The 101,995-nt window shown below is 38.5% G+C and overlaps 1 protein-coding gene across 3 annotated transcripts; it reads left to right on the forward strand.

The window, feature by feature from the left end:
- Positions 1 to 18,787: 18,787 nt before the first annotated feature.
- Positions 18,788 to 83,632, forward strand: DSE (dermatan sulfate epimerase). Of its 3 annotated transcripts, XM_090280598.1 has the most exons (6): positions 18,788 to 18,992; positions 41,110 to 41,578; positions 70,654 to 70,907; positions 76,829 to 77,068; positions 79,142 to 79,349; positions 81,432 to 83,632. In XM_090280598.1, exons 2-6 carry the CDS (start codon positions 41,163 to 41,165, stop codon positions 83,191 to 83,193), a joined length of 2,880 nt encoding a protein of 959 aa, XP_090136724.1. In that variant the 5' UTR covers positions 18,788 to 18,992; positions 41,110 to 41,162; the 3' UTR covers positions 83,194 to 83,632. The 3 variants fall into 3 exon arrangements, with proteins under 3 accessions (XP_090136724.1, XP_090136725.1, XP_090136726.1); XM_090280599.1 differs by lacking the exons at positions 18,788 to 18,992; positions 41,110 to 41,578 and adding an exon at positions 64,258 to 64,326; XM_090280600.1 differs by lacking the exons at positions 18,788 to 18,992; positions 41,110 to 41,578; positions 76,829 to 77,068; positions 79,142 to 79,349 and having other exon boundaries at positions 70,769 to 70,907.
- Positions 83,633 to 101,995: the final 18,363 nt, after the last annotated feature.

The following is a 101,995-nucleotide window of genomic DNA, read 5'->3' on the forward strand; positions in this document are numbered from 1 at the left end:
ACCCTGGGTAAATCAATCTGAGAATCACATTTAGAGCTTTCACGGTCTTGAACTTCTATTCTGTTTATATTAGGGATTAAATAAGACTGTCATTAGCCCATTATTATATAAAAATCCACTACACAATTAGCTGTTCTTTGAGGGAGCAAAGAACCCAGTCAGACATTGTGTTGTATTCAATTGGTGATTATGATATTTAAGACTGTTCCTTAAACAGCAGTGTACATGGCACTCTAAACATTGGGCATGCCCTCGCTGTTGTGATGGCATTCTCCAAGAGGAGTTGTGTTCCACACATATATTTTCACTAACCATGTAGACTGCTATATAATCTGCCTCCAAGTAAGGGGGAAAAAACTAGGGCAATATTTGGGTGTTTTCCATGACTTTAAACATAATGAAGATAGACTACTTCATTGTATAATACAAAGATTTCCCTGGCATATCTTCCTTTCAGAAAAAATAAGTCCTGAAAGTTTTGTTTCATGAAACACTCCAGTCTCTGTTCTGCATTATATTACTTGACATAGAATTTACAGACCTAGAAAGGAATGTTTGTTCATTTATCAAAAACTACTCTTATTGGCTAATATTATTGATATTAGTTTGTTTTTACATAGTGTTTGGTAGAACATTTGTTGTTATTAAGCACAAATTTGATTCTTTGTCTACCTTTTCTTTTGTTCCAAATAGTGAATACCATTAATAACTATCCTATAGCAGAGATGTGAATGTTTTCCCTTGGTGAATTACCAGTCTCGTGTATCCAGTCTCAGAACCCTTATTTTAACAGAACAGTCATCTGATCTCAGTTTGGCTATCTCATACGCAGATCTCCTGGCAGCAACAGAATAACCCTTGCTGGGCCTATGAGGGAAAACAAAGGTCTGTTTTGAATATGGTAGATGATAAAAAAATAAATCTAATACTTCATTTCACACATTAAAACATTTTACTTTTTATTTTTAAAAAAGTGCTAATAAGTTGGTAACCTATTAACTGTTTGTTTGTTTGTTTTGAGAGAGAGAGAGAAACATCAATTTGTTGTTCCACTTATTTATGCATCCATTTGTTGGTTCTTGTATGTGCCCTGACCAGAGATTGAACCAATGACCTTGGCATATGGGGACAGAACTCTAACAAACTAAGCTACCAGGCCAGGGCAGTAACATTTAAATTCCTAGCAACCATTTTGATAGCTGTTTATAATATTATATTCATATAGACTAAATATTACACAACCACATTCTATTACATTGCTATAGTGGTGTTTATTTATTAACAACTTCATTATTTTTATCTCACCATAAAATAGCTACAGATACACTGAAACTTTTAATAATGTTCCACAGGAAAAAAATAAGAATTATTGACCACTGGGATTATGTTTCATGAATCTAGAGTCCTCAAGTATATAATTTTAGAAACTCAAGTTTATCAATTTAATTCAAATGATTAGTCTCTGTTAATTAGAATAATCTTCTCTGTCATCCAGTGTACTCCGATTTTAATTTCAGGGCATTTAGGAATTTGAGTTTTGTAATCAGAAAGCTCCCTGGTGAGTTATAAATGGAGACAAAAGTCTTAAGCAATGTTCATTCCAAATCTGGTAGAACCTGGACAGTTAGTCAGTTTATTAGACACCTTTCTAGTGACTGCAGTTCTCCTATCCCAGAGTGCTACTCTTTCAGTTTACGAGAACTTTAAGTCTCATCATTAAATCTTTAGTAATTGCGTGTAACCTCTTTGCTTGCACTTAGTTTCCACTGAACTATAACCAAAGCTCATTTCAAGCCCTGCCCATCACCTGGGAAAAGTTAATATAACTATTTCTGCTCTCCATCACAAGGGTTCCCAAGACATTGGGCTGCCTCAAATGATGAAGTACCTGCCTTAGAAAATCTCTCAATATGGTTTTGAATTTACATGAGCCATTAATTCTAAATTTTAGACTCTGCATGGAGGTAGGTTTGCTTGGAATAATGGTTCTGAAAGGCAAAAGGATTTAAAATCCACAGGGTTAGTCCTGGGTGAAGAAGACGTCAGTAGCTCTTGAACTAGGTAGAAGTGAACATCAAGGCAATGAAAAATAAAAAGTAGGAACTTTGGGATTCTTTGAGGAGCACACCTTAAACAACCACCGTCTCAGATGTTTGTGTTAAAGAAATAAGAAGGCCAAGAAGAAAACATTAGTCAGTTCTGAGACTCTACTAATTCCAATAATATGCCTGGCAGAGAAATCACTGCTGGGTTTGCAACATAGCCTTAAGGCAAGTCTGGGCAAGCTCTGGGTGGGCAAAAAATTGGCTTCCCAAAATTGATCTGCTTGCCAACCCAACCTACACACATGCCCTGCACATGGAATCCTTCCTTCTCCCTTCCCTTCCTCTTTCTGTGCCTCTTCCCTTTTTTCTTCCTCCTTCCTCCCTGCTGCTGCTTTCTTTCCTCTCTTTGCCAGAATGATTTGTGGGAATATGGAATGTGTTTGTCAGACATGTCCATCAGGGGGGCGGTTAAGGGTAAGACAGAGGCATGAGTCTTGTGGTCATCATAGGAGCTTGAGTTTCCCTACCAACTCGTTCGTTTATGTTTTAGCTAAGTACCAAAATCAAGGTTTTTACAATTTATACTTCAAATATACATGGGAGTAGGTGTGTTTATGTCTATGTGTGCACATGGAAGTGTATATGTGTGTGGGTCTCTGTGTATAAACACTGATGGATATTTTTCCAAATGAACTGATGATGACCTCTAATTTGTGGTTTAGAGAAGGAACTCTGTGTTCTACTTTTCCTCTGTAGAAATGAAAAGACTACGAAGGGTGGTGGAGAAACAGCATCAGCATGTGTGTGAGTGTGTGTGTTAGGTAATATTGGGTGGAAATTTTAGAAATATTTTCCTTTTTAATATTCCAAATAAATCTCTCATGTTATGGATAGTTATGGGGAATAAACATTTTTCTTTATAAGGGCCTTATTAATTTTCAGAAAAACTTCATAAATGTTTATCAGTAAGGTCTTTTAAAAGACTTGGTTCCGATAATTGTAGTAGCTACCATTGAGCACTTACTCTGCTTGTCATTGTGGCCAACACTTTACATTCTTTATGCTTCATGCTCATAACCTCACAAAGTGGGCATTAACATCCCTGGAAAACTGAGATTTGGAGAGGCTAAGCAGTTTGTCTGAGGTTATGAGACAAATAAATTGTACAGTTGCTATTTAAACATAGGTCTATTTCTAGCCATTGTCCCTGGCTGGTTTGGCTCAGTGGATTGAGCGTCGGCCTGCGAGCTAAGTGTCGCTGGTTCGATCTTCCAGTCAGGGCACATCAGAGAAGGAAACTCTGATTCCAAAAAACCTCCGCTGCCTTGCGGCATACCTCTTCAGGGGAAAGGCTAAGGGAGTAAACCCCGACAGAAAATCCGGAGCCGGAGTCCCTAAGGCGGTTTGACGTGTAGTCAACACCGGCAACTCCTGCGGCGCACCTGAACCCAAGCTGTATTGACTCCGTCTTTCCCTTGGACCCTTCAGCTGCGAAGAGAGGGGGGGTCTGCTGCATGGGCAACAGCAGACCCTCCATATCACCCTGCCCAGGCTCTGTAGCTTCAGCTTCACTGGAGAGGACACTCCAGCGTCATCGCAAGATGTCGATGCAACACGGGAGGAGACAGATACCGTGTCACTCCCGAGTTGGACTGCACAGCCATTCTCGGCGGTGCAGATAGACTCTAAAGAAGCTACACCATCGTCTCTCGAGACGGACGGCTGCCGACGACGACGATTTCTAGCCATTGGACATTTACCATTGTGGCATAAGGAGACTCAGATAGAGGGGCTTATTTTATAATTTTTTAAGTGAGAGCTTGTCTATAATGATGGCTGCTTTTTAATTATTATTTTAAGTTTAATAAAATCTTAGTGTCAATCTAAATGTAATCATATATCATGTACTGAGATTTGTAGAAATATTTTTAGAGTAGATGTAAGCAGACTTCAGACTCTAAATCATAAGGGTTCTCTGCTTTTAGAGTGATGTAGCATCGCTTTCTAGAATTTAGACTTCAGATAGCTTCCAAATATGTACTTAATACACAGCATTATTTAGAAGTATCCTTAAATATAGTTCTTCTTTTAAAGAGAATAAAGATAATATTTACTGCATACTACACAGGAACAGAGAGAATCTCCTTTCTCATATTTATCATTGAGATGTGAGGTAAGGATTCTCCTTTCTCATATTTATCATTGAGATCTGAGGTGAGGATTGGGGATTATTAAGTAAATGTTGACCCAGACTATTTAAATTTAAAGATGAAAATCCTTTAAATTTTTTTAAGGAGGCTGGAAAATGGTAAGTAATACTTGTTGAAAGTCTGTTGTGTGTTGTGTGCTGCTTGGGTCTTAGACAACATAACCTCATGTAGATATTGTGACTGCTCTGGGAATCAGCCATTGTTCTCAAGTAAGGATCTTTTTGTTGCAAGAAACAGAGTTTTCCCCCTAATACTATCTCAGAAGAGCTGGATTATTTTAAGGAAGAGTAGATAGAGGGTTTGTATAATAAAGGAACCGGAAAGCTCAGGGACTAAATGTACAATAAGACCTTACATAACTTCCATTAGAACTCCCTCAGAATGGGAAGAAGCTCAAAAAACTCTTTCCAACTCAGGGAAGGGTAATATTTTTTCTGGTGCATATATATTTATGATTGTTATATTTTCCTGATGAATTGACCCCTTTATCATGATACAATTGCCTTCTTTGTCTCTTGTTACCATTTCTGGCATAAAGCCTGTTTTTTCTGATGTAAGTATAGCTACCATTGCTTTATTGGTTTACAGTGGAATGTATTTTTACATTCCTTAACTTTAAGCCTATGTGTTCTTAAATCTGAAGTGAGTCTCTGTAGACAGCAGATAGTTGTTTGTTTGTTTCTAAATCTATCCAGCATCCGTATATCTTTTTATCGAAGAATTCAATCCATTTACATTTAAAGATTTATTGATAAGTGAAGACTAATTAATACCATCTTATTGTTCTCTGTTTTGTAATTTCTTCCTTTCTTGCTGCCTTCCTTTGTAAATTGATGATTTTCCACATTGATATACTTTGATTCTCTTCTCTTCATTGGTTGTGAATCTACTGTAAGGTTTTGCTTTGTGGTTACCATAAGGCTTACATATAACATCTCATAGATATAAAAATCTACTTTACATTTATAACAAATTAACTTCAATTTGCATATAATAACTCTATTCCCCCTTTCATGTTTTTGATGTTGCATTTTACCTCTTTTTATATTGTATAGCCATTTCTTTTAGCATTTCTTGTAATTGGTGATAAACTTCTTCGGCTTTTTTTTTGTGGTTGTTTTTGTTGTTATTTTTGTTAGGAAAAGTTTTTATCTTGCTTTTTTTTCTGAGAGATAACTTTGCTGGGTAAAATATTCTTGGTTGGCAGTCTCTTTCTTTTAGGACTTTGAATATATTACCTCTTTTTCTCTTGGCCTGAAAGGTCTCTGCTGAGAAATCTGTTGATAGTTTTATAGGGGTTCTTTATGAGAAAAATTATTTTTCTCTTGCCGCTTAAAAAATTTCTCTTTGTCTTTGATTTTAGACAGTTTCATTGTAATGTGTCTTGGAGAAAATCATTTTGGACTAAAATTTTGGGGTGATCTGTTAGCTTCATGAACTTGTGCATCCAAATCTCTACCAGATTTTAAAAATTCTCATCCATTATTTTTTAAAATAAATTTTCTACCCCTTTCTCCCTCTCTTCTTCTCTGGGACTCTAATGATGTGAACATTGTGTTTTGTAATGGTGCCTATAGGCTTTCTTCATTCCTTTTTGTTATATTTTTTCTCCTGGGATTGAATAATTTTGAATGATCTGTCTTCTACATCACTGAATTTCTCTTCTTCTTGGTCAATTGCTGTTGAAGTTCTCTATTCAGTTCTTCAGTTCAGTCATTGTATTCTTCAGCTCCAAAATATGTTTGGTTCTTTTTAATATTTCTCTCTTTTTGTTGAATCTGTCATTTTGTCCTTGCATTGTATTCCTGATCTTGTTAAATTGTTTATCTGTGTTCTCTTATAGCTCTCTGAGCATCTTTATAACCATTATTTTGAATTGTTTGTTAGGCAATACCTTTATCTCCATTTCTTTAGGGCCCAATACTGGAGGCTTACAGTATTCATGCTTCCCTGATTCTTTGTGATCACTGTAGCCTTGTAGAGCTGTCTGTGAGTTTGAAGTAGTAGTCACCTCTTCCAAATTTCATGGACGCATGCTGTGACCCCAGGTCTAGTGGTGTAGGGCACCAAGTGTGAGGGCACATGGCAGCACCAGGTTGTGGGAATCATAGTGTCTCTTTGGCTTAGACTGCTGGGGTCCACGGCATCAGCAACTCTAGTACTTGCTGAGCACTGAAGGGATTACATGGTGGCTGCAAGGGCTGTTGGGGTCCTCAGCAGTGCTTCCAGGTCCAGTGGCTAGAAATCAGGATGGGGAGTGGGGCGCGTGGGAAGGGACTGAGGAGGCTGGCATCAACAAATGAAAATACCTGTGTAGTGAAAGCTAGTGAAATCTGCAGGAGATCAGTAGTAGGTATGTTGGTCATTAGTTTCTTCAGTAGCAAAGACTGCAGATCAGGTCACTGTGAACTACCATTGCTACTATTGCATGGCTTCTATTGGTAGCTTCTGCTTCTTCCCTTTATTCCTAGGTGTTTCTGCATGTCTCAGCTCTACTAGTCTGGGTAGATTGAGACCAAAGCACAACCTTTTGTAGCATCTGAAAAGGCTGAGTAAGCTCTTCCTTTCCAGGGGAAGGGAACTCTTTCTATCTGGGAGGTTCCCTCTTAGCAATGAGCTGAGGGAAGGGATGATGCAGGCAAAATGAAACTGTCTTCATTCTCTTTTTATGTGGTGATTCTCAGGTTTTTGATTCTACTGTTTTGTTAACATTTATTAAGCGGATGCCAGAGCTCTTCCAGGGCTATTTTTATGTGTGTCTAGTTGTCTAATTGTTGATCTTTGTGGGGGTTCTCCTGTGTCACCATATTGGTCTCACCTATTGTTTTTGCCTGATACTTTAAAACCTTTTCTCCAGTCAGGCCACAGATATCCTCATCTCCATTTGATACTCCTTTCCTTTCCCTTTGATGTAACATTGGCTAGGGTTAATTCAACCTAATTTCAACCTACCTGTTTTCTGAACATTCCCTGGTATCCTCCTTTGTCCATGCTTAAGTAATTTTGGAAATCTAAAAGGCAGACTTCTAATACATATACATATTTTTCATGTCAGAAATATTGAAGTAGTATGGGATTCTTCATTTTTGTAAGTTTTCTCAACCATTCTGTCACCACTCAATTGAAGACACCTGAAAGTGAGAATTAATCCTGGATTGAGGGCAATGAGTCTGCACAAAAGTTAAACAGACTCAAACATATATCTGTTAAGTACAGCTGCAGCTCCATGAAGTCACCAGCTAGACATGTTCTGGTTCGTTGTTCTTTAATACATTTTATCTTGAAAAAGTTAGACTGCCTTCAATAACTGAAAGTACCTTATGCTGTCAGGATTAGTGTTGAAACTTCCCAGCCCACAGAGCAGATAGAAGATGACTTTCTTGAGAGCCCTCTTGGTGACTTTCTGGAGAGTCTCTGGAGAGATTGCTAACCACATGACTGCTGCCCTTATTCCATCCACCTCTCAATAGCAGGAAAGCTCAGTGAGATCAGGGAAGAAGTTTTCAAACACTGCCCTGCACATATGAACTGGCTGCACAGCAGACTTATCTAGTGAGATTTTCTAAGATATGACCCCATGGCTAAGGAATGGGGTGGGCTCAGAAATACTTTTTAAAGTTTCTCCAGTAATTTTGGTGAAGAGCCAGGCTTTGCAACTGTGGTTCAGAGCATTAAAGAGAAATGTAACTCCAACTCCCATCCTGAGAACTTTACACTACTCTCTAAACCAATACTGCCCAGCATGCTAGATTGGAGCCATTAGCTAAATGTGGCTATTGAGCGCTTAAAGTGTGTGTGATTACTTGAGATTTCAGACATGTTGAAATGTCAATATTATGGACATAGTAGTTAAATAAAAATATTATTATAAATCATTACCTGTTCCTTTTTACATATTTAATGTAGCTGACACACATCTTAAATTACATATGTGGCTTGCATTATATTTCTGCTGGACAGTCCTGATCTAGAAAGCATCTGTCCCTTACCTTAGAAACTTTGAATTATAAAATTCTGAAGTTCAAAGGATCTTGTATATGATACAAACACTTTCACTTCATAAATAAGGATATGGCACCCAGATGGATGAAATGACTTATTTAGTTTACCCGAGTTGGTAACACAGCCAGGATGTCCCTAAATCCCGCATCCCTGGGTCCCCATCCATTGCTAGCTTCTCTGTCTCATGCTGCAGTAGCCACACTGAATTTGTTTCAGAATTTCTATAAGTCTGAGGCACAGAAAAGCTCACCACCCACAGACTCCGCTGCAGTCTCTGCTCACCAGGTTCTGTCTGTATGGCTAGTACTTCCAAAATTCATTCTAAAGAGCCATATTTTGGCCTTAAGTCAGTGTCTCCCCTTTTCACCATCTCATATTAATGATCTGTTTTGACTTCACACACAGCTATGATTTTAGTGACGTCTTAGTATCTCTTCAAAGCGTGGCCCATAAAACAACCACTTTGAGCTAATTGAGAAGTGTGAACGTTTGAAATTCATTAATAATGTTACCCTCCTCCTCCCCAATGTTTATTACATCTTGGTTTCCTGTGGCATCCACAGAACAACATTCCTTCTCTCTTCTCCAGTACTAATTTGTTCCTCAGAAGGATCAAGTGCTGATGGGTGGTGAGCCATTCCCTGGTTCCTGCCCTTTAGCCATAAAAACAAGTTATTTTTTTCATGGCATCAGCAGAGCCTTGCTTATGTAAGACTTTTTTTTTTAAGTCCAAAATTATTTTTCCCTCTTGTCCTTTAATAAACTACTTGAGAATTTTAAGAAAATAGTGTTATTGGTAGAATCCAAAATATTTCTGGAATTCCCCCCACTCCCATCACCAACAGGAATATTTGCTTCTCTGAGTGGTGCATTCCAGGGGCTTACTTTCCTGGGCGATTCCAGGCCTATTGAGATCCATGTACATACATGTCCCAAATTGTATGAAAATTCATTTGCATGTGTGTGTGTCAAAGTCAGTGAAGATGCAGAGAAATGCCTGATGTCTTTGCACTTTGATATATATCCTTTTAGATTCTTTAGCTTTAAGTTGAGCTGTCAAGTGCAGAATTTATAGAGAATAATTAACCCAAGTCACCAATAAATTAAAATGCCTCAGGCAAATAAGAATATGTGAATAAATCTGGTTTTAAGGTTTCTTTGAGACTATGCTGCAGAATGCTTTCTAATTTTAGTCCCTTACTATCTAGTTCTGTCCTCACTGCTGGCAGTGGGCAGGCAAGTCTTCTTGGCCTGGCTCCAAAGCCCTGTACCCAATGCAGCAAACATTTCTGATAATGGCCCTCTTCACCTCATTATTTGTAGATGTCTTTTGCTGCTGCTGATTCTGTCTGACCATAAAGGTATTCACTCTGTGAAAGAAGAAATAAAAACAACAATCAATAGGTGACATGTTTAGAAATCACAGTGTCAGCACCATCTGTAACAGCAGACTGTAACCTCTGTTGGTCTTTATACTACCACATAATTATTTATAAATGGAAGAGGTAGGAAGTTTTTAGCAGTCTCTAGCTTTGTCCAGAGAAAGGGATACTCTTTAGTTATTAAAAACTCGAGGCAAGGTAAGAAGGGAATATGATGGGTGTGGTCTGGGATGTGCAGTCCTTGGACGTATCCTTCCCAGTGGCAGGAACTGACCATCCATGTGCACTTTCTCATTGATGAGCTGATGACTCCTAGGCGCTTGGAAAACCCTGGTACTCCCTAACAACTGCATAATTTTCTTGGTGTACCTTACAAATATGTTAATATTGCTGTTAATAGATCTATGTATCAGTTGGGAAAATCTGAAAGGTAGCATATTGCTTTAAATCTTCCCTATTTACTACTGTTCCCTTCTTCCACCAGTATGAGCAATTTTTAGGCAGAGTTGCCTCTACTTCTTGTTTGGCTAAGATATCCAGGCATCTTATGTGTTTAACAGTCATATTTATGCAGGTTAGAAAGAGTTCAGAAGCCACTTTCAGTTTCATAGTTTTTAGAGGTCTATACTCTTAAACTTTGATCATAAAAATGAAAAATATCTCTCTACACATACACGAGAACCACACACAATGTTTTTAAGCCGGAAGTTGCAATCTATTACTGGGTCTTAAAATTTATTTAGTTGATTAAAGTATGTCTTTATTTTAAAAATAAAGTATTCTAAAATAAAAATATAAACATTGGTTCCAGGCTTTAGTTTATACATATCTATTTTTATACCTTTATCATCTGTCTATTACCTACCTACCTACCATCTCTCTATCTATATTTTTAGTTTAAAAAAAAGGTTTGAAGAAACGCTGCCTTCAGAAATTGTCGGAAATATATTATTAGACTTTGTAACAACTAAATAGGGAATACTCCCCATAAGTTTGTATATATGATGACTCCTTCCACAATTTTCTACTTCCACAACTCCCATTATTTTTGTCCTTTTAAAACTGTATGTAGAGACATTAAAAAGGGGGGTAATAGTAAGTATTAAGAACACCAAGATAAACTATAAGAGACCTAGACTTAGATGTACCCACTCTCTCCAGGACAGACCTGGCTCTTGTTGCTCTTCACTGATGCCACCCAGCAGAAGAGGCAAGTAGGATGTCAGCTCTTAAAAAGCCTTGCCTTACTGTGCACTGACTCATCTATGGTTCTAAGTGTTGATGTAGCTCACTTTTCTCATAAAATGATATCCATTGACTTGTGAGGCACCATGTCTTAGGATGCTGTTGCTGAATTTTCCAAGTATATAGAAGACAGAAACTCTACTGGGGTATTTCCTAGAACACAGCACTCCCAATTTCCAGTCTTAACCCATTTGTTTTCCCCAAACAACATTAAAATTGGTTTAATTCAGGCAGGTTCACTTTAAGTGACTTTGCATTATAATACAATGTAAGAATGCTGTAGTCTATATTCTATGTCTGCTCCATATTATTTGCTATTTGTTGTATATGTGTATACCTATATCCACAAACATAGGTATATGTGTATCTATGAGTACATGTGTGTATATGTGTCTGACTTTCACACCATAATATTAATCTGCCTACCATGAATAAAAACACTGCTATCTAGCATTATCCTTGTTGTATAACAGCAGGAAACTTAAAAAAAAATTGATTCATGCAATAAAAATAAACAAATGTGTTAAAGACTTTTGAACACCTTGAAAATCACAGGTATAATGAGGATCAATGACTTAAGATGGGTAAAGTTTATTGAAGATTTCACCTCAAGGACAGGAGCTTGGTTAGGTAGCAACTGTACGTTTGTGGTGATGAGCTTACTTTGCCCACATGCCAGTGGAAAATTATAAGTAACATACACCATCAAGTTTAACGATGCTAAATGGAAGGTACCATCCCATTCACATTTTGAGCAGGCATTTGATTTCCTTAGAAAATAAAGCTTATTTCTCCTTATGCATTGACATTTTGTTCATGGAAAAAAAAGCATCTCTACATTTTTCTGTAAATTGCCACAGTTCATGTAGATATGAGAATCTCAAAAGGAGAAGTCAGTTGCAATTTCTTGGCCGATGATGCAGATGGAGAAGTGGGAAAAAAGGGTTTGGCTAGGAACTAGGAGATGACTTCTCTTCTCACTATTACCACCTATGTTAACCTTGGATTCTTTGTAAAATGAAAGGGTTGGCTTGTAATTATTCCAACTTTCCTTCTACTTTTTTTGCACAGATGGTAAGTACTTCTAAGGAATGCTGTTTTTCTGTTAGACTATAATCAGGCTTTTAAATTTTATTTTAGCATTTTAAAATATTACCCATGTTTTCCATTGGGCCACAAAGAGTAAAAAGGGCCAACTAAAAATTGCACTATTTAAAAAAATCATAACAATTAAAACAGAAGAAAAATATAGTCTGTATTTTTTGCTATTATGTTAGAAAAAGATATAGAAAAATGTCATTTGATTATAAATTCAGGTTTAATATCAGCAAACTATAAATTATTCCTCATCTAAAAAATACTATAAATGCAAATCAGCCAAGATTTTCTTTGCTTGATACTGTTAATCTCATCAGCAGAAGAAAAAGTCTGAATAGACTGGCTGCTAAATATTTTATTGAAATTCATTATTTATATAATATCTGGGCAGCAGAAACATGAAGTGAAACATTAACTATAATCTGAAAGCAACTCAACTAGTTCAGCCAATACTGAAATTAAGTATTATTTCCCCAAACTGCATATGTAACAAACACATAAAAATAAATATATCAGTGAACTGGTGTAAACGAAAACCAATCTTCACAATATTTTTTTGTAATTATTGAACCAGTACAAATACGGCAAGTAAACATATTGTCTGTGCCTAATTCTTCATTTACTACAACTGCCTGCTCAGGAACACTTCCATAGAACAGTGGTTCTCAAACTTCACATATATTGGAATCACGGGGTTTACACTCCCCAGTCATTATTGGTTGGTATAGGCTACAGCCTGGGCATCAGAAGTTCTAAAACCTCTTCCCAGGTAGTCATAATGGCCAGAGAAGTGTGGCAAGCACTGCTATGAAATACTGGTTTTAACTGGCTGCACATTAGAACCACCTGGTATCTAAAAGCGTATGGGTTGTTTGGAGCTCATCCTAGAAAGAATTAAGTCAGAATTTCTGGACATTGGTGTGGTTTATGTACTCCCCAGGGGATGCTAACATATAAGCCAGGGGTTAGAATGACCACTACTGAATATTGCTGGAGCAGCTCCTTATCACCTCTTGAAAACGTTAGCATAAAATCCCCATGAGGCGTAGCTTCCAAACTGGTGCAAACATGGTGTAATCTCTACCTTTAGCAGGGTTTGAAGTGAGTGGGGTGCATGAAGAGAGAAATTGTGCTATTTCTTGAAAAACAGGCCATAATAGCACACAGACATTGGGAAATCAGATTCCTGGGCCATGAACTTACCCTCAGAATCTTCTTCACACAATTTTTTTCTTTATTGAACTTTCCTGGAAAAAAGCCAGAGTTTGGTAAAAAAGAGGAGAATTAAATACTACCCAAGGATTTATTATAAGAAAACACCAGCTTAAATTAAGCCTCAATAAACATATATTTTGAAAAATCCTCAGTGATGTTTGTAGTTCTTTAAAGTTCTCAAAAGCTATCTTTAAGAAAATATTAAATGCTTAAATTTCTTTTGGTCCATTTTGTAACTCTGAGGAAAAGAATAAACTTCTAATTTCATTTAGTCATGTGGCAAATATCCATAATCATTTTGTAACCTCAGAGAACAGTGCTGTAACTTGGTAGGTGTATGGGACTCCTTGCGTAGTTTGAAGTAAATCAGGAGATAATATAAAAATCTTTCATTTCAAAAGTACATCAAGAATGGAGAATAACTTTCGCCTGCGGCCAGGACACTCAAACTACAAGTGGAGCTTTAGATAAGGAAAAGTTGTTACAGGCCAAGTGGTTTAGTGGCAAGAACTTGGATTTGATATCAGAAAACTTAATTATACATGATCTGAGCCATCTTGGGAAAATCCCTTCAGCTTTCCCAGCCTGTTTCCTAATGAGTCAAATGAGCTTAGTAATACGGACCTCAGCGCCTGTGACGATGAAATGAGACACAGGGAAGTGCCTGGCACACTTAATGATCTGTTAGAAGATTGTGAGGCCAGGAAATATGTATCTGAAAAATTATATGTAGAAGTCTCCAGTTGTGACTGGGGAGGAAAAGGTACAACTCAGTTCTATTTAAGAATGTAGGTAAATGTTTCCTTTTGTTTGGTTTTGTTTAATTGAGGAGACATTGGTTTCTAGCATTATATAAGTTTCGTGTGCAATTATAATTTGACATCTATATACACTGTAGCGTACTCAATACCAAAGGTCTAGTTTCCATCTGTCACTCTACAAATGACTCCTTTACACATTTTGCTCTTCTCCCACCCTTCCTCTCTGGTAACCATCAAGCTATTGAGTTTGTTTTTGTTTTATGTTTGTTTTTTTAATCAATATATTCCACATGTGACTGAAATCACATGGTACTTCCCTTTATCTGTTTGACTTATTTCACTTAGCATAATACCATCAAGTTCCAACTCCGTCATTTCCTTTGGTTTTAATGATGCAAACTAGGTCCAGGAAGCTTGAGTCATCTGGAGAAGAAGCAGTGGCAGCAGAAACAGCCTGGGTCATGCAGAAAAGCAGGCCAGCCCTGGAAAAAGTTGGAGAGACAGCAGCCCTGAGTAAGGGGGGCTGAAGAAAAGGCCTTGGTGGAGCAGAGATCTGGCCAGAGCAGAACGCCCAGAGATGGAAGGGGAAGCTGAAAGAGACTATCACTAAGTACAAGTAGAGGGCAATGGGGCTTGAGTAAACCAAAAAGATTATACCTCTTCAGTTACTCAAGGATGAACCTTTCAGGTGTAGGGTAAAGTGTTTTTGTTTTTTTTTTTTAACAAATAGACTAATTTGGCCTGAGGGAGGAAAAAAAAAGCATTTGAAGGATTGACGTAGTTGTATAGTCATGGGCCAGCTGGCTGGCTAGTAAACCCTAAAGGGCAGATTTGAGTTTAATTTAAGAACTTATAACTAAAAAAGGGAACAGAAGCCCTTGTACTTGTAAATTCCCTGTAAGATTGGGGTCTGTTAGACTACATCCAAGAATGAGCTAAGGACAACAGAAAAAATATACATGTTTTTGTTTTTTGTTCAGGCAAGAGGAACATAGAAAGGGTGTCCCTACTTGGGGTAAGTGGGTGACAAACCAGAACTAAGTCCTTTTTTTCCTTCTCTTCTCTGTAATGAAAAACAAACAAACAAAAAAAACCCATTCAACTGAAAGAATAAAATGAACTTTGCAAGAGTTAATTAAAAACTAAGCAAAGAACTTGTAAGAAAATATCCTGGATCCCTAAAGCTTAACTTCTCTTGTCTAAACAAATTACATGCCAGCAAGGAGAGTGTATATATTTAGGATTTTCACCTAGAATCAGCACCAAAGGCTATGAACACTAAAAGATGGATATGGACAGATACACTTTCAAAACAGAAGCTTAATTCCTGAAAGTCAAGAGGCTTTTCACAGATCCTGAGCAAAATTAATAAACTTATTACGCATTAAAGTAATATCTCACCACTTAGAGAAGTAAGAAGAAATTCAGAAGTTAATGAGAATTCACTAAGTAATCACTTCCTTTGACAATGTTGCAACACCAGCAAAGCAAACCCACTGGACGGACAAAGCACATCTGCTGTTCAGGATTCCATGTGGGAGGAAGAGGTCAGTTCCTCTGCCTGAGTAAGAGTGGTGTACTTTCTTCTAATTTCCACAAAGATGCTACTATAACCGCAGCCTGCCGCTATGCAAGCCAGTGCTCCAGAGGCAGGTGCTGATGTAAAGGAAAGGAGTTTATTTTCAGGAAGATGGGGGACTCACCTCTCATAGCCCATCTCCACCTCTCAGTGAAGGCAGAGGTTTTTATAAGGAGAGAACAGAACAAATATATCAAGGCAGGGGGTTGAAAAGGTCTCTAAATGCAGACCAGCATAGTCCATACAGATAAGGCAAATGATAGTCCAGTGTGCGTCATCCTGCTTTAGTCATCCTGGATTCATGTCATTCTGGTTTTACTTCACCCTGACTCCATGGTTGAAGGCCAGCAGATCTCTCGGTGCTGGGATGCCCTAAGGTTGGAGTCTATATCTTTGGAAGTTAGTTCTAGGATACTTATACAAACATGTTGCATCTACAAGCTACATATTAGTCAGAGTCAGCATTTACAGAAACAATATCAAAAGGATGGTGGGGTGGGTTACAATTTCCCATTCTTACAATTTTCCACTGTTACGCCATGCAGCTGTGCACATTAGATGCTGCTCTGGGACAAGGAATGAAAACAGGACTCTACCAAGTGGGTCCCCACTTGATGCGATTATTCATCAAAAGTATGCTAATTCAGTGTCAATCAGCATGGAAGGTACCTGAGAATGATAACTTGAGTGATGACACAGCACAGACCAAATTTACAGAAGACAAGAAATCGGGGGATAGAATTATTTATCACTGACATCGAACATGTCAACAAGCTAAGAGGTCTGACTTAGCCTAATACAATTTAACAGACAAGCACCTTAGGTGCTAACCATGAATTGTAGTAAGTGTAGGTTGAGAAGGTGTGTTTTGCAACAGTTGTGAAAAAGGCTTTACTGCTTGAGAATTTTAGTAAATTGTAATATAGGAGTCAATAGGGTAATATTACTGCCATAAAATCTCCCAGGATTTACTTGGGAAAATACAGTAATTAGAACAAAGCCATTAAATATCTTTTTAGTGTCTGTTATTTGGATAAAACCCTGAATTCAGTTCTTGGGATCAGATTTTCAGAGGGATGATGGCAAAGTAAACCACCTTCCAAAGGCTTTCAGAAAGGATGAGGAAAAGCTGGTGGAGTTGGTAGGTTCCCAAGCAAATTGAAGCACTCTCCTATGGAATCAAGGCTAGTTATATTCTGTGGAATCAAGGTTAGCTGCAAGGGTAGAATTGTAGATCTCTGAGGCCCACTGTTTGGGGGACACTTTTCAAGAGGTGGCTATTATTCAGTAGCAGAGTTCCAGGTCAATGGAAGGTAATACTGGGGGTAAAGGAGCAAATGCCAGTGGGTACTATTGCCTCCTTTGAAGAGTTTTCAATATACTGGTTGCACATTATGATCACCTGGGAAGAGAGTTTAAAATGCTGATGCTTAAACTCTTAACTGTAGAGGTCTGGTGTGGAGCCTCTATTAAAAAGTATTTTGTCAAAGCTCCCCTGTTGATTTGATGTTCTAGGTTGAAGAATCACTAAGCTCGATGACTACTTGTTGAGAGGTTAAATAAATCAAAACAGATTTTTTTTTTAAGTTTCTTCCAAATTTGAGAAGATAAATGGAAATGAACACTTATTTGTTACATACTACAGCTAAACACTTTCACAATTAGTCATCTCCAATATTTAAATTATTACATGTAAATCCCTTAGCACAGTGACTGGCATGAAGTAACTCTCAAATGTGAGCTAATTTGTATTGCATCCTCTCTATAACTGTTCTATGAAGGTATTATTCCTCTCCATTATAGATGAGGAACCTGAGGCTTTGAAGTTAGTTTTCCACGGCCCCTAGTAGTAAATTGCAAAATAGGATTTAAACCAGAATTCAAAGCTAGTTCTAAATTCTCAGGCCTCTTCTCCATCTCCTCCACAGGCCACCTCTAAAACATCTGAAGTTTATGCCAATCAGCAGTTTACCTGAGTAAACATCACAAAAATGTAACAAAACCACTTCCTCTTGACCTCTTTGTAAGGAGCCTCTTCAAACGCAGTTTCTGGGTTAAGAGAAGCCCAACAGTAGGCATCCACATTTTTTTCTAATGGGGCCCCATGGAAACTCCTCTGTAGGTCTGGAGACCCTCTGAGGGCAAGGGGCCTGGATGGTGGTGGCCCTTTACAACTCAAATCACTTTGAAGCAAACGGAAAAAAAAGCACTGCTCTCAGGTGAAACATCTCCAATTCCAAGGAATGGGGAAACATCTGTCATTCCTATTCTGTCTAGCGCTGGTAGGTTAATTACATGCTAACACAGCGAGGCCAAGTTAGCCCTGAGGTGATGACCTGGTTCCTTATCTGACACCTCTCGGGAGCCCTGTGGGTGCAGGGGCTGCTTGTAAGGCAACTGCAGGAACTTCTCCAAGGAAGCTGCGACTACTAAGGTTGCAGAGCTCAGATGGATGAGTGCTTTCCCTGCGCGCCCCGTCCCCCCGCACCCCACCCCAGGCCTAGGAAATAAGATAAATGGAATTTCCTCTTGTGAGCTGCATGCATTAAAGTTTTTGTTCCTGGCCCTTTACCTTGGATGATTAAAATCCATTCAGTTTGTAAGGTTCAGTGGTTTCAATTTCGTGTATGTCGTTAGTACAGTTATGGCAAGAAATGCTTCTAAATAGGTGATTTTCTGCCTTCTCTCTGAGAATATCGTAACATCGAATGCGGGAGAAAAGGAAGAGTTAAAAACTATTTTGGAAAAGGGGAGTGGAGTAGGCAACAGCCTAGCCTCCCCCCTCCCCTCCCCCCCAATAAGGTTCTCCAAGTTTTTCTCGATTTCTTTCTCCGGGCTGTATGGAAGCATCAGCTCCTCTCCCTGGGCCTCCAACAGTATCTTTCTTTTGGGAGCGATTCCTGAGTCGAACCCGAAACGTATGGGTCATTAGAAACTACTAAGAGGGAGTTAGAAGAGCCAGAGGCCTGGCAAGGCAGGGGTGCGCGGAGTCCTGGCGGGCGTGGAGGGGAAGGCCGAGCGCAGCTCTCGAGCCGCGAGTCCGGGGAGGGGAACAGGGAGGGGGAAGTCGGGTGGGCCGGAGGTCGGGGTTCGACAGGGGGATGGGGTCCCCGTTTCCCCCTCCCCATCCTCGCCTCCACGGGCTCTGGTGACGTTGCGGTTTCCTCCTCCCTCCGAGCCTCGGCGCCCGCAGCGTCCCGCCCTCCTCCCGATTAGCCCACACCCCACCCGCCCGCGCAGGACCCGCTCCAGGGAGCGCCACCGGAGGCTGCAGCGGCGCATCCCGCGGCGCAGCGCGGCGCCCACAGGCACCGATGGCGCGGCGAGCGAGCTGAGGGTTTGGCTCCGAGGGCGCCGAGCGCCCTGGAGTGAGAGGGGGGCCGGGAAGGGGCTCTGGAGCCTGGACCGAGGCTGGTGGGGCGACGCCCGAGAGGACGAAGCCGCGGCAGGGAGCGGTGAGCCGAGGGGCGAGCGAGGGGGCGGACAGGGGCGTGCGGCGGGCGCTGCTCTGGGCCCGCGCGGCACAACTTTCGGAGTCTCGGCTGGGTGTCCGGCGGGAGGCGGAGAGCCACGTCCCCAGCCGGGCGCCGAGCGCCTCGGGCTGTGCGCCCAGGCGGGACTCGGCAGGGTGCCTGGAGAGTGCACTAGGCGTGATCCCGAGCTGCGCCGGCGGTTGGCAGCCCCAGGGTTAGTCGTTCGTCTCTTCCCACCCCTTGAGCGCCCAGTACAGAGCCCGGCGCACCTTAAGAACCCGGAGATCGCTTTCGGTGCGTTGGGTCTGGCTCAGCCGCGATTTTCCGGACGGCCTGCGGGGTTCTGGCATCCCCCTGCCTGGTTCGGTGGCACAACCTCGCGCCCTCCTTTTCCTGCGTTTCCCCGCAAATCGGGCTCATGGGGTCGTGTGTGCTGATCCCGGCGCTGGAAGCCTTTCTCTCCGGCTGAGAGAGCCCGGAAAGCACACCCCAGCTTCCCCCAGACGCTGGATTCCAGCGCCCATAGTCTTGGCCGACACCCGGAGAAATTGTTGGTAAACCTCACTCCCAGGCAGCCCCTGGTGGTAGTGGTGGTGGTGGTGGTGGTTGGGAGCCGCTTGACTCACAGGCTGGGAAGCACTGTAAGCAATGCCACATGGTCTCAGGATCTGTCGCTGCTGGAATCCGAGCTAAGTTTGTGACCCGATAACTTGATCATTTTCATTGCTCGCTTGATCGAGGCAGCAGCCTCTGCTTAGGCCACCTGGCATGAAAGGTTGAAACCGAATCCGTTGCTTAAAAGCAGGGAGTGCACCTCATTTACCTGGAATTCCTTAGATCAGTAAATGACACAGTTTCTAGGGATCTTCGTGCAATAAAATTACTAAACATTTTTTCCTTAGTATTGGTTTTAAAGTCATGGTTTAAATGTTACATTAAATTAGAAAATAGACGTTCTCACTTAGAAATAATTTCAAAACATGTCTTAGTATTTTTCACATTACAGTATTAATCTTCCAGTAATTACCGTTTTCTCGGTTTTTTAAAATTTCTCAGCGATAACCTGTGATATGAACTATGATATGCAATATTTTGTAGAATAATCAGTACTGCTAAAATCGGATCACAAAAATGTTTATAATATGCAAGGAAGAATAAAATACAGGATTTTCAATCTGAGTATTTGTCTGTTGTGTGTTATTTTCTTTTAAAGTCACCAAACAGATACAAATCCTTTTATGAAGCATGTAGGTAAAAATGTGTTCTAGTTAAAATGGAGAAAGGATTGAATCTGATACCTCTGTTGTTCAGTAACCCATTTATGTGGGTTCAGCAAATAGTACAAGACAGCGCTGGTCACTTAGCCATTTAGAGGTATAGGAGAAAATGTGCTAGCTCTCCTGGAGTTGCTATGGTATACAGGGAGAAAACGTAAGTAAGCATTTGAGAGTTTGAGCTTGGGAAGCATCATTTTTCATTGATTGGCATATGTCAGGTCAGTGTCACCATTTTAGTTAATTAAATAAAAACGGTGGCATAGAAAGAACATTTTTACATTCATGTTAAAAGATATTGATAGTAGTCATCAAATAAAGGGACTTCTCAAAAAGCAGCTAAAAGAAAATTTGGACAAAGAGTGAAATTTGCAACAGAGCACACTGTAGATAGGCCTTTGCTACAGAGGGGATTAGTGGGACCTTCCCCTCTCACTAGGTAGACACTTTTAAAAAGAAGTTCCTCCCTGAGATTAGGGGCCTGGTTGTAGGAAACACCCTCTAGAAAGTCAGCTAGGTTGGCCACATGAGGTCAGGACCATCATAGTGACTAACATTTGCGTGTGCATCTACTTTTGTACTTATAAAATCAGTCCACAATTTAGTTTACGCAGGTTTTCAGTGAGATTTATGGTCTTTCCAGTTTGATGCCCAACAGTGCTGCTTGAGAGGACTTGCTGGTTATCCATGAGATGAGGTTCTTAACTTCACAGATGCCCCTGCCTTTCCCAATGCCGCATAAAGATTTTGTAATCTAAGCAAGTGTTTTAAAATCATAGGTGAAAATGCATTCTGAAGTTAAAAAATAAAATATACATTTCTTCATGTTTCTGTGATAGATTATTTTGGTATTTATGTCTTTTGCCTTGGATCATAGTGTTTTGCATGAAAGCCATTACACGATTCCTTTTCGGTATTATGATTTTAACAAATGATTGGAGAGACATGAAGGAATATAAAAAAATTAAATTTGGGTTTTAATATATCAGTAATCTTTGTTTCCAAAAGGAGTAAAGAAATTAGTAATGGAAAGACTAACATTTTGTAGTTGTAGCATATATTGAATAGTACTTAACCACCGGTATGTTCAAGTCCTAAATACATGTACTGAATATTCTTATTCTTTTTCACCACCCCAATAAAAAGAGAAATACTGTTATTATCCTGTGATGTGTGTGTGGCAGACCGAGTAGATCTGACCTATGGTGGGAATAACATCATCATAGTGGATGTTGTAATTCCATTTACTGAGAGGGGCTGCATCTTTATTATTCTGAAAGGGGGGAAAAGCACCTGATGTGATTCAGTGACCAGCAACCTTCTGAAAGTGCCTAAGCAGAGGGCAGGACCGTTCTTATTACTAATGCCTTAGGGTTTTCCTATTATGTTATCTTCTCCTATGGTAATCTCTAGAATAAAATTCTTTGGGGAGGGGGGCTTCACCAAATTGCCAGCAGATGTTTGGATGCCACAATAAACTTCTCTAAACCTAGAGTCAGTGCCCAAAATGAGAATTTGTAAAGTAAATAAACCCACCGTACCAAAAAGAGAAATTTATTTTCCTATGAAATTCATATGGTGAATTAGTAGCAGAATGGAAAGAAGAGATTAAAATTGTAGATTCCTGATGCACTGATCCATTTGGTGATGGCAATATTTAGAAATGGATGAATTTTAAAAAGCCTTACTAACTCCAATGCCCAATTCTAGTAGGGAATTCCCTTTTAAAAATTAAACCTTTTCACTAAATGGATACTATTTTAATTGAATAATTGTTTTTTTAAGAAAATCTTTTTATATTTGTTAGTAAATGTCCCAAATTCTGATCCATCAAAATTTAGTGTTTCACCACTTCTAGTTATGTATAGAAGAATGGTTTAGTTAGCTGATGGTGGAGAAGTGTTGCAGAAAAGACTCTTAACTACAAAGAGAAATGTGAAGTATTGTGGATGGGTTTAAAAAGAGTCATTAGGGTTAATAAACTCTTCCTTACAAGTTTATATGCGTTTAGACAATTGAAGGAAAGGGAAAGTCCCCGTAGATCATACAGCTACACTAATACTTGCATTTTAAAATTGCCCAGTACTTTTAAATATTTTTCAAATTCAGTATTGTTATCTTTTAGCCTAGTGGAAATGGAGAGTGATATAGAGCAGGTGACTTCTCTTTTTAGGGGTGGGGAAATAGAAATACTGTGAAAACAAGAAATCTGTTGATAATCTTACATGTATTTAGTGGCCTATCTTAAATGTGAGATTAACCTAAATTGCACATTTAACTGTACTTTTCTCCTTTATGACTTCAAATTTATATTATTAGACTCTTGCATTTTATTTTCCTACAGATCTAGTTTACTATTCCTGTTAATACTACTGTCTATGAACTGTCAGCTCCCTAGAATGCTCATGTGCTTCTCAGGCTTCTGTAAACTGGCACTTACAGACCTTCTTCCCATTGCTCCCTCCTCTTCCTCCCTTCTGAATCTCTGCTCAGGCCTTATAAGGATTCTATTGTGGGGCCTCTTCTACTTTCTGCAGGGCCCTTGGCTCATCACTCAGTTCTCATTACCTGGCCTCAGGTTTCTGTGTACTTTTACCCATTGTGTTGCTTACTTCTGCCTATCTAGGCAAGCTCCAGCCTGTTGAGGGCATAGATTCCAGATCTTTTTCAAATGCCCAGAAGAGTATAGACCTGCAGGAGGCAGAGTGTTCAGAGACGTGGTTGGAGATCACAAAGAGGAAAAGGGATTTGGAAAGAGGAGAGAAGATTTTTGAGTTCATGTGTTTATTTCTTGAATGCAGTACTTTGTTCAGTCCATAATTCAGAATAACACTATGAATTTTAATGTGCATAAAGATTACCACTGGATTTCTATTTGTTTCAACTCTTGGGATATTCCATAAACATGATACTGGTTAGTGTTATCAAATGTTAGTAAACATTTCCCAAAAGAGCAGAATTTGCCTCTTCAGTAATATTCAGAAGCTATAAACATACTGATAACAAGCATGACTTATTTTGGCATTTTATATTTTGGAGTAGTTATAACTATTAGGTAAATATAGCCCTGTTTTGAAGAATATAACAAAAGACATATGCAGTTAAATCTCAGTTAAACATACATGACACATTCATTTTGGGTTGCTGTTTGTTTGTGTCTGCCTGCTTTTCCTAGACAGGGTTGAAGTGAGTTTGCAACTGAGTATATGTGTCTGCATGCCAAAAAAAAATTTGGTATTATTTATAGAAGTAATAATGCCTCTTTCCTCTCCAGTTAATGTGAAAAATAGCATGACAATTATAGCAAAATTCCTTGTGTGTGTTTAAATTAATGTATAGGCTCTTTTAGTGCAAATTGAATAGGTTCACAGTCAGGTGGAAAAGCTGACATTTAAATCTGAAATATTTGTTGCCCATATGTGCCATAGAGTTGTAAGTGTGTATTTATCAATTAAATCAAGACTTTTGTGTTTTTCTCATGTATAATAAACTTAGCTATTAGGCAATAGGCATTTAATACATGCAGATGTTATACCACAACAAAGCTGAATCAGCATTTCATAACTCTTTAAGGAGATTTGTAAAGGAAATCAGCTCACCAAGCTTGTGGGTCTATAATATTTTTATTGATGAAGTAGGCAGGCAATATACTGACTTTATTGTTGTAGTTGAATGGCCATTGCAAGAAAAATGAGGATAATTGTTAACTTCCTGAAGTGAAAGGTAACAACATTATGTTGCTTATACAAATTTTGTTGTAAAATGTGATCTGCAAATTATATTGTGAATCTAGTAGAGATATTTCATTTAAAGATATAATGGACTACAAATTGACACTTTCATTCAGAGTAGTCCTTTAGATTGCAATATTGAAAGAGTTATTGCATTTCTAAAGTTAGCTTACATCCAGAAAGTTGTGTCAGTGACAAGAAACTCAAGAACTGCATGATAAAAATCACTAAGTAGTTTGAACATGTCTCATGCCAAGGTGCACGCAACGTGCCGACACACGGAGTAGGCAGTAGTAAAGACCAGGATGGCCGGGCAGTGGGACAATGCTGCTTATCTTCTCTACTGCTCTGATTGAGGACTTCATGTAGAAACTCTGCTAATTGTTTTGTTGTTTGACTCTTATCTGAGGACAGACTGTAAGCAATGTGTTTCTAGAATTTCACCAATTCTGGTAAAGAACTTTTCTTGCGGCCTTTGCAGTTCAATGATGTCATTGCAGGAGGCACAAATGGGGCCAGACTCACGAACCCTATGGATAATCAGGCCCATGGGCCAGCTGGACTTTGGAATCACCTGCAGTGTTTACACTTTTCCCATGGGGGAAACAGGCCTGGCAGGAAAGAAAAAGTAGCCTGAAAGGGGATGTTGAACAGCTGTTTTCCATCTTCCCTGAAAGAAAAGGAGAGGAAATCGACTTCCAGCAGGCATCAAGAGGGATTTATGCTAAATGCAGGGAAGTTTTTCAGAATGTTTTAACCTTTAGAATAGATTTCTGATGGAGGCCTTTGAGGTCTTCTCTGTTTAGAAAGGTTTAAGTGAGGTTGTCTTGAGGGTATATTAGCATTTGTCTTCTGGGGTTCTGACTTTATGACATCTGCTCATCTGGAGTAGGAAATTGTAGAAATTAAACATTTAATTACTGCGGGAGAGGGGGTGGGTTGGGTGGGGGAGAGAAATTGGGAGAAAAGGGAACAACTGTAATTGAAAAAACAAAAATAAAAATAAAAAAAATAAAAAAAATCATTTAATTACATGTGACCCTTGAACAACAGGTTTGAAGTGGGTGGGTCCACTTACATGCAGCGTTTTTTTTTTTAAGAAACACAGTATTGTAAGTATAGTTTTCTTATGATTTTTTAAATAAGATTTTTCCACCAGCTTACTTTATTGTAAGAATACAGCATACAATTCACATACAAAATAAATGTTGATCAACTGTTTATGTTACTGGTAGGCCTTCTGGTCAACAGTTGGCTATCAGTAGTTGTTATTTTTTGGAGGGGGAGTACCAAATTACTTTATTTGAAAGAATGGTGCAAATGAAGGACACAAGTGGATGATTTGGTACAAGTTGTAGAAAAGGTAAAGGTAATGCCAACGTGCACGTAATGTGTTGGTGACTAGGAAAGTCACTTTCATGGCTGTGGGAAGATTTAGCTCTCTTTACTGTCTCCCAGATTGTGCTTGTCAAAGAAATACTCTGCCATGCTGGATTCAGGGGCCCCCAACCTGCTCAAGTTGGTTAATAAGTGGTTTGTTTATCCAGGTAATGAGTCTCAGTGAAGTCACACAAATGAGGGTCATTTTTTTCAGTGGCCTATTTGTGCAAGTCCAGTTGTGACTGATTCACACTTTTCTCCAAATGTACTGCACACTCCATTGCATTCAGCCCATTGTCCCAGTCATCATGGTCTGGTTTCTGGATATCCTGAAGGAAGATTCTGCCACCTTGTTGGTTCTGCAGCTTCATCAGTTTTTCAGCAGTTTCCTCTCCTCATGAGCTTGGTGAAGAAATTATTTGGCAAAGTTCTTCAAAGCCACATCGTTGCAGTCAAAGTGGTAAGACATGGGCAGGTAGACAGGAAGCATACAGCTCCAGGGTGATCTGGTGGTTGAAGGCAGCTTCCGAGTCCTGGTGGTAGTTCTGGCGCACCTGCAAGGTGGACATGGTTGTCATGATGGGCAGCTGAGGGCAGGTGGCTTCCTGGTGCTGGATCGGTGGCCAGGGCCTAGGGGTGGTCACAGGGTACTGTTGAGGAGGTGGCAGAAAGATGGATCTGGGTGGCTGGCTGGGATGGGGGTGAAGTGCCCGGGTTCCATTCAAGCAGTGTTGAAGCAGAACACCACAGGGACTCTCGGGGGAGATTGTCAGTAGTTAAGTTTTTGTAGCATCAAAAGCTATATGCAGATTTTCCACTGAGTTGGGGGTTTGTGTCCCCTGCTCAAGGATCAACTGTATTGAGAATGTAGAAGAAGCGGTCAGTTTTAATGTCTGAAATACAAGTTGCCTTTATAGTTTCTACTTAGCATTTTTATGTGTTAGTATAAAGTATTGGCTAACTGCTTAAATATCGATCATATATAAGATTCCTCTAACTTTTCATGTAGGTACACATTACAAAAGATGAAAGTCCTCTGTGCTTCATCTGTTTTTACCTCAAGGCACTTCTTCACATTGCTTTTTTAGTCTAGAAAATCGTGAAAAAAGGTTTCGGCACCAGACTACAGTGTTCCGTTTGGACTTTCAGTAATAACTTTTACATTTCCCTGCTCCATTTTTTACAGTGGAACTGGACTGGTGCCAGTAACCACATGGGCGTCTCGGGCATTCATCAGTCAGTGGTCAAACTATACAGGTTGCGCATGTCAGAAGGAGTCTTCTCTCATGTACCAAATATCTTGCAGCAGTATTTATGGTTAAAAATAATAATGATATTTATAGAAACAATGTGAACTTTGTTTCATTTTTGTTTAGGAAGATAGACTCTCCTGTTGAATTGATTCTGTGGTTTCAGACAAGAGGTTCTGTTTTTTCTCAATGCTAAAATTAGGCAGTACTTAAGATGTAATTACTTTAAAAGAGGGTTCATTTTGATGAGCAAAAGGTGTTTGAAAATGCACTCTCAGCCAATGTTGGGTTGCTGGGCTTGGGAGATGCCAAAAAATTAAGCCCAACAAAATCGGTGTCATAGGCAGTTGGAATTAAGTATTTCAGCTTAGTTTTATTGCCCCTCGTTGTAAAGCAGTTTTGAAATGTTTTTCACAATTACTTTCCTCAAAGAAAACTGATTCTTGGGAGTACTAAAAACTACAGTTATCTTAGGTAAGACGTCGTTTGCTGGCTCCTTGAGTTGTGAGGTTAATTTCTTCTTTTCTTTCTCTTTCTTTATTTTAAATCACCTATAAGTTAGACTCTATTGGTTCTAATGAGAACCCAGGATAATTGGAGAGTGAAGTAAGGATCCATCTGTTGCATCTGTGCAGTAGTTCAACTTATCCTTTCCAGTGTTTACACTGGTGTGAAATTTTAAGATCCACCTTTTTTCCTAAGGAAACCACGATTGTTCAGATTGGTTATCTATGTGCTATCATAGGGTTCGAAGATTTTTACTGTTAAATTATTTATTTTAAAAAAGATTTATTTATTTTTAGAGAGAGGGGAAGGGAGGGAGAAAGAGAGGGAGAGAAACATCAATATATGGTTGCCTCTTGCATACCCCCAACTAGGCACCTGGCCTGCTACCCAGGCATGTGCCCTGACTGGGAACAGGCAACCCTTTGGTTTGGAGGCTGGCACTCAATCCACTGAGCCACTGTTAAATTTTAAAAAAAAATTTTTTAATTTATTGATTTTTAGAAAGGAGACAGACAGACAGATGTTGATTTGTTGTTCCATTTATTTGTGCTTTCATTGGTTAATTCTCGTATGTGCCCTGACTGGGGATTGATCCTGCAACCTTGGTGTACGGGGGTCAACGCTCTAACCACCTGAGCTGCCTGGCACATTAAAATTTTTAGACTTTTGTGACTTGCATAGAATTCTATATAAAATTCAAATTAATAAATGGTATTTGAGTATCTGCTGTGGGAATTTGGGGCCTTTTAAAATACAATTTCACTTCTCCTTTTTACATTTCACATTGCAAGTTTTCGGTTAAGTTGGATCACTTCCAATGCCTCTTTTCTTGAGGAAGAAATGTGTGGCAGTATTTATTCTACTAAATTGCCATAAAATGATAAATCCTGTGCCTACAAAAGTTGGGTTGAGCTCGCAGCATTAGGGCACTTACATAACAGATCCTTCTTTGTGTGCTTACACCTTTTTTCTTGCTGGTGAAGCCACTGAAGTTGGGTTTAGTGATTGCTAGTTTTAGAAAAGATAAATCTGTGTTGCTTGGCAATGACTACTTTGATGTATAACTTTTCCAATGTACTTTTGAACCTGGAGAGTCAGATGAGAGAATGCTACACTTTAGCCATAGAAATACTGAAAGGATTTAGTCATTCAGCAAGTATTTGCCAGGTACTTCTGTGTTTGAGGGGATATCAGGGTGGAGGTGAAGAGGGGAGGAATACAACATAAATATGACATAGTTTCCAGCCTCAGGGAGCTATAAAATTTGGTTGGAGAAATGACTGAGCATGAATCTTTGTGAGAACAATTAAGTGCTGAACAGGGACAAATGCATGCAGTAGAATCGCAGGTGGGAAGAGATCTGTAAGGGTTTCATGGGCATAGAATACTCAGCTAGGAGGGGAGAATGAACTGGATCTCAGATTATTTCATGCCAAAAAGGGAGAGGAAAAAATCAGTGCAAGGAGGGCAAATGCACAGGAAGAGGAGTGAGCAGCAAAACGGAGTGGCTGCCAGGTCAAGGAGAACTTCTTAGAAAAATTTCAGAAATTCATTTAATGACATTCTCTTTCATTTCTTCCTTTCCTTCCTCAGTAAAATCCTCACCATTGGTACTTTAGATTTTTGCCTCTTTGCAAAAGCATTCAATTCTTCCTTTATCACCTGTACTTTGGGACAGTGATATATCATCCATATTTATAGAGAGGACTAAAATTTACCAGGGCAAGGATAATGTCCCTGAACTTACCTGAATATCTTTATCTCCAATACCAAATGGAAAGAAGTCACAGAGAATGCTATGCTGGAAAGAAAAAAGGCAAAAAATAGATCCTTTTAGGAGATGGGAAGCACACCAGCATCCTAAGGCCTGCTGTGGCATACTCATTGCTGTGGCTATTCAGAGAATGGTTCAGATCTAGGCAAACAGGAGATGGAAGGGCTAAGGACAGCTCACTCAGACACACACAGGAAGAATATCATGTGAAGGTAAAGGCAGAGACTGAGTGAAGCATCTATAAGCACGGTAGTAGTACATTGTACCTCCAAGTGGATTGTCTTGGTACCCAAAGATTTTTTATTGCTTTGATTCGTGTAATTATATTTATGTAGCTATATAATTATATGTACAATTATCTCTGAGTTTTTAAAGGTTGACATCTTGAAACATTAGTTAATCTATTTAATAATCTCTGAGGGTTTACTAAGTGTTAGGCACTCCTTCGGGTGATAGGGATATAGCAGAAAGCTAAATGCCCTCATGGAGCTGACAGTCTAGATGGGAGAGCCAGGAACATAAAGAGGAGTAAATTATATAATAGATTAGGTTATAAGTACAATGAAGAAAAACAGAAACCCAGGAGGGAGTTAGGGAATGGTGGTGGTTGTGTACCTTAAGGGTATAATTTAAATCAGATGGTCATGGACAGCCTCACTGAGAAAGTGTCATTTGAGCAAATACTTAAATGGGGTGAGGGAGCCAGCCACATGGATACCTGCGGGGACACGCACACAGGCCCTCAAGAGGGAGGACTCCTCACATGTACAAGAATAGCAAGGAGGCCTCATGGCGAGAACCGGAAAAGACAGGGTAGAAGTGTAGGACGCAAGGGCAGAGCGTTAACAGGGCTGGACCATGTAGAGCCTTGAGAGCTATTGTCAGCGCTTTGGTTCTTACTTTGAATGAGATGGGGAGCCTCGTAGGGTTTTAAACAAAGCAGTGACATAATCTGCATTATGATTGGACAGGATGGCCCTGGCCCCATTGTTGAGAATGATCAATGGGAGGTGAGGGTGAAGACAGAGAAGCTAGTTTGGAGGCTCTTACAGCAATTCAGCCAAGACGTGGGGTGGCTTAGGCTGTTACAGGGGTGGCAAAAGTGGCTGGATTCTGGGTGTATTTTGAGGATGGAGTCAACAGGATTTGCTGATGGTTTGGATATGGAGACAGAGGGGGGAAGGAAAGGAGAGAGAATTTGGGCCTGAATTGCTGGCAGGTTACCAGTAACTGGAATGGGGAAGTCTGAGAAGGCAGTGCCTGCATCTTTGGGTTAATCACATCTGTTTCATTGTTTTACAAACCAAACCCGTGGTATTCTGGCATTTGATTATGATTCATAAGAGGATGTTTAGAAAGTACTCAGATTTTGATGCCAACGAACTGGTTTGTGAAACAACAATGACAAAAAAAAAAGTATATACAAAAATGTTTGAGTATGTGAAAGGCAGCAAAAAAAGTAAATTTATCATTGGTGAGTATTTGAAGATTGGAAAAAATGGAAGAATGCTTGAAAATAAGGATTAAAAAAGAGCTTCACATCTAGTGTTAAAAGTATCCTTCCATATGTACGCATACAATAAATAAAATTTTTATTTTAAATTAAGTACACTGGAAATGTAGGTTTAATGCCAGCAAATTACCTTCCCATGAAATTCTTTAAAGCCTTTTGCCTAACATCTATGTATTTCATTTTTAGGCAATATCTAAAGCTTTTAAGCAATTTGTAAATCCAATATATACTGCTGTGTACTTCGTTCCAAAACTAACATCCTTGGACAGAATCCCTTTTTCTGGGTGTAAGTCAGAAAACAGTAACGAAAGTTGAGTAAAGAGAAGGATTTGGTGAAAAGCATCACATTTTTTATTCTAATGGGACAAAGTGTTATGGCAAGACTCATAATTCTAACAGGAATTTAGATGATTGGGCTAAAATTGAAGGTTGGTCTTCCTAAGACCACTTTTGGGCTAAGTGAGTCACTAGAAGGACTCAGAAAAAGCTGTTATAATCAGGGTTTGATACAGCCAAAGGATGGAGATGAAAATCAGCAGAGGGACAAGGTGCATAGACCGAACAAAGTCCAGGAGAAACCAAGCACAGGCTTCCAGGTGTCCTGCCTGGTGGAGCTGTACTTCCAGCAACAATATGTGACAACATGTGCAAAGTGTGGCCAGCCAGGGAAACCCACCCCAGCCTGGGTGTCCAGGGCTTTTATTGGGATTCAGTCATATAGACAGACTCTAACCTCCCAGAGCAAAGCTGGCAGTTTATCATATATCACATTTAGTATAAATTCTCTGATCACACTGGTACCACATGGCTCAAGGCCTCAGGCATACAAAAAAAACCTCTTACAGGCAGAATATTACAAGGGCTCTGTGCTCATCTACCCTGAGCTAGACAAAGGCCAGTACTGAAGACAGGTCTTTCTTAGAAAGGTCTGGTGTTTGAGTAATAGGCCTGCTGAGTTAACCCTTTTCTGCCTAGCATGGTACAACCTTGAACATGGTGTTAGTGCTTTGTAGAGTCATTATTATTAGGCGTAGACTTACAGGACCTGATCCCGGAGGAGATGATATAAGGACATACCCAAAATATGCACAGTTTTAGCTAACTTCATAAATGAGTGAACCAGAGTAGATTACATATGAGAAGTTAAACATATTTTGTGGTACTTTGCCTAAAAATCTATCATTGATGACTCATCCCAAAGAAGTTTGCAGATACTGGTCTAGAAGAACAGGAATAGGTGATATTGACTGGAATCAGGAAGGAGGTAGAAAAAGGAAAGGTATCCTGAAAGTTGATGTTAAGGTTGAGGAACTAGCTCACGTGACTATGCATAGAGTCTGAGAAGTCCTGGTGTAAGTTCCAATCCACAGGCAGGGAGAAGACTGATTGATATTCCAGCTCAGGGGGGCAGGCGGTTGGGCAATAAGTGTGGGCTCAGGGAGAGGAAGGGGGAGAAAGAGAATGTTTTTTCTGTGTAAGCATATATGTACATGTATATAGTATGGTATGTCAGTAAGCTTTATCTCTATATAAATTTTGTTGATGAAGTGATAGTATTAAATTTGAGGACTTCTTTTCCCCTCAGATGTGTTCAGTTACTTGAAATATGTACCTTGAAAGTTCTGTGCAGTTGAGCAGGAAGAAGGAGACACCTCTTGGCATCAAATACTTTGTATTTGTCAAAATACTTGCTATTTTTAGTGTCTTGAGAGTCCGCAAGGTTATGAATACACAGTATACAGTGTCTAGTTTTTATGAGCACTTCCTCCTGGTGTGTGGCACTTCCTTTGGGTTGGAACGACCTTGGCCTTCTCCTTGAGAAGGCGACGATGCTTCCACACGCCTTTATTGAACACTGTAAATCCTTGGCACCCTTTCTTTGCTTGAAGTGTAGCAGCTCATTTAAGATCACAGAAACCCTGTGAAGAAGGGATTATTATTTCATCTATTTTACAGAGGAGAAAACAGGGACATAGCTAAGGATGCGGTGGCACTGGGATTCAAACCCTGGAAGTCTGGCTCCAGCTTGTGCCCTCAACCACTAATCATGTTGGTTAACTAGTATTTCGAAGGAACATTTACCATAAAGTAGTAAGTGTTTTATAGGTCTTATTTCATTTACTCTCCCAACCAATCTATGAGAGAAATACCATTTTTATCCTCACTTTAAACTAGGGTTAGCTTGTCTGAAGTGATAGGGTGGTGAAGAGAGCCACTCTGCCGCCTGTGCGGGTCCTCTCAACCACCTCACTGGTCTGCCCTCGTGACTCCATGGCAGGAAGAAAGTTTTTACTTTACTTTTCTTGAGCATTTCATGGTTTAGTTTAACGTTATTTGAAACTTTATGTTGCTATATTTAGCTATTGGGTTCATTATCTCTATTCATCTTCTTTTCTCTGCTTTATTTTTTTGGCCAGTAGTGCCAGAAAAGTGTGTATGCTTAAAGTCATTGCTGAAAAAGCTGTAGGTGGTTTCTCAGACCCTCCCTTCCAGAAAACCTAGGGTTATTTACTGTTCAGAAAAAAATTGAAAACAAAGACTGTTAATTTTCTTTTGGAGTTGGGCACAGTAATTTAAATAAATTTCTTTGGATGAAGGGAGAAATTCCTATTTAACTTTTAATGTCAGACAGAGTAATACAAATGCTGCAGTTAAAAAAAAAAAAAACCCTCAGAAACACCAGTTTCTTTTTTTGTTTGTTTGTTTTTTGTTTTTTGTTTTTGTATCTTATAGTACTTAGGACAGAACATAGTTTTTCTTGTTCACTTTATATCCTCATGCCTAGCGCAGTTCCTGGATTTTAGAGCTGCTCAGGACATACCTGAATTAATTAATATATACAAGAAATTCTTACCCCCAACATGTATAGGGAATTGATTCTGAAAAACAGTGCATTGGAAAACTTAATACATATGCATAAAGTACTACTTTTTAAAAAATTGAGAATTTCAAAAAGAAATACACTTAAGTTATTCAACATTATTCTGAAAATAATTTCAAAATAAAAAATTCTGAAAACAACATTGTATTCCAACATCATCATTAAGAAAATTAATTAAAAGTGTAATAAAGAAGTACCAATTCAATGTTCAATTGTTACACGGCTAGATAAACTAGAATTTACTTACAGCATAACTTAGAGAGTCTAACCATTTCATTCTCTTTTAGCCTTTTTAAAGCAAAATTCAGTGCTCCAGTTGCTGCATCAGTGCCTTTGCAGGCTCCCACCTCTGTCCTGCTTTCTCTTTGCCTCCATGAAAATTATGCAAATTTAACTTCCTTTCTACATTTTATAAGACAACCACTCTCAAAAGCTGGATCTTTATGGTTCTTAGTTTCATAATAATGTGCACCAGGCAAAAACTCTACTATTTAATTAATGCCTTCAGTTAGATAGCCACTAAATTACTCATTCAAGTAGTGTCTGGTGAGTGGGAGATGGAACCTTCAGACTTAACACCAGAAAATATGTATAGCCATTTTAAACATAATTTAGATTAATTATTGTTTTCATAAAAGGAAGTTATACAAATATTGTTGATGTAGGAAAGAAGTGAGCTTCAGCTATATCATGTGAAGATGTGGTATATGCAGGGACTTTCCTGGAGACAACATAGAAATGTTCTTTGCACAGAGCTGCACTTAACGTACAAACCTAACCTAAAGTTTCTTCAGTGTTGAGTGTGGAGGTTGTGAACACCATTATTATACACAGTGTGGTTTTGCTGTGTGGGTTCAGGGTTATAATTACTCCCTCAGTAGTTTGTGTAAATTCTGGGGGGTTTCATATGGTATAATTTCATATTGTGGATTTTTGTTTGGAAATGACTTTTTAGGGAGATATATTTCACGTCACCCTTAAATAAAGAAACAATAAGCCCTCAGTAAAAGGAACTTTCATTTTGATTAAGAGCCCTTGGTTTTTAAAATTTTCTTTTTTGGCTGAGTCTGCAGACTTTACACATCAGGGAGTATAATTTTAGGGAATGATTGTGTAGTACCCAAACCATATGTTTTCTTAGGATTTGAGATTAAAAAAAAAAAAAAAGTTAGATTTATTTAACTACAAAAATTTACCAAGAACACATAAGGTTTATTTTGCTATTTAAGAAAAATTATTTTTCAAAAAATGATTCTAAATGTACATTTAATAAAATTGAAATAGAAAAGTAAGGGTAACTTTAAAAATGTGTACATTTCATAAATTAAAATATGTGGAAACAGTGAGGGTAGTATGTATGAGACCACGGTGAGATGTTTCTCAAGTATTTGGAAATAGGTTTTCTCTGAGAGTTAAATCCTAGACTACATGAGAGAAGGAAATGTGCAGCTCTGTTATGGTATATTAGTGCTCTCAGGCCACCAGAGTTTGCCTAAAACCATACTGGAGGTCTAAAGAGGGAGGGAACTAGGCTTTCAATGGAAGTACGAACAAGGAAGAGTCATAGACGCTAACTTCTGCAGTGTCTACACATTTTCCAGGGGAAAGGGTATGACGGGGCATTCAGTTGTCTGTTCTGCTGGTTGTTTTAGGCCTTTATTGATATAGGTGTATCCAGTCTTAGTGTGGGAGGTATTTGACTCTCCTAATCATGTAACTAACTACTGGGCTCATCCATTGGGTTGGGCAGACTGGAACAGCTACTGTTGGGTGAGCGTGAGCTAAAATATTTTATGGGTAGGTTAATCTAATCTTCCATGTCTAAAACTTCTTCCCCTTTATAAAAAAATTTACAAATATTTATTGAGCTCTTCATATTAGGCTCTATGATAAGTACATTACATAGTATTTAATCTCCCCATGAGGTTGGGGCCATTTTATGAATGAGAGAAGGGAGGCTTTGAGACCAGAAGTGAGTTGATCAACTCTAGTAGAGAGCACAGCCGGGGTTATATATTCATGTCTGCCCAACGTGAGAGACGTTATGTTAATCATAACACTGTCCTCCTTAGACTTGACACATATTATAAAAGGGGTTTTAATCCATCTAAATTTCGGATATGTTTTACTTTCTACAGGGTGATTTCTCTCTTCCATTCTTATACATTCTATATTATTTTAAAAATTTAATTATTTTTAAATTTTTTATATATTTTCTAAAGCCAGAAGAATTGAAAGAACTTTTGTACTGCCATGCATTTCATGTTTAAACAATCCTAGACCACTTGGGAATCCACTTCATTTTGGAAACTTGATGGATTAATCTAGTTTTGAGTTCTTTTCACTTTCATACCCTTTCTGTGCTTTCCTTGTGTAAGGATGGCAGAAATGTTGTTGAATTGTTAAAAATTTGGTCACAAGAAAGAACCTTGGTTTAAGATTTAGGAAATTCAAGCTCTAGTTCTGCCTCTGAAGTTTACTCTTAAGATACTGTTAAAGTAACAGTATACAGTAACCTCAGTACTGTTTTTGCCACATTAACTTATTGTAAGTAAAAGAGCAAATTTGTGAAAAGCATTTCACACAGATTTTCTCTGTGTCAGAAATCATAATAACTGCAGTGGTCAGTTGGAACCAGACCTAAAGCAAAATAATTTTTAGACTTGTTGTTGTAAAAGGATCTGCTTAAGATCATTAGAATTTGGACATCTTGTTAAGCACTTTTTATGTCCTTTGGCTTGGCCTAAGCAAAATGCCAAACCAGGACTACTGCAGATATATGTAGGGCATATAGGCAGAGAGATGGTCAAATTGCTACCTGAATTGTCTTATAGAGACAGGTTAATTTTTAAAGGACTATATTATATTCACTAATTGAATGCAAATTTAGGAATGTTTTGCTCTCTGAGCTGTGTAAAGGGAGACAAAAAGAATGGAAAAGAAACCTGGATTAGGAAAGCCAGCGTAGGGGAAATGAGGCCTAATGGAGTCTCTCGGAAACATCCTGAGAATTGACTTATGGGTAAACTTATTAGAATCAGCTGTGGAGGGTAGCTTGTGATTTTGCCATATTGAAAATGCCATGCTTTTGAGCTGGGCCAACTGCAACTTAAAGATTTAAGTGAGTTGGCACTGCTGGGTCTGTAACACAATGAACAAGGTGGAAAATGGCCTGAGAGATCATCCACTGACATCTGAAAGTGCCGAATGATTTGTCCTGGGGGGGAGGGTGTTGGTGGTGGTGTTGTGTGTGTGTGTTTTGTGGTAAGGGGGGTTGGTCATTCTGGTAAACTCATTGGCCTTTAACAGCCATTATTTCACTCAGCATTCTCTCCATCTCCCAAAGTTTAGTCATTCAGGCACCACCTTTAACAAATTTTGCCTTACCCATTTACTTTTTTAAAAAGCCTTTAAAATTAAATGCATTTGAAACAGGAACTTTATATATCTGTTGAAATCTCAGGTTTGTTGTGCTAGTTACAGTTTTTCCTAATGTATATTGAAATAAGTACTGTACTAGTCTAACACTTGTCCCTCTGTTGTTCACCTAAAATTACCTTGAGAAAAGCTCCTTTCATCTAATTTTAGCTCTTTTCTTTACAGAGTGGGTCCATAGAATGCCAGGGTGGAGGTTAAAAAAGAAACACAAAGACTGGAAATATGGGCCTTTTGGTATTATTTTCTAGACAGATTTAAGATGATAGATGGGAATTAGGTTTCCCTGTAGGTTATTCACCTAAAGCAAGTTTGAGTTAGACTTTAGTTAAGTTTAATTCCTTTCCTCCTTCCTTCCTTCCTTCCTTCCTTCCTTCCTTCCTTCCTTCCTTCCTTCCTTCCTTCCTTCCTTCCTTCCTTCCTTTTTGAAAAACGACTACAAACGTTTTAGGCTACAGGGGTTTCCAGGCCTTGTGAGCGTTTCTCTCCATTAGTTTCCTAGCAGACGTTTTTTTCTGAAAAATTCTAAACTTGTGTTGGCTTCAAATAAGAGGGAATAAGGTTTCTCCTTGCTCACTTTAGCGATGATATCTACTCTGCCAGCTCCTAAGCCCAGAAGTTAGTTCGGTTCAGCCAGAGTTTATGAACCGCCTTTTCTGTGTCAGGCACAGTGCTAAACCCTGTGGTGCAAAGAGAAAGTTATGATCCTGCCTTCTGTGAGGCACAGCATATAATAAACAGCCGAAACAACCCAAGGTAGTACAGCCAGACACAGGGAAAAGTAACCCTTTGGGTAGACCAACAAAGGCTGTAGTAGCTGGGAGAGCGCTGGGAGTTGGGCATGTGGGGTGTGACATAAGGGAGGCAACACACAATTTGTGCCGCCGTGAAGGCTGTGGGTTTTTCTCCCCGGGCAGTCTTTGCCGATCATTCTGCAGAATTTCTGTGGGTTCTGCACTGGCCCACATGCTGTTCCAACAAGAATTAATGTTTTGCATGTGTGGTAACTCACAGCCTCGCTGCCCTGACACCCTCACATGAATTTGAAGTAATGACCAGGGAGCCTTCAATAACAGTTGGCATATTGAGATGGCAGCATTCCCAAAACAACACCTTAATGAGGTTCTGTGCTTCAGGAGCAACTCTTCTTGTTTAAATAGACCCAGGCACGTCCTACCTAACGGGAAGCAATGTGGCAGAAGTGGCTGGGCTCCTAGTATGAGTCCCAGATTGTGAGGGACTCCGTGGAGCAACCCTGACTTCTCAGTGACTCTGTACCTGGGTAGGGGGATGTTATGCATCAGAAAAGAGAAAAATATATAACAAATCAGCCTTAAGCACCTTTAAGGAATGTTTGTACAGAATCTGAAATCAAGAATTTCTAGTCTCCTCATAGCTTTTTACCTGTAACCCAAGTCACCCCCTACCCACCTAGAACGTGAGCTGAGCTGCACATTAAAAAACCAGGTCCTGGCCAGGTAGCTCAGTTAGTTAGATTCTAACCATTACAACCTCTAACAATTAGAGAGTTGTCCCAATACGCCAAAGTTGAAGGTTTGCTTCCCAAGAATCAACCAATGAATGCGCAAATAAATGGAACAACAAACTGATGTTTCTGTCTGTCTCTCTGTCTCTTTCTCTCTGTCTCTGTGTCTCTTTCTCTCTGTCTCTGTCTCTCTTTCTCTCTGTCTCTGTCTCTCTTTCTCTGTCTCCCAAAATAAAAAATAAAAAAACAAAACAAAACTAGTGGAGAGATCTTTAACTTCCAGCCCATCCTCACTCTGGGTACCTAAAATCCCCACAGAGTTAATTGTATGGATAGCTGCGTTCAATCTTACACTTTTGGAAATTTAATACATACAGGCTTAAAAAAAATTGTTGGCACAATTATTCTCTGAAAAGAGCAAGAAACAAACCTGGGGCTGAGAGGCGGCAGTGAGGACTGAACATTACTTCAGATCCAGCTACATCTTTGTGTTGCCAGAGACCACACCCCTTCTCAGACACAACCACCACAGATTATTTCTTTTGGCCAGGCCTCTGACCTTGAAGGATCCAGCCAGCTGCCTTGAAGCTTTGGGTGCTAGACATAATATAGGCAGAGTCCAAGCGCTATTTCTATTTTAAATATTTTATTTAGCATGGCTATATGGATCTTTTTTATTCACTACAAATTCTCCTCTTGAAGTAAATCTAAAATGCTTTGCAAAACAACTGCCATTGATTTCTTATACTGTATGTATAATCTAAAGCACATTCAGAAATATAAAGAATACTAGAATTTATGGCAGCATCCACAAGTGATGCCACATTGCCTTTCTCTTGGAGATTCAGCAAGTTGAGAATCTGGATTGATTTCTAATGTAAGTTAAAGCCTTCATTTTCTTTCTGAATGTGATGAGGCAGTTTTTCCTTGGAAAAAATAGTTTGTGTTTAGCTGAAGAGGCTGATTTTTCTCCATCAGCTTCTCCCCTTAATAATTGAAAACTACTGTTCATTATTTACATAAAAGCTGTCTTTTTCTGGTCTGCTTTCTATAACCTTTTCCCCTGTGAAGAATTTTAAGAATTCCCTGACTTTCCTCTGGGGGATTTTATGCGCACTTTATCCCAGATGTGAGACATAGACGACTAGGCTGAGGTTTTTTTTTTTTTTTTTTTTTTTAATGTTCCTACATTTGAAAAATGTTCTTTTAACCCGTGAGCAAAGCTGCCACTGAAAAAGAGGACTTTTAAGAAAGTTAAGTAGTTAAGAAAATATGTGAGCATGGTTTACATGTCTGACTTACTGAATGACACCAAAATCCCATATACACAATGAAAAAGTAGACAGTAGTTTCAAATAATAAGGGGGAAATGCACACGTGTTATTTTAATCTTCTAATGCTGAGCTTTTATTTCCTGAATGAAGGCATGTCAGTTTCCAGTCCCAGCAAGCCCATGCCTGGTCTTTCCCTGCACACTTGCTGATGGCAGCCTAGGGAATTCCCAGGCCTGTCAGATATTTACCTAGTTTTGTCTTCTCTGTCCCCACCTTCTGCTGACACAAAGAGGACATTAAGCCTTACTCACAGTATTTTGTCTGCTTACATTCCTATAGCTGTATTGATCCTAATCCCTGTTTAGGAAGCAGGGAGCTATTGGAGTGAAGGAGGCTACATTAAGAAAGATAGGATTTTCTATCTTTGCCTAATGTCCATTCATATTCCCAGACCACATTTCACCACCAGCTTTTGGTTATTGTGGTTTTCATATTAGTGGCTAAAAAATAACCTTAAAACCTGAACTTCTTATGTGAGAAATATGAGAAGAATGCCTACTTACACAAGAATTGGGTTGGCCAAAAAGTTCATTTGTTTTTTTCTGTAAGATGGCTCTAGTAGTGCTTAGTTGTCTTTAACTTCATTCGAAAGAATTTTGTTAGATTGTATTATGACAGCTGTCATATCAGCGTGCATTTAAAAAATCGTACCAAAATTGGTGAATTTTTCTGTAGCCATTTTAATATTGAAGATGGAAGAAAATAAACAACATTTTCAGCATATTATGCTTTATTATTTCAAGAAAGGTAAAAACACAACTGAAATGCCAAAAAAGATTTGTGCAGTGTATGGAAAAGATTTTGTGACTGATTGAATGTGCCAAAAGTGATTAGCAAAGTTTTATGCTGGAGATTTCTCACTGGACAATGGATGCTCCATGGTCAGGTAGACCAGTTGAAGTTGATAACGATCAAATTGAGACATTAACTGAGAACTATCAATTTTATACCAGGTGGGAGATAGCCGACATACTCAAAATACCAGAATCAATAAAGTTATTGGTGAAAATGAAAATACATGTCTTTTATTTTGCAAAAAAAAAACCAACAAAACATATGGACTTTTTGGCCAACCCAATATTATACTGTTTCTCCAAGTCCAAAGTTCTGTTTTCCACAATGAATACATGCATCATGTATCATGACTAATTAATTATAAATTATTAGGTTTCAATAAATATTTTTCTAGTTTAAATCTTGTTGTGGGTGGGAGGAGGTACAAGAAGGTATAGAGGGGTATAAATGGTAATGGAAGGAGACTTGGGGTGGTGAACACACAAGACAATATACAGATGGTGTATTATAGAATTGTACACCTGAAATCGATATACTTTTATTAACCAATGTCACCCCAATACATTCAGTAGAAAATAAAGCATATACATGGTTTAAAAAGAAAAAAAATTAAATTCATATGCTTTATTTTTCAATATGAGTGTTAGACCTTTTCCTAGTGAAGTTGCTATCTACCATGTTTCTACTTTATAATGTTTCCTTGGTTAACATATCTCTTTTTTTTTTTTTCCTCCTATAGTATCCTTCAAAGATGGTTTGGCTGCCTTGGAGATTTGGAGATCTGATGCCACGATGAGGACTCACACACGGGGGGCTCCCAGTGTGTTTTTCATATCTTTGTTCTGCTTTGTGTCAGCCTACAGCAGTGACGAAAACCCAGAAGTCATGATTCCCTTCACCAATGCCAACTATGACAGCCACCCAATGCTGTACTTTTCCAGGGCGGAGGTGACAGAGCTCCAGCTCAGGGCCACCAGCTCGCACGCACACATTGCTGCCCGGCTCACTGAGGCCGTACATACCATGCTGTCTAGCCCCTTGGAGTACCTGCCTCCTTGGGATCCCAAGGACTACAGTGCCCGCTGGAATGAAATCTACGGCAACAATTTGGGTGCCTTGGCGATGTACTGTGTGCTGTATCCTGAGAACATTGAAGCCCGAGACATGGCCAAAGACTACATGGAGAGGATGGCAGCTCAGCCTAGTTGGTAGATTTTTGTCTTTTTCTTCTTACTGTATTAACTCTGCAATTTAAAGAAATGAATTTATATTCAGATGAAATCTCAAGAGACCAGATTTTCCCATACCTGCGTGTATGTGTGTGTGTGTGAAGGGAGGAGTTACTTGTTATTTCTGTTACCAGGGGCTTCTCATAGTTTCAAAAGACTTTAAACATGGTAAACGTCCGTGTTTAAAGTTAGACGGAAAATATTTAGATACAGCCTAACCAAAGAAAAAATAATTTGTTGAATTGAGTAAACAGTACCATTTTTATTGTTGAGAATTTTTTTCATCTTTTTTAAAAAGTATCAATATACGTGCATATTACTGTCATTTGGCCTTAGGTTCTGATCGACTCCCCCCTAAGTGGTTAAAACCTTTATTCAGCAAGACATTTCAGCCAATTAAAATTCATTTGCATGATAAAATTTATTTTTATGATAATTGGAGCTAAAAGTAAATATGATGGAATTAACTTGCAGTTTATGAACAAGATTTTATTTAATTGCTAACAAATTATCCAAACCTGTAGGAAAACCAGTATTGTAGTATAATTGTGTGAGGAATCTTATTATGTAATAATTTACATTCAGAAATTCAGATTTGAGGACAAACTTCATGTCTCTTTTTGACTGGTTTAACTATATTTTGTTTGTTTATAATTAATGTATCTACTTGCTTCCAAAAAGATATGGATGAATTGATTAAATTAGAGATTCAGTGGGTATTCCCTCCCTCCAGTTGTCCCTCCCCACTTAGTCCATGCCCATTGGTTGTGCACATAATTCTTCTCAACCTCTTCCTGTCTAGTCCACTCCCTCCTACTATGCTTCTTAATTCCTGTACCATCTCCCTCCCTTTCCCTTCCTCCTCCTGCTGACCTCACCCCAAAATGTTCCCCATACCTATAATTATTTTCCCACTCTCGTTGCCTACTTAGTTTGCCTTTGTTTTGATTCCCTAGCATCTGTTGTTGGTTATTGTGATACAGTTTTCATTTTAATGTTCATAGTTTTGATTCTCTTTTTCTTAAACAAGTCCCTTTAACATCTCATATAACAGTGGTTTGGATCTGATAAACTCCTTCAGTTTTACTTTGTCCGGGAAGCACTTTCTCTGCCCTTCTATTCTGAATGACAGCTTCTCTGGATAGAGTAATCGTGGTTGTAGGTTTTTGCTTTTCATTACTTTGAATATTTCTTGCCAGCCCCTTCTTGCCTGTAGTTTCTTTTGAGAAATCAGCTGATAGTCTTATTGGGACACTTTGTACATAAGTCTCTTCTTCTCTCTTGCTGCTTTTAAGATTCTCTCTTTATCCTTAAATTTTGACATTTTGATTAAAATGTGTCTTGGTGTGGTTCTCCCTGGGTCCAGTTTTTCTGGAACTCTCTGTGCTTCCTGGACCCGTAAGACTATTTCCTTCCCCAGATTAGGGAAGTTCTGCTTCATTATTTTTTCACATAATTTTAAAATTTCTAGTTCTTCTTCTTTGCCTTCTGGCAACCCTATGATTCAGATGTTGGCCTGCTTATAGCTGTCCCATAGGTTTCTGAAACTCTCCTCATTTTCCTCACTTTTCATTTCTTCTTTCTGCACTGTTTGGCTGTTTGTTCCTTCCCTATGTTCCAATTTGTTGATTTCATCCTGGTTTTCTTTGCCTTACCACTAGTTTTTTATGTGTTTTCATTCATTTCAGCAGGGTTAGCCTTCATTCCTTCCCCATCTTGTTTAAGATCTGCTGTTAGATCTGTAAGCATTCGTATAAATGAAGCTCTGAACTGAGCCTCAGAAAGATTTCCTATCTGCTGAGGCATTAGATTATATATTTGCTGTCTGGTCAGCTGTGTGATTGGGATCTCTGTCATGATCTGTGCCATCCTGCCAGTTTTGCATTTACCTTTGCTTCCTGGGCAGGGCTGTCACACCTACGCTATAAGGGCGGAGTCCCGTGCACTCATCACAACCGGGAGACCCTTCTCACCACACTGTGATGTTTTGCGTGGGGTGAGGGTCCAAGATAGATACCTGTCGTTCACTCTCTGGGAGCCTCCTCCTCCATCCCCACGCTCTCTGGCCCTCACAGTCCGAGGCAATGGGGGTCTGCCTTCCCAGGTGTTGGAATCGAGAGCTGATGGGTCTGGTCTGCAGCCAGGGGTGCTCCTAGGCGCTTCTTGCCTCCCCTTAAATACAGGTGTCTGTGCTTACCGCTGTCCCGCCACCATCGCCACAGCTTTCTGCCGTCCGCACAGCTTGACCTCTCTGCCCTGGCTTTGCCCCTCCTACCCGTCCAGATGAGCACCACTTGTTTATAACTTCATACGTTGGACTTCCATGTAGCTTTGTTTTCTGGAACTTCTGGTTATTTCTGGTTTTGCAGTAGTTGTATTCCTTCTTAGTTGTGGAGAGAGACAGAGCGTGTCAGTTTAGGCCTCCATCTTGGCTGGAAGTTGTAGTGGGTATTCTTATTTAAACTGTTTTAATACATATTCATGGATCAATTGCACTAAAAAATTTACAAACTATATGAAATATCCTTTTAAAATTCATAAATTTCTACTTGTTATAGGGCTAGAGAGAGTTCATTATTAAATGCTTAGGAAAATCAGTGAATGTATTTAATGCTGTGATGAGTTTTATCTCCCATGAGTGAAACCTTATATTTCATGGGGTTGAGGAATGGTAGTTTGTCAGCCTCCTGAATTTTGCTAATAGGGTAAAGGAATTTAAAATTCTTCCTAAAGTTTTGCCAATATAGTAAAGACTATTGTTTGCCTATAGAGTTTGAAGGATTTTCTAGAATTTCTTAATGAAAAAGATTATGGAAGACTTGGCATTAAATCCATATCAGAGCTGATTTTTATGGCTTATTGGGTATCTTTAGTCATTTTGAAGACTTTATAATATTTGAGATTGAAAAGAACCTTTTTAAAATTTTTGTTTCATTGATGAACCATGTATGCAATAGTTTTTGACTTTGGCACTAAATAACTGATCTTATTCTATTGACACCAGCAAAGAAAATAAAAGATGTATGAAAATTTATTTGATATTTGAACTATAAGATTATATTATCATGTTATAATTACTTGACATTGTGTAGCTAGTTAAAAATGACAAGCATATTTATTTAGGGAAATAAAAAACAAAAGCCTTTGTTGGCCCTGGCCAGGTAGCTCAGTTGGTTAGAGTTGTTCCCATACACCAAGGTTGTGGGTTTGATCCTGGGTCAGGGAACGTAACGAGAGTAACCAATGAATGCATACATAAGTGGAACAACAGAGCTTGCTCTCTCTGTCTCCCCACCACCACACCCTCCACCTCTCAGAAATTAAAAAAAGAAAATAGAAAAAAATTTTGTTGTTTTACAAGGGTACTTTTTCTTTTAAAGCTCTCCCTCCCCCACCAGATTTTTTATATACATAGTGAAATTTGACAGTTAAGATACTGGTGAAATGTTCCCTAGAGGTAGTTACTGTAAAAAGCCATCTATTTGACCTCATAAAAGAGTAGATGACTGTGAAGTGGCATTTTTTTAGTGGAGGTTTTTTTTTTAGCACAAATATAATAACATTTAGAGAATTGCATGACTAGTACAGTTCTGTATACTATAATATTAAACATTCAGGCATATATCAGCTCGAATGAATCCTATTACCGAGAGGATTACACTCCTAATCACAAAAGGAGAATAAATGACTTCCAGTAAAAATGACAATCTTTATATAGTTTCTGCAGGTTTAGGTTTACTAGTTATTGGAAATGTATAGAAACTTACTAGAATACTAGTACTTTATTCATGTTAGTATTGATAAAAATAGGTATAACTCTATGTCATTATCCAGTAATCTGAAAAACAGTCTGAACAATTGACTTCTTTTGCTTGACCTCTTAGAAGCTGAAGACCAGAAATTGAGAATTTATCTTTACATCTAGTTTCTAGCTCCAAAAATGATCCTAGCATAAAAATTTGAGCTACTGGAACATTTTGTCTTGGCAAGTACTGTTACTAGACTTCGTTTTTAATGATTTTTGGAAATTTTAACTTTCCAAAAGCTAGCACACCTAATCCCTGGACTCTTAAATTTTCACTTAAATTTGTAGCTGAACATAATCACTTTTTGACAACTTAAAACACTGTTAAATGTTTTTATAGTTTAACTATCTGTTTAAATCAACTAAATCATATGTCCCCACTATGCACAAAGAAGTATGTTGTGGGTATGGTCACTATCTTACGATAGTTCACCTATACAGCAGTCCCTCTCTATATCGCGGTTCACTTATCGCAGCCTCACTGTATCACGGGATTTTAAAAAATATTATATTTAATTATTTATCGTGGGTTTTTCACTATATCGCAGGATTTTGCGGTACTGTATACGTATGTTGTTAAAGTTATGTAGGTTTAAGAGTGTAGAATAAAGGTAAGGGTCCTACTTCACGGAGGGGTCTGGAACGTAACACCTGTGATAAGTGAGGGAATACTGTATTTAGTTTCAGAAGGAAAATAAAAGACCAGCACTTATTTACAAAAGATCAATAATCAATAATTAATCTTCTGGAGTTAAAAAGAACTTTACAATGGCTTCATCAGATTGAATACATTTGCCATTTCCTTGAAGAACATTTCTACTCTTTGGAAAACCAGTAACCAAATCATGTTGATTGACTTAATCAACAAACATTTTATTGAGCATCTGTTGTGTCATGCACTGTTCTGGGGTCTGCGGATTCAAAGATGAAGAAATAGCCCCTGTGACTGTATAATTTGCACCTAGGGTAAGGGGTGCAAACGTTAGGTATTTGAAACCTAAGCTAGGGCTATATCTTGTTTTCAGAAATGAGTGTACATGCATGACATATGTAAAGGTCTGTGTCACGCTGCACTCCAGTGCAGGAGAAAGTGCCAGTTCTGGAGTCACGCTGCCAGGATTGGAACCCTGCTCCCCAATCTTCAGCTCTGTTACTTAGGACTAGTTTACCTAATTTGTCTGAGTCTTAGTGGGCTACTGTATATAGTGATAATAACAGCAGTATCTACTTCATAGGATTATTAGGATTAAGTGAGACAGTGTAAAGTACTTAGCACAGTTTCTGTCATGTAGTAAACCTCCAATAAATAAGAATATCAATAATAAGGATTGTTACCATTATTTACTTAGCACTAGACCCTGTTTGGTTTATAATTTGGTATATGTAGGCTCTAAGGAAATAAATGTTTGGCATTTATTTGGAGATTTTACTCCTTTTTTGTTCAGATTGCTATCAAAGCTCATAAAATTTTCCTTTTGGCTTTGTTCTGTTAAAACTTTCAGCGATGGTCCCCTGGGGCCTTTCTTTGTCCGTCTAAGAATCTGATGGTAATGCCAGTGCAGAAGGCTTAGGGGGAAGTAACAATGATGTGTCTTTTGTCTGTTATTAGAAAGACCTGTGTCTGAGATAAGCATGAATACTCATTTTTAATGTGGTTCATTTCAGTTGAGTATTTCGTAAATAAAGATCACATTTACAGATTCACTTATTTATGAATCTTGGGCCATTGTTAAAGAAAAGTTAAATGAAAAATGTTCTTTAGTTCTACTAATCCCGTCATGTGTCCATCTGATACAATGTACTGCAAAGCTGAAAAGAAATCTGTTAAGACTGGTAATGATGTGGTGATTTGGCACCACAGAAAAAGGAGACTGACCAGTGATGTGCTGTGTCCGCCTTTGCAGAGATGCCCACATCCCATTGCAGAAGCTCGCTCTCCTCTGTTCTCCCTTCTGCGGATGCTCATAGTCTTCATAACAATAAAAGTAATTCATGCTTGCTCTTAACTTGGTTCTAAAACTCAAATTTTAAAAGATGTTTTAACATATATACATACACACACACACACATATGTAAGGGCAAATTAGTTTTTACACAATGAATAATGTCTTTGACTTCTGAATTAAGCCTTCTTCCCCCTATAGATCTCATCTTCTAAATGAGGTTTGGGTTGTAGTTGGTTCTGTGTTAGGTAAAAGCATGGCTAGAATTTAATATGCAACCATTTTAAGTATGCTTAATGAGCTGAGATCATAAATTTAGGGCTGGTAACAATAGAAAATGCATTTTATTGCACTTAAAATGAATTCACTTTTTATATACTATCACCTAGTCACTAGAACAAGTTCTGTGTATGCCAGTTGGAACGTGGGGGTATTCTCATTTATAAATGGTTGCTTTGTGCATTCAGTTCTGACATAGTTAAGAAAAAGAGCACAATTGAACTCTAAATAACTAAAAATCTTTCATTGTTTTTTTTTTTTTCCTCAAGAGCTACAACTGTAAGGTAGCAAAGTAATGAAAGCAGTTCTTAGTAGAGATTTAAAAGCGATGTCCATAAAGTCAGTTTCTATGATGAGTTTTTGGAGTCAACACATATTATTCTACTTTCCTAAAATTTTTATAACATTTAGGTTTGTATGTATTTATTTATACTTATTTCTACTTTGCCTTTCCCTCAGAAGATTAAGGAAACATAAAATACAAGATTCAAATTAGAAGTAGCTAGAAAAGAAAAGGGGAGAAAAAGATTAGGGGCATCAGCTGCATTAGGAATGAGGTAGTTGCTGAAATGCATCTTCTGTACCAGGAGTGGGCCACAAGTGGGCTCTGAGATTTTTAGCATCAGAGAAAGAAGGCTCAGTTAGTTTTCAGTATACAGTGTCCTTGGGATTAAAAACAGATCAGTGTAGAACTGCTATTTTGGACCCAAGGATCTAACAGAAATTTCTCCTGGGGTTTTCATGAAGAATCTTCACAGCAGTCTCAGAAACATCCTTACGTGATAATGTGATGAGTTGTACAGTGCTGTTCTCTTTACACCAAACTAGACTGAGGGCAGGACCATGTCTGTTCTGCGCATGTGTTTATCCCGACATCAGGTGTATTTCTGTCGAGGGAATGAATGAATATTGTAACATCCTGAGAGGAGGATTTCCAAAGTAAAATTCCCTTAAATAAAGTGGAGGGGAAGAGCATACAATTAAGCCACTGGCCACTGTTTCCCCCTGAGTCTAGCCTATTCCTTCAGTAGAATTTTGTATATATAGAAAAACAAAATGACTGCGTATCTATCAGGCAGCCTCCCTATACATTGTCTATCTCAGCCTAGTTCTCAATAGATGAGTTGTGAGCTTGACATTACAGTCCTCGGCAAGTTCTTACAGTACGTCATCTTCTACCGCTGAAAGCAGACAAGAAACTCACTCAAATGGTTATTGGAAAACCGTATAGATCTTGAATCATTTAAGAAAAGGGCAGTTAGGTTGACCGTATTTTACTTAATAATATGATTAATGCATTTAAAAGAGATTGAAGGTAGGATTGTAGCGGAAATGATTTGTTGTGTAAGCTCTTGTTGATAGTGTGCACTTCCAATCTGCAGGCTTTGGGGACTTTTGTGTAAGTGTTGTCAACCATGGGGTATAGGCCTAGCATAGTGGTCTTTGGAGGCAAAGATGCACTTGCATCTTCACTGCCCTTTTATTAGCCAGGGGTCCTTTGGCAGGTTCCTTAACTTCTGTAAACCTCCGTTTCTTCACCTACAAAAAAATGTGGGTGATTCTTCCTATGTATCAGTAAGATTGTTCCAAGGACTAAATAAGATAATGCATGTAAAGCCCTGAGCATTGTGCTGGCACATAGTTTTAATAAAAGGTTTACTGTTTCTACTCTGAAATACCTATGAACACGCAGCTTTATTCAAGTTTCTTGATACACAATACTTGACCTACTTGATCACTCTGGAGTTGTGTGTTTGAGAAGTAGTCATTGTGAATCATTCTTTCCCCCATGCTTTATGGCATTTTTGCTTATTGTCAGAAAATAAATCACAGAGGAAAGAAATTACTTCATTCTTGCATTGGAGCCAGTCCGCTAAGGAAATCAACAGTGAGGGAAACAAAGGAAGTTAAACTTTTGGACAGAGAAGTAATTATATTTTTATTCGCAACAGACTGTGTATTAAATCCTTATCTGTGAACTACAAGTTTCTAGGGAGTGACAACTGAGGATGTATTTGCAAAATAAAATAAAATAATAAAGAGGGAAAAAGAGAAAGAAGAGTCTGGCAAATTGAATGGACCCATCCGTTTCATTTCTGCACATTCCAAAATGATGAGTGTGCCTGTCTTGCTCAGCCTGTCCTGCTGAGTGCCAGATGCACTTCACTACAACTATTTTTGCAAGCTTTTTGCTTTTCTAACTTGCACGTTAAAGCTGGGAATCAAAGTGAGGGAGGATATAGCTGGGACCCGACATGTGGAGCTACAGCACCATGAATATCAGGGTTTCCTCTCTTGACTGGGAGGATGATCCCAGAATGCTCCTGGAATCCATTGCATTCAAGGAAACAAATCCAGTGGACTCACAGAAACAAATGCTGGACTCTCAGAAACCCCAACCCCTAATTCCTCTGGCTTGTTCTCAATCATGTTCCTCCCTTTTACTCTTCCTCCTCTCTCTCTTTCTGCCTCTCTGTTTCTTTCATTTTGTGATCTAAAGAAGTTATCCCCTTTTACTCTGCTTCAGAGCTTTGGAGATAAAAGGTTAAAACTGGCGACTACAAGGCTTTTAATGATGATTGATTCTTTAAAATTTATAGAAACACATTTGAGGAACCTGGTCACTGGGCAAGGATTGAGGTCAGGTGACCTGTGGCAGGAGGAAGCATGTGAAGAGTTACAAAGGGAGAGGTGAAGTCAGCTGTGCAAATTATCTAGCATCTCAGTATGATTCTTCAATACCTGTCAGGCAAATTATGTTCCATCTCTTGCAAATGCAAGGGAGAATAAAGTAGTTTTAATAAGGCTTCTTCCTAACAACTAATTGAAGGTACGGTACAAAAGCAATAATAATACACAATTGAAAAGAAATCCGAAGTTAATTTCCTTTGTGGGATCTGTTTGTTGTTTGACCCTAAGAATCAGTATTGGTCTGACTTCAACAGGTCTCTGTGATGAGTGACTCACTCTCTCCTACCTCTTGCCCTTCCAGTGTCATTTGTTGCCTTTTGAAATAATGTGTGGACTTTCAGAATTGCCTGAGGGAGCTGTGCCTTAGGCCAGGGGAATTTTCCTCCTTTTGGTGGGTTCTAAATTAGTGCCCTATATATGTGAAGACCTGGATATATTAAGTTCAACATAGTCTTTAAATTTGGCTCTTAAATTTTTCTTATTGAAAACTTTCCAGTAATGAAGTTTATTCAAATTTTGTGCATTCCTTGCCCCATATCTTGAGGGAAAATGTTAGTTGGTAAGTGCTACATTTTCAAGATCTATCCAGAAAAAGTACAGCCATTGTTAATATGGTGAGAATAGTGTGCAGGACATCCATGTAACCTGGCAGCCAAGGAGAGTGGACTAGAATGCACATGCGTGAACAATGACAGCTTCACTGTACTAGTCAGTGGGGGCAGTAGATGCTATTGAGTGAGCATGTGTGCTGTGTGGCCGTCATATTCAAAATGACCGAGTGAGTAGAGCAACAACTCTGCATCAGGTTTTGTGTTAGGCTTGAACATTCCTCCACGGACATTATTTGGATGATTCAGAAAGCTTTCGGGGACAATGCAATGAGTGCAGTGCAAATAAAAGTGTGGCACAAACGCTTCAAAGATGGTCGAGAATCGGTTGAAAGTGATCCACGTTCTGGAAGGCCTGCAACAAGCAGGGCATCTTAGAATGTTGAACATGTACAGACTGCAGTCAACAAAGACAAAGACTGGTGACTGACTGTGAGAGAGCTAGAAGCTGATCTGGGGATTCCAAAACTACCGTGTCTGAGATTTTGACTCAGGAATCTTGGCATGAAACATGTCATGACAAAATTTGTTCTGTGGCTTCTGCTACCAGAGCAGAAGCAACATCATGCTGCAGTTGATAATAACTTGACTCGAACCACTACCAGTGAGCCAGATTTCCTCAAGAAGGTCATAACTGGAGATTAAGGGTGGGTCTACAGCCATGATCTGGAAACGAAGCAGTCATCCCATTGGAGGTTGCCTGGTTCTCTGTGTCCGAAGAAGGTGCAGCAAAGTCACACCAAGATCAAGACCATGTTGAAAGAAAAATACCATATGATATCACCTAATACAGGAAACTAAAAAACAACATCAACATAAGCAAATGAACTAAATAGAACAAGGAGCAGAATAACAGTCAATGGGGGGAGTGGGGAGGCAGAGAAGGGGGATAAGTAAGGGAAGGGTTTAGTCAAGGAACATGTATGAATGACTCATGGACATGGACAATGGGGAGGGATATGATTGTGGGAGAAGGGATGGGCTGGGTGGAGGGGGGAGCAATGGGGAAAAATGGGACAACTGTAATTGAAAAACAAAAAAATAAAATTAAAAAAAAAAAAAAGATAAAGCATCAATCCTGAGGGGAAAAAACAAAGATCAAGACCATGTTAACTGTGTTTTTGATTGGAAAGGCATTGTCCATCTTGAGTATGCCCCTCCAGGCCAGACAATTAATAATGAATTCTACCTCAATGTTCATCACTTGAAAGATGCAATTTGTCGAAATGGCTGCAGTTATGAGCAACTGGTGACTGGCAACTGCATCACGACAATGTGCTTGTTCATGCATCACGTGTTGTGCAGTTTTTTGGTGAAACATCATATCAACAAGGTGAGTCAGCCTCTCTACACCCCATATTTGTTGCCCCATGACTTCTGGCTTTTCCCAAAACTAAAATCACCATTGCAAGGGAAGAGATTTCAGACCATCAATGAGATACAGAAAAATACGACGGGGAAGCTGATGGAGATTGACAGAACTGTGAGGTCCCAACCTTGAAGGCAACTGAGGTGTCACTGTCCTATGTACAGTGTTTCTTGTACCTTCTTCAATAAACGATGTTTTTCATATTACATGGCTTGATACTTTCTGGACAGACCTCATGTCTGTATTCTATTTCAGTAATGCTTTATAATTATATTTTTAAAATTGGCTTTATCTATGAAGTGAAATAACTATTCAGTTTCAATACCACTTAAGAATAGGCTCTACTCAGAGAAAGACAAATACCATATGATTACACTTATATGTGGGATCTAAAGAACAAAATAAATGAGTAAACACAACTGAAACAGACTCATAGATACAGAGAACAAACTGTTGCCAGGTGGAGACGGTTGGGAGGCTGGGTGAAAAAGGTGAAGAGGTTAAGAATTACAGATTGTAGTTAAAAATAGTCACAGGAATATAACGTACATCATAGGGGACGTAGTCAATAATACTGTAATAACTGCGTGGTGCCAGGTGAGCACTTGAAATATCAGGGACCACTTTGTAAAGTATATGATTGTCTAACCACTACGTTATACACCTGAAACTAATAGAAAATAATATTGAATACAAACTGTAATTGAAAAATAAAATTAAAAAAAGAATAGGCTCTTGCTGGCATTAAGTTCTTACTAGTGCCATATAGACATTTATAACTGCTAGAGAGTAATGATGACAGGTGTATGCCCACGGAGTATCATAAAGCCAGGTAGTTCATTTTACCTTAGTTATCATCAGAATGGATTTTTACCTCTTCATCTCCCTCTGCCATATCCATTAAGGAAATGTAGGTTAGCCGTGCTTAACACAGCTACTTGTCCATCTTCCCTTTCCCTTTCCCGTGTCAACATGCTGACATAGGACTGCAGGAGGAGACACAGGGGCTGGATCAGTGCTAATCCCACTTAAACCTGTGGTTTAGAAGCTTTGTGTGTGAAATGGCCTGCAGGTGAGAAATCGGGAGGAAGGGAACTTGGTAGGTGCTCATATAATATTAGCCTAGGAAGGAGATGAAAACCACAATTAAGACAGTACTGTGGCGAGAAGGCGGGATGAATTTAAGACATTTAGGAGGGAGATTCTACATAGAGGTTGATTGGATAAGGGATAGTTTTTCTCAAAGTATGATTCTTTCATGAGAATCACTTAGATAGTCTCAAAAAGACAGATTCCTGGGCCCTGCCCAGACTGAGTAAATGATTTCTTGGAGTAGGCCAAAGAACTTCCCTTTTAACAAGTTCCCCATATGATTCTGAGGCACACTAAGATTTAAATGGTCAAGGAAGGGGAGGTGTAAAGAATGATACTTGGTTTTAATCTTGGGTAAATGACTGCTCTGTGGTGCTGCAGATAAGATAGAAGAGAAGGGGTTTGTGGGAGAGAAGAGATAATTCCCTTTTTCACATGCCTTTTTGAGTCATTCTCCATCCCCTTTATTCTCCCCCTATTTTTCTCCCTCCTCTTTATTCTGTTCTTAGTTCCTGCTACTCTGTGAGTACATGTTGTTAATTGTTTGTTTTCTTGCGGAACGTGGGTGAGCTCTTAGGGAAGAAGTATCTTCAGGTGGTAAAAAAAGGTTGACCTCATCACCATCACTGTAAAACACATCTCCATCCAGAGCTTACACATTTTTAGAGTCTTTTTTTCTAGAACTTTGTGATTTTAGTGTTTTAGGCTTTTCACTGTCAGGCATTGATGTACATCTCCCCAGTGGTCCACTTGGACCATGTGCACTGACATTTTCAACTCTGCTCTGAGTCTGGTGGCAATACATTCATAGACAAGTCCTAAACTGGCCTTTCTGCTGCAAGGATCCCAGAGGTATCCATCCCTTCTCTCCCTCCAAACCTACCCAGACTTCAGGATCCAGTTAATTTCTCCTCCTTCCGTAACATTTTCTCTAGCCTCTGCTCCTCTCAAATCCCTCAGATACTATTTTTCATATGACTCATTGGTTTGCAAAAAGAACTGGGTTACTTACCTTGTTCTCTCATCAGGAGTGTATGTTTTCAAGATGTGTCCTTAGAGAAACTTCTTTCTAGAAACCTCCTGAAGTCCAGCTTCTACTCATACCTTTGCCAATGTGATTCAGATATGGCAAGGAACCTAAGCAAAACTCATACAAGATGCTTCTCCTATACTTAATTCTTGATTTATGTGTTTGCCTCCATTGACACATAAGCTTATTGAGGGCAGCACCATCATCACATGTTGCTGTCAAGTCCTGAGAGCCAAATATATTATATTGGCCACAAAGGCACTAATAAGATACAGTGATTTTGAGCAGAAATTCTTTAGTTTGATGTAGTCCCATTTGTTTATTTTTTCCTTTATTTCCCTTGCCTTAGGAGATGTATCAGTGAAAATATTGTTATGTGGGATACCTGAAATTTTCCTGCCTATGTTTTCCTCTAGGATTTTTATGGTGTCACGTCTTACATTTAAGTCTTTGATCCATCTTGAGTTTATTCTGGTGTGTGGCGTAAGTTGGTGGTCTAGTTTCATTTTTTTGCACGTCCCTGTCCAGTTATTCCAGTACCATTTGTTGAAGAGGCACTTCTCATTCCATTTTATGTTGCTTCCCCCTTTGTCAAATATTAGTTGACCATAGAGGCCTGGGTTTATTTCTGAGCTCTCTATTCTGTTCCATTGATCTATATGTCTGTTCTTATGCCAGTACGAGGCTGTTTTGATTACAGTGGCTTTGTAGTATAGTTTGATGTCAGGTATTGTGAGTCCTCCTATTGCGTTCTTCTGTCTCAAGATTGCTGTGGCCCATCTGTAGATGAGTGGATTAAAAAACTGTGGTACATTTACACAATGGAATACTATGCAGCAGAAAGAAAGAAGGAACTCCTGCCATTTGCGACAACATGGATGGAACTAGAGAGAATTATGATTAGCGAAATAAACGAGGCAATGAAAGAAAAATACCATATGCTATCACCCAATACAGGAAACTAATGAACAACACAGATAAATGAACAAAATTGAACAAGAAACAGAGTAACAGTTATGGGGGGGGGGGCTAAGTAGGGGAAGGGTTTAGCAAAGGAACTAATATAAATAACTCATGAACATGGACAAACGGGGTCAGGATGAACCGTGGGAGAAGGGGTGCGCTGGGTGGGGAATAGCAATGAGGGAAAAAGTGGGACAATTGGAACAGAAAAACAATAAAAATAAAAATTAAAAAAAATACTATTCAACAGCAAAAAAAATAAAGATATAGTGATTAAATGAATAAATGGTCTTATTTTTATTTTATTTTTTAGTATATTTTATTGATTATATTGTTACAGTAGTTCCAATTTTTTCCCCTTTGCTCCCCTCTGCCCAGTACCCCACTTTCCTCCAGCAGTCCCACCCCTCCTTAGTTTATGTCCATGGGTCGTGCATATAATTTCTTTGGCTTCACCCTTTCCTATATTATTTTTAACTTCCCCCTGACTATTTTGTACTAATTGATTATGCTTCTTAATCACTGCACCATATCCCTATTTCTCCCCCTCCCCCCTCCCAAATGATAATCCTTCAAATGATTTCCGTACCTATGATTCTGTTCCTATTCTGGTTTGCTTAGTTGGATTTTGTTTTTATTTTTTAGATTCAGTTGTTGATAGTTGTGTTTTCATTTTAGTGTTCATAGTTTTTATCTTCTTTTCGTTGAGTAAGTCCCTTTGACATTTCATATAATAATGGCTTGGTGATGATGAAGTCCTTTAGCTTTACCTTGTCTGGAAAGCACTTCATCTGCCCTTCCATTCCAAATGATAGCCTTGCTGGATAGAGTAGTCCTGGTTGTAGATTGCCTTTCATTACATTGAATACTACTTGCCAGTCGCTTTCTGCCTGCAAAGTGTCCTCTGAGAAATCAGCTAATACTCCTAGAGGCACCCCCCTGTAGGCAACTCTCCGCCTCTCTCTTTCTGCCTCCAGGACTCTGTCTTTATCTTTCACTTTTGGCATCTCAATCATGATGCGTACTGGTGTGGTCCCCTCTGGATCCAGCTTGCCTGGGACCCTCCATGCTTCCCAGACCTATATGTCCAGCTCCTTCACAAAATTTGGGAAGTTTTCCTCATTTTTCTCAATTCTTTCTCCTCATTCTGCACTGGTTGATTGTTTTTTTCTTATGTTCCAAACCATTGATTTGAACCCCAGTTTTCTTCCTTTCACCATTGGTTTGGTGTGGATTTTCCTTCATTTCACTTAGCATAGCCGTCACTTCTTCCCTTATGCGTTTGCCTTACTCAAGCATATCTGTCAAGCCTGTGAGCATCTTTATCACTAGTGTTTTGAATTCTGCATCTGTTAGGTTGTCTATCTCCTCATCTGTTAGGTTGGCTATCTCCTCGTCTCTTAGTTCTCCCACTGGAACCTTGATCCATTTCCCCTTTTGGGCCATACTTCATTGTCTCCTCATTCTGACAGGCTCCTGTGTTTGTTTGCCTCTGTGTCTTAGGTAGAGCTGTCGCTCCTGTTACGTTGTAAGGGGAGGAGCCTTAGGGATTCATCAGTACAGGGTGACCTGTTTCATCACATTGTAGCACTGTATGTGGGGAAGGGGTGTGAGAGGGAACAATGCCCCTTGCCCAGCACTCACCTGTCTTCCAGGCACCCCTCCCACTTCCGCACCAGACTGGCACCCCTCTAGCTGCTGCCCTGGCCATCGTTCCAAGTGGGTGGGTCTGTAGACGTTCCAGGGCTGTGGGGGCCCTTTAAACAAGCGAACTCAGACAAGAGACTGGCAATTTCTTCCTCTGGCCCAGCCTCCACTGGTCTGCACATCAGAAGCAATGAGGCTTGATTTTCCCCAGTGCTAGGAGTGTGAACTGCAAGGTCCAATGAGGAGCTGGGAATGCTCCCCAGGTGTCCCTCCTGATTTTAAAACGTGTGACTGTGCTTTCTGCCGGCCTGCCACTTCCGCTGCTGCTGCTGCTGCTGCTGCTGCTGCTGCTGCTGCTGCTGCCACCACCACACCGTGTTCTCTCCGCCCCAACTCCGCTCCTCCTACCTGTCTGGATGAGTATTTCTTCTTTATATATTTGTTTGCAGGACTTCCATGAAGTTTGATTTTCTGGAACTTCTGGTTGTTTCCAGTTTTGAGGTAGTTGTATTCCTCAATGATCTTATTTTGATGGAGAGTCTAAGCTCACCAAGAGCAGAAGTCCTGAATCTGTATACAACTTTGAATCTGATTTGGTGCCTTGTGCGCTGTGGGTGCTATTGGTCTGGCCTCACTTCCACTCTGCAGACTTCCTGGTGTCTGCCTGTAATCACAGAGGTGTTGTACCCTCGGCCTACTTAGAGGCCCGTAGGAAGTATATCAGGATTTGACATCTTGGTACCTAGTTTACCGGAGAGTCTTGGATGAGTTGCTCTTTGAAGTGCCCCTCCTGCACTTGGTATTTCCTTCTCCCTTGAATTTTGTCATCCAGCCTTTAAACATATATGTGATATTCATGAATGTTTTCTGTCAGATAAACTCAATAATTTTTTTAACTTTAAAGCCATCTGTTTCAATCTTTGAAATGAGTGGTACTGACATTAGGTGATAGGAAATGATACTTATTGGAATTAAGGGCAAGATCTGTGGAGCTGAACTGCCTGTCTTCTAGTCCCATTTGTGAGTTGTGTGACCTGGAGCATGTTACCTGACTTCTCCATGGCTCACTTTCTTCACTGCAGATAGGTGATAAAGATAATACTTACCTCATAGTGTCGTTTAAATTAAGTGAGTTAATGAAAGTAGTACCTGGCATAATGTGTGAGCCTTAACGATTATTTTGTTCATATATTGTGTTCTTATAAATTAATGCCAACAAAGGCCATTTTAATTTATAATAAATGTATGCATGTATCCATTTTGTGTAAGTTTATTGTGTATTTATTCTATTTTAGACATTGTGCTAGGTATTGGGGATATAAAAATTTGAGGACAAGTTAAACATCTTGCCTTAATTTGTTGACCTCTGAGAGATTTAAACTAGAACTAATGGACAGTGTGAATGCTGATGTTAATGTTGTGATAGGGGAGAGTACAGTGTGTAATGGGAAGACTTCACTGAAATTGGAGCATTGGGGAAGACTTTGTGGTTGGGTCCTGAAGGACATGCAGGATGCAGCCAAGTGAAGGAGGAAGGGAGCATGTTTGAATGTTCCAAGCAGAGGTGACTGGTGTTCAGAGACTGGATCCATCCCATTGCTAATACCCCAGTGCCCATGAGGTGATGTAGCTGTGATTTCTTTTACCAGGAAACAAGGAGGCTGCTAAGGAGCATTCCTGAAAATTGGACAGAATAGAGTAGGAGCAGATGGATATAAGTTTAGTAAAGACTCAGGGCAGGAATAAAGACCTGAGTGTGTACCATGTTATATACAGCACGTGCTATATATGTACCATTTATGTTTAACGTGATCATAGTGGTGGGGAAAGAGAGAACAGCCTACTCCTTAATGTGGAAGTGAATCAGTGTGACCCTTTTTAGAGAAACATGACAGACAACTTATCCTGGTCTTAAAGAAAACCAGAAATTGGTTCAAAAATTCACAAACACTAATTGAAGGTATGCTGGGTGTCCATGACTTGGAGAGCATAAGCCTTGTGAAGAGAAAAGGCAAGGATAATTACAGTTATCAAAGCACAATGGAAGACGACAGTACCCAAAATGACTTAAGGCAAAGTGGGATTAAAAGCCGAGTGAACAGAAGTCCACATACTATGTGATTCCATTTATATGAAATGTCCAGAATAGGGAAATCTTTGGAGACAGAATGTAGATTAGTGGCAGCTTAATGCCCAGCAGGGTAGGAATGGCAGCCTAGAAGGGTTATAACTAAAGGGTGTTGGGTTTCTTTCTGAGGTGATGAAAATGTCCTCAATTTAACTGGTAATGGTCACGCATGTCTGTGAATATGCCAAAAACTATTGCACCATGCATTTTAAATGGCTGTCTTGTGTGGTATGTAGATTATATCTCAATAAAGCCATTCTATTAAAAAAGTTAAAAAACAAAAGGAAAGAGTGCTTTAGAAGAACTGAAAATTTAATGTCAGGAGGAGACGAGCAAGCTTTTGAGTGGAGAACCAGATGCTGCAAGGCCTTGCCCACCATGTGAAGGAACTTGAACTTTTCCTTACAAGCACTGTGAAGCCAGTGCAGGGCTTTCACAGGGCCATGATATGATCAGGTTTGTGTGTGGCAGGATGTTTTCTTAAACTTTTCATTGCAAAATAAAATAGAACACCATGCACACATGTGCAGCTTAATAAAGTAACTAATACAAGTGCCCTGGTATCCACAGCACTGATCAAAAAAACAGAACTTGCCAGCCATCCAGAGAACCCCCTTCCTGGGCCCCAGCCCAGTCACAGCTCCCTCTGTCCTGACAATGACTGCCCTGACTTCTTTACTCATCACCTCCCTGGGTTTCTGTATAGTTCATTCACAGGTTCATCCGTAGGCACAAGTTTAGTATTGCTCATTTTTTTAAAGTTGTCTTTTAAGTCATTTTTATTGAGTGCCAGCCTGTGAACCAAAGGGTTGCCGGTTTGATTCCCAGTCAGGGCGCATGCCTGGGTAGTGGGTCAGGTCCCCAATTGGGGGCACACGAGAAGCAACCACACATTGATCTTTCTCTCCCTCTCTTCCTCCCTTCCCCTCTCTCTAAAAATAAATTAAAAATATATTTTTAAAAAGTCATTTTTATCAGCAGTTTCCCTCCATCCCTTTACTTTTGTTAACAATTAATCTATGGAAGGACCTGGAGCCCTTCGAAGACCTGTGCAATGTCCCACAGTCTGGATGTTGCTGATTTATACAGTCAGGGTGTAGCTCGGTGAGGCCCTCCACCCTCAGTATTTCCCGCAAATTGACTGCGGGCTACCAAGACTTGCTCCAGCTCAGTTTGACACAAGCTTGGGTGGTATGTGCTCCCATCAGGAGACATAAAATGGCTACTGGTTTCTCCATGTGGCAGACTTGTGTTTCAGGAAGGAAGAATCTCTGACCACATGTGGAGAGTGGGTTGCAGAGGTCAAACCAGGAAGACCGACCGGTTAGTCCTTTTGTGTTTATCCAGATAAAAGCCTGGAATAGGGACTCTGAGAATGGAAGAAATAATGGTTTCCAGAAAGGTTTAAGAGTTAGCATGTATAAGACTTGACAATTGTATAATATTTGAGGACAAAGAGGACAAAGAAATATCTTCATGGGATGCTGAGAGGGAGACGGGATCTTTCAGTGAGATTGTAAAACTTGGAGCTGTTGGGAAGGGCTAATAAAGTGTTTGATTCTAGATATACATACTGAGTTTGAAGTGCCAGTGGACTGAAGAGGAGATATCAAGTTCACATCTCTTGAGCACTATTTTTAGCTACTTCCTGTTTGCCAGTAGTGGGTTGTGACTTAAAAAAAATGTTGCCACCAGAAAAAAAAAAAAATTAATTCGATACAAAATATACTCTCAAGTGCAACAAACATAGTTTCTTTTAAGGATTAGAAAACATAGAAGGAAAATTCAAAGAAGGTCCCATTTAACTGAAGTGGGTCTCCTCCCACTGTTAATGAATGAATAACATCCAGAAGCATGAAAAGAAAAAGCAAGGTGCTAACAGGGCATTCCAGCCACATGGGTGTCCTCAAATCATTTTCTGGAGGTGAAGCCAAAAGGAAACATCACACAGTGGTGCTTCAAGAGGAAAGCACCCGCTTGAGTTAATCGTGCTGGTTTTCCTGAAGTTAGAAAAAGAAAAAAGATTCTTGATTAAGTGCAGATAGTGATTTGGGGTTGTCACAATTTAGTGAGAAATTAGTTTGTTTCTGCGATTCCTTTACAGTGAATTCACTATGATAAGAAAAAATCTGGGGAGGAAGAAATAAGAATAAATTCACAATTATTGCTAAAACTTTATCTTCTCACCGTAAACTTTTAGCCATAATTTGAAAAACCAAATGGAGTTTACTGTTTTCCCTTCTTTGGAGAGTTTGTTGACTTAGGAAAGATTTTAAAGTTTTACTGAAGCCAGTTTTAATCTTTTACTTTATGCTTTTCTACCATGGCCTGTCATTTGGGATGGGATCAACTTTTATTTGCAATATGGCAAATAACTCAAGATGTGAAATTTGGGGAACTGTTTAATGACAATGACATGTTGAAGACTACCCACAAGTCTGCCTCATAATTTAATTTATTCATCAATTTTCTTTTGTGGCAACATATGAGATAGCACATCTCCAAAGTTTTTATGATTCACAAAGAAAAATCCTAAACTGACTTTTCCCCACTTTATTGTCAAATACTTTTTAAGAAGTATTTCTTGAAATTGTGTCCCCAGAACATGAAATAAAATAAACACTATTGGTGTAGGGTGCTGTTCATAGGCATTATTTTATTATCTCTCTGGAGCCCCACGGAATTGCTTGGGGGATGAGAGATGTTTTATTGCTGTTTCTCCCACACAGTGATGAATTATTCTTTTGTTCTTGCATTGACTGCCTACTCATTTGGTGTTTCGTATCTGCTTTCATCATACAACACCTTCTGACCTCTATCTGGAGCATTTTGAACTTCTCTGGTGCCTGAGTTCCTTCCTGATGATCTCACACTGGGATTTTCCCCCAGTGCTGGTACCAGACCCTCTGCTGGAAAGTGCTCTGGGAAGCCCAGGACTCACTCCAGTTCCACACGCTGAACCCAGGCCTGGGTCCTCCACCTGCAGGAGGCATCTGAGGGGCTGCTTGTTTGGTGTCATCTTCACCTTCTGAGACAGTGGTTTTCAAACCTTTTTCACTGTGACTCACAGTAAGAGTTAAAGTTGACATCACAACCAATGTACACGTAACTTGAACTCTACATGTGTAAATAGTAAAAGTTGCACAAATCAGCCCTTGCATTTAAATCATGCTTTGTAGGCTACTATTTTCTATTCTATTCCATTCCATTCCATTCCACTAAAAATATACTGCTCATAATCCATTATGTTAATTTCATAATCTATTAATACATTGTAATTTATAATTTGAAAACTCTGCCTAACTCTGATAAACATGATTTGTTTTCAGAGAATCCCTTCTTAATACATCCGTGTTCTTGAATAGCTCCAGAGAGGGGACCTCTTAATTTGTTGAGGTGGCCACTTTATTCCGTATTTCTAGTGTTCAGATTATTTGTCCCTAAAATATAATAGGAAGCATCTTTTTTTTTATTAGGAAACAGTGCAAGTCTGTGATTAATGATTGCATTTCAGGTTTCCAGGGCTGAGTGGAATAAATTCTTCAGTGTGTTATTTCCTATTGGCACCCAAAATAAAATCAGCCACAGTTAATTCACTGTTTTAAAAAGGCAACTTCAACAAAACCTTTAAAAATTATATTGTAAAAGAAAATAACTGATAAAGCATTAGAAAGTGGGCATCTGGGGTAAATACAAACCTTGCCGAGGAGACCGTCAGGGAGCAGAAAATGTCATTTCATGTATCCTAGCACCTCCAGATCCACCTCATTTTGGTTTTTATATTTTCCTACCATCAGGATGCCAAGGTTCAGCAATTTGAGTACAGTGTTTGCCGTTGTTAAACTGTCTCTCACCTTTTAAACTTTATATTGCAGGCAGTTCTTTACCCTTTTCCATGTTGTGTTGTCAGAATATTAAAGGATTGCTCTCTTTGTAATAGGAGGAGTGTTTGTTTGGGCAGCATCAGGAAGATGGTGGGGACGCAATGACCATAATGGCAGGTCTGATTCTGTAAGGTCCATGTGTTCATGGCTAGGACAGCCGGAACAAAGTACCACCAACTGGGTGGCTTCAAACCAACAAATTGCTTCTCTCACAGTTCTGGAGGCTAGAAGTCTGAAATGAAGGGTTAGCAGGATTGGCTCTTTCTGGAGGCTCTTAGGAGAAACTGTCCCATGATAGTCCCATGCCACTCTCCTAACTGTGGGTGGTTGTAGGCAGCCCTTGACACTCCCGGCCTTACAGGTGTACCACTCATCTGTTGCTCATACATACCATTCACCACCAACACATGCACACTCTTATCTCTCCATCCTTCCATTATAGATATGTTGTAACTTTAAAAAGATGAATATTGTGTTTGCAGATTTTAATAAGGCAAAAGCTATCAACAGCTGAACCATATCATGTATTTAATGATCTCTTTTCAATTTGCATACAACTTATTGTTTTCTCTAGGATTCATAACAGCTTCCTTCTTCCCTCCATCCCTTCCTTCCTTCCTTTCTCCCATCCTTTCTTACTTCCTCACCCAAGGACATGCTCACTGATTTTAGAGAGAAGGGAAGGCAGGAAGAGAGAGGAAGAAAAACATCGATGTGAAAGAAACATTGATCATTTGCCCTTTGCATACACCCCAGCTGGGGACTGAACCCTCAACCTAGACATGTGCCCTGACTGGGAATCAAATCATAGACCTTTTTTGTTTACAGGATGATACTCCAGCCAACTGAGCCTCGCCAGCAGAGCTTTCTCATTTTATTTGCTTAGTTACCTATAGATTTATTACTAATTACCAACCAGATTCTCAGTTAGATAAATCCTCTCTCACTCCATTCATATAAGAGATTATTCATAACAATTCATCTTCCTAAAAAGTGACTGCCAGAGACGCTTGACTTGCTGTGATCTAGATCTCCATGCAGCTGCTGACTTACTTTCCATTCCTGGCTGGTGTTGGATTCCCTGCCATGACCTTATGAGTGTTTGTTTTTGGCATATGTCTTGATTTGGGTGGAGAAATTCTCCACCGGTTTCCAAAGGAAGTATTCAACAGAAATACATTTTGCAACTTCAGATGCCTGCATGTGTTTATTCTGCCCTGGTGCTTAAATGTAAGCTTGTCTGGGTATGGAATTATAGCCTGGAAATTGTCTCTTCGAGTTTTTGGAGGTATTGTTTCATTGTCTTCTAGCTTCTAGTGCGCTGTTGAGATGTGTGATCCCACTGTGATTCTTGATACTTGGAATGAACTCTTTAATTTTTCTTTCTGTGTCACCAGTGTTATGAAATTGTGGGATCCTGTGCCTTGGTTTAGGATGAGTCTGTTTTCATTCATGTCCTGTGAACTTGATGGCCTATTTCATTCTGGAAACTCATGTCCTTTAACACTAGGGAATTTTCTTGATATAGTTGATCTTCCCCCCTTTGTTTCTGTTGTTGTTTGTTTGTGTTGGGGGGGGTCCCTTCTTATTCAGTTGTTCAACCTCTTGGATGAATACTTTTCTTTCCTTTTGTGTGTGTGTGGGGGGGGGGTCATATTTTCCTTCTTTCTTGATATTTCTTCAACTTTCCTTCAGTCCATTGAGTTAGTTTTTCTGCTGTTTTGTTTTTTGTTTTCAATAATTCCTTTTTGTTTTGATTTTTTTTTCTATTTGCATGGTTTAATTTTATCATTCTGTTCATTTGGACCTCTTCCATTACAGGATTTCCTTAAATCTCTGGTAATTCCTACTCATATATTAGACTGGGGTATTATACGTTTCCTACTGTTGCTGTAACAAGTTACCATAAACTTAGTAACTTAAACAACACATATTTAGCTTACATTTCTGTAGTTTAGAAGTCTAATGTGGATCCAACTGAACTAAAATTAAGGTGTTCAGAGGATTACATTCCTTTCTGGAAGCTCTAGGGCAGAGTTTATTTCCTTGACTTTTTCTAGCCTTTAGAGGCTGCGTAAATTCCTTTGCTCGTCTCCCTTCCTCCATCTCCAAAGCTGGCAATGTTGCATCTCTGTTTTTTCCACTTTGGTTATATTTTCCTCTGACCACAGCCAGGAAGGATTCTTTGCTTTTAAGGACCCATGTGGTTAGATTGGGTTTACCCAAATAATCTAGGACAATGCCCCACTGCGAGGTCCTTAAGTTAATCACCTCTGCAAAGTTCCTTTTGTCAAGGAAGGCAATATATTAATAGATTCTGGGAATTGGGATAAAGACATCTTGAGGGGATTATTATTCTGCCTTCTACAGGTTCTAAACTGCTGATTGTCCACTCTGTGGTGTATTGGGGGGGATAGGGTAGGGGGTTCAGAGCATTCTAAGATTGACAATAATTTGGCTAAACCTTTTCCTTGGGAAACTTGATGTCAAAATCTTTAGATCTTTACTCTTGGTCCTAGAGTAGTTACTTGCTTTTTATGTATCATGCTATGTTTGAAATAAGATGGTATGTTTTTAATGTTGCATGTTATAAAATTGATATCGAAGTTTAGAAGGTAAATGCATAAAAATACATTAAATTATTATAACTGATCAGTTAATGTCAGAGCCAGCATTTATAAATTGTCATTTTTTTCAGGACTTTATAATTTGAAAATTTTCAGATGTGTAGAAATTAAAGATTATGTAATTGATATTACTTGCACACTCAATACCTGGATTCAATTATTTTTATTTTCAGAGAACCAATTTTGCTTTTGTTGATTTTCTCTTATTACTTGTCTGTTTTGTATTTCGTATATTTGTCTTATCTGTATTATATGTTTTACACTATTAACACTAGATTTAATTTGCTTTTCCTTTTTTAACTTCTCAAGCTGGAAGCTTAGATGATTAATTTTATACCTTTTTATTTTGTGATATAAGGCTTGTAGTACCATAAAGTTCCATCCAAGATTGCATTAGCTGTGTCCCACAAATTCAGACATGTTGTGTTCCCATTATCATTTGCAATAACTTATTATTGTGCTTATGATTCCTTCTTGAACGCATGAGTTATTTAGAAGTATATTGCTTTTATGCAACTATATGATGTATCGATAACCTCTTAAGTTCCTGGCAGGGGATATACATTTTCCAAAATTCTTATTTTCATTTGAAAGCTCAAATTTTGTCATTGGCAACCAAAACTTTCAGTTTTCCTTGACCTGAAAAGCTTCCTTGTTTATTTAAAAAGCAAACAAACTTCCACTTAAATATCCAAGATTATAGAATTAAATTTGTTAGTTGGTCATTTTCTCATGTAAAAATGATGTTTCATGATAAAAAAAAAAAATTGACTAGTTCGACTCTCAATGCAGTTTCTCTTCCTTGTGACAGTTACTGCACTTTTGTATTTTATTATGCTTTTACATATTTCCCATTTCTTCATACAGAACATCGAAAAAATATACTCAAAGAGTTGAGATTTTATACAACTAATGATTTCACCACTTTATCGAGGGTATTCTTAAGTGAAACCTTTTTTTTTTTAAATTTAGCATGCAGGTCAGCAGTAAAGAATTATATCAGGATTACTAGAGCAGTTTGGTGCCCTGCCTGGTGTTCTCCTAAGGTGCCAGCTTTTTTAGCCACTAGTGTTTTTGCACCATCAGTGTCATCATATAACATCTTTATATTATTATGAAAAAAAAATTTACTTGGGGACCCCCTAAAAGAGTCTTGGAAACCCTTGGGTTCATGAACCTTTAAGAACATCTCTCTAAGAGGAGAATATAGCTCATAAAAAGAAGAATACAGTACAAGTTTTCCTAACTAGTCTCCTCTTAACTGACCTGCCAGTGACTCAACTTCCATTCCTCATGGGACATAGCAGCAACTCTCACAGAGTGCTGGGCTGCTCCAGGTCGCAGGCCGTTCTCTCCTGTGTCCATTGTTTGTGTTCCCACCCACAGAATTACCTGCTTAGCAGATATCAGTTGTATTTGTTCTCAAACCAGTTGATGCCAGTTTCACTAATACCTGTAATTACACAATTTTAATACTATTATGTAAATAGAATAAGTCTGAGTTTAAAAATAAAATGTTTAAAAAACCAACTTTAATGCTTTGGAATGACTTACTGTAAAATATTACTGTCATCATTTAGTGTGGATGAAGTTTGTGAAGGTTTAGGGGAAAACTCATAAAAACTTGGAAGGATTCTATAATTTTTCACAAGCATCTTTAATTTCTTCCTAGATTATAGAGAAAACAAAGCTAGAAATTGTGATGATATGTTATCTGCAGGAAGGAACAATGTGAAACTCCAATCTGTAGATAATCAGTTATATTCAAAGGCATTTAATTCACCTTCTAAATAATGGTGAATGTGTGTACATGTAGGTATTTTAAGCCAAAATAAAACTCATAAATTAATACTTACCTCATTTTCTTATGATTCCCCACTTAACCATCCTTTCCAGTAAGCTGATTAACCACTGGTCAGAATCACATTATATAAGACATTCCTGAGCTAGAAGCAATTTTTCTTTGGTTTCTATGACAATAAAATCTGTTCTCTTCCTTCCATTATTGCACTTTGTATCTGAGGCCAGGTAAGGTTTTATTAGTAAAGGATTTAGATAACCTTTTAGAAATACAGCTATTACAGGCCAGATTTCATAATGGCGTAGTAATGACGAACCCAATGGTACCATGAACTACTTTTATATCAGTGTGCTAGAATTTTATTGAATTGAAAACTGCTTGGAAGAAGTAATTGTATGTGGGAGCTTAGACATTTTCACAGAAATTGCATAATAATATTTCCTGAAGAATGAGAATTATATTATGTCCTTTTATCTATAAAAATAAGTTCATTGGATAATCAGGCATGTCAGAGTTTGGTAGATGGTCACAGTTCATCGTGTCAGCTTATCATAGTGAGGTGCCTATGCTGTCATTTACAGACGCAGCATGACGTGGTGTAAAGACACGGAGCTGGGAAACAAATGACTTGGATTCTTTACCTGGCTCACCAATCACCATGAGTCGGTGGGGACTGTGTTCTTAACTCCCTGGCAGTGAGCTTGCAGTATGAAGTGTTTTCTTTTCCCCCTAGAAGTAGGGAATTAATTCATACTCTTCACAGTCTGTTTACAACCAGTATGTACACTGGCAAGCTGACTGGCAAGACAGCTTTGTCTGTGACCGAATGGTTAAGAAACTCATCAACTTTAGTGACTTTAGCACCAGCCTGTATCACAGTGATATTATTCTGAAATATCAAGGGATTCCTCTGAATTCCTGATTTTGTAATGATTGCATATTCATTGTCAACAGTGTGGCCTAGTTTTATAAACTTGTTCCTTCGTTTTTTTTTTTCTTTTAACAAAAATGTTTGTTAACAAAAACATTTATTGAGAGTATGCTAGACACTGTTGTAGGATTGGGGATCCAACAGTGAATACAACAGAGGGGGGAAAATAACCCTGCTTTTGTGGAACTTAAACTCCAGTCAGGTATACATACACAGGCAGTATATACATACACAGGCAGTATATACATACACATACACATACACATACATATACACATCTACACTGAGAGGACCAAAAAGTGACAGGGAAATGAGAAGTTGGTGGTGGTGGTGGTGGTAAGGGTGATGTTAAAATTCTGACAGGGTGAGCAGAGAAGGCCTCACTAAGATCAGTTCTTTAATATAAACTCCTAAAGGAAGAACACGGTCTAGAAGTAGTCTCTCAAATATTTTTAAGTATTCTTAACTTTGGGTCTGTGGGGTTTGTATGGGGAAAATATTGCATTTTAATTTTTACTAACCTTAACTGAAATTTATCATTTCTTCTAAAACATGAATAGATAATAGATAATCAACTATAGTAATATTGGGAGAACCTGTAACTTTGTCATAGAAAGAGATCACAGAGAGTTTCATGTCACATTGCAGTTATTATAGACATCTCAAAATACTGTGTGCTCATCACTACTTAAAATTATGGTGGTTACTATCCCTTCTGGTAAAGCTTGTTATTTAATAGAGAAGTACAAGCAGAGGGGGGACCCAAAGAATGGAACTTATTTATAAAAAATTGTGTATTATTCTTAAGTATTTAAACTTCAGTCACCTTCAAAGTAGTCTTCATTTGATGCAATACACCTATAGAGATATAACAGGGAGAGTGGGACACAGGGGTCATGCTGTTTTTGTTCAAAAACTACTAAACACCCAGTGTGGTGTGGGCAAGTGTGCTCCTAAATCACCCATCATGAAATTGGCAAACACGATGAAAGAGTCTTCAAAAAAAATTTACTGAAGCCAAACCCAGCCTCTTATCACCATGCCAGCTGGTACACTGATACAGATGGATTCCTAAAATACTCATCTAGCAGGGGAGGCCTGTACTACAAGGGCCCGTCCTCCAGAAGATAATTCTGGGTTGTTTTTTGGGGGGAGGGTCCTCCCTTGGACATATCACAATTTTTAAAAATCTGTATTAATAATTACATTTCAAAGTAATAGATTTCCTTGTAGCCGTATGTATTTTAGCTTATGAATTTTAGAATACACTGAGAAAGGGGCAAAGGCTTTACTAAATTGCCGAAAGGGGCTCACAGCATAGAAATGTTAGCTTTAGTTTAATCCCTAACTGAGAGCTTTCTTCTACCTCCCACAAGAACAGCGTACTTTTCATTTGTTTTCCTCTCTTGGAGATTACTCAAATGCATCCTGAACAGATGGGGAGGGTTTTCTGGATAATACCACAGAATTGTGATTTTGAAAGATCCTTTTTGGCTTCCTGTTTAATGCAGGCCACACACTATTAAAATACTTGCTGAATAATGTAGCAAGTCAAGCAGAAATTTGGCTTCCTAGAAAAATGACGGTTTAAAATTTCACAGATCAGCTTTTAAACTTCTCCGAAAGATACTCAAAAGACCATGAAGACAGTGCAGTTTATTTTACGAGAAGAATGTGATGTAAATATAGTTAGAATCAGTTCATTTCACTCATTTACAGCAGCTTTTCACCTCCTCTCCCCGTCATGGTGTTGACCAAGTGGGTCCGTCCAGATAGAGGGGTCATAAGCTATAGACCATGCCACCTTCACCTTGACTAGCCTGTGGGAAATGAGATGGGATGTTCGTATTTGACAGTTTTCGCAAGGCAGCCATAGGAACAGAACCTCTTAATGATGGTAGAAAGAGGAGAGTGAGCACCAGTTAAACGGGCATGCCAGAGAATTTTGCCTTTCTACTACATGTATGTGCTTCAGATCTTTTAAGATATATTCTACTGCCTCTCACCAAGAGGAAAAATAAAAAAAGTAAAAATTTTCAACATCTTGATGTCAGAAGCCTGAAAACAATGTTAACTCTGTAATTAGATAAACTGTATGTTTGTGTCTAATGTAGAGGGAAGCTGATTCTGTGCCATTAAACCTCTTGGATTGTGTCTTCATTTGCCTCCTGTGGTTCTGAGTAGTAGACACTTAAAAAGTGTGTGGCATCTGTGGGCCTGGTTGCACTCACTTGCCTGGCTTACGTTCCTTTGCAGGTTGGTGAAAGATGCTCCTTGGGATGAAGTCCCGCTCGCTCACTCCCTGGTTGGTTTTGCCACTGCCTATGACTTCTTGTACAACTACCTGAGCCAGACCCAGCAGGAGAAGTTTCTTGAAGTGATTGCCAATGCCTCAGGATATATGTATGAAACCTCGTACAGGAGAGGATGGGGGTTTCAATACCTGCACAATCATCAGCCCACCAACTGCATGGCCTTGCTCACAGGAAGCCTAGTTCTGATGAATCAAGGTATGTGGACACAGCTGAGGATGTCTGGCTGACGTGAGTGGTGGTTGCCATGTTGTGAGCAAAACATTTCTAGAACTATTATAGTCTGAGTACGTGTGCATACTTGATCCTAACTAAGCCTATGAGAGGAAGTAATGTGTAGGGCATCTCTTAGAGAATTGAGACACATTTCTTTCCTCACTTCTGCTAGTTATATTAGCATGAAAGTTATTTAATTATTGCTTTTTGATTGTCCCAAGCCATGTTATAGCACAGGATCATTGGCAAATACTCATTTTTTCCAGAGAATTTTGACAGGGAAGACAGCTAGCCTGGAGAAACAGAGTTTTTAAAATCTGAACAGGTGGTTTATTATTTTAAATGAATGTTCCTTACACGGATGTGCATCATTATCTCAGTACTCTTTTATTCTCTAAAGACTAAAACCCTAATCTAGATCATTTAGGTAAAATTTGGAAGTGACTTTTGTGGATTTTATAGCTACATTTCTTTAATGTATAATGTAATCATTCAATGTTCTTTTAATTTTGACTTAATTGTAACTTCTGTGGAAATCTATAAATGACTAAATAAGATTGTATTTAAGAAAAGCAGCTCTAAGATCACAGTGAATTATGAGGATATTAAATATATACTTGCAGCTGGTAAATCTAGAAGAATTTGATTCTTGATTATATTCTTCATAAGAATAAATAAGCATTTTGTAGATTATCCAGCATTAGACTTTCCTCAAGTCTAGCTTTCTCCTTTGTCACATTAGCCAACCATCCCTTTTAATTAGATCTTAGAGGAAAAGTAACATCAGTTGAGCATATGACTTGTGCAGATTCTTACCCGTATTTCATCTAATTCTCACATCAACCGTGCAAGGTAGCTGGGATTTCGACTCAGTTCTGGTCAAACTCAAAGTTCATTTTCTTTTCACTATATTTGGTTGCCTCTCTAGGAATACAGATTTAATTTATAGTAATAAGGAAAGCTGCTTAATTAAGAAGGTGAATTTTCTTTTTTATTGAATTTATTGAGGTGATATTGGCTAATAAAATTATAAAGGTTTCAGGTGTGCAATTTAATAATACATCATCTGTATATTGTATTATGTTCACCACCCCAATTCAAGTCTCCTTCCATCACTATTTATCTCCCCTTTACCCTATTCTGCACCCCCCACCCCACCCACCCCTGCTCTCCCTCTGGTAATCACCATACTATTATCTGTGTCTATGACTTTCGGGTTTTTTTGTTTTTTCTTCTTGCTTAATCCCTTCACCTTGGTTATCCACCCACCCCACCCTGCAAACCCTGAAAGCTGTCAGTCTGTTCTCTATCTATGAGACTGTTACTATTTTGTTTGTTAGATTCCACATATGAGTGAAATTGTATGGTACTTGTCTTTCTCTGTCTGATTTCACTTAGTATAATGCTCTTCAGGTCCATTCATGCTGTCGCAAAGGGTAAGATTTCCTTCTTTTTTATAGCTGAGTAGTAGTCCATTGTGTATATGGAGCACAGCTTTTTTATCCACTCATCCAGTAATAGACACTCAGGCTGCTTCCAAATCTTGGCTACTGTAAATAATGCTGCAGTGAACATAGAGGTACATATATTCTTTCAAATTAGTGTTTCATTTTGGGTTTCTTTGGATACATTAATGGAACTGGAATTGCTGGGTCATAAGGCAGTTCTGTTTTCAATTTTTAGGGTTAACTGCCTTCCACAGTAGCTGCACCAATCTGCATTTCCACCAACAGTGCACGAAGGTTCCCTTTTCTCCACATCCTTGCAAATACTTGTTTGTTGATTTATTCTGACATGCATGAGGTGATATCTCATTGTGGTTTTAATTTTCATTTCTCTGATGATTAGTCGCATTGAGCATCTTTTCATATGTCTATTGGCCATCTGTATGTACTCTTTGAAGATGTGTTCATTCAGGTCCTTTGCCCATTTTTAATTGCATTGTTTGTTTTTTTGTTGTTAAGTTTTATATGTTCTTTATAGATGTTGGATATTAACCACTTATCAGATGTATCATTTGTGAATATGTTTTCCCATTTAGTGGGTTGTCTTTATTTTGTTGATGGTTTCCTGTGCTATGCAAAACCTTTTTAGTTTGATGTTGTCCCATTTGTTTTTTTCTTTTCTTTTCTTTTCTTTTGTTTCCCTTGCCTGGGTAGATATATCAGAAAAATATTGCTACAAGAAATATCCAAGATTTTACTGCCTATGTTTTCTTCTATGATTTTTATAGTTTCAAGTCTAACACTTAAGTCTTTAATCCATTTTGAGTTTATTCTTGTGCATAGGTTAAGAAGATGGTCTAGCTTCATTTTATTGCACATATCTGTCGAGTTTTCCCAACACCATTTATTGAATAAACTATATTTACCCCATTGTAAGTTTTTGCCTTCTTTGTCAAATATGAATTGACTGTAAAGGAGTGGGTTTATTTCTGGGCTCTTTATTCTGTTCCATTAATTTATATGTCTGTTTTTATAACAGTACCATGTTGTTTTGATTATTATACTAAAACCTTATAGTATAGTTTGATATCAGGGAGTGTGATTCCTCCTACTTTGTTCTTCTTTCTCAAGATTGCTGTGTCTATTCAAGGTCTTTTGTGGCTCCATATAAATTTGTGGAATATTTTTGTTCAAGTTCTGTGAAATAAGCCATTGAAAGGAACTGTGTTGAATCTGTAGATTGCTTTGGGTAGTATGGACACTTTATTTTATTTATTTTTATTTTTTAATTTAAAAAAATTGTTATTGTTTACACTATTACAGTTGTCCGCACTTTTTCCCCCTTTGCCCACCCCCACCCAGATCCCCTCCTCAGGCCATCACTAACTACACTGTTGTGCATGTCCATGGGTCATGCATATCTGTTCTTTGGCTGATCCCCTCACCTCCTTTCATCCAGTTTCCCCTCTCCCCTCCCCTCCGACAGCTGTCAGGCTGTTCCATGTATCTATGCTTCTGTTTCTATTTCGTTCATAAGTTTATTTTGTTCATTGCTTTCCACATATAAGTGAAATCATGTGGTATTTGTCTTTCACTGACTGATTTGTATCTTCTTCAATTTCTTTCTTCAGTGTCTTATAGTTTTCCAAGTACAGGTCCTTTTACATCCTTGGTTAAATTTATTCCTAGGTTTTGTGGGGGTTTTTTTCTGAAGCAAATGCGAATGGGATTGTTTTCTTAGTTTCCCTTCCTGATAGTTCAAAATTGGTATATAAAAATGTGACTGATTTCTGGATGTGTATTTTACATCCCGAGGGTGAATTTTCATCCTAGCTTCCTTTGCCCCTACTTTCACAAAAACAAAACTTAATCTCACGGTCTGTTACTGGTTCAGATTGGAGCAAAATTTGTACTCGTTGGCAGAAATTGTCATATGCACCTATTTTCTGATTAAAGTTATAGGTTGCTCTGGGATACACTCTTCCAGAGCCCCTACATGAGCAGCGCACACATTTATAAGAAAACTGGGTAGGAAAAGGGGTGAAATCTCTGGTTCTGCACATCTTGGTTAATAGGCTCGCAGTCTTCACTTTCTTGGCATACTCACTCCAACTTCAGGAGCTACTTTGGCCTGGCTGTTTCAAAGAGCAGGCTTGTGGAATAGGTACTGACTGAGGTAGCTTAGAGCATACCTGTAGTTCTGACTGGGCTCACATAAAATCTCAAAAGTGGGAGAATTAGAATTTTCTGTCTGTTCTCCTAACTCTGTCTAAGGTTTGGTGCACAGAGACCACAGGATCACATGTAAGCAGTTTACAAATCAATTGGGAAGAAGAGAGATGTGAAATGTTTAAATAATTACTCAATAGCTATAATTGCACCAGGGAATGAAAATAAGAGCTATCATGAAGTTATGGATACATATCAGTCGAGTGTAATAAGTTTGAATTGAAAAGAACAATGTTCTTTAGGTCAGTTTGAGCCAGTTCATGGAAATTTGAAGGATGGATAGGATGTGTTAAGTGAAAATATGAAGAACATTCTAGAAAAGGTATGTGGGTGGTGGAAAAATAGCATCAATAACAACACTGGTATGTCATATGACAGCTGTGAAGTTCACAAAATATATTGGTGGACTTTGCCTTATATCTCCTGAACAGGGTTGTTATAAGGAAAAAATAAGTAAAATCAGGTAATGTGATATCCAGGGAGCAGTAAGTAACAGGCCTGATTTTAGGCATCAGTCACAATGATGTCTAGTTGAAGACTGAAGAAAGAGAGAGGGAAAAGATGAGGATGGTTGGAATTTTAAACCCGAGTGATGAGAAAATGGAAATTGAAAAGTGTCCAGAAGACTAGTATGTCAGGTGTGGAGCTGGACAGGACAGAGATTCAGGGTACAATTAGCAGTCACCTCTGCCTAGCCGAGCCTGAGAACAGTGTTGCCTCAAGAGATGAGAGAGGGACTGATCATGAGACCTGGGATTTAGGCTGGGAACTGTGGTACCTGGGCCTCTGGCAGCCCCACACCCAGCAGACCTAGCAGACCATGATGGAGTGTTCAGCACTGATGGTCACACACACACACATGGGAATGAGCCAGTAAGACTCCATCCACGTAAGGAGACAATGAGCTTAATTTAATTCTCAGGGATTGCTGTTTTAAATACAAGAAAACAAAAACAAACCTTAAATCTCAAGTCCTGGGTTCAGGTCAAAGTTCTCTTCATTTTTAGTCATGTGCCAGAGGTCTTGAACAAGTCAGCTTTTCAGTAATTTGGGGGTAATAATGAATAACTGAGTTGTTAAAAGGATTAAGTGAGATTATGTTCATTGCTGTGTAAATTACATATGTTATAAAAATGTGAGGAGTTGTTATTGTTTCTTAAATGCTAGTCTCACAAGAATTATAGAAAGCTGGCATTTCTGAGTTGTGAAGATTTTTAAAGTCTTTAGACCTTTAATTTTCAGTTGGGGAGATTGAAGAATGTGACAAATTGAAGAAGTGCCTGAAAATGAACAAAATCATGTAGCTCAATTTTGACAGATTTTGGGCTCCCAGCTGATTGTCTGTCTTTTTTCCTTCCTTCCTTCCTTCCTTCCTTCTTTCCTTCCTTCCTTCTTTCCTTCCTTCCTTCCTTCCTTCCTTCCTTCCTTCCTTCCTTCCTTCCTTCTTTCTTTCTTTCTTTCTTTCTTTCTTTCTTTCTTTCTTTCTTTCTTTCTTTCTTTCTTTCTTTCTTTCTTTCTTTCTCCTTCCTCCCTCCCTTCCTTCCTTCCTTCCTTCCTTCCTTCCTTCCTTCCTTCCTTCCTTCCTTCCTTCCTTCCTTCCTTTCTCTTTCTCTCTTTCTTCTTTTTGGCCCTTAGGTTGCCACTTCAATTGTTTCTTCACACCATTGTGCTGTCTTTTCACATCCTAAGGAATCCAAAAGCACAAAAAGGCATGAGAAATTATTTTCTAATAATAGAACAAATTCAAAACTGCCCATTTATCCTTTATAGTATTTTTAGCTTCTTACACATCCTATAAAGTAATGGTGAAGATTTTGTAAAGTGATAAACTTCAAAAAAGTATTTTCAAGTGTTTTTAGGAAAATTGAATTAAAAGTCTCTATACAGATTTTTTCCTACAAATATAAAGTTATGTGCAATTTGTGAGCTTCAGTGTGATGCAGTTTCGGTTTATTAAAGATTGGAAAAAGACTGATAACTCATTTAAAGGTTTATCTTCATTTAATTAATAAATGACCTGTATTCAAGAACTTCTTAAGTCACATCATGTACCCATCACAAACGTGGATCAGCAGGATGTTATTTATAATGTTGATAAGTGAGAGTTTTACAAAATGTAGTTTGTAATATAAACTAGTCAGAAAACTGAGAGGGTTTTATTTGGCCATATTTTTTTTTTATGTTTTGTTACAGCCTTAGTCATTTTTTCCACATCTGTTCATCCTTCAGGGTATCTTCAAGAAGCCTACTTATGGACCAAACAAGTTCTGACCATCATGGAGAAGTCTCTGGTCTTGCTCCGAGAGGTGACAGACGGCTCCCTCTATGAAGGGGTCGCATACGGCAGCTACACCACTAGATCACTCTTCCAGTATATGTTTCTTGTTCAGAGGCACTTTGACATCAACCACTTTGGCCATCCGTGGCTTAAGCAACACTTTGCATTTATGTATAGAACCATCCTGCCAGGTATAGTGAGAAATCACAAGTGGGTCAACATTAACTGTTGTCAAACGGGCTAGAGGAATGTGGGGTCTGAGCCATATTGCGATTAAAAGGATTTTTTAAAAATCGATGTTAGAGTTATATAGCCAGAACATCTTGGGCATTAATGTGAATATATGTGATTTAAGTATTATAAAGCTTGGAGTATAACGGATCAAATATAATTTGTAGCCTCCACAGAAACTTCTATTTTTGTGTATATAAAACTTGCATTCATACACAAATTCATTTTCTTGAATCTAAACAGAATATAAGTATTTATGATTACATGTTAATTTTCCTTTATGTGTGATCCCTGATAGTTCCTATTTTGGTTTTTACTTTATAGATTTTTTCCCCAAAAAACTATATAGACATGATTCAAATTGAAATGTTACACCTACATATTTAAGTTGGAGCTTTGGTATTTTCCTTAAATATTTTATTGAAATAAATAGTATATGGGAATATAACCAAATACTGAATTTTTATAAACCTAATCACTTATTGCTGTATAGCTTAGTCTTCTAAGAGAACTGACTCAATAAAAGTTATATATTATTTAAGAACTTATTTATTTCTAGGAGATCCTTGTAACTCTCCTTATTTCTAAATAGGACTAAGATGTTAGAAGAAGTTGAGGAGGTATTTTTTCATCAGGATGGGGTCTTCCCCCCACCCCCAGTGAAATGCAATTTTTAGATGATGATTCTAGACTTAAAGTAAAGAATTTAGTATTTAAATCTTTTTGCTGTGGTTGTTTACACATAGATTGGCTAGAATCTCATTATTGGACTAGTTTTCCAAAAATTACTGCAGAACCAAAGAACCATATTAAGATTTAGTTTAGACTTACATTCAGAACTATATTTGTTTTATTGCTTATTATTAGACATGTAGAAGAAACCTGTTTTGTAGTTTATCTTGGTTACCAAAGGTCATCTATAGTAAGTGACCTTAAGTAGTCTTAGTGTTTTGTAATTTAGCTGAGATCTAACAGCCAACCACAGCAGGGCTGTGGTCTTCTGAGAGCTGTCTATGTGGCTACTTTTTAAGCTGAAAAGACAGTATGAACACCTTTAAGAAGAGGATTCAAATATTTGAAGATTAATTCAACCAACCTTTCTTGAACACCTATGTACTGGGCAGGTGATTCAAAGAGGAATAAAACACATCATATGCTTTCAAGGAACTCACAGATTAATAGAAGATTCAGAAAATTACATTTTATAATATTTATTTAGAAGAGCATGTACTAGACAGCTAGAAGCAAAAACATTAGCTATAAATGATGGAAATAGAGTCATGGTAACATTTAGAAGGGATTCTGTGCTAAGACAATCTGTTGCAAAAGCATTTCTCTTTTCTCTACAGTGGCTGTTCTAGTATTGATTAGTCTGGCCCAGAGTTTTCTTCCACTCTTCTTTCCAAGAATGCCTGAAGCATATCCTGTCTTACCTGCTTTTATTTTTCTGACCCATTTCATTCAGTATGATCTTTTCCTCTTCAGTATGATCTTTTCCTCTTTTCTTTAACTTCCAACAATACATACTGGCAGGATCTTCTGTGGGAATTGTTTTCTTTCCATAGAAACTCAGTTTCTCCCCTAAACCTTATAACTTTCACTTTATTGGAGGCCAAATTGGAGCATTTATGTTATTATCTTGGCATAGGCTGTGAGATGAGTTGGTAGGAGAGCTAGTGCTCATTTGAGGTTCAAGAACTCACCACGCACAGGAGGACAGTGTATGCATCTATGCAAATGTAATCGTTCAGAGCAGGGACATGGCGAAACAAGAAAGTTGGGCATTTTCATCTCCAGTGACAAGCTGCCACATAAATCAAACTTGCACACAAGATTTGTGGAAGACCTTCAGAGGGATTCTGATTAATTGGTCTGAGGAGGAATGTGGGAGTGGGGGCATTGTGGTTTTGTTTATTTTTATCAAGATACACAATTGATTTTAATTTGCAGGCAGGATTGAAAATCATTGTTAAACCTTTATGGGAGTATGCAGTTTTAAACTTATCTTAGTTCTATCAAACTTCTTTCCCCAGGGTTTCAAAGAACTGTGGCTATTGCAGACTCAAATTACAACTGGTTTTATGGTCCAGAAAGCCAATTAGTGTTCCTGGATAAATTTGTCATGCGTAACGGCAGTGGTAACTGGCTGGCTGACCAAATCAGAAAGAACCGCGTGGTGGAAGGCCCAGGGACACCATCCAAAGGGCAGCGCTGGTGTACTCTCCACACGGAATTTCTCTGGTATGACATGATGCTCTGGCTTGGAAAAGAAGTTGTACCCAAGGGTACAGTGTGCTAGTTTTTTTGCCTTAAAGAAACAAAACAAAACAAAAACTAATCCAAAGCACTTCATGCCACTAACTACTTGCAACTTCAATTCATATCACAATGTTTGAAACTCTGTTAGAAACATTTCTTTATATTTAAATCTAATTACTGTTTGCAGTTTGTTATATTACTGATGTCCTGGGCTCACACTATTTCATAAATATGCATGTTTTGATTTACATCATTTTTGAAACTGTTTAAAAGAGAAAACTATAAACTTTAGACTGGGTTATTTTGATAATCACACCAAAAAGAAGGTACTAAAAAATTTTTTTTCTGTAAATGGAGCATTATAATCTTATAATAGCAAAGCTGCTAAATTTTCAAAACTATTTCAAAGTGTTTGACGGTATCTGACAGTTCCACTTTGATAAGAAAAGAACCATGTAATTTTTTTGCCTTAATCTTTTAAGCCTGGAAAGAGAAGCCAGCATCTCCTTTTTAAAGTCCTGCCAAATATATTGTTGGCATCCAATAAATTAAAATAAAAATTACAGGAAGCTAGTTAATAATTAATCCCTGGTGTCTTTTCAAGCTTTTGACATTTGCATTCAACTCCAAAATAATTCTCTTCATTATTTTTAAAAAATGTATACAGTTAAGAGGAAAATAACACTAGAAAAGAGGTAACTCTCTATAGTTTAACCAGCATTTTTTAAAACTATATTCACAGGTGAACTAAATATATTAATACGCAACCATTCTTGAATCCTTTTAGGGGTATAAAGTAGTTATTTAATTGTGTTTTCACTTACCCATAAATAAGCAACCGAGAGAGTTCTACGAAGCTGACTACAGGAGTCAGATTAATGCTAAGTGTGACTTGATTTAAAATCTGCCTTATGGGAATATGCAAACTGACCAAAAACTGAGAGAAAGATGAAAAATTCAGCTTATATCTGGATTTGTTAAATCACAAAATGAACATTATTATACTAGGCCTAAGTAGAGACACATTTTCTGATGTTCTGAAACAGAGACTCTAGAACAACAAATGAAACAGTCACAGTCAGACAGCAATAAGATGAACTCTACCAAAGGTAATTGATTCACTTTAGAAAAAAAGTATCTAAGAGCTAATAATGCAGGTCTGTCTGCCTTTCTTCCCTTGAGCAGGAAATTATATGAACCTGTCAGTGAGATTACTTCAAATTATCAAAAGTAAACAATCACATTTATTATTATTTTTGTGGCCTTTCTGAATCAAAAACCTGTGTTCTTAATCACTTAGAAGTTTAATGTTAATTTTTTATTAATTTGATAATAAATATTTATCCTAAATAAAAATAAGGTGCCATTTATTGTCCAAAATACATGATGTCATCTGCAGATTAAAATGAAGCCTTTAGATCTGGGCTAGGCAACGGTAGCCACATTTAGAAATCATCCAGTATTAACAGTTTCCTGAATTTCATCCATTTATAGTCTTAGATGTGGTATTCAGAGTAAATTTTATCTAATATGTGTAGTTCCAACTCTATTTAAATTAATTTTTAGAGGATAAAAAGTACCTTGCCAAACTTTAATAATACCATTTATTGTAGAACAGTATTTCGTTGCAACTCAAGGCTTGTTAAATTCTAGATCCTAACACAGGGTTCCCTAGAACAGGAGCCCTTAGAACTAGAGGTTTGGGTGAAGGGCTCAATTCTGTGATCTGTGAGCCCCAGTCATGTGGATAGCTCTGACATTGTTAAGTGAAAAAGGTTCATATAGTGATTAGCAGAAGTTAATCACTTCATGCTCAAATCCAAGGATCACATGTTGTAAGGAGATTCTCCTCTCCCTTCTCGAAGGGTGTTAGTTCCCCTGTGCAACTTGATCATCCAGGGGTGTCCTCGGAAATGTCCCTGATACAGTCTGCACTGCCAGTGCTCTGGGTGGCATTTGTGCATTGTCTCCTCCAACTGCATCACTGTGTGGCTTCACAGTTCTCATGTGTTATATTCACTTCCACCAGAAAACCAATTAACTTTTTAAAATTAATTCTTTCAGGTATGATGCCAACTTGAAACCCATTCCTCCTCCAGATTTTGGCACCCCAACATTGCATTATTTTGAAGACTGGGGCGTTGTGACTTACGGAAGTGCACTGCCTGTGGAAATCAATAGATCTTTTCTTTCCTTCAAGTCAGGAAAACTTGGGGGACGTGCAATATATGACATTGTCCACAGAAACAAATACAAAGATTGGATCAAAGGATGGAGAAATTTTAATGCAGGACATGAACACCCCGATCAAAACTCATTTACTTTTGCTCCCAATGGTGTGCCTTTCATTACTGAGGCTCTCTACGGGCCAAAGTATACCTTCTTCAACAACGTCTTGATGTTTTCTCCAGCTGTGTCAAAGAGCTGCTTTTATCCCTGGGAAGGTCAGGTCACAGAAGACTGTTCATCAAAATGGTCTAAATATAAGCATGACATGGCAGCTAGCTGTCAAGGGAGAGTGGTTGCAGCAGTGGAGAAGAATGGAGTGGTTTTCATCCGCGGAGAAGGGGTGGGAGCTTATAACCCCCAGCTCAATCTGAAGAATGTTCAGAGGAATCTAATCCTCCTACATCCACAGCTTCTTCTCCTTGTGGATGAAATATATCTGGGAGAAGACAGCCCCTTGGAGACAGCAACGAGCTTCTTCCACAATGTGGACTTTCCTTTTGAGGATACGGTGGTAGATGGGGTCCATGGGGCTTTCATCAGGCAGCGAGATGGTCTCTACAAAATGTACTGGATGGATGATACTGGCTACAGTGAAAAAGCAACTCTTGCTTCAGTGATGTACCCTCGGGGCTATCCCTACAATGGGACAAACTATGTGAATGTCACCATGCACCTCCGAAGTCCCATCACCAGGGCAGCTTACCTCTTCATAGGGCCATCTGTGGATGTTCAGAGCTTCAGCATCCACGGAGACCCACAGCAACTGGATGTGTTCATAGCCACCAGAGAGCACGCCTACGCCATTTACCTTTGGACAGGTGAGGCCACAGGGCAGCCTGCCTTTGCACAGGTCATTGCAGATCGTCAGAAAATTCTGTTTGACCGGAGTTCAGCCATCAGGAGCACCTTTGTCCCTGAGGTGAAGGACTACGCTGCTATTGTGGAACACAACCTGCAGCATTTTAAGCCAGTGTTCCAACTGCTGGAGAAGCAGATCCTGTCCCGGGTCCGGAACACAGCTAGCTTCAGGAAGACTGCTGAGCGCCTGCTGAGGTTTTCAGACAAGAGGCAGACTGAGGAAGCCATCGACAGGATTTTTGCCATATCACAGCAACAGCAGCAGCAGCAAAGCAAGTCAAAGAAAAACCGAAGGGCAGGCAAACGTTATAAATTTGTGGATGCCGTCCCTGATATTTTTGCACAGATTGAAGTCAATGAGAAAAAGATCCGACAGAAAGCTCAGATTTTGGCACAGAAAGAACAGCCCATAGATGAAGATGAAGAAATGAAAGACCTTTTAGATTTTGCAGATGTAACATATGAGAAACACAAAAATAACGGCTTGATGAAAAGCCGGTTTGGACAGGCGCGGATGGCAATGACTACTCACAGCAAAGCTCCGTCACTATCTGCTTCTTACACCAGACTGTTCCTGATTCTGAACATTGCTATTTTCTTTGTCATGTTGGCAATGCAACTGACTTATTTCCAGAGGGCCCAGAGTCTTCATAGCCAAAGATGTCTTTATGCAGTCCTTCTGATAGATAGCTGTATTTTATTATGGTTGTACTCTTCTTGTTCCCAATCACAGTGTTAGCACTAATGCTATCAATTGCCTGATCATTTGTGGTCACAAATCTATGGGGGAAAAAATCATTGCCCCTAGTTTGTTATTGGATTTTTTTCCCCTTAGATTCATTTTAACAAATTAAGGGGAAGATATCTTCACACAGGAAGGCAAGGACATGGAGAAATCAGAATTGGAACAGGCAAAGAAGTTGTCAAAGGAATAAAAGCAGCTCAGTTGTCACAAGATGTTTCTGAAGTGTTTGGCTTAACTAATTTATCAGTCCATATACTACTACTCTTAGAAGAAACAAAAAGTCTGGTTTTAAGTAATATTTAAGAAACAAAAAAGACTTAGAATTGGATTTTAGTCATACTAATTTAATGCTATTATCAATCTTCAAAAGACTGAAGCACACAATTGTGAGAAATACATGTTGCTAAGTCAGGTATGGTGAGTGTCAACTTCCTGGGAGGAGTTCGTTAGTTAAGTAAATAACAGCACCTGCATATTGGATTACTATTCAGGTAACATAGTAAAATGATGGCAGAAAATCGGTAAAAACTTAAAATATATTTCCAGTAGAATACATGTATCTATGAATGACTATTTGCTTGATGATGTCAATCTGTATACACACATAACTGATTTTGCTTTTATGCATCTATTGGTTATTCAACAAAGAAGATAATTACAGGTAACTTGATTTTCTATTTTCTTTATATGGAAAACTGTTGAAGACCCAGTGACTAAACTTCAGAATAAAATATTTTATATCCTGAACATTGACTTCAATACCAAAGAAGATGGGGAAGCTAAAATTTGGATATGATTCTTATGTTTTTTTTAATAGAAATTTTTCTTTAAATTTATTTTGTTAAATAAACATCATAATTGTGATTTTCAGTAGTGTCTTTCTTCTTTGTCCCATTACATTCAGCACATATGCAGCAATTTTGAAATCTTTGAAGAGAAACATGTACAGTAGCCCCTCTCTATATCACGGTTCACTTGTCACGGCCTCACTGTATCGTGTGATTTTAAAAAATATTATATTTAATTATTTATCATGGATTTTTCGCTATATCACAGGATTTTGCGGTACTGTATACGTATGTTGTTAAAGTTACATAGGCTTAAGAGTATAGAATATGTTTAAGAACGTAAGTAGTGTTTATAAAAGTGTGGGAAAGGTTAGTAAGGGACTGGGAACAGTTTATAAGTGTGTGGGAAGGGTTTATAAATACTAAAATAAATGTAAGGTTCTTATTTTGCAGATTTTCACCTATCATGGGGGGGGGTGTCTAGAACGTAATAACCCATGATAAGTGAGGGAATACTATATTTGGACATGCATTAATTAAACTTATAAAATAGTGTTTGAAAGAAGTAATTTCTCTGCCTACTTCCCTTTTATTGTTTAAACATTTTAAATATTTAAAACAAAAGCCAACATCTGATATTTGAATAATGCCATGTTTTCAAAAACAAAATTTCTTGTTTATTTACAATCAAGTCCTCAGGAGGTTAATAGCAGCACAGAATACTGCAAACATATTTCACAGTTGATACTTCAGCATAAGAAAGTGATATACTTTGTCTGGCTCAAATTTTACAGTAAGGACACATTCACTGATTTGTGGGTCTGAAGTCATAATGGCAATATTTCCCTTTTCTCCTTTTTGTTTGTGGAAACAGCAGTATGTAACAGAAAACAAGAACATGGAGAAGCTCTACTATGAGCGCCTTTTTGCTTTTCTAATTTTGAACCTTCTTACATGAATAAGGTACAAGTTTGACTTTTAACTGTCCTTCACTCATTATACTTGGAATCTAGAACATGACTTCTGGGGAAGTTTTTTTCTTTTTTTTCTTTCATGTAAAAGGTCTCTAGGGAGGATGTCATTACACACTGTTTAAAAGAATAATGTTTTCAAAAGAAGAATGCTTCCGTTTGTCCTGCATGGATGCTGTTACTGGGATTTAAACTTGCTTTATGTGACAGATTCTCCGTTTACTTAACCCCATTCAACATTCCTCTCTTCTACTCTTTCTCATTCAAAAGGATGAACTGTCTGAAATGATCAAAAGCAAATTTTGGGGGGAAAAAAAGGGAAAATTGCCCTATCAGGCTACTGAGCAAACCTGATCTCAAATCCAAACACTGAGGGATACTTAACTAATAGAGATGAAAAGTGCAAGTGAGTGCCAAATCTAGCTTTCCTTTTGTTTTCATTAGTTTAGGGGCAGATGATAAATCAGTTTTAAAGTAATTTTTAAAAGATTTTATTTACTTATTTTTAGAGTATTTTTAAAATGTGGTAATCCTGTATCTTTAAAACCAAATTAATTAAATGTTTTGTTTTGTTTTTCCTTCCAGTGGACCTCATATCTATTTCACTTAAAAAGAAATCTCCATTGGCAGTGGTTGGGTAAAAAGTAATAATAATGCTGAAACAAATTACTGCTCTTCATACAGAGACATGTTTTATATCAGGGCTAGTGTATATTTGATGAAAACTAAGGAACTCTTTGTATCTTCCAGAAAACCAAGTAACGTTAACTCTCCCTTGTAACCAAGTAATCAATTATGGAATCTGTGTCAGTGCTGCTCACTATGAAAGGAGTGTTTCAAAGTTTGTGGGATAATATGCGGGCTGTAGTTCAGGGGATTTGCAGAACTTTTCGTTCTAGTCTTAAAGAAAATTTGGGAATCATTAGCATACAAAGCTTGTCTGTCCAGTGAAAGAGACATCCTCCCCTTTTTTTGGTAACTGATTAAGTAATAAACAGCTGTGATGATGGATAAGACCTATTATCTGCTGAGAGAACATTTTCTTAGATCATTGTCATAATGGGTAATAAAGTCAGAAGGAAGATCTCATTTTGTGACTTTTAATAATTAAAATTTATTGTATTGTCTAAAACAGTGAATTCTTCTGCAATATTTGTCATTTTTAAGAGTACCCAATGTTCTAGGGTAATTAAAAATAATTTTAACAGAGTATTATGCACCCTCAGTATGTTTTTAAAAAGAAAAGTTTACATTTTCAATATGTTTTAAAAAAATTCTTCATGGTTCACAAACCACCCACAAAGGAATCATAAATTTCTCCAAATTTTTAAGAGAATGCAAGTTATGAAATGTACAGGGGTGGGCAAAAGTAGGTTAATAATGATAAGTGATACTAATAAGTAATACAAGAGGAGCAAACAACAGATATAAACTAAGACTGTTGGAAAACTAGAGTATATAGTCATCTGTGTCAGAGCTTCCTCATTCATGAAAAGGGATTAGGGAGGTGTGAAGGTCTAACTTGAAGTTTAGTGCTAAAAAAGGGAACTTGAGGTGATGTGATCGAGCCTCCAGAATCTGCAGCTAGGAAACTGAGGCTTGAGCAAAGGGGCAATCCTCTCTCCCACTCCCTGCCCTGTGTTTATCCCTGGGCTTATTTCATTTCTGTTGGCAAAAGTCCATCCTCTCCTCTTTATGTTCATGTTGAAAGGAGGGCAGTTTCTGCTTTATTTCGTGTATTGGCAAAGACAACCTATTTGCCAGCCATATTTCAGCTAGATAGATGCTTTGTGCTATATAACATCAATGAAGTATCAACAAGTTTTCAGGAAATGACAGAGAAATCATGCGTTTCAGTAGATGGCCTAAATAGTTAAATTTGGGTCATTTATTTTAATAGATAGGTTCAAACTCTGTTAAACAAGACATTATCACAATGTGAAGAATAGAAATCAAAGCTGCATTATAACCTTCCTGTTATTTTCCTTAGCCATATTTATTTTTGGATTAGTTATAAATATACATGACTGAAAAAATAAAATCATACTAGCAGGCTTGTATTTTTAAAAATCTGCCCACTATCTTTGTAACCTTGTCGAAACCTTATTTTCTTTAATCTGGCCTTTTATTATTTTTTATTTTTTCCTTTGACTCAAACTGGCCTCACCTACGCCCAGGCTCACCCACCTCTGTCTCCCTTGCTTAATCATTAAGCCCTCAGGACAATGAGGTTTTGGTTAGCATCCAGTAGTCTTAGGAACAAAGTCCCCGGTCTGTTACTACTGAGGCAGAGTTAAACATAATATCTTGGCCTCAATTGTGCTTTAGATCTGGACCCGAGAAAGTGAAATCCCACAGGATAAATGCGTGTGAAGTTGTACAGAACAACTCCATGGCTGACGTCAGGATCAAATGCAATGATCAATTACCCCCTACCCTAGCACCAACCAATCAGTACAGATCTCACCCTTAATCACCGTGATTATTTTTTCCTTATATAATCCATTCCCAGGAAGCCATCTAGAAGCCAGGTCTTTGAGCATGAGCTACCCTGTGACCCCAGGCGTGGCGCCATCTCCTTAGTAAACCCTTAATTTCTTGGCTGCAAGCTCCTGTTTGTGCCTTATTGGGCTTTGACATACACAGGCAAATGGACCCCTTAAGTCTGGTAATACCTCCCTCGATTCATGCTCCCCAGAAGTAACCAATTTCTGATTATTTTTAGCTGTTGGATTTATTATGTTCATGTTTATTATAAGATCTAAAACTTGTTACTCATGAGGAAGAAAATGAGTTCTTTTATTCATCTCCCTCTATACCTGTTTCATTCATCCCCAGCCTTTTAACATAGCTGTCATAGTTTTTGGTTAAGTCAGTATTCAGTATTTATGTTATAACTATGTAAATGTGACTCACAGGTTAGCCATGTAGAGTACTATCTTACTTCCTTTCAGATACAGCTTTGACTTCCTCATAGTTAGTGATTATTTCGTTTTTGCATTTGCTTAGTTGTCAGGCAATCTCATTTTATCCCCAAACTTTCCAGTTTAAGTGTAAATCTCAGTTTGTTCAATCACACTTATGTAACCTGATGGTTCTTTTAGTTCCCGGGGCCAGGCATCCTTGCACGTTGGTTGTCCTCAGATCTCTCTCCATCATTTGGGAGATTCTCTGTGCTGCTTTTCTGTGTAAAAATGTTTTCTGAACCCCATGATTTCCTTTTTCTTCATCAGTGTCTCATTTTGGTTGAGCATGTTCTCCCTGAGATTCCATGGGGAGTAAATATTTTGCCTCCTTTCATTTCTGAAGATATCTTTATTCTATCCTTCACTTGATTGATCACTTCACCACCAAGTCTAGGTTGGAAGTAACTTTTCCTCAGATTTGTGCAAATAATGCTCTGTGATCTTCCAGTTTCCAATGTTGTTGAAAAGCTGTTATAGAGTTTTCTCTTGGGTAACGAAATTTTCAGCAGACAGAAACTCCAATCTTCTTTCACTAGTTCAGTGGAGGGATGCTGGAGGAAGGAGTTGATTAATAGACCCAACTGCTTGTGTTCTCAAAGTCAAGTGGAGAGCAGGGGCTAGAGATCTCTGGTGAGTAAACACTTATCTGCTAATTAAGTATAGTGCCTCCATTCAGCTGTGCCATGTCTATAAACCAGAGTCGTCCTCCTTGATCTCTAGGTAGTCATCTGCTGGAATCCAAGTGCCCTCTGCCTGCTGTGGTTCTATTTCTCACTCAGGTGCATTCCCACTTTTAGAGGTAGCTGCTGAGCAAACAGGTGTGTTTCTGTCAACTGCAACCCCATTCTCTTGCTGGCTTGGACTTCAGCCTCCTGTTTAGTTGCTGTTCACCCATCTTCTCTCAGCTCCTGCAGTCTCATTTGATTCTCCATCCATTCATTTTACAAACATTTTTTGAGCACCCACCAAGAGCTAGGCACTTCTCTGGTGCTTAGAATACTATATTAGTGAATAAAATTAAGATCCTGCCTTCTCGACACTGACATTCTAGGAATGTATTTGGAAAATTAGCATAATTTATAAGTAAGTTATGTAATTAATAAAAGATAGTAGGTGTTATAGGGAGGAAAGGCAGGATGAGGAGAGGGAGGTTGGGTAGGCTTTGTTGATGTCCCCACTCCCATTCTCTTTTTTTGTTCTTGAAATCCCTTTACTGTCAATTTAATGGGGTTTCAGAAAGGAACAGAAAAAATTCATATGTGAAACCTAATATGTTTCACTGGAAGCCCTACATCCTGTTTCAGGTAGGTTGACAAATAAAATGAATGACAGTAACACCTGTTTACTGAGCACCTACTATGTGCCAGGTACTGTTTCAGGAACTGGAGATATGGTAGAGAACGATAACAAGGTAAAACCTGGTCCTCATGTTTATGTTCTGATTTGGAAGGGGAAAAATAACAGAACTACATTATGTCAAGTAGTGACAAGTACTATGGAGAAAAAGGCAAGGGAAGGGAATGTAAAGTGCTGGTGAGCTGGTACTATTCTATAGAAGGTGCTTTCTGGTGTGGAGATACAAACAGACACTTGGAAGTGAGGGTGTGAATCCATAGGGCCATGTAGGAGAAGAGCATTGCAGGCAGAGAGAACAGCAGTTACAAAAGCCATGAAGCCAATATGTATTGACTTCACAGGAGACCAGTGTGGTTGGAACAGAAGCAAGATTTGATCATACATGTCCTCACAGGTTGCAGCTAAGACTTGGATTTTGAGGTGGGAAGTCTGCTGAAAGAATGGAGTTACAGTTAACTGAGGTGTGGCGGGCTGTAGGAGGCACAATGTGGAGGTGGGTTCTGGACCTCATACATTTTCTAAACACCCAAGAGATGTGCAAGCCTGGAATCTATGAGTGGGTCTGGCAGAAGATATAATTGTTGGTGTCTTCTCAAAGGCTAAATGGAAAAGCGCTGACTGTGTAAGAGGAGAAATGCATTCTGGATAAATGGAATGACACAAAGAAACAGAAGTATGAAAAACCAAGTCTTGTTCAAGAATTCATCCAGATTGGTGTGGCTAGCTCACAGGGTGTGAAATGGGAAATGGTTGAGGATGAGACTGGAAAGGAAAATGGGGGATTTGGGGCAAGACCTTGTATGGCATGCTAAGGAATTGGGACTTTATTCTGCAGTGAGTGCCCCTTAACCTTTTCTGTGCCTCAGCATAACTGAGGAGTACAACACACACCCATTATTGAGCCAATATGGCAGCAGTTTTCACCAGGTGAGATATGAGGATGGGGGGCAAAAGTGACTTGGATGAAAGGAGATGATGATGTCACATTCTCGTGTGTGTGTGTGTGTGTGTGTGTGTGTGATTTTGAAAAATCCTTGAGGTGGTGCTGATGATAATACCTGCATTTCCCATACATTTATGTAGGGGAGGGTTTCCCTCTAGCTGAAAATCACTGCAAGCAGTGGGAAGCCATTGAAGGATTTCCTTTTTTTTTTTCTTTTATTTTTATTTTTTAAATTGCATCTACTACAGTGAAATTGGTTAATAAAATTATATAAGTTTCAGGTGTACAATTCTATAATAATACATCATCTGTGTATTGTATTGTGTGTTCCCCACCCAAAGCCAAATCTCCCATGACCATTTATCCCCCCTTTACCCTCTCCTACCTTCCCCTTCCCCTTTCCCTCTGGTAATCACCACGTTGCTGTCTGTGTATATGGGTTTTCAGGGTTTTGTTTATTTTTTGCTTAATCCCTCCACCTTTTTCACCCAACCCCCCCAAACCCCCTCCTATAGGATTTTCTTTGTAAATAATCAGATTTGCATTTTAGGACAGCTTTAGCTTCAACACAGAGGGTGCATGCACCCTTTGGGGAAGACATTAGTAGGCTATTTTCACAGTCTTAAGTAGAGAGGGAAATTTATGACCTAGCTCACAGGTAAACTGTAACCAAAGGAATCATATTTTGTGGGAGTATTGGTCCAAAAATTATAAACCTAGGGACCTTCAGGATGTGTCTCTGAGTACCATTTACTATAGAAAACATGGTTGCCTGCCATGACTCTGCCCCAATTACCCTGACATTCCCTTAATAAACTGAGGAAATTGTCCTAATCTCCCTGCCATTTTTATTGTCAGCCTGCCAGTTGCAGCAGGGACTTCGCCTAGAGTGATGTGTGGTGGAAAACAATCCTGGAAAGGTAGACAAGGGGTGGCAGGCGAAGTCTCCCCCTTATCCTCTCCATTTAATTTTTTAAAAATAGTGTTAATCATATGATCATTTTCATTAACTCAGGCAGTTGGAATGACTTCTGAATGGGTAAAGTAAAAGTGCTGCTCTTTCTGCATGTCCCTAGAAATAAGTTATTGGGAAGTCTTTGTCATGGAAGGATCGTATGCTTTGAGTGGTGAGTCCCAAAGGAACCATTCAGGACTTGGGACGGGCCTTTGACGCTTTGATTTAAGTAGAATTTCTTCAAGCAACAGCTTCTAAAAACATTTCAGGCAGCCAGAGCTTTCCAAATTAAACAATGAAAAGCGATGTTAGTATATATTTAAGGAATTATTTTCTGAACAAGTTTTCAGTAGTTTAGGCACCTTCTTTTTCTTCCAAAGAAATAGTAACAAAAAAATTATCTTTTCTCTATGAGGGGAACATCTAGCCAGTTTTCCCCATTTTCCACTTTCCGGGTTTTGTTGTTTACCACTTACTTATTTTGTCCTCAGTAAGAGGCAGCTAGTAAAATAAAAGAAAGTCCCATTTATTGACTTCCTTCACCGAACTGGCTAAGGAATTATTTTACAAACAGAAGAAGGGATCTGTCATTTATTAGATTTCTGAGGAGAAATCCTTAAAGTACTGTTCTTGACACAAAAAGGACTGAAGAAAGGAAAATGTGGTTATTATAAAAGGTGAATTCACAGAACTTTTTATAAATCAAAGCTGCAATGTAAGTTACAATTACACATTAAAACATCGTTCTTGAGAAGGTGCCATTAGAGCATGAGCGCACCCTTCTTCATCTCTTGATCAAAGAATAAGGTTTCTGCACCACTTTAAAAATAAGTAAATGAACAAATAAATAAAAATGTCGCTATTACTAAATACAGCCCTTGGGTAGCTCACACTTAGGCGACATAAATAAATTATAAAAACTACTGCTCCATCTGTCTTCCACAGTAGACTATGCTCCTTGAGGGCAGGGAGTGTGTCTCTTGCTCTTTATATATACGAGGGAGACCCCAAAAACCTGGAATTATCTTCTGGAGGGTGGGCCCCTTGTATACAGGCTTCCCCTGCTAGATGAGTGTTATAGGAGCCCCTCTGTATCAGTGTACCAGCTAGTGGTGGTGTGAGAGGCTGTGTTTGGCTTCATTGAATTTTTTTTAAGACTATTTCAACACATTTACTCATTTCATGAGTGAGTTATGAGCACACCTGCCCAGTTCAGCAGTTTTTCCCCAAATATGGCATGATCCTGCCCCGCACCTTCCCTATTCACCAGATTTCACCCCAAGTGAGTTTTTCTTTGTTTCCCCAAATGAAGAGTCCTCAAAGGGAAACATTTTGCCAGTGTGAAAGAGATGAAACAAACAAATGGCAGAAGAACAAAAAGGTATCAAAATTGAAGAGTTCAAAATCTGTTTTGATCAGTGGAAGTAATGTCTTGATGGATGTATTACATCAAATGGAGAATATTTTGAGGGTGACTGAAGTTTAAATATATAAGAATGAATATACAATTTTTAATAAATAAATTCTGGGTGTTTTGGGTCCCCTCCCTCATACTTGGTTCTTACACAGTGCCTGGCACAAACATGGTATTCAAAAAACATACTTCACAATTGACAAAATAGAGCACAGGAGACTGTGGTCCCAAAAAGCCTTTCATATAAAGCTTCAGCTCTTACAATGAGCTAACATAACTAACCTCCTACAAAGCTATGAACTTTGGCACTGAGAGATGCTCCAGCTAGATCCTGGAGCTGTTTCAACATTGTCACCTCTGTGCTGTGGTAACCCTACCATTCAATCTCTGAGACAAGATACATCAGAAAGGCAGATGTAAGTAAACAAGCTGCACCTGCAGCTGGTATATAGCTGTTAGACACGTGGTGGTCCCAAGTGGGGTAGAAAGCCCAGACGCCAAAGCACAACTTAAAATAACACACCATTTGTGTGGGATGCTGTAAACTACAAGTCATCAACAGATTGTTGCTAAGCTTCAGCAATTGCCCATGAGAATGCCTTTTGAGTTCGCAACACTGTGCAATCCAGCAAGCAAGGCCTCACCAGCATAGCTGCCTTCCTAGACAACATAGGAAAATGTGGTGTGGGTGAGCAGGGTAGCTGGAAGGGTTGCTTATTCAGCTGGCTTTGCAGCCACACCTACACACGTGGAGAGTCACACCCTGGCACCTCAGAGGACACCAGACTTCCTGAAAAAGACTCTGACATGTTTTCTCCACCTCTAAAAAGAGTTTCTGTGTTGCTTAGTGGGTGTGTTAAGAGCCTAATAGATGATGAGAGGACCTTTGTGAATTCACTGCTGAAGAGAGGTCATTTTTAATTTTTTTAAAAAAATTAGGATGTCAGAGGAAGAAGTAAGGAATGAAAGAGTATTTGATAATTCTGTAAGATAAGTTTTGTTTTAAAAATAGGATATAGAGAGCCCACATACTAGGCTTATTTTATAAAATGTGCTGAAGTTCATGAAAATACTGCTCAGTCCATATTTATACCATTATTGCATTAAAGCATACCTGATAGCAATGATAATAGCCACCTTATTGAAGCTCGTGGATTTTAAGAACTTTGCACACATCTACACATGATTCTGTAAGGAAGACACTGCCTACATTCTCATCGTATAAATTAGGAAGATAGGATCAGAGAGGTTAAGAAATGTGGCCAGAAACAAACAGCCAACAATTATTAAGGGCTTTTCAATGAAGCTCAAAATAAAACAATGTTTTAATATTTACTTTTAATTTTTTGGAATTTTTAATGTGCCATATTATAATAGTTTAAGTTATTTATGAGCATAATTATATAGAAACTGTGCCTCACTATAATGTTCTACCTTTAATCTTACGAAACTGAAAAGAAAAAGAAAACATTTTGTGTCGAAGTAGATTTAAAAAAATAAAATAGATTAATGGACATCCCATACTTTAGAAATTACTACCACCATTTGTCACAGTTAGAATCCTGCAGCATGTCTTACAGACAGGGTAAGATATACAATCAGTGTAAAGTCAAACTTCTGCTTTCTGCTTGTAGGTTCATGTTACACCTAAACTTTGATTCTTTCATTGTGGAAAATCTTCATAAACATAAAAAGAAATTATTTACTAATTTCTTTATATCCATCTCTTAATTTAGTGCTGTTCTCTGGACTTTGCCCTTAGTCATACATGTTTGTAGTTTCTCAGGTAATTGAATGAAGTTGTTGTAAAACTATAATGCTTTCAATTGGCCAGCTAATACTTTATATAAAATAAGCCTACTTTATCAACTTCTCCTAAAGGAGACAAACATTTAGTTGCAATAATTATTAGCAGGTGTGGAGATATAAAAGAAGCTAGAAAATGTTTCGCAATAATACATCTTTCAGACAGTCACATTGCATTTTAAACCCTAGCACTACACGAAAGGGAAAAAAATGGATCTGCAGTTTAGTTGTCTTCCCGTTTTGGCAAATTTAAAAAATCTATTATTTTTCACTTTTGACTAAATTTTGTCACTTCTTGCTTGAGAGTTTGTATTTCTGAGATCACTCCTGTTCTTTTCTAGAACTGGAATTGTATATTACAGGATGGTAGAGTTGAAAGGGACCATGAACATGATCTAGTCCACCCCTCCTGTTTTAAGTTGGGGAAATGCCTGGCTTGGCACCTCTTCACTTTAGGGCAGGTGAGGGTATCGCCTAAATCAACATCACCTGCTTTGTTTGACTTTTGTGCTTCTAGTTGGACCAACACTAGGCCAGGGATAAACAAACGAAAATAAGTTTATGATGCCATCAATCTGGATGTTGGATTGTCCTTTACCAAAATATTTTCAAACAAGTTATAGACTTAAATGTTTGACCTTTATTAATTTATTTTATTGAACAAAGATGGGTGATATTTTGTTTACTAAACATCTGATTCTTCCTTTGGTTCCTGGTTAGATGAATGAGTGTTAACAGCCCATAATGCACAATAGCCTACTATGGTGGTGAATTAGCGCCCTCTAGCACACTTCTGAGTCACTGCTATTTTAAAAAGTCTTACAAAATATAATGTGAAACTAAAATGTTCTAAATACTGTGCTGGCAGCAGAAAGAAAGAAGGAACTCCTACCTTTTGCGACAACATGGATGGAACTGGAGAGTATTGTGCTTAGTGAAATAAGCCAGGTGGCAAAAGACAAATACCATATGATCTCACCTAATACAGGAACCTAACAAAAAAAAACAAATAAGCAAAGTAGAACCAGAGGCAAAGAAACAAGGAACAGACTAACAGTGACCAGAGGGGAAGGGGGAGGGGGAGAAGGAGGGAAAGAAGGGGAAGGGGCTACTCAAGAAACTGGTATAAATGACCCATTGACATGAATAATATGGTGGGATTGACTGTGGGAGGGACTGGGGTTTGTGGGCCAGGAGAGAGCAACGAGGGAAAAATGGGACAATTGTAATAGGACAACAAAAAATAAAATATTTAAAATCAATTTCTTCCACTAGAAAAATAAATAAAAATATTGTGCTGGGTTCTTTATACTATCTCACTTTAATTCTCACACACACAAAAAAAATCGCATGACATCCTTTGAACTATTTTTTAAGGAGATAAAACTAATATGCAATGTGGTGAGGGTTACTTCGGGTGTGAAAGGAGCGTTGTGAACAGAGAATGTCTGACTTTATTGAGGAATGCAATGATGAATAAGAAGTCCTGGCTGTCTGTGAATGCTCAGATTAGCAAGGTAAACAGAATTCTGAAAAGAAGTGTTGCAATAGGCACATTAAGAACTATTTCAGCATTATTATTTGTTTAATGGTGTGGGAGAAACAAAACCAAACCACTAACTCTGCCTGGGGGTTTTGAAGACAGCTTCAATGAAGAGATGACAGAACAAAGTATTAAAGGAGGAGAGGAGTTTTCCAGGTGAAGAACAGAGAAATGTCATTCAAGGCAGCAATAGAATTGAAGAGGACCCATGATATGTAAGTTCAGCTACTGTTAAGGGGATCAGTGTTGTTGGAAAGTGGGGTACATGTGATGGAGCGGGGCTAAGATGGATGGAACAAGACTGGGAGGAACTTCTGTGCCAACTTAGAGAGTATGGGACTTGTCCTCTTGACAACTGGGAGCATTGTGGGTTTTCAAGTGGAAAATAATGCAATTACATTTCTTTCTTTTCCTGCCTTCTAAGTTGAGAAATATAACTGATAGTCAGAAAACTACTAAGACAAATATACTGTACAAAGCATAATTATAAAGCAAACACTTCCATAACCCTCACCTTCGTATAGAAGTCCCATTCAAGCCCACTGCCTTTGTATTCTTAACCACTATTTGGTTTTCCTTTATAGTTTTACTGCTTATGTACACATCCTCAGAAAATAAAGTTTAGTTTTTGCTATTTCTCAATATTTTACAAATAGAATCATACTGAAGACATTCATTGTGTTTGATTTATATTACTCAACATTGTTTTTAAGACTCATCCTGTTATTGCTTATTGCTATGTCAGTATTTATTTATTTTCATTCCTGTAGAGTATTATGTTTGAGTATTTAAGTTTACCTTGTCTGCTGTTGTTATTTATTGATTTTTTAAAAAATCAGTTCTTGCGTAATGCAAACAATATTGTTCTGAGCTTTTATACCCTGTATCCTGTTCACACGTGCCTAACAGTTTGTAGAACATAGTCAGGATCTTTTTTCAGGAAGTTAACTGTGATAGGACTGCGTGGCATAAACTGGAGTGTGTGAAGTACTAAGGGTCTCATCCACTTCCAGTGAGGGTGGCAAGAGAGGTCCCATCTGAAGGGCAGTCCAGAGACAAAATGGAGCTCAGAAGGAAAGGGAGTGTCACCCTCAAGTGACCTTGAGTTTTCTAGTATAAAAGACCAATATCCTTAAAGGACTTAAAAATTCTGTTGAAAAAATTAATTTTAGGGGGAAATGAGTTCTAATTTGGGTTTGAGGTGACTGCTGGACACCTAAGTGGGACTATTGCTAGGCCATCAGAATTGCATATCTAGAACTTAGGAAAGGGAAGAGCTAGAGATGAGGATTTGGAAGTGGTAACATATGGTTGGCTGTCAAAGCCATGGGAAAGGAGAATAATGATAATCGACAATACTTTTTGAGCATTTATGATGAGCTAGACACTTTTCTAAAAATGTTACATGTATCAGTTCATTTAATCTCCAGAACAACCAAATGAGGCAGGTAATATTATTTTCATTTTATACCTGAGAGAATTGAGGCACAGAAAACTCAATTAGCCTGCCCAAGGTCACACATCTAGTCATTGGTGATGCCAAGAGGAAATTATTTGGGAAGTGTATGCAGAAAGGATTAAACTTTAATGATTATCAATATTAATGATAAGGAGGAGGAAGAGGAGCCTGGGAAGAAGACTTAGATGAATAGTTATTGAGTTAGGAGGAGAGCCAGTGAGTATCATTAATAGCCTAATTTAAATTAACTTAATAAGGTAATTACTGCAGGTACCTGGCAAAACTGTAGGAGGTCAAATGCCAAAGTAGTCATAGCTAGTCAAGCTCTGAGACTAGGTTTCAACAAAAACTATTCAAACTTGGTTCATTGCTTCCAAGAAAGAAAGGAAAAACTCTTAAGGAATCCAATAAAATATAGAAAAATAATTATTTGCCTTTGGTTGCTCTTTATAGCTAAAGTAAAATAAATAAATAAAAATCCTTCCCTTAAGTAACTCAGTTATGTGTGAGTATGGGAAGGCAGTGGGAAAATGGGGAAAGTGTTGAGGAGATGAGCGCCCCATACCAGACACCTCTGCTGAGTAGATGAGCTGAGCTAGCTGGGCAGGAAGGAGAGAGGAGGAAGGCATGGGAGAGGCCCTGCTCTGCCAAGGCCTGCAGCTCCACCATCCCTGACTGTGGCCTGGTGACTCTGATGAAAGTGGGTATCCAGGTGTCCCTTCAGCTGTGCCTGAAACCTTCCCTGGCTTCTCCCTGGTGTTGCCTTGTTTCTCTCTGCATAGACTTAACTACAGTTTGTCACAGGTTGGCACTTGAAATGTCATGGGATTGCCATTTAACAAATGATGCTCCTGCACCAAGGAAAAGTCTGCTCTTTCTTTCTTTCTGTTTATAGTTCCATAGGAAGGACTTTTATAAACATTCAAAAGTCTTAACATAATAATAAATTCCATATTTTTAAATACCTTACTTAATCTAAACAATGTATCTACAAATTATAACATGCAGAGCGGTGTTCTTTAAGATTAAGAACGTCACACTTTTTAAATTTACTTGTTAAGTTTGGCATCTAAAGTTGTGTCTTGTGTATGGTAGATATTTGTAGATATAAACCTTAATTTGATTTTACTCTTGTAGGTGAGTCTTGGGGACAGGATTGACACTGCGCTAGAATCCAGTAATTGTATTCCAACCAGGGCCGTACCATTAGTCTGAGTTCTCACGGGAGCTACAGAGAATAACGCTTGAACTAGCTCCCTTGAAGATTACCACAAAGACAATATGAAAGTGTATTTTCTTTCAAGAGTTTATCTTGCTTTTTTGAGAAATGTTTTGTGGTTTCTGAAACCACTGATAATGGTAGTGTTGAGACACAATGTAATACAGTTACAACAAACCAAAACCTATAACCATTGGTTTTCTAATGTGCTTAATGTGAGACTCTCTTGTTTCTTAAAAGGTAAAGTAAATTGGTGTTGAATTATGAATTTTCAAAAGTGTAAAGGTCTTTCAAATATTACTTAGTCTAGTTTCAGAAAAAAATTCTTGAATCTTCTCTGCACCATTAGTATTTTATTCTATTTCCACTAAGAGTTAAACATCTGAGCAATGTTTTTTCAAAGCAGAGCTGGGTATAAAGGGCTGGATAATCTTCAATACTCCCAGGACTAGAAACACCCACTATTTCAGAAATGATAGGGGTGGATGCCAGGGTACTAGACTCAACTGCAAGTGCTGAGAGAAAGTTCGGGCTGGCAGGAGGACCCAAACTCTCATGGTTATGGAAATGTGTAACAAGGACAGAATGACCATCAGTGTCTGTGGGACCCATGGCAGGGGGAGCACACTGGAGGCACCCCCAGAATGTGGTGTTTGGAGACACAAATTGATAGGATAAAAGGTCAGGATGCAGCTCAATCTGTGAGTTCCAGGGGCAGGACTGTAAACTACATATTCTGGTCTGTAAAGACTCTACACCTGACCTCAACCTGCAGTTCTGCTTCCATGTTGGGCCATCTACCTTCTCACCCTCAGTATCCCGTCACTATGGTTTCCTTTCCAACCACAGGATGCCAAGCTCCTTGGCACCCCAAAGCCTTAGTCATTCAGATTTCTGCTCAAATGTTCTCTCCTCATAGAGGCTCTCTACCACATAATTCTATTCTGATTAGCTGCATAACCTTGAAGACTTTCCCTTCACTATTTATGAAAGCAGCGTGTCTGTCTTGTTCCCATTGTATCCAATAATTCCAATCACATGAGAGTCAAGGAAAAGATTTTGTTTGGTTTTGGTTTTGGTTTTTTGGAAACAAAGGATTACAGATATGATAGAAGAGAAGTGGTTTGCTTCAAACATTCAACTTTGCTACAAGTGTATAGGAAGTCTGGCAGTGACCTGGTTTAATATCAGAGAAGAGGGCCTCAAATGTTCTGCATGAAAATGAGGACCTTGATCTGGGGACAACTTCTGAAGACTCAGACAGAGAGCATGACTATTAATCAAAATGGTATGGAGTAGTGATCTTGTGCCAGGCACTGGTGATGGGAGGTAACTAAGAAGGCATCAAGTTGGACTAAGAAAAGAATAATACATTTGTTGCCCCTTCTCTAACAATTCATTCAGTTACATAGGATACTCATTCTTCCCAGATAAATAAAGCAAATTTAGTCAATGGGTGCCAACAGTGACCAATTCATTGTCACCTGCCCACCCAGACTCCATATCCAGACACCCTCCTTATAGTGAGGCAGGCAGCTACAGGCACACCAGTTCTCTTTAGGTGGTACAGAATTGTTGAGACGCTAAATACTTATTGCAGGTATTATGTTCTAGACACCTTCCCTGCCCCCGCAATAGGACAAAATCCGTGAAGTAGGAACCTTACATTTATTTTAGTATTTATATATATTTTAAGGCTTTATAAACCCTTCCCACACACTTATAAATCAGTCTAAGTCTCTTGTTAACCTTTCCACTCCCTTATTAACCTTTTCCACACTTTTATAGACATTACTTATGTTCTTAAACATATTTTACACTCTTAAACCTACATAACTTTAACAACATACGTATACAGTACCACAAAATCCCGTTATATAGCGAAAAATCCACGATAAACAATTAAATATAATATTTTTAAAAATCCCGTGATACAGTGAGGCCACGATAAGTGAACCGCGATATAGAGAGGGACTGCTGTACAATCCTTGGTTTAAACTCAGCATTCAGTTGAATTCTTAAATTATGTACAACTGTTATTTGTTGTCTAATCCCAAAACTCAACACCAAAAACACTAACAAACAAACCAAAAAAAAAAAAAAAAAAAGGGCAAAGGACCTGAATAGACACTTCTCCAAAGAGGACACACAGATGGCTAACAGACATATGAAAAAATGCTCAACATCACTAACCATCAGAGAGATGCAAATTAAAACCACAATGAGATACCATCTCACACCTGTCAGGATGGCTATTACCTATGAATCAACAAAGAACAAGTGCTGGTGAGGATGTGGAGAAAAGGGAACGCTTTTGCACTGTTGGTGGGAATGCAGATTGGTTTAGTTACTGTGAAAGGCAGTATGGAGATACCTCAAAACATTAAAAATGGATTTGCCTTTTGACCCAGTGATCCCACTTCTGGCGATATATCTGAAGAAACCCAAAACATTAATTCAAAAAAAATAAGCAAGCCTATGTTCATTCCAATATTATTTACATTCACCAAAATATGGAAGCAGCCTAAGTGTCCATAAATAGATAAGTGGATAAAACAATTACGGTAATTTACACAGTAGAATACTACTTGACTGTAGAAAAGAAGAAAATTTTACCCTTTGCAACAGTATGGATGGACCTGGAGAACATTATGCTAAGTGAAATAAGCCAGTCAGAGAAAGACAAATATATTATTTCACTCATATGGGGAATCTAATGAACAAACTGAACTAACAAGGAAAATGGGGACGGACTCATATATGGAGAACAGGATGACAGTTGGGGGTGGAGCAGTTAGGGGATGAAGGGATTGAGCAAAAAGGACTCATGGACATGGATAACAGTGTGGTGATTGCTGGGTGGAGAAGGGTACAAGGGGACTAAATAGTAGTGGAAAAAACATACAATAAAGATAAAGTCAAACAAACAAAAATTTAAAAAACACTTAATAAATCCCTAAATTGCAATGTAGGGGGTAATCTCTTACATTAAGTATTCATTTAATTTAATTTTTTTCATTTTAGACAAAGAGGAAGAGAGAGAGAAACATCGATTGGTTGCCTCCCATACTCACCCTGACCAGGGATAGAACCTGCAACCTCTTGATGTATGGGACAATGCTCCAACCAACTGAGCCAGGGTGAGTATTACTTTAAGAGGCACACCCTGTGCTACATATGTATGCTACTCAATTTACTTAACAATCTTGAAAAGAAAGCACTACTACTCTGTTTATACAGATGATAATAATGAGTCTCAGAGGTGCTTCTTACACACACACACACACACATACACACACACACACACACACTGCACCTAACTTCAAAAGCCACGTTCTTGCCAGTACTCCTCACCTCTCTCTGGAGCCACACCATG

This window comes from Furipterus horrens, unplaced genomic scaffold (genome assembly GCF_987537825.1).
Source record: "Furipterus horrens unplaced genomic scaffold, mFurHor1.1.pri manual_scaffold_6, whole genome shotgun sequence".
Lineage (NCBI taxonomy): Eukaryota > Metazoa > Chordata > Mammalia > Chiroptera > Furipteridae > Furipterus > Furipterus horrens.

What these genes read in the sequence shown, in the direction of transcription:
- DSE (XM_090280598.1), top strand. Translation starts at nt 41,163, where the DNA reads ATGAGGACTCACACACGGGGGGCTCCCAGTGTGTTTTTCATATCTTTG. An exon ending in ATGGCAGCTCAGCCTAGTTG is followed by an intron (nt 41,579 to 70,653) that starts GTAGATTTTTGT and finishes GTTCCTTTGCAG; the next exon opens with GTTGGTGAAAGATGCTCCTT. An exon ending in CCTAGTTCTGATGAATCAAG is followed by an intron (nt 70,908 to 76,828) that starts GTATGTGGACAC and finishes TTCATCCTTCAG; the next exon opens with GGTATCTTCAAGAAGCCTAC.